Raw genomic sequence first — 133614 nt, 5'->3', positions numbered from 1 at the left:
TGCTGAACGCTGCAGTTCAAGCAGGGGTGGGAGGCTCTAGGGGGCTGCGCGAAGGGCCGCCTGCGACGAAAGAGAGATGCTAATGCGCGTCCGTTGGCATGTATTGCGGTGACAGCTGTCAGCGTCTGCAGAGGACACTAACTGCACAGCACAGCGGCCAGCAGACCCGGGCGCTTCACCGCATGTCCTGTGAAGATTTGCACTGTAAAAACGCTCACCGATTGATGCAGATGGACCCTATGGCTGGGGTGTGGTAGTTAAGGGGGGTGGGGTGTGGGGAAAGGAGAAAGGGGTTTCATGTTCGTCCCCCCTAGTAATAGAACGACCAGGAGACGGTCTTGCAAAGCACGTTTGTTTTGTTTTTTTACTTTTTTACATTTTTGAATCTAAATCAGCCACATGTTCCTCATGCCTTTTCACAAGGCTTTGGGTTTTACTTGCATCACACCTGCAGGTGGTGGTTGAATTTACTTTGAGCGACATTCGGACGCATTGGATGCTGTTCGCATTTAACATAATGCCTTATTTCAAAGTCCAAGACTAAGTTTTGTAGTTATTATTTTTTTTTAATTTTTTTTTTTTACTGTTCAGTTTGTTACAATCTGGATTAAAATTGGATGCGTGACCGCGTACAGTATGCATGAAAGGCAGTGAAATATTGTACATAATCAACTTTTTTATGAAAGGAAAAATATGTTTATGTATCTGTCATAGGCATGTGGCCAAGCCACAGAATAAAATGGTCTTTTTCTTCAAGGTGATCTGCTGTGTACTGAGCTGGAGAAGTTATGTGAGTTTGCAGAAATTTCTGCACCATTTTAGCATCAGTGACTTGGAAGTTTCCAAAACCTGTTGCCGTAGTCTTTGTTCCTCCCCGAATCCCTTTATCAGTTCTACCCTTTGTTTATTGCTGTTGTCATGCACGGTAGATTGGTATTGATGTTTCTCATCACTAAAAATGATTTAGATTTGTGTGTTTCTGGAAGCATTTTCCCGATCTGAGGAGAGAGATGGAAAAGCAGCTGCTTGTTTCTTTTACTGACGTACGAGTGGAAATGAAAGAGCCGTGAGCTGTATTATTTTGCTTGTTTAACTTTTTGGAGTTCAGAAACTTGACAGAGTAAATGACTTGAACTTTGTGTTTTTGAGGGTACAGACTACAGTGGTTTAGTTGGGGGGGGGGCTGGCAAACCCAAACCCCGCTGAGTGTCGTTGGTATAGGGGCTGTGTCACTTTGCTTTGATTCACAGGAGGTATGGGCGCAGCAGAATCTGTGTTTGGTGAATATTAGTATCAAGCTATTAGCAGCCCGGTTTTGCTCTGAGTACTTTTCCTGTTTTGTTGTGAATGTTTTCTATAGATTTACTCAAGGATGCCCTTCTCTGCGAAATATGAAACTCTGACTGTTTAGCTCAAGGCGAAAAATTATTGTGGGAAGATTATGTGTATGGAAGCCTGAGTTCAACGTGATACATGTGCAGAGGAAGGCGGGGGGAGTTCTGGTCATTTCATTGTTTCGGTGTTAAAAGTGGTGAAGTGTACAAGACAAGACTTCTCCATTCCCCCCCCCCCGACAAATGATACCTCAGGCAGGTCAAAGAATTGAATTTAGAAACAAACAAAAGGATTATTGTTCTGGTTTTGTATTTAGGAATGGTTCACAACATCATGTCATTTAGTCCATTAAAAAAAAAAACCTATCAGAGAAAATTTAATATGTCTTTTTTCTTTGTCTGTGACGACCCTGCAAACCTCCTATGTTGGCTTCTGTGAGGGTTAGGGGCTCCTGTGGGGATCATGGACCCCCCCCCCCACCATAAATACTCCTATACAGAACAGGTCAAACCCATGACGTCCAACTGATGCGGCAGGTTAAGAATTCAGAAGCTGGGGCTGTTCATCTCTGACCTGAAACAAGGGCTATTTGGGGTGGCAGCAGGCTACGGTCTAATCCATATCAACTGATTCGCAATATATGGCTTCATCCATATTGCTTCTGAATAATCCTTAGAGGTGTGAGCTGTGATCACATATAAGAAAGGCAGCTTTCGCAGTTCAGAATTGAATCTTATGACTGTGGGACATGCTTTCGTTTTTCTCGGTGCCATGTTTTGGTCTAATAAAATGTTACACATTTGGGCTCTTTTAGATACCAGGTATTTTTAAGTGCAAATCTTTCTGTCTGCAGACAGCTTTGTACTTGAACATTTGAATTTCGCAATATTGAAATATATCGTTTTTTTTTTCCACCTTCTGTATCTGTCTTTGCAATATAATGTCCGGAACAGTTTTGCTGTTTTCTGGGCCCGGGTGTAGAGTTTAGCATGAGAGACTCCAGCTAGGGTATGACTTCCTCTATTAAAGCTGAAGTGACGGTTTAAGATTTTAATATAAAGGAAATAATTTTGTAAGGCCTGTGCCATAAAAATGAATCTGAATCACAGAAATACTCAGAGGAGTTCTGGTCGTGAGCCTTCAGCATTTGCTGTAAAACAGGAATTCAGACTGTTGCCTCTATGCAGTCAAGGAAACAGAGAGAGAGAGGGAATGGCAGAACTTCTCTGGTAGGTACCATAAAAGATTTTGCATGATAAATTGTAACTTACCTCACAAAACACATAAGAACTATTTGTATTTCTTTCAGTAACCAGCAGGTAGAAACTAGAGAAGGGATTAATACAGTGAATACCAAAAATCATTTTAACAAGCTGTGCCTGTCATTTAACTGCTCCTGTACTTGTCTGTGTTATTCTTTCTCTCTAAGAGCTTCGGTGAGCTCGTCGTCTTTTTTCTCTCTGGATTTTCAATTGGACGGGACTTGGGGTTGCTTGAGTCCCGCTGTTGCGTTTGGCTTCCAGATGTTGTTCACTGTAAGGGCTATCGCAGCAGGTTTCCCAGAAGGCCGAGCGCTTCCCCATGCCTCAGCCGTCGGGTGAATAACAGCATGAAATGCCGTGGATTAACCCGCGGCTCCGAATTCACGCCACTTACAGTCAGTACAAAGATTCTCCTGGCCGGCTGGAGACTCGCGAGTCGTCATTTTTTTGTGAAATCGAACCCGTGTTTTTGTTAATCTAAAACAACATTTTCGACTGCATCTTTTTGAACAGCTCAGAGCAAATTGACTGATCCTCTGTCATGACAACTTGACTGTTTGAATCATTCTTTTTAATATATTCAGCTTTCTAAGGCATGCTGTTTTTTATTATTTCTGTACATGTTAAAGCTGGTTTGGGGTGGAGGTTTTTCTCACTCTGATGCAGTGTTAAATTTCCAGCTGAGGGCTTCTTTCACGTTATACTTTAGGAATTATTACCATGGTAGTTTATCATTAGTCGCTTGCTTGCTGCACAGACCTGCACTTCACACCAGGAAAAATGGATATTTTAGTTCTGTCATTTCCAGAAAAATATATTGAGAAACATGCATTTAATTGCTAAAAAATAACTTGTTTAATTTCCTTTAATTTTCCGGACTTTAAACAGTCAAAAAATTCAGCAAATCGATTGAAACATGAAAATATTACCTCATCTGGAGACTTAATACGTTAATGATGCCAGAACTAATTTTTCGCCATGTTTTGTTTTAACTGGTGTGGAAGGAAACTTTTACAGCTTTGACAGTATTTGATTATAACATTGTATTCAGCCATTGCTGTTAGCAAACACTCATAACTACATTACTGGAAGTGAATGTTTCCCTATGCAAAAAAATATAAAAATAATAAACAAGCTATGCTACAACTCAGTATTAATTTTGACTTTGTCTTTCTTCCTGCCGATCCCTGTTGTCTGAAGGCATGCGCCCTCTCATTTGGTCACTTTTGTCGAAATGTTTATTTTCAAATGTCCTTGTTGTCTCTTCTCTTCACACTCTTACTTGTTTGTCTTTTACATTTTCATTTATCAGTCTGGAAATCCGAATGAATATGTGAAATCTGATTTCCTACCTAACGGATATAACAGTGAGATTTTTATCTTAAAAACATACATGCACGTGTATGTACTTTCCATCAGCACACCAAAGGAACTCACTTGATATCTCTTTCAAATTATCGTGAACAAATAATTTATATATAATTATCCATCCGTCCATCCATTTTCCAAACCGCTTATCCTGCTGGGTCGCGGGGGGTCCGGAGCCTATCCCGGAAGCAATGGGCACGAGGCAGGGAACAACCCAGGATGGGGGGCCAGCCCATCGCAGGGTATATATAATTAATTATACATAATTAATGGTACTATTCTATGTTGCATGAAAACCTTCTGTAATCACCTGGGTCAGTCATATGGAGCTACATGTTTATGTTTATATATATATATATATATATATATATATATATATATATATATATATATATATATATATATATGTATGTATATATATATATATATATATATATATATATATATATATATATATATATATATATAAGGTGGCACTTTGGCTGGCTAACTTAATGGCTAGTGTGGGATTATTTGACCCCCCAACCACCTGCCTGTGCAACTAAGAACAAGATTTCAGGTTTTCCTAATTTGGCCAAACGGCTGAAATAATGTTCTGTGGTGCAGCAGTGAGTTACGCTGAAGGTTTTTCTCGATGACCAACGCAAAGGTTTTATTTATGGTTATTTATGAATAAATTTATTGAACAGCCTACAGCAGGGCTCCCTAACCCCAGTCCTGGAGAGCTACAGTCCAGTAGGTTTTCTGTCCTGCCCGGCTTCTGATGAGCCTCACCTGTCCCTGGTATTTACCTGAGAGCAGGTGTGGCTCATCAGAATCCAGGTACGATAGAAAACCTACTGGATAGTAGCCCTCCAGGACCGGAGTTGAAAACCCGTGGCCTACAGCTTAGAAAATGCAGTAGAGTTAGGTGATCGGTGGTCATTGTTGACACACCACAACGAAATGCGTCCTCTGCATTTAACCCATATGTGACATGGCAGGGGGCAGCTAATTCAGCACCCGGGGAGAAGTACTTCAGGGCGGTAACTTGCTCAGGGTACCTCAGTGGTGCTTTGCTGGTTGGGGATTTGAACCAGCAATGTTTCAATTACAAATGTGCTTCCCTAACCATTAAAACACCACTGTCCACAGTATGAAGGCTAATGAAGGTTTTACTAAATACGGGCCTTTGAGAATCGCTCCGTCGCTTTGTGCTACAAGTTTTCCTGTCCTAGATTGTATAGGATCTTTCTGATTGGGCCCCAGGAAGCACAATGAGAAACAGGACATAAAGACTGGTTTTAATGGTTAATCAAAATGACCCAGATACTCCCTCAAGCCAACTACTCTGGGTGACTACGTAGCCTGTATTGCATCTGGTCTGTCACAGATCATTGCAGCTCCTCAGCTAATGGTGATGGATCACAGCTTGATGTGGGCCACAGGTCTTTGGTATCTAAAGAGGACGGTAAAGTCCACAGATGCACTAAAATACTTGCCAACCAAACTGTTTTCCATTATATTTTTGCTGCTTTCTTGTTAAGGTAACTCACAGATGTGTAGTAACCTTGAACATGGAATTACTACTGCTGTCGTAATCACACTTGTCACTGATTCATAATTCCTGTCATGCAGAAAATGTTGGTAATCTTTATAAAACTATCATTCATGTATGATAAAAGCACAGCAGTATAAATGTTGATTTTTTTTTCTTTTTACTGGAAAAGCAACCGACCTTTGATATTCTTCTATTTACAACTTTAAGTAATGCTAAAAATTACCTGTGTCATACAATAAATAAGCATGAAAGTTAATCATTTGGTGCTGTGGGTCATAATATCGTCCTGCACTCTTTTCTGTCCCAAGCAGAGAGAAAAACATACAACGTGGACTCTAGTTGCCCTCCGCTAAAATTAGCCACAGGAAGTTGTAGGTGAGCAAAAGCATCATGCCAAATGTGTGGGTGGGTGTCGTACGTCTTATGACCCCATTAAACTTTTCCATAAAATGACTCCTGAAGTTATCCTATATTCATTCTTTGTCATCGTAGCTTATTACTATACAGCTAAAATTAAATTGCTTCATAACAGTTTAATTTTTTCAGTAGTTTGGCACCAATTTCGTAAAATTTCAACGGAAACGAATGTCGCCAAAAATTAACACATTTATTTTATCCATGATTTTTCAAAAATAGCCGAGCGTGAGACCTGAATCATTTTAGGTAAGAAAAATATTCCTTAATGTGTGAGATTTCTAAGTATCATTTTATTGGCCTGTTTTAATATGGGTGTTGGATTCATCTGGCAAACTGACGAGTATGATTCCATCCTGATAATATTGAAGGAGTCCTGCATCGGAAAGCCTTGGAATCTATCGATATGTTCATAAAGCATTATAAGCATGGCTATAAATACTTATAAAACAGCATGACATTTTATTATGCGTTATTAATGCTTTATGGAGTTCTCATCTATAATGCACTGTCCATACCTTTATAATGCAGTACAATGCATCATTAATGCTTATGCCGACCATTATAATGCATTATGAAGGTATCTATAGTTCATTATAGATGCGAGCTTCAAGTAAAGAGCTATCATAGATTGTTCTGATCTGGAAAGTACCGGGCTCAACCTATAAAGCAAAATCGGATCAGGACTTACAGCCATCCATCATTATTCTGGCCCATCATCCTGTACAGCGTAGTGGGGAGTCCGGTGAATGGATGTTTTGCCAAGCAGAAATCAGTGATCTGTGCTTGATTTAAAGAACATATATTTTAAACAGCAGGACGGGAGCCAAGGAGCATGGCTGGGCTCCCTGCTGTAACGCTCCGTGCCGCGCTGGTGTATCTCTCACGTGCGGCATGTAGCTTCGACATCTGTAATACTGCTGTACTTGTAACCTCTCTTCACCCCCATTTCTCCTCAGGCAAACTTGTGTATTTGGAAAATATAGAGTCGGGTTGAGCGTATTCAGTTGTTATAGGCCAGCTGTGCTCATTGCGACTGTGGATGGGATTAGCAGAGTTTAGAGTGCTGGTCGCCGAAAGTGAGAATTCTTCCCCATGCAAGACGTCGCACCTATTCACTGCTCCAAAGCTGGATGAGCAACACGAGAGGGGCCAACGTCCATGTTTCTAAATTAATATAGTTTTCTAATAGCACACACACAATAATCATCTGATCCTTCCCACTGATTTTCCTTTAAAGGTCATTCCCTGTAAACTCTATTTGTTGCGATAAATGCAAGCGCAGCAACTCTTATTTAAGAAAATCTATGCAAAATACACGCAGGGCAGGTCTCGGAAGGATAATGCAACACTGGTACTAAAACAAAGTTGATTCTGCGGTTGTGCCGAGTTTGCCATGTCCTTTGACCTGCATTTACTTCCCCTTCACTTCCAGCATTATATTAAAAGGGCTTTTCCCCCTGTACTTTGCTGTACTCAGACTTGTGCTTATGAATTTAATAACTGAATTTATAGAATTTTATGTGACTTGCTTATAAAAGCATTGCGACAATAGCTTCCAGATGTATAAGGAGAGGTGGTTATTCCCCAGACTTTCCCCCACTGCAACTGAATAGAAATGAAACGTTAATACACCATGCATGCTGCCGAAAGTATATTCGATAAAAATTAGCCCACTTGTGTTTTCCGGTTCTAAACAGGATCCTGGACATGAAGCATTCTGAATGTGCGGAGTAAGACCAAAAAATTAAAGTACATAGATGCAGAACTACACATTCATGCTGATTTGTTTTATCAAAACTGTCCTTTGTTTGGGATTCATTGGTGCATATATGGATCTTTAATGTGCGTATTTAAGTTTGTTTAAATCGTTTTGAGAATGACTGGAAACGCATTCGGCATTTCTGTGCCGTCAACGAAACTGTACTGTTCATGCAACAGCAGGCTGAATAAACTTAGCAGAGACGACTGTTTTGAACGAAAACAAAGAATGGGCCAGATGTACAAAGTGATGTCATGTCGATGATGCTTTTTGAAGAGTTTAACAAAGTCCCAAAGGACTCGATAGCTTTATTTTGCTCTCCGCTTTGAGTCGGTCGGTCCGCCTGGATTGCTCATATCGACCGACTCCCTTCAGCCTTTATATTCACAGACATCAGCCAAAACATGCAGATTGTAAGTTTCACACCATATCAGGCCTGTTTGGTGCAGTTTCTGTATTTAATTACACGTTGTGTAGAGATCAGTTCAATTGCTCAGCCTTGGAAAAAAGGGGGGGGGGTTTCACTGATTGATTGCAAATTTTAAAAAAGAACTTTTTATTTGTTGTGGATACTCTGAATGACCTTTTTTTATATAATTTCATGGGCTTTTCAGTTAGAAGCGTTTAAACAGAAATGTAAGTAAACATTAAGTAAACATTCTTGATTTATCTAAGCAATCAGCGCATGCATTTCTTGTTTTGTTTAACTTCTGAAATTCCACATTCACAGAGATAAGCCAAGGCGAATTCCTTCCGTCAAAGAGAGTGTGTTTAGGTGGTGTTGCTGGAAACTACACTGCAGTGAAATACACTGGTGATGTGTTTGCCAGCAAAAGGTAGGTGTTTCTTAACTTCTAAGTATATAAAATAAATGTGTATGAATATCTAAGTTACACTAAAAATATCCAGTTTTCCATGTAGTATTTAGGATATAAGCATTTTATTGGCTCTGATCCTATACTTATTGTAGCACGATGACAATAAAGTTGAACCTAATCCAGTAATTAATAAGGTTTGCTTGTGCCAGGGAGTCAGTCAATAGTGTAACTGAAACTGACAAAATAATATCCCAAATTTATACCACAGGCAGGTTTCTTGAGTTTTTTTTTTTTTTTTTGATTTATACACTGTACATTAATACACCATATAGAGATTGTGATAAAACAGGGTAAAAAGAATATTAGGTGTCAAATTTATGCACCCCCATAGCTGAACTTGGCCAAGGGGACCGTGCAGTTTTGGCTCCTCAGTGGGCCCATTTTTATGACTCTGCCATGTATCCAGGGTTGCATATACAGACCCTTTCCAAAAAATTAGAATATCATGGAAAAGTTTATTTATTTCCATAATTCCATTCAAAATGTTAAAATTTCTTAGATTATAGATTCAGGGTCCACAACTTAAACGATTTCAAGTACTTAGTTGCTTATGTTTACATAATTTGGGCTTCCAGCTCATAAAACCCACGAAAACAGGAATTCAAAAAATAAGAATACTGTGAAAACATCACCATTTACTTTGCAGTTTTTGCAGAAAAAAAGAAAGAAATTAGGGTCACATCAAATCAGTCAAAATATGGTACTTTCAAAATGATGTGTCAATGCCACGGCACATCGAGGCAGTGATTAAGGCAAAGGGATTCCCCTAAAAGTGTTTAAGATTGACACATCATTTTGAAAGTACCATGTTTTGACTGATTTGATGTGACCCTAATTTCTTTCTTTTTTTCTGCAAAAACTGCAAAGTAAATGGTGATGTTTTAATAGTATTCTAATTTTTTGAATTCCTGTTTTCGTGGATTTTATGAGCTGGAAGCCCAAATTATGTACAAATAAACAACTAAGTACTTGAAATCGTTTAAGTTGTGGACCCTGAATCTATAATCTATGAAATTTTTACATTTTGAATGGAATTATGGAAATAAATAAACTTTTCCATGATATTCTAATTTTTTGGAAAGGGTCTGTAGCTGTAACCTGTGCCAGTTCCCTCAACAGTGTGTCTCGTAACTGTGCTTAATGGCCAGTCTTGCCTTCTGCAAGCAAGGTATCGCACTGCAGCACTGTATCGCACTGCAAAGCACCATCAGAAAGGCCTCGGGCAAACCCTGAGTACTGTTACCACAGCACATGCTCCAAGTGTGCATTTCTGCTACGGCAGCTCAGAATCGATGCCTTGCTTCAGTCTGACACCACAATTATTTAATAGCTTTCATCTGATTTAGCACAGCTGACAGTTACTCAGCAATGAAAACACTGAGCCCGACGACTTGAACTGCTATTCTTTAGCAAATTAGCACGGCTGCAGTCCTTCTCTCATCCATTTTCTTGACTTTGCAGTGTCGTTTTCCACTCCATCACCTTGTTATACCCTGTTTTTATAGTAGCACTTTCTCATTAATGAAAATCCTGGATCCCAGAGATGGACACAGACTAATTGTTGGAAAAACTTTATTTAACTTGGTGTCTGGTCTGGAAAACATGTTATTTTTCTTCTAATCAGTCAAGACAATCCTCAGAACTCTGGTTCCAGAGGGAAAATAAAAATAAACAGTAAAATTTTCTTTCTTTGTTAAAAATGGGAAATTCATTCAACATTTTTTTTCCATATTTGTCATATTTGAATAAATACAATTAACATTTTTGTTCAGTGCCACATAAATTCTACCATTGGTGTCTTAAATCAAACTCAAATAGGTGTTGATTACCGTGGTGTATGCAGTTTTATCACAGAGGTGTAGAACAGCAGGTTAATACCCCATTAGGTAATGCAATAACTCAACTGGCTATCTATGGTTCCCTCTGCTGGTCACTATAAATTATGACAAAATACGAATATACCAGTAGTTCCCAGATTACAATAGTGTCATATTAAACGTGTTTTGCAGCGAAAACACTTTCAGATGAAAGTGATAGCCCAGTTGTTTGACAGATTTATCCGTGCGCAAGCAAACTTTGAACAGGGTAGTGCATTCTGATTATGAAAGGCGTTATTTACTTTATTACTTGTTTTATGTATTTACAGTCCTCTCTAAAAGTCGGTTTGCTTAATATTTTCACATTGTTCTTCAGGAGCAAGATCACCATCCAGTTCTTCATTCCTTTACCCAAATAGAAAAGAAATCTTTAAGTAACACCAGAATGATAATTAGCCGGATGTGATTGTTTTGTCAGTCCAAAATCCCATAATAATTAAACTGGTGCTGCTCTCTTCCAGTGAAATTGGCTAGAATAGTGCAGCAAATGGTCAACTATGCTTTCTTCAAACATGGGAGTGTAGAAGGATGTCACCATTAAAATGGTTGTGATTGACCATTTCCGAATAATAGCAGTGATGTCAGCTAGAGAGGGGTTTGCCCCCCGAAGCTGTGACTGTTTCATTATGAGGAAATAAAATGTTAATCGGCACAGCCATAAAGTCATCTGCTTTCATGCCTTACTTGGGAATCTAAATCATGGTGGTAATAAAGTTTGTACGAAACCACCCTGAGAAAACGTAGAATGTTTTTTTGTTTGTTTTTACTATTCTCTTCATATTTACCGGCTACAGTTACTGACAGGATTACCTGTAATTCATTAGATCATGAAGTTGCGCAAATATCTAAGTGTCCACTGAATGCAGAGATACTCCCGAATTTTCGCTGCTTCTGTTAATATCGTAGTGAACTTGCATTTGAGCACCTTGTTCAGTAAAACTGAATAACACTTACGTGGAGCTAATAATGTGTAGATGTGAATACAATCGGTGTGTAATTTAGACAGGAAGCCCCAGTGCAGCCAGGCAAGCAGGATGTGAATGCGAGAAGGCACCTGTCTTTCTCAAAGCAGACTCTTTTCACCATCAGCGCGATGAACACGACACAGAGGAATCCCAGGACAGCCGACAAGCCCACCAGCCAAGGCTGTAGGGTCCGATTGCTGGACACTGCTGCCCGCGTCCCTCCTGGAAGGAAGATTCGGTGGAGGGGACGGGGGGACGGCACAGGAATGTTCTTAAAACCAGTGTTTCTCAAAAAGGTCCTCGAGGACCCCCAGACAATCCAAGTTTTTCCTCCATGAGCTGGGATGGAGAAAAAATGTGGACCGCTGGGGGTTCCCGAGGACTGGATTAAGAAGCGCTGCTTAAAAATATGATGCCTGAGTCAAGAGACCTTTTATTTCAGTGGATATGAGGCTGACTGGAAGATTTTTTTTATCAGGCAAGATATATATAACTTTAATCACATAACGTAGCACAAATAAAGAGGACAGTAGTTTTGTTTAACAGCAAACAAGCACTGATTTGTTTAAAATTAAGCAATATGTGGAAAACGTGCTACAAATTACAAGCCACTAACAACGCCGTCCTTGTTCTTTATTATAAACAGAATGCAAGCATGTTTGATGGAAAGTGACAGCTGAGTGGATTTTAGAGAGAATGTCTCTAAATTGCATCACAGCACCAGTACAGATCTCGTGCTTTTCGAAACTATTTTGTTTTTTTATTAAGAATATTTCCATACATTGGTCAAGACATTTGAAAAGCCTGAGGGAGGAGGATGTGAGGCTGGCGTGACTTACGTTTCTCTGCCAAGCAAACGGAGGCCGCCAGCAGCAGACAGAACAGGGCATTTCGGCAGAGACACATCCTGAGGTCCTGCCGCAGACCGCTGAACTTCCCTGGAGCTCTGACTTCGCGTCTTGCTGCTCCTTCCTTCAGCTAATTTTACGGGGGCAAAGATCTCCAGCAGGTCCGAAGTTCCAGCGTGGCGTGGAGCCAGGAGATAGCGTTACTGAGCAACGCCTGCTTTTATACTCCCCACGTCACCTCCTTCCGATGTGTATTTAATCATTATCTAAGCAGAAGGCGTTTAACGGAATCCTCAACATTTTATCTAAATTTCAGTCACTTTCATTTCCTTTAATGTGTATTCAGTTCTATGTTACCTGGTGTGCTGTTTTTATGTTAGTACTTTTTAATGACCATGCAGAGTAGCAAAACACCGTTTTATTGTACTGAATGTATGACAATAAAGTTTCATTCATTCATTCATTCATTCATTCATTCATTCATTTCCATTAAAAAGTGTTATTTTTTCCAAACATGGAATTATTTTCGCTATTATACGTAAGGGATTTAATTTGCTCCACACCCAGTGACACCGGCTGCTTCTATGTATATATATACTTGCGTAAACAGAAATTCCAGCACAAGGAATCTAAGTGTGTCTGATGGACTGAGGGTGGCGCCCCCGTGGCCCGCAGTCATGGAGGTGAAGCGACCCCCAGCGATCGGTGGGATTGTCGCCTATTTGTCTGACTAGCACAGTAAGGCAGCCCTAAACGCTGCTGTTGTAAAAGCTAATCGAAACACTTGTAGAGGTTTGGTGGAGTTTTTATTGGTATTGAAGGTTTTTAGACCACACTGATTGTTTAACATAGATTCGTGAGCTTCCTAGTTATGTCAGTTTTATATATATAGTGTTCTCGTTATTTTGTTTATTAGTGTGTTTTATTATCATCTTAAAAAAACGTTAGCAATGTGCAAATTATTCCAAAACAATATTTAACACGCCGATGACATTTCATTTAGGCTACTTCTTTGTCACATTCAAACTAACTCAAAATCAGACGATTTGTGCGTCAAATAAATGTTTTCTTTATTTTATTTATGGAAAGGTATCAGATGTTTAATTTCTGCTGTGGTTCCTGAACTATAGACGTCGCAGTTATCGCAATATAAGATTCATGTGTATGTGCTTCGATTAACTAGGATCAGGGTCTGTAACGTGTAACACAAAGGCTTTATAAAACAAACGTAACATCAGCTGAGGTTTCTGCAGCCTAATTGTACATGAAATGAACAGTGTCATGTTAGTTACGTACGTTTTAAGTATCAGTTGATAGAGATTTCCTGCCATTCCAACAAAAGTTACCAGTAAGGATGTTTGAGTGTTTATTTTATTGTAAACAGAAGGAAAAGGGCATCATGAAATGAAGGGGAGCTTTTTAATTAAGCCTAACAATCTAGAGGGATGGAGTGTCTGCAGGCTGTTCCTCAGTCAGAAAACCCTGCTGTAGGGCTGCAGGAGGATGAAGATGGAGGCTCTGCTCCACACTGGCAGCCTGACCCCTAGGACAGTGCGTGACATCTCTACGTTCATTGTTACGTTCCCATGTATTCTCTTCTGGGTGGTGCTCATTCACCATCTCACCATCTGCCTCTCGCCAACAGCAGTCTTGGCAAATGGGTCTGAATGCACAGAAAGAGACCAACAACGTGATAATGGAGTCAGGTGTGGGTCTGTCCTCCTCGCAAACCTCCCCAGGTACGTCCGTAACTACTTCCCAACACGACGTTTAACTTTCCAATTTGCAAATCTTTTAGTGGCACTTTGATTGTGTTTCTGGGGCCAGTTATTGAACCTTCACTTCATCAAGGTCATGGCACGTCTGTCAAGGGCGACTACAAAGGGAAAAGGTTTTTTAATCTCTGTAATCCTCTCAATGACACCTGTCTGGGCTCAGTGGTGGATGAGAATCTGATCAGCATACCAGTAGCTGAATTGTATACTATTGAGGAGTTCCCACTTTGGGGTGTTTCAGTACCTTAACATCAGCAGAACCTAAACCAAAAAACAAAACATCTAATAACGCCAGCATTCTACCCAAGGACCAGAATGTACTGGGTGACTAGAAAGTGCCACTGTTTATGTAATTGTAAGTGCCAGACAAAATGCTCTGCTTGATGACTAAGAATTGGAGCTCAGTGTAATTTGTTATAAATATTTAGCCTCATTCTTCCTTAAGCTGAGACATTACAGACAGCTGGTCCCTGTGCCTCTGTCCTCTCCTTTCTCCGTTACACATCCCCAGTCTTCCTTAAGCTGAGACATTACAGAAAGCGTGTCCCTGTGTCTCTGTCCCCTCCTTTCTCTGTTACACATCCCCAGTCTTCCTTAAGCTGAGACATTACAGACAGCGTGTCCCTTTGTCTCTGTCCCCTCTTTTCTCTGTTACACATCCCCAGTCTTCCTTAAGCTGAGACATTACAGACAGCATGTCCCTGTGTCTCTGTCCTCTCCTTTCTCCGTTACACATCCCCAGTCTTCCTTAAGCTGAGACATTACAGACAGCGTGTCCCTTTGTCTCTGTCCTCTCCTTTCTCCGTTACACATCCCCAGTCTTCCTTAAGCTGAGACATTACAGACAGCGTGTCCCTTTGTCTCTGTCCTCTCCTTTCTTCGTTACACATCCCCAGTCTTCCTTAAGCTGAGACATTACAGACAGCGTGTCCCTGTGTCTCTGTCCTCTCCTTTCTCCGTTACACATCCCCAGTCTTCCTTAACCTGAGAAATTAGTGTGTCACTGTGTTTCTGTCCTCTCCTTTCTCTGTTACACATCCTCAGTCTTTCTTAAACTGAGACATTACAGACAGCGTGTCCCTGTGTCTCTGTCCTCTCCTTTCTCTGTTACACATCCCCAGTCTTCATTTAGCAGAGACATTACAGACAGCATGTCCCTGTGTCTCTGTCCTCTCCTTTCTCCATTACACATCCCCAGTCTTCCTTAAGCTGAGACATTACAGACAGTGTGTCACTGTGTCTCTGTTCTCTCCTTTCTCCGTTACACATCCTCAGTCTTCCTTAAGCTGAGACATTACAGACAGTGTGTCCCTGTGTCTCTGTACTCTCCTTTCTCCATTACACATCTCCTCCCCAGCTTATTCCACCTCTCTTATGCGAAGCAGATGTGTGAGCTGCTGGGTCTTATGATTCATTCAGAAATGATTTTTGCTTCATATCCTCTCCTTCCCCCTAAAATGCACGATTTCCTCTGTAGCTCACATCTCTTTCTATTACATCCAGTTTCACTTTTCTAATTTTACAATGGCTGGTTGCAAAGAGGGAAGTTGATGGCTTTACCACCACAGTTTCCATAACCCCTACTGTTAAAGTGTATTTGAAGTGGATTCAGTATTATAGCTAAATAACAAGTATATTACCTGCAGCTGGGTTTGGGTGAAGGTTGTCCAGTTTAGGTGCTGGTAGTCAGCAGTGTATGCAAAATGGATTCCCAAGGTCATCAAATAAAGGACAGAAGAGCACTAAAAGTCACTACTATGGGTCGCAGCCATTTTTCAAGGTAGCGACCTGCCTGATAATTCCAGGTTTAGGCTGGGTTTTCCTTTGGTTTGGGCTCCTCACTGATCTTCTTGCCGCAGACGTCAGTGAGGAGGAACGACCAGTAGAAGATGGTGATGGAGGTGTTGATGATGATGATGCCGATCATTATTGGGTGCAGCATACTGCTGGTTAGGGGCTCAGCTCTCTGAGGGGCTCCTCTCTTCAGAAGGTTTGCTTTTCCTTTTTATCCCTCCCAGAATGCCCTCCCCAGCCTCATTCTGCCGACACTAATGCTCTGAGGAAGGCTAATCCATGAGCAGCTGCTCCTCATGTACGCTCACTCTAATCCCGAGGTACCTCTGTTTCCATAACATTGCAGAGAGAGAATCTACATTTAACAAAGATATTTCTTGTTAAATTTTCTTTTAAAGGCCCATTTTCACTGGGATCTTCTGCAACCAACTGCACTCTACAGTATAAAACAATCACCCTTTGACTTAGTTACGGTATTGTGGCATTAGGTATTTCATAAATTTGAACGCTTCTGTGATGAGGCACAAAGGATGATTCTGCATCTGTGCATTATAAAGTGCGCTGTTTGTGTCAGGTCCTACCTTTGAGTGGATACAGCACTGCAGGAACACTCCCAGGTATCAGATGGATTAGTGCAGTGGTTCTCAAAGTCGGTCCTCGGGACCCACTGCCCTGCTTCTTTTTCAGCTATCGCTGCCCTACACACTGCTGATTACCTGGATCAGGTGTCTTCAGTCAATCAGAAGCTGAAAGACAGCTGGGACTTGTGTGTGGGGCAGGGATAGCTGGAAAACAAGCAGAGCAGTGGGGCCCGAGGACCGAGTTTGAGAACCACTGGATTAGGGGATGTGTCTGCTGAGGATTATCACCCGCGGGTCTATCACACTCAGCTGCCTTTCAGATCAACTCTGCTGTGCACACAGTGAATCTGTCATTTCAAGGGTGAAATCAATTCTGAACACGCGGAATCCAAAACATTCAATGATTTTTATTAGCTTACATACTCAACTCTGAGTTTCTAATACCTTTTAAAAAAGGAAAGAAGATAAAAAATAATCTTGACAGTTCATTTTAACGTTTTTAAAGATCTGTCATCTGAAGTAACTGTCCTGTAATTGATTACTAATCTTTTTACTCAATTTTACACATTTCTAGTTTGCTCCAATAAATAAGAAACAAAAGTCATATAATAAGCAAACACAATGAAAACGCTTGATATCTTCTAGAATTTGACGATTTGACAATCACATGTATGAGAGGAACAGGATGAAATAGACTGACAGTTTGGTACTGTTCATGTATGTTTCTCTTTAAGAATGCGCCCATGTTGCTGGGTCGAATATGCATTTATTGCGTTTGGCTCTCACTACTGGAACAGGATAAAGTAGGTCGACAGTTTGGTGTTGCTGCTGCGTGTCCATGCTGCGGTGGTGAATATGCACGGTCCGCCTCCGGCGCATTTTCTGTGCATGCCTCTCACTCTGCTCCCTGCACACGCAGAAGCCCGTCAGCGTACTGGAACTGCGAGCTGTTCTCATACTCGTACATGTCCAGCGCCACCTCGCAGCTCTCCTTCACCACGCGCTCGCCGTCGTCCCGGTATCGCTGCAGCGTCTGCAGGCATGACTCCCTGCCGATGGCGCCCAGGGCCTCGGCGCACTCGTGCCGCACCATGGCGTTCTCGCCACGCCGCTCCAGCGCAGCCTGCAGCTGCGGAATGCCAGCCTCGTGCTGCATCTGGCCCAGCACGTAGGCCACCTCATGGCGGAACAGGGCACTGCCACACTGGAGACCTGTCAGGACACAGCGAGGTCCCTGGTTTACCAAGTCTGGCTTAAGGTTCCGCACAAAAATGAACGATGCATAAACTGGCAATGTTGAGGGGGGTGTGAGACTCTGTTGGACTAGAATCTATGATTGATAGGTTTCTGGTTCAAATCCTGTGAATGGCAGAGTTATGCCACTATTGGGCCCTTGAGCAAGGCCCTTAACCCCAATTGTTCCAGGGGCACTGGACTTAAATATATGTCTGAGCGTCTGATGGGGACACCCGGGTCTCACCTTCTCCCAGCGCCAGCACGGCCTCCGCGCTTCCCAGGTTACGTAGCGCGAACATGGCCCTGTAGCGTTCGAACAGCGGGAGCGTCTCGTCCAGCAGCTGTGCCCGCAGCTCTGGAATGCTCCTGCGCTGGGCTGGGGGGGCAGGGTCAACTGAAGAGTAGGGGTTGCGGTCCATCCCGTCCTCCTCGGGGTCTCTGCTGCTCATGAGCCACTCCAACCGCCGAACGGCTAGCTGGCATGTCTCTGCCACCTGCAGGAATGTGAGTGGGGAGAATTCAACTGCTGCACTTACTCTCATAAAACTACTTTTGCAATGCTGGTATGGTCATAGTCTTATCATGCCTGATTTACTGCACTGTTATTTATTTTTAAATCCTTGGTCCTGAGAAAGATACCCTATATGGACAAAAGTATTGGGACACTTGGTATACCAAGACATTTTGGGCAACTCTATGCTTCCAACTTTGTGGGAACAGTTTGCGGAAGAAAGGCCCTCTTTTGTTCCAGCATGACTGTGCCCCAGTTAGCAAAGAAAGGTCCATAAAGACATGGTTGGATAAGTTGGTATGGAAGAACTTGACTGCTCAGCACAGAGCCCTGACCTCAATCCCATCAAACACCTTTGGGATGAACTAGAATGGTTCTGGATTCCCACAGACGAACTCAAAAATCTTGTGGAAAGCCTCCCCAGAACAGTGACAGCTGTTATAGCTGTAAAAGGGGGGCAACCCTATATTGGTGCTTCCTTGTTTTTGGATTCCTACCTCTATCACTGGGTCATCAGCATATTTCTTCAGCAGGTCAAGGACCTTTGGGTTCCCTATCGCCCCCAAGGCTTCTCCTGGAAAGTGATGTCATCAACAGAGTTAGATTTTAATGTTCTTGCATTTGCAACTGCCTCACTAGTGAAAACTGTATTCAGAGGTTGGTGCAAAAATGCTGTCAGTAAATTCCAGCAGCACTAAGACAGGAGTATAAGTATTGACATGATTTGCTTACCAGCTTCATGTCGCACCATTGGCTCCTGGGAAATATCCTTCAGCACAGCTTCCAGCGTGGGAATAGCCCGTTCATCCTGCATCTGGCCCAGGCAGTAGGCCAGCTCGTGCTTCAGCAGCGCCGAGTCGTCCACAAACGTCTTGCTGATCCAGTCGATAGCCTGGGCCCCGCCGAGGTTGCGCAAGGTGAAGAGCGCCCGAAAGCGGGCTGTTAGGTTTTCCTGTGGGTTGGCCAGGATTCTGCCCACTGCTGCCACCTGCTGCTCATTTGCCATGCTGACAGCTCGGAATTTCCAAAATCTGAGGGCTGGGGGACAAATCCGGGGGTGTCCAGCTAGACTTTCATTTAGCAATGTCGCGGGATTTATTTTTAATTTGCCTAGAAGAGAGAAGAACATTTAATGACCTGATAAAATTAACACTAAAAATGCACGAAACAGTTAAAAACAGGTAAACAGATTACCGATAACAGCATATTATGATGAAATAAAGAATTAAAAATGTAAAATATACTTTTTAATATGTCAGTTAATATTTTCATTTTAGTTAACTACAACTAAGTTTGATCTAGAGTAGTATCTAGGTTGAAAATAAGATATTTTAGGCCATCTACCGTGATCTGAGGATCACATATTACCTTGCAATTTAATAATAGAATCTGATTCTCATTGCATGATCATGAAAACCTGAATGAGGTTAACCAGCACTTGGATATGAATCATTCGCATAGCACCTGTTGACAGATTCATTTGAGAGATGTGTTCTGCTGTAACTCAAAATGTCATGAACTAAAATAATACATTAATGAACAAATACAAATTTAACGATTTTGAAGTTTACTCAAGTGACCAGATGAAGATTGTCTGAGGATCTTCTGTGCGATAGGACAGAAATAATTCATACAAGCATTGAATGGTGTAAGAGAATTTGAGATGGGGGGGAGACAACTTAATTTACATACAGTGGTCTGGGAGGATGCATTATTTTGATTTGAGGAATTGAATAATAAGCGACTGGCCATTACAATTAACTATTAATTATTAACTCAACTTAATATAGGAAATACGATAGCAGTATTACATATAAAACAAGCAGATGATTTGCGGCTGCTTTCCACTATAGTGAGTATTGCCAAAAGAAGTCGGTAAAAATTCATAATCACTCGCATGAAAGAAGAAAATGTGTATTGATTACAAATATGAATCGATTTAACGTTTCTTAGCAAAATGATTTAACATATTTAAAAATTTCTTACCCTCTTATTCGTCACATTAATGTTCGACAGGGAGCAGCCATACTTGTCCACATGGCGTGACGTAATACCGGAACGGGTCAACTCACTGCTGGAAAGGGGTGTGGAATAAAAGGATTCATTATATTCTATGAACTCAACGTACAGGTGACTTTACACATATGATTTTACACATAAAACAGTAGTATATTTAGTATTCCAAATAACTGTTGAGGGCCATGTTCAGAAGTTGTTTGCTGCGCAACACTAACTCCCCCCCACAAAAACACTCATTTGTTGTGATCCACACGTATCAGTCTGGGTAACTGGGAAGTAACATAGTGTTTCTTTGCTTGGGCTCAGTATTTTTTGTAAAAGGCCTCAAATACTATAATTAACGACCTGTATTATTTTTCTTTCTTTACAAAGAGGGGTATTTTCAGCTGCTCTAGGGGTAGGTGTTAAAGGGTTGAAAATACTTCACGGCAAGCAATATTTTAGATATTCATTAAAATGTATAGGAGCACTTTGCTTTTTGGACAGATTATGGAAATATATCTTATTTAATTTTTATTAATTTTAACATCACGTTTCCCATTTTTAAAATTTACTTTAAGAGTATCCTACAGCACAAAAATTGAGTATGAGTGGATGAAATAGCTTGGACGTAGTTAGCAAATTTTCTCCACTAGCTTGTAATGTAGCTACCTACTATACGAACACTACTACTATTACTACTACTTTAAACCATAGTTTTTCAAGCTATTTATGATTAAAAGTAGCTGAGCTACAGTAAAGCTACTTATTATTTACTTATTATTACTTATTATTTACTACAGTAAAGCTAATTATTGTGCATTTAAATTATAAATGAAAAAAGCGGAAACACCAGAAGTATAAAATCGTTTTGTTAAGTAGCTGAGTTACAGTAAAGCTACTTTTAATCATAAATAGCGTGAAAAACTACGGTTTAAAGTAGCTTCCCCAACACTATCCATCCATCCAACTGCCATAACTAGTCCTAATCGCAAGGATCGTATAATTCAATGAGGGAAAATCAGAGAAATGAGCTCGCAAAACTGAGGATAGCAAGCAGGCACATTTGTCCTAGGTGGTCTTGGATATGCGTTGGTGGTATAGTGGTTAGCATAGCTGCCTTCCAAGCAGTTGACCCGGGTTCGATTCCCGGCCAACGCAGTCATTTTTAACTTGTAAAACAACTTTCAATGTGCATATAAATTATAAATGAAAAAAGCGGAAACACCAGAAGAAGTATAAAATCGTTTTGTTAAATTATTGGTTTACTATACAGTCTGGCCGGGCATGTGGAGCATATCTTATGCAAGCAAAATACAGAACACAGAAAACGCTACCTCCATTATTTTTTATAAGGTGGTGTGGTAACATTAATCACACGAAATCAACCTAAACGGAGTCAAAAAACAAACAAATTCTGAATAAGTACAGCATACGCACACACACCAACACGCGCACGCACGCACACACACACTGTTTATTTCGCCAAACATCTCTGCAGACACGCAGTGACGCATGTGTGGGCTAAGCCTTATTATAAGCCAAATCTGAAAGATTGCCTTGTTCACTCTTACTGGCGAACCCCAGCCCTGTACGTCACTTCTCCTTTCGGATACCGGAGGGTATAATTTCAGATGCCTTAATTAAATCATCTGCAATAACATGCTCAATGAAAAATGCTGGCCACGACATTAATTTCTACAGATTTATGGGTTTGGAGATAACCAGTTACAGGGACCTGTAAACCAGTCCCCCACAGGCGGGGAACCACAGAATCGCATTCTGAGAAGGGAGACTTGGTGTGTTTTACCTTAAATCCAGTTACGTCAAATGTGATGGTTGAAGACTTCTCCTTTACATGCTTCCTGTGATTTTAATTTCCTGTTTTTTATTATATGTTTATCGTGTGTACGGATGGATTGTTACACAGGCTAGGTATTCGTGTTGCGCCGTGATGTCCTTGCATTCAGGTAATGTAAGTACGATTTGTTATAATTGGAAGTGTGCACGGGTGATGCCCTTTATTTGACTTTGCTTTTGAATGTCATGGAGGATGTGGGCATGAGTGAGTGCGTCTGTTTGAAGTTTGGAAGCCCGCATCCTCATTGCTGAAGAAGGCATTACGTCGCAACGTGTCCGTGCGTTTCACATAATAAACACAATCTGCGACCTTTCTCCGTTTGTTATTGTAATGATTCTAATTGGCAACAATACAAATACACCGAGATAAATAATTTCTGCATCCTGATTATTACTGGGCCACTGAAGTTAAAATCGTCTGAGTATATATCACAAATAAAATTATTTCTGTTTATATTTGTTAATTTTGTGATGTATCTATCTCTCTCTTTTTCCTTTACAGGAGATTTCATTCAGACTGATTTCATTTCAAGCATTTTATGCTCCGGACCCCCTGTGACCCTGAATAGGACACGTATATAAACTGGAATTAAAACACTCTGAAGTTCAAAGTTCAAAGTCTGTTGTGACGTTAATAATAAACACAAATTACAAGATAAGCTTTCAAAGATAGAATAAAGGTGCTTGATCCGCTTGCAGGTGGTAATGAAATATAATATTTGTTGTAATATAGAATTAAACCTCTTGTTTAAAATTGACTTAAACTATAAAATATAACATAAGTGACCATGACACTGTACTGGGTAACAGGTTGTGGAAGATGGACAAAATATATATTTTTTTTTTGGCCAAGTTACTTGCAGTGCTGGATGGTTGATTGAGGCTTTCTTAGTGAAGTCACTAAATGATATTACTTCTCTGACTCACTTTCTGTCCCCAGTGCTAAAGTGTATGTGTCTCCGAGGACTCTGTGACTTACTGTTGTGTTTTAAGGAAGTGGCAGTTTGTTTTCCTTTTTACTTAGAGTCCAGTAGTTTCCACAATGCTGAATACATTTTAAAGGTTCAGGAAAATAGCACAGCACAGCACAGACAACAATATAGGGAAGTGCAAATTGCACCTTCCTCTGAAACTACAACATATGTGAAAAGAGGCATGCAACTATGCAGATATTCTGAGATATACTTGATACACCAGTGAAGATTTGTTTACATGTTTATTCATGAATTACACAGTAATCATGTTACATTTAAATTAGCACCCTATGATTTGTGCTCACTTTCTTTCTCGCTAGTTTTTTCTGGCCTAATGGGGACACACTCCTGACCACACACAACCAATCAAACACTCAAACAATCAACATCCACACAAACACGACTGAACTGTACACCTTCCAAAGCACATTGTGGCAGGACATCTTAGCCATAACTGTGAAATATCTAATTACGTGAAGAAAAAAAAAACAACTCATCAATGCAAATCTCGTGGTGGTTCTAAAATCACTGCGGGGGAGCACGGGCGGAAAAAAAAGGAACGGATCGGGGATTCATCCAGCACTAACTACAAGGATGCTTACAACACACAGAGCATTGTCTGCTGGGGGCTGGAAGGGGCGCCAGGTTAACAAGGGAGAGACATTTTTCAAACCTCGCTAACACTGGGGACGGCATCCACCCTCAAATCACCTACTGAGCATGTGAATCGATTGAACGTGATCTTCTAATAACAGAATGTGAACTTCAATTCACTCTATTCTACACAGCGACTGAGACATTTGCTGGGTGGGGACTGTAAAAGTATATGTTTGTTTAGGTAAGTGCAGTGACTAATGTGAGGTTCGGTAAGAGGGAAGCACGGTGCATGCAGTTCAGCATTGCATGAGTCTGGAAGTTAAACAAGGCGACTTGTTCATGATGGCTGCAGCCTAGCTAGGTCTACCAGACGGAAGGGACTAAAAAATGTGACTGGCTGGGGGGGGGGGGGGGGGGTCAGGAAGGATCTTTGCAGCATACTTCTGTGCCCTGGACTTCTGAATATCAGTAACTGAAGGAAGTTAGTCTCTTGAAGTGAGTCTCTTCTGCACACAACAGAACTCCTTTAAGCTTGCCTTTCCCGTCCAGCACCATGAGTCCATGAGATACTTTTTTGGGGTCAAATCTGATGAGTCTGTCATCACCTTTATTTAGACCAAAAATAGTCGCCAAAAATTGGGCTGCGTTTAGTCTGTTAGCTACAAAGTCATAGATCCACTGGCAAAGTGTGAATCCTACTTCTGATATAAAGCTCTTTAGCTGAAGAAATTCGAACTTTCACAGATGTTGATGGCTCCGTTTTACACAACCGCGATAGAGACCATTGTTACATCCTCTATTTCTGTTTGGTTTGGCTCTCCACCATCACATTGGTGATTATGCCAAATTGTGCGATGTGCAGAGAAGATTCTTGGCTGCCGAACCCCCCTCCGCTGCACTCAAGTATGAGGAACAGAACAAAGAACATACAGCAATGTCTAACTCCTGTCACCCCAGTCACATCCTATTCCAGTGTCTTCCTTCTTGGCGATAGTGGTGAGTTTTGCTGCATTCCATTTATTTAGGAGGTCGAGAGTCTGAGCTAGGAATGACATCACATCTGAGTTAACCTGCGTTCCAGTACAAGTTGAAAAGCCATTTAGCAAAACAGAGATCTTTATCACGAAGCTGGATTTCTTGATCAGCCAGACAACTTATTCGTTTAATTTTAAATCTGGGACTATGGTGCCAAGAGCCGAACTAATGTCCACGGACAGTATACACACATATGTTCCTAGGCTGTTGTGGTGTCACAGGATGAACTGCAGGCTCATTTTGGCTGGTGTCTGTGGACTGTTTGCTTGCTTGGTGAACAGCAGGTGGTCAACCTCACAGGTGTTTTTTTAGGTGGGAATTGAATTGTTTAAAAGTTTCAGTTATGATGGAGGTCAGTGTCATGGCTCTGTATCATTCAGACAGGAGACATTTTATTTTTTTAGGGACAGGAATGAGAAGAGACGTTTTAAGGCAGGCAAGGATGGCGAACTGATTCAAAGCAATGTGGCAGGAAAAACGAGGTCAGGTTCGGACTTCTGATCTGGTTCACGAATAACTAATGAGCATGCATATATTTTTAACTCGATCAGTTACGCAATTATTCCTGCCAGCTGCTGTAGCCGCAGCCCCCGCCCGCCCCCACGTATAGTTAATTGCATAACATCAGAGAAAGCACAAGTACATCGATCCAGCGTTCTTTTAGCTGTTTCAATCACAACATCAAACAGAATTAATTTTTCAACAAATCAGTGTGATGAAGCAGCGTTGTACCAGATACATTCACTAAAACTGAATAAAATAAAATAAAGCATAATTACCGCCATAGTGTTTTATTATACAATAATTAAAAATTATAATATTATACTTGAAATCCATGCGCTGGAGTGGTAGATGCCGTGTACTTCTGCGTGCTATAACCTCATATCCACTGTCGGTCTCCTCAAGAGCATGTAAAAAATTTCAGATTACATTACAAGTTTTAGGATTTTTTCTCACAAAAATTCTGGTACTCGGACTCCCCGTTAATAAGAAGTAGACTGCAATTCCCAGGAAACCCTGGGGCAGCTTCCGGGAATACTTTCTGGGAAATGTATGTACTGTCCGCCCTTATTACATAACTTCTCAACATTACCTGCAAATAGAAAGACTACAACCTTCATACTGCTGTGCAAATATGCTAAAAACAGAACTGCCAAACAATGAAGTCGCCATTTTATTAGCGTTCTCAAAATGGCTGTGAGGCTCCGGCAGGGAATCCTATAAAGTATCTCGTTTTCGTTGAAAACAGCAATCATTAGTTATTTTTCCCTTCTCCAATGTCTCGGTGTAAATTGTGCAATTTACTATGCTTACGAAAACGGATATTAAAACCAGGGTTTTAACTGCGGATAGAAGCGGAAAAGTGAAATGAATACAGAAGTTTCCGCAGGGTCTGTGGGTGGTTATTATGTTTCTCAATGCCAAGAATGCAAAAGTCACACTCGTAGTCCTACTACGGTCCTAATGACTTTCCTGCCAAGAACGAACTTGGGGCACAATGAATTATGGGATTGTTCTCATTCGGCGAGGATGCAACCTATGCATCCTTAATTTGGGGCCAGGCAAGACCAGCATCCAGGGTTTTTTTTTTCTTTTACCATCTTCTGCACTTCTGTGCTTAGTTTTGGAACCTATGTTCAGCAATGCAAGATGATAAAAAAATAGATACACAAAAACACAAGTATGATCAAATATGCATATTAAGCTTCTTAGAAAGAAGCACTTTCTGGTTAGTGGTTGATATTTATTTGCACAGCCCAGGACAGGTAGCTTCCTGTCTAGGGGTGTTTCCCAAAAGCATAGTTGGACAGCTTACGGGAAACGTACCCCAGATTGTGACGACAGTTACACCGGTGGAATGTTGAAAACCCTGTGCTGGTGAGGTCAAGTCTGTACCTGCGGGGAACCACAGACAGTCCTCATTTTCCCTTCCGTCCAGCTCCCAACACACCTGAACTAATATCATAGTAAATGTAGGATAAATGCTTTTTGGAATTTCTACACAGTAATGTCATGCAAAGTTATGCTTTATTTCCTGCAGATATTAAATGAGTACGGTGTTAGTGTGCTCTTTAAAATGCCACATTTCCTAAATAATTCATCATCAAAAAAAAAAAAAAAAAAAAACATGACATTGTATTGTACAAGTTCATTTTCACTGCCACATTTTCAGGTCCATCACGATGCATTTCTCCGTATTTTTACACCGTGATCATCTGCATATTTTTGTATTAATGACAGATTAGTCAAGTCCTGCCAGTGCATTGGTATTAATGATCACAAAATATATTACAGGGAACCCTAGTAGATAAATACAGATCAAAAATTCAATGTGTGATATTTTAAGACAGTTGGTTAACAAACATTAACAAAGCATATATTTAAAAAAATATATACAGTAATGAGGCAGCTATCTGTGACATTTCATGAAAGTGGTATTATATCCATAGCAACCCTGAAGAGAGATTCCATAATACCTGCTTTTTGGCACTTGTTCGTCATTAACAAAAACATGTATAAGGTATAACGGCTGGTTTAGTGACATATGCAGTAGTTTAATTTTTAATGGTCTCGGTAGTGTGACATAAAAATCCTTTAGTTTTGTCATTCCTCCATGTCCATTGGCACATGATCTGTATCAGAACTCATGTCTACAGTCATCTGGGAGTTATCCCCAATCATGATATACTTTGCGTTACTAATAAGGATACTGGGCTGTCTGTCCGTATCAATTAAGTGCTGGGGTGGTTTGGAAATTGCTCCAGGTGTATCATAATATTGCAGTGTTGGATTCTGCTGTTGCCTTTTCATGTACAGCTGCCTCTGCTCCTTCTCTAGCTGAGAGATTTCCATTCCCTGATTTACCAAAACTTTGCTTCTTTTAATCTCTTCCTTCAGTCTCAGTGTCTTCTTTTGCTGTAATCTAATATGCTGGTCTTGGCTCCATAGTTCCTTCTGCTTCTTGATCCTTTCTGGCGCCATCGCCTTCCTTGCCATCCTATCAAAGGACCGGCTACTCTCTTCTAGCGCTACAAATATCTTCAGGCACTTGGGCATGTTCTCGGTAGGTAGACGATTCTTGCTAGGAAAGAGTGGAATGACAGAGTTGTATTTGTGCATATTCTCAATGGAGTTCATGAGAGCAGCATTGGTCTGGATCTCCTGCAGCTGGTTGTTGAAGTTGCGTGAAAGTAGAAGGATGGAAAAAGCTGAGTTATCAATAGCATCCTCAATACATCTCAGCTTAGTTCTCCCAGGAACTAAAAAGTTCTGGCTAAAGGTGGATCCCTCACCAATGCCTAAATCTTCAAGTTTTTCCTGCAGCCTCTCAGCCATTTCCGTGTCCTCTGGGGCGTGCAAGATCACAAAAGAGAAAAACTGGGCTTCATCCTCTACCTTATCCTCTTTCTGTTCTTCTGGAACTCTGCTGTTTACTGGGGGTAATGTGCTCCTTGAAATATTAGTAACATTTTCTGTTGCAGATCCAGGTTTATTGTTCCCAGTGATGGCAGTTGTGAGAGACAACAGGGCTTCAGTAGGTTTCTTTGAAGAACTTCCCCCATTAAACGTAGATTTTGCATTTGTAATCCTGGATGTCATAGTGCCATTGTTTTCAGATTTCTCTGTTACTTCCACAAAATCACACACTTTCCTATGATATGGGGAACAAAGTATTGGTGTTTGCTTTATGCATTCTTCAGCAGGATTATTCCGTGTCACTACTTTAGAAAGAGGCAGTGACTGATTAGGGGAAACATCCTCAGTATGTGATGGTGTCAACCTCAAGTCCTGCATGGCTTGGCTCATTCTGTTTGAATCAAATGCAGCGGTGGGGGATGCACTGACCTCTAGGTGACTGGGGAAAGACGTCTCGTTAGAAGAACTGCTTCGTAAGGAGGTTGGGGAACTGTGCTCAACTGTCGGCACTAATGGACCACGCTGGCTACCTTGTATAGGTATGGCTGAGGTCTTTTTGTCTTGTCCCCTTTGAGTAGACTTTATGGGTGAGCAAGATTGTAGTGTTTTACCGCACGAAAATTGACCATCTTCGCGACTAACGAATTCTGGCCCACAGATCATGGTAGCCTCTTCCATCAGTTGCTCCAGCTGCCTGTTCTCCCTCCCTTCTTCATTTGAGTTCATACTTCTGCATGCCCCAAGGGCAACTCGGTAGGCTCTGTCTCTCAGCGATTCGCTACACAGTCTCTCTTCTGCCAGAACCTGAAAAATCATAGCCAGCTCGCCTACAGTGTCGGTCCGAGCCTCTAGCTCGGCCTGCTCCTCTATTCTGAAGTCTTCCAGTTGACCCCGACACGCCGTTACCTGTTCAGCCAGGTATTTTGCCACGCCACTGCTGCCCAGGGCTGCAAGTTTATTTAGTGCGTCTTGTCCCTTCCTCAGCTTAATCAGAGACATTGCCTGCACCAATACCTCAGCTACCCTGCTGCTCCTTTTTAAAGTGAGGCTCTGTAATTTCTCTTGTGAGGCGTCGGAAAGAACCTTAAAGGCATCTTTCAAACTTGTCCCAGTGATACTTTCTGTCCTCTTCTCTGAATCCTTCTCCGTGTCACTCCGTTCTCCCCTCTCAGCCATCTTGCTTCTTAGGTTGGTCAGGTAGGCATGGACAATGTGTTAATGACTTCACAGCCCTAATGGTTTTAATGTCAGATGATCTTTATTCCAAAAGTCATGATTCTTTTTTATCTTCACCATCAAGGTTCAGAAGGACAGCTAAATGAATGGAAGAAGCAAATGAGTTAAAACTATATTTAAATATATATATATTGTCAGTGTGTAGCTGTACATACAGTCAGGTCCATAAATATTGGGACATCGACACAATTCTAATCTTTTTGGCTCTATACACCACCTCAATGGATTTGAAATGGAATAAACAAGATGTGCTTTAACTGCAGACTTTCAGATTTAATTTGAGGGTATTTACATACAAATCAGGTGAACGGTGTAGGAATTACAGCAGTTTGTATATCTGCCACCCACTTTTTAAGGGACCAAAAGTAATGGGACAAATTAACAATCATAAATCAAACTTTCACTTTTTAATACTTGGTTGCAAATCCTTTGCAGTCAATTACAGCCTGAAGTCCGGAATGCACAGGCATCATCAAACGCTGGGTTACATCTCTAGTGATGCTCTGCCAGGCCTCTACTGCAACTGTCTTCTGTTCCTACTTGTTCTTGGGGCATTTCCCCTTCAGTTTTGTCTTTAGCAAGTGAAATGCACGCTCAATCGGATTCAGGTCAGGTGATTGACTTGGCCATTGCATAATATTCCACTTCTTTGCCTTAAAAAACTCTTTGGTTGCTTTCGCAGTGTGCTTCAGGTCATTGTCCATCTGTACTATGAAGCACCGTCCAATGAGTTCTGAAGCATTTGGCTGAATATGAGCAGATAATATTACCCGAAACACTTCAGAATTCATCCTGCTGCTTTTGTCAGCAGGCACATTATCAATAAATACAAGGGAACCAGTTCCAGTGGCAGCCATATATGCCCACGCCATGACACTACCACCACCATACTTCACTGATGATGTGGTATGTTTTGGATCATGAGCAGTTCCTTTCCTTCTCCATACTCTTCTCTTCCCATCACTCTGGTACAAGTTGATCTTTGTCTCATCTGTCCATAGGATGTTGTTCCAGAACTGTGAAGGCTTTTTTAGATGTTGTTTGGCAAACTCTAATCTGGTCTTCCTGTTTTTGAGGCTCACCAATGGTTTACATCTTTAGTTGAACCCTCTGTATTCACTCTGGTGAAGTCTTCTCTTGATTGTTGACCTTGACACACATACACCTACTTCCTGGAGAGTGTTCTTGATCTGGCCAACTGTTCTGAAGGGGTTTTTCTTCACCAGGGAAAGATTTCTTCGGTCATCCACCACAGTTGTTTTCCGTGGTCTTGCAACTCTTTTGGTGTTGCTGTGCTCACCGCTGTGATCTTTTTTTTAAGAATGTTCCAGACAGTTGATTTGGCTACACCTGATGTATTTGCTATCTCTCTGATGGGTTTGTTTTTATTTTTCAGCCTAATGACGGTTTGCTTCACTGATAGTGATAGGTCTTTGCATCTCATATTGAGAGTTGACAGCAACGGATTCCAAATGCAAATAGCACACTTAAAATGAACTCTAGACCTTTTATCTGCTCCTTGTAAATTAGATAATGAGGGAATTACACACACTTGGCCATGGAACAGCTGAGCAGCCAATTGTCCCATTACTTTTGGTCCCTTAAAAAGTGGGTGGCAGATATACAAACTGCTGTAATTCCTACACCGTTCACCTTGATTTGTATGTAAGTACCCTCAAATTAAAGCTGAAAGTCTGCAGTTAAAGCACATCTTGTTTGTTTCATTTCAAATCCATTGTGGTGGTGTATAGAGCCAAAAATATTAGAATTGTGTCGATGTCCCAATATTTATGGACCTGACTGTATATATACACACACACTGCACGTACAAACGTCAACCCTCCATCCATTTATACAGAAATGTTCTGAGGGCAGAAGGTAAAATGATCCGATTGGTTGTTCCCACCTTCTCTAGTCGCTTAGATCCACCTCCTCTACTGTCTGATTGGTTATCTCTCTGAACCAATCATTCTTCCTTCTGCCCTGAGAATATTTTTTTGTGTAAGTAAAACTCCCATGGGCTCATCTTGGTCAGGCAGTAAAGGGCATAAGGAATGGGATGCCAGACCACTGCAGGAAACACACACACATGTGTATTCATATCATTGTAGTGACTCTCCATTCATTTCTATGTTAAAAACCCTAATCACAACAATGACAGCCTTAACCCCTACCCAGCTCTAACCTTTACCGTAAGTAACCAAGCAAAACTCAAGACTTATTATTTTTGGATTGCAGTCACAGACAGCACACAGTTGCACACACATGCTTGAGACACTAATTAGTATGTCATTGGACCGTGGGAGGAAACTTGCGTAACACAAGGTAAATATATAAGCTCCACATACAGAGTGGGGACAGGATTTGCACCCCTGTCCTGGGGGTTGTGGTTGCACACTGAGCTTCTTCACACAAACATCAGCTACAGCAAAACCAGTTTGAGTTTCTGCTTCCATGAAGCAAATAGAGTCCGGTGCACAGGGAGAATCTGCATTAGTTTTTAAAATATGTAACTTTTCCGTAACAGATCCTTAAAATACTGAATATGTGCACGCAGTGATGTTTGTTATCAAAGAACAAATAAATCCCTTATTTTAACCACAACTTAGTATAAACAAGCTTTTCCGGATTTTTAAAGATTAAATTATAGAATTATTTTAAATGTCGGATGAGCTTGTATGATAAAAAGAATTGTACATGCCTAACACATCTATTGAAACAATTAACTTAAATTGAAACTTAACCGAAACAATTACAAACTGCCTGAAAGGTGAATTATTATATAGCAACAAATTGAAAGAGTACAGCACGAATGGATTTGCCATACTGTGTTTATAGTTTACAGACAGACTACAGACCGTTATTAATATAACAAAATATTATAATAGCAAGAAAAAAAATGTCTGACATTCAATCGATATATTTTGCTTGTCTAAAACCTACCAATAATTGTAGCAGAGAATCCACCACTGACGAAGGTATCAATGCCAAAGCTGTCAAACACGTATAACGCGGTGACTCCACACCCGGAAATTCCTTAAACTCGTCAAGTGACGTGAATATACGTTGCAAATTTCTGTGCCTCAAGGAAAATCATTCAACGGAGGTTGTACTAGATAATTACTATAGGCTATACCTGTCTTTTTGGTGCTATTTTAATTTGGACATGGGAACTACGCGAATTACTGTTGTTCTCTATTAATAAACTTGCTGAAGTTTGTAAACCTAGATGACAGGGAGAGTAGTTTCCTTTGTGAATCAGATATGCGCATGCAATTCACCATAGGTGGCAGTGTACCGAAAACGGTGTGCATTAAGAGAGAAACAGATTGGAGCTATTCTGTAACGAGTTACTTATACTCCGGGCGACTGGTTTTAAATCTGGCGTTAGTTTACCCTTACGAAAAAGAAAGTGTACTATAAGTATACATTTTCTAAACTAAAGATTAGTGAGTATACCCTCAGTAAACTTCTTATGTACTTAACAGAGATATACTAAACCAATTCTGACTTAAGTATACCTGGCTTAAACTGACATGTATTGACAAAAGTCTATCTTATATGTAAAATGTATTTTATCTTTAATTTTGGCAAAACAATAGTTGTCCATTTTGAGTGACTAAGAGAAAAAACTCTCTAAGTGTGTTTTGCAAATTTTTATTAGTGTAATCTACACGTAGTCATATCGCTATTGTGCTGTTTGTAAAAATTTCAGGTATAAAATTACAAATACCTAATATTACTAAATAAATACACTTAAAATATATACTTTAATAAACTAAAAGTGGGCCAATTTAGTCCCAAGAAGTATACTTAATAAAATGAACTTTAAGTATACTTTTTTAAGTAAGGGTATGATGTATGAATACACGAAAATGTGGCAGAGTACAAAAATAATTCAGACAGTTCTTTTTGTTTTGTTATCATCTGTAACTTCTGGAGGAAATTGATTAAAGTGTAATAGTCCCAGATATGGATTGAATGTAATTTTATCATGCCCATAAAACTTAATCTCTTTCCAAGTAATCAGCTAAAACACAAGGATCAATGATATCTTTATTGTTCCCAAGTGGCAATTTGTTGTGCAGTCAGCAGTATCCACACAAACAATAATAAATAGGCCATAATAATAGACTCTGCACACCACCTCAATATTCTTCCTTAAACTCCATCAAAATAATGGCACTCTGACAGCTGTACTAATACGTGATCATGAAGGAAGGATGTTGTCAAAGGCTGTTTGGTGTTACGAGATTCATATCTGGCCTTAGGCATGAATAAAAAAGATCATTAATATACTTTGATTTCTACCTTTGAATTACATGAAAACTGGGAAACTGCAGTGAATTTAAAGTATAGGAAACTGAGTAGCTGACTTATGGTCTCGTACTTCCAGGGTTATGCGTTCTGTATGTAATATTTCCTTAAAGATTTATCATTGTGATGGGAGTCATTTACATTATAATTTACTTAAGTTCCACACAACTTCACACTTGATAGATAGATAGATAGACAGACAGACGGACGGACGGACGGATGGATGGATGGATAGGTAGTCCACCCAGACTGTCGTACTGTCATCACATTATATATAAATGCTAATAACACTATTGGTGGATGAGGTCGTCCGTCAGAGAAAATAACCAATGAATTTTCAAGGAACTGGCTCACAGTGACTTCCTTTGATTGCGGACCTAACCAATGGCAGCCAAGCTGGTTTGAGACGGCATGAGGCCGATATTTCCTGTGTGCAGGATGTTCACAAATAATCGATGGAGAGGATTTTAAGAGCGAGTCTAAGCTAATAAGATTCTTAAATAACGGAGCAAAAATCGAAACAGGAGGTAAAACATTAATTAACTGCTTGCTATACTTTAAATACTAGTAGATGTGATAGCAGTTTATGCGGGAAACCGTTGTGTATTCGCGGTTTTGTTGACTTTTTAAGGTAGGAATCAGGGACGTCGGAGGACGACTAGTGTAGTGTTGTCAGTTTAAATCCGAAATTAATCATCTCTTTCATTTACTTATGAGTTCTTAAATACGATGCATGCGTTTGGCTACAGTTTAACTTATTTGAGTATGGTTTTTAGTGAAAGCAATTTAGCTACAAAGCTAGTTAGCCGAGTGCTGGCTGCATTACTGACATGAATTAGTATGTCAATTCAAAACGCATCGTTAAATATTTAAGTGATTAAAAAATAGCTGGTTAGTTTGGGCCTTTGGGACGTACAGCTGCGTGGGCCGTGGCTGAAGGGGCTGTCTTTGGCTTGAGTAGCTGTTTATTGTGGGGTTTTATGTAGTTCTGATGTACTTGCAGCTGTAGTTGAGTATCTCAGCCTATATGTTACTTAGCGGAGGTTTAGCAGACTCCAGAAGTTGGAGTTTTGTGTCTTATGGCCGCTGAATGAATCTGCAGCATACGAACAATGTATCATGTTCTTTCGCCTTACGGAAATGCTCAGAGATTCGATCAACATTTCCAGGTACATCATACAATGTTGATTTAATAGTAGTAATGAATTACACATGAGACTCTGGATTTTTAAAAATGTCGCAGTGGCATGCAGTGTTGTATGGTTCATATTGCATTAATGTTTGAGTTTTTCTGAGCTTTGGGATGATGTAAGTAAACACATGTCAATGTTTGTGCACATTTTTGATAGATACCGGAAAGTAACTAAGTCTGGAAAAGCCATAGTGTGGTAGCATTTGTTAACTGTAATTATGGGGTGAAGCAGTGTAAATGTAATTATCTATGAGTATAATCAGCTGCATTTTGCCTTTGGTTTGTGTAGCGGCCTGTAATTAATCATAGTGAACATGGTTAATTAGTCAATGAACATGTCACAACCCAGGAAACTGTATAGTAAGATGTTAATTTCAAAATGAATATGAATTCTTGGAGAATAATCAAGATGCTGCTCAGTTGCTGATTGTAAACACAATTGGGGATACTAACACCTGTCCAATAAAGGCCTTATGTCAGTGGAATACTCTGGATGTCCTGTGTGCTTCATCTTTCCATTTTCCAAACTTACTGATCATCAAGGTTTGTGGTAGTTGTAGTTTCCTCAGAAAAGTGAATTAAGTCGGAACCTCACCGTAAGATCTTGGCGACCCTTAAGTTAAATCCAATCATTCACCGCTTTCCTGCTTGGATTCACATATAGATCATCGTAAAAACGTATGGAAGCTATGCAGCCCAGTCTTCTTGGTAGTTATTTGTCCTTCCTACTGTGCAATGCGTTTGCATTGGTTACTTTTCCTACTGCTGAAGGAAATGCCTCATTTTGGGTCTGCTGACTCCATTTCGTTTAAGCACAGCCGTTATAGCTAAAGGACGGTCAGGGATTGTGTCTGTGCATTTGGTATCCATCACTTTTCTGTACAGGCTGTATTATAACTGCATGGTGCCTGAGACGTAGCTGTTTCCTTACTTACATAACCTATCTTGAAGCCCCCACTTGCCGATTTCAGTGACTCCTGTATGAGTTTTTATGAAGTAATTGTTCATAAAGCATTTTAATAACTTCAAATTAAATGGTATAACCGGGTAAAGACAGCATTCATACTTAAAGCATGAATTTAAACTTTAAAAGTTCTGATCCGTATTTGAGTTTGAGGAGAACGACTTCTTAAGTGAGCAAAGAATTCCATTCTGTCTGAGCGAAAGGAATTGGCTCTGCATGATTCTGCTACTGCTGTCCTTCATCAGAGACCAGGTCTAACCTTACATATTGCACTATTGGCAGGCACTTTCAGGCTTAAACATGTCAGAACCTCTCTAAATCAGCCAGCTGTTAATGAGCTTTCTTGGTTTAAGTGTCTGATACTACTGAAAGGCCATAGAATTAGAGATATGGGATATATCGGTTAACATCGGCTTCAGTCGATATTGGTTAAAAAGCAAGATATTGGTATCGGTCTGATGTGTGAGTCTGGCTGATATTTAGATTTAAGTCATATTGGAAGTTAGCACCAGATCCCATGGCATGTTTATGTAAGGGTTAATTAAGAGTTAATTAAGGGTTTATTAAGGGTTAATGCATGACAGACCGTGTGTTATGTATTTTTAAATCCATGGCTGTGGAGTCAAAGAACCACCCTATTTGCAGCAATTAAAAAATTGTCCTTTAAGCTCATAAGTCAGTTTGAAGTTGCCCATTACTGAGCCTAAAGACCAGTTTTTAGCCACAAACATGTAAGAGAATTGTGTAATTGATGCACTCCAAGTTATGCATTGTACATTTTAAACACACGGCTTTGGGGGACCCATTATTTTAATTAATTTAACTTTATTTACCTCTTGGTATTCAGCTGTGTAAATTCTTTTCCAGTTATTAAACCTAGACTTGTGTGCCCTGTTACTTAGGTAGGTTACACATCACTGTAAAGTATGACTGGGCTACAAGTGCATTACAGTGCAAATCATTTTAATATGAAATCGCTGACCAGAGGTCCTCAGTCTGGAGCACTGCTGTTCTCTAATTAATCTCTAGTAATTGCTTTGTTTTTGTAGTTCTCATTGATTTACTCATTGATAAACTGTGTTCTGCATCTGAAATTTTCAGTAACGTTAGTGTTCCCTCTGGATGAAGTGGTTTGGCATGGTGCCACTGTGATGGGGGGGGGGGGGGTGTCAGAAAGTTCCTGCTAATGTTCCTAGGTTTCCAGTGGAGGGATTAATGGTTTAAGGTGACCTATGTCCCATTCTGACAGAACATCATAATGGTAAAATATACATATATAACCGATGCCTGCTCTCTTTACCTGCCTTGTCTGTTTATTGTACTGTTAACCAACTGAATTCTGTAATGCAGGTGGGGGTGGGAATCAGGCCTCCCCTGACTGATTAGTTGGATAGATGTTTGTTTTGCCTTAGCGGGCAACCATCCAATTAAGCATAGAGTCACAGAGTACTGACCAATTACGCATAAAGAGTCACAGAGTACTGACCAATTACGCATAAAGAGTCACAGAGTACTGACCAATTAAGCATAAAGAGTCACAGAGTACTGACCAATTAAGCATAAAGAGTCACAGAGTACTGACCAATTAAGCAAAAAGAGTCACAGAGTACTGACCAATTAAGCAAAAAGAGTCACAGAGTACTGACCAATTAAGCAAAAAGAGTCACAGAGTACTCACCTGGTTGGTAGAAACAAAATTTTGGTCTAGATTTGTAGCTTCTGCTCCTGAAATGCCCAACACTGGTGGGCAGCTACGGAAAAATGTTACCAGTGGAAACACTGCGTTAGAATTAAAGACTACAATCGCACATTGATTTACTTCTGTGTTGACTACGTACTGTTTGGCACTATGTGTGCAGTTATAGAAAATAATCAACGCCCTTCTCGCCAATCAGATTCGAGAATTATTGCCATGGTGTAAAAATCATTATTTGGCCTGCAGATTGATTTTTGCTTTTTCATTGAATAAAAAAAATGACAGAATGTGATTCTAATTTGCACACCAAATTTGGCAACCCCCCCCACCTATCTATCTATTAAACAAAGGAATAACTGAACTTAAATCAAAGGGTGATGTATGGAAAGGTATTTTGCTAATGAAATGAACAGAATCTGGTATCATACTGCTGGTTCAACTGATGAACAGTCAGTCAATGCCTTTATGTACAATTTCAGACAAAAAAAATTTTAGGCAGGTATTTCAGTGGGAAACCTCCTGTCCCCCCATTTCTAGGGCTATAGGTTATTAGTAGATCTTGCTGTAGTTTACACTTTCTCCCTCTCTCTCCCTGCTAGCATAGGTTATCTTTACTCACATTTAGACTCCCTGATCACCGTAGCTCTGCTTTGGATAAATGCTTTTAGAAAATAGAGGTTTTTTTCAGTTTCCTATTATACGAGAGTTGACATGATTTGATTTTGGCTAAACAGTTTACACTGCTTCAGGCTGCCCTTGCATGCAGTCTTGTTTTCTGCATGAAGTGTCTTTGGTTTGGATTATACTATGCAAGGATCTCCAAGTATCTGCAAGACATGCAGTAATTTCCGGGAAAATGGCAAAAAGCGTAATAGGTTAATTTCACTGCTAAATGGATGAGTGAACATTATTGTGTGTGAGACTGCATGAACGAATTCTCAGTGCAATACCACCATGTTTCCTTAGCATGAAGAGCCAGGAGAGGTAAATAGGGACCTAAAAAATAATAAAGAATATATGTATTTTTTGTTTTTCATAAAATTATGCCCACTCTGTATCGAGAACTGAATGTCTGAAGACTGATTGCAATTGGCCTGTATGAGATTTGTTGCTTAATTTTTAATAGAGTCAGAAGGGCTGAACATTGATTTGACGGAGACATGAGCACTGGGAGATATATACCTCATCTGTAGTTTTCCCAAATGCCCGCACTGGCTTATGAATTGAATGTGTGTGAAATAAACAGTTCTTTACAGTTAAGCCCTCCTACTTTATCATTTCTTGCTACAATGTTTGTTTTTATTTAAATGTTTTCTCCTTTGCCATGGTAAGCAGCATATATGACAAAACAGTGGATAAATTGTGAGAGTAATACCTTATATATGATACCTTGCATTCCATTGTAATTTGATATTGTTCCATTATTTCTTGTGATAACTGTGGTAGGAATGCCCATAAATCAACATAAAACAAGGCATATATTGTTTCTGCGAATAACCTAATGTTTTTGCTCATTGGCTATAGCGGGTAATTAAGTACTTAATTTGGTTTCATTAATTTGTTTTGCTGCTGCATGAATAAATTAATAAATATTATTTAATAAAGTAAATATGGGTGAGTTGACTTTGATCAAACGTGAAAAAGATCATGGTGTGTGATGGCAGTGATTGTTTTCTTTTGAAGGACATCCTGTAAACAGGGACAGTGCAGGACATCGATACCCTGGTGCACTCAGGGGGCCTGTCGCTTCTCTGCGGCCCTTCGACACCCAAAAGTACATGGGAAATTGGACTGGTTGGTTGGAAATTTGTATATTAAATACATAGATAAATGTCCCATATCACAAAAAATTAAAGCTTGTGTGTTTTCACGGGTGGCGGGCGTTTGTGGATTGGGGGGTGACATTTTGTCAGGGTGCCCAGAAATGGTCAGCTGGCTGTAGTAAGATTCAAGCCATGTCTGCTCAGACATGCACACACATTTCTATGTATGTGACGGCTTTATTACCTTGTAAGTAGTCTATAGGGTTTGCAAACTGCCCCAAAGCTTTTGAAGTAGCCAATTTTTGGTTTATAATACAATGATATGTATTTGCTATAACATTCTTTTTGCCTAAGTGTGAGAGTCTGAAAACATGAGTGGCACGCCAGATGTGTGAGAGCTGGCAATCTTGTAGCGTACCTCTAATTATGATTAGGCTGCACAATTTCTTGGTTTTCCGTTGCTGTAATTGCGGAGCTTAGACAGCAGATGGTGCAATAACTTGGTCAGGCCCCCTACCAGCAAGCAACTAATGCAACTTACAGAAGTAATACTACGGAATGGTGAGCATAGGTCAAATTACTGCTTTATGTTTAAGGCTGACTACAGCCTTCACAAATGGTTATTAAGAAAAGGCAAATTTGTGATTTTAGTTTATTATATTATTATATTTTACACAAACCTTTACAAATGTTTGTAAATAATTATTTTTAATTTAACAAAAGGAATATAGAAATTGATAAAGAATGCAAAAATTAATGTTGCATTTTTGTTAATTTTCTTCATGGATTTTTTTTGTGAACTGGGTGAATTGTTACATGCCGGATACTATCATGAATGAGCAGGCGTGTGCAGAGGCCATTTCAGCACGGCCTCAATTTAAATTAAAAGTTTGTGCAAAACTTTAGATTTCATAAAGGAAACAAACACCTAGACGCGTATCTGCTTGCGTTCACAGCTAGGTGCAGTTTCAGTATGGCAGGGAAACAGAATTTCTTCTCAAATTGTTTATTATTAAAACCTCAAACGCAATTTAGCAACAATTGTAAACCAGCCCTTTGATGGCTTGGCGTCCCTGTCTTGGCTTGTTCTCTGATATAAGGTCTAGTCTGTCGACGTGTCTAAATAACAAAACAGACACTCATTTACACACTAAAAATAAGTAAAACAAAAAAAATGACATCATCTTAATAGTCAGTATGTTAACAATAATAAAATGAAAATTAGCTTTTGAAACATTAACTTTGCCACAAGAAATACTTTTGTAAAGTGATCAGATACATTTTATAAACGACAACCAGAATAAATACACAATAAATGGTCTCTTAAATAATAAATACCTTAATGAAAATTCAAAACTTCCCCCCTCTGTCAGATTATCACAGGGAAAATCCCATTACTAATGAGGGCAGCCAAAACTACATTACCCAGTAGCCACCTGGTCTCGGGTCCTTTAACTGGGGACCCTGCCCTCCTGCCCACCAGAGGACGGTAAGTTCTAAAACCTTAAAATAAAGAAAATCTATCACAAATTACTATATTCAAGTTGACCAAATGAAATATGATACTGGGCTTTTTTGTGCCCATTGCAGACAGTTTGAGCGCAAAACAAGTATCTACCCACGTCCTTGTATCATTTGGTTGCATGGAACAGGCAAACCTCATCACATTACCCTCCTCATTCTAGAGACAGTGGCCACCTTTCAGAGATTAATCTTTTACCCCACAGTACTTTGAGTGGGAGCAGTTATGAATCACTGCCCCATCGTGTCCTCAGGGATATGGGACAAGAAGTCAGCCACTCTGTTGGTAGCTCTGGGTCTGTTGGTCACAATCAAGTTATTTGGTTGAATAGACAAGTACCACCAGGTTATTTGAGCGTTCGTGTCCCGCATCCTGTCCAGCCATTGCAGTGCTCGATGGTCAGTCTCCAAGAGGAAATGTCTTCCCAGGAGGTAATACCTCAGGGAATCCAATACCCACTTTATGGTCGGGGACTCTTGGTCTACTGTAGACGCATCACTCTGGAGACTTGTTTTAATAGCATTCCATGAATGTTATTTTTTTTTGCCTCCCTAGCAACCCCCTGCCACCATGTCGCTGGAAAGCCCCAGCCAAGCCCCCAATGCCAGCTGCAAAATCATGACCTTTCGGCCCACCATGGAGGAGTTCCGTGACTTTGTCAAGTACATCGCCTACATTGAAACCCAAGGAGCCCATCGTGCTGGCTTGGCCAAGGTAGGCGTTCGATAAATACCGTTAACAGCATGGATGTAACACCTGTGACACTGACCCATGCATGTGGTGATGTTTATTTTTGTGATTTTCCTTCGCAGTTTTACTGGTGTATTTCCCGTTACTTGAGAAGTGAATATCTCGTTTGTAGGACACACAGGGAAATAGACTTGATCAAATAATGAAAAAAATATGGGACAAAGTTCTCACGATCACTTGCATGCACAGGCACATGTATGTAATACATTCAACTGGTGTTTACATCAGACTCGTAATATACGGGAATTGATTACTTCAAATGAAGTAGCAAAAGCAATAGAGAAAGACTCGGAATCCCTGTAGGTGATCCCGCCAAAGGAGTGGAAGCCACGGCAGTCCTATGAAACGGTGGAGGAGATGGTGATCCCAGCACCCATCATGCAGGTGGTGACAGGCCAGTCGGGCCTCTTCACGCAGTACAACATCCAGAAGAAGTCGATGACTGTGGGCGAGTACCGCAAACTGGCCAACAGCAAGAAGTGCGTGCTTAATGCAGAGGTGTAAAGGAATGCTGTCATTACACTGTCTCAGTATAGTATTTTACTATGCATTTTAGACCCTGCTCCTGTTCTCCTTTGTTACACTGTCTCAGTGTAGTATTTTACTATGCATTTTAGACCCTGCTCATGCTCTCCTTTATTACACTGTCTCAGTGTAGTATTTTACTATGCATTTTAGACCCTGCTCATGCTCTCCTTTATTACACTGTCTCAGTGTAGTATTTTACTATGCATTTTAGACCCTGCTCCTGTTCTCCTTTGTTACACTGTCTGTGTAGTATTTTACTATGCATTTTAGACCCTGCTCCTGCTCTCCTTTGTTACACTGTCTCAGTGTAGTATTTTACTATGCATTTTAGACCCTGCTCATGCTCTCCTTTGTTACACTGTCTCAGTGTAGTATTTTACTATGCATTTTAGATCCCGCTCATGCTCTCCTTTGTTACACTGTCTCAGTGTAGTATTTTACTATGCTATACGTAGTATTCAATTTAATTATTTAGCTGGTAAAACCTAGGAGTATCAGGATACCACATTTAAGGGCTGTTTATTGTTAATTTTTGGTGATTGTGTGTGTGTGTGTGTGGATGTGGGGCTTTCGCTTTTAATATTATGGTTTAATTATACTGTCCCACGTTGTTTAGGGTCTGGCTCAAACACCGGTTGTTTTTGTTCATTGGTTTTGGTTAGTAATTAAGATTTGAAGACGGGCTAATTTTAAAAATCTGGTACATGTATGTTGAATATTATTAATGAGTATTTTGTTATTAGTCCGATTTATGTAAAATTATCAATATATTACATTCTGGTTTAATTAACTGATTAAAAAACTAACTTTTATTAGTAATAAGATGCTGCCAATCTCTGCCTCTCTGCTGTCCTTATGTGCAGGTTATAGTGTCACAGAGATGAACCTGTGGGCTTTTGGCAGACAGCTTTTTAAAGGCAGATGGTTAAAATTGAGAAGGGGCTGCTCCATGCAGTCAGTTTTCACAGATCTGTAGTGGAGCATAGCTGAAGCGCCGGTCACCGTGAAGGCGGAGCCTCACTGCCGTCACGGGCTGCTGGGTAGCAGGCCTGCATGGCTGTCTGTCTGACAGTCTGCCTCCAGCTTCTCCAGTGGCACGCTTGATCAAATGCTGTAATCAGTAGAAACGGAAAGGAGATGCTCGCCATAGATTGTTCGTTTGTTTTACGCTCAAGGCCTGCTTTATAATTTGCATACGTCCAATTATTAGTATATTTCTTATATATTGTGAGTGAAGACTCTTGGTTTAGCTAGTGGCATGAGCAGCTATTTGCCAGAAGAGAAACAGTCAGAACACGCGTGCTGAGTTTCCTGAAGACCCCTGTGCCGTTGACCAGACACGGATTAAAATTATATTCAAAGGAATGCAAATTCTGCTTTGCTTTCTGAGCCGAGCAGAATCCCAGCTCTGTAACGCAGTCTTTGCCTGCTCTTTCCATTGGTGAAAGGTACTGCACCCCTTGTCACAAAGACTTCGATGACCTGGAGCGGAAGTACTGGAAAAACCTGACATTCGTGTCGCCCATTTACGGTGCTGACATCAGTGGCTCCCTGTATGACGAGGTGAGTCCAGGGTGGATGCGGCCGCCGCATCTCGCTTGATGGAGCATCGGCACTGGGCTGATGTGCTTTTCAACGTGAATGAAGAAGGTGCTGAAAAGAGCTTTAAAAAGATCTGGGCAGCTTAGTGTTATTGCATGACAGGACTTTATGATGGCAAAAAAAAAACCCTTGTGGTCTCTTCTGCAAAGCCCATTTCTTCTAATTGAACTTGTCCATCCTTCCTTCCTTCTGTCCTCCATAACCTTTTATTTCACACAGGGTCACAGCGACCTACTCTTCTCCTGCAATTTTACATGTTTATAAAAATAAAAAGTAAAATCTTTTCTTTGTTTCTCTTTTATTCTCCCTGCTTTGGCTTATTTTATATGTCCTTCCCATTGTCATTTCATTGCATTTGATCTGATAAAAATAAGTGCTAAGTGTTTGCAGCGAGTTTTCCGTTTCATTACCTTGGAATCTTTGGCTTTTGATTGTGTGGTTCAAGCTGCATTTTCGGAAGACTAATTTTTTGCTTACTTTTCTATCCCCTTAATCATGATTTATAAATATTTTTTTTTTATTCATGAAGAATATGACGAATAAAAGAATTGTCCCCTTTTACAATGAATTGTTTAAGTATAAATAATTTTGCCACTAAGTTTTGTATGGAAATCAGCAATACAGATGTTCTCAGACAGAATTAAGTACCTAGTAGTGTCTGGGTTTAATTACAAAGAATTAGATATTAATATAGAGTATTTAGGTATGAAATAATTAGGAATGCTTCTGTGGTGTCATCTATGTGCAGAACATCGCAGAGTGGAACATCGGCCACCTGAACACCCTGCTGGACATGGTGGAGCAGGAGTGCGGCATCGTGATCGAGGGCGTCAACACGCCCTACCTCTACTTCGGCATGTGGAAGACCACCTTCGCCTGGCACACGGAGGACATGGACCTCTACAGCATCAACTACCTGCACTTCGGGGAGCCCAAGTCCTGGTCAGCCCCCCACTCCCTAAACCTTGTCTCTCTTTTCCTTCTTCCCAGCCTTTCTTTCATGACACTATTCCGTCTCTTTTGAGGGATGGTCCTTTGTATGATCAACATTCATTTATAACAAGTAGCCTATAACGGTGTTTCTCAAGCCAGTCCTTGGGGACCCCAGACAGTCCATGTTTTTGCTCCCTCCCAGACAGTCCATGTTTTTGCTCCCTCCCAGACAGTCCATGTTTTTGCTCCCTCCCAGACAGTCCATGTTTTGGCTCCCTCCCAGACAGTCCATGTTTTTGCTCCCTCCCAGACAGTCCATGTTTTGGCTCCCTCCCAGACAGTCCATGTTTTTGCTCCCTCCCAGACAGTCCATGTTTTTGCTCCCTCCCAGACAGTCCATGTTTTTGCTCCCTCCCAGACAGTCCATGTTTTGGCTCCCTCCCAGACAGTCCATGTTTTTGCTCCCTCCCAGACAGTCCATGTTTTGGCTCCCTCCCAGACAGTCAATGTTTTTGCTCCCTCCCAGCTCCTTACAAAAATGTAGACTGTCTGGGAGGGAGCAAAAACATGAACCATCTGGTGCTCCCCAAGAACCGAGTTGGGAAACACTGGCCTACAAAATGTTGCAATTTTCTTCAAATTCTTATTCTCTTTTCAAAGGAAATGTAAATCTTGAAATGGAAATATTACAGGTTAATTCTGAATACTCATTTTCTTTTTGTTTTAGCAGTAGAGTTAAAGTATAAATACTTTACAATATGCCATTATTTTGGTGTATGTTTGCTGCTCTTTAGTTCTTTAATGCTATTTGCCCCAAGACACGTGGGTTCATCAGAAAACAGTGAAGACTTTCATACTCTGACATACTGGATACTTTCATCACTACTCACTTGCCTACAACTACGTGCACGTATGATTTAGTAGTGACACTTACATTTTTGGATTAATAGGCAATACCTTTTACTTTATAAAAATATGAATGTTGAAAGACTTATTTTTCAATGCAATATTTATTTCATAGATCATAGTACTCGGGAGTATCCAGTTAAAAATGGCTGAATCTTATGCTTTTTGTTTAATGGCCACTAGAGGGCAGTCTTTCCACATCAGCCGTGATTCACCATTGCTCATTTGTAACTTGTAGTGATATAATCCATTAATTGAGTGCATGATTGTGTCTGCATATTGGACACTGATGTGTCCATGTCAGGTTATCAGTATGAGATGCAAAGGAGAAATAAATGACAGGCTGCTGTATTTCCCATGTCAGAACACTGACGCGAGGCTCATTCCGCCCCCTATCCCCGTAGATGGGCAGCAATCGTGGACCCAGCATTGAAGAGCTGCTGTCTCGGGCTCCTTTATTTCGTATTTTTTTCTTGCTGACCCAACTCTGTGTAATTCTTGCACTGTCTTATTTACTGTTCGGTGCGGACAGCTCCCAGTTTACGCAAAAAAATTAGAAAGAAAAAGATTTCTAGTATGTTCCGTAGAGTGCCCGCCTCTGGATCATGTTTTAAACCCCTTTTACAAGATCACCTGGCAGTGTATTACTGCCATGTTAATGCTAACAGGGCTGCGTCTTTCTCAGGCTGCATTCGGAGTACGTATGTGTCATGGTGGAGCGGCAAGGCTGTCCCATTTTCAAGGCTCCATCAAATGCGGTCCAGGAGTGCATCCCTCTTTTGCCGAGTCGCGTAGGATCCACCCACTGGATCCCTGGCAGCCCACCATGCCCCAATATTCATTGCGCAGAGGTAAAGTGGGCGTGTCCCGGCCAGGCGATAGGAGTGGCTCTCTGTGACTGAAGGGTAAGAGGGGACGGCTGGTGATGCGAACTGGAAGTCATCCGTGGGCCAGAGGTCCCGTCCCATTTGACACTCTTTCTGTTCAACCTTCGAAGGATGCAGCCCCTGAATTCGGACACAGCCAGTTTGCTGCACATGGTGGTGCAGTGGGTAGTGCTGTTACCCATAGTTGGGGCTTTGAATCCCACCTTTACTCTATATATGTATGTATATTGTCTCCAAATTATCCAAGGTATGTGATTCTGTGTGCAAGGGTATGTATGTATGTTACGTCCCTTCCAGGGACCCCCACCCCTGGCCAGGATAAGCGTTTAGAAGATAATCATATAGATATACACTGTATATGCCACAATACATTAAGGCTGCTGTCCGAAGTGGTGTTTTTTGCTGATGTAGCAGACTGATGGGTTTTTGAACTATTTTGCTGCAGTGTTGCTTATGTCACTTTCTTAAAGAAGCCTGATAGGCCATTATTAATATGGCATTAATACATAACATGTACTCAGTGTGTTGCCTTGACTTGGCTGCTGCTGCCCTTAGCAATGTGCTTGATGCTGTTGCAGGCCTTGTGTAGGGGGTACCTTTGTCCAGACGGGGGCTGCCTCTCTCTCTATAAGCTCCAACATTCAGGGCAAGTACCTCAGCCTAACAACTGAGGCCGAGGTACTCCGCCTTTCTCCATCACCATACCCTTTTGCTGAGATTTAAGCTGTTTTGTAGCTTGTTAATTAAGTTGTCGGAATGTCCAATAACAATGGCTTTGGCCCGGCTTGCTTTTAAGACCCGTTTTACTGCCCCAGATCAAGGTGTGTTTTCCCCAGAGGTTTATACGTTTAAAGAAACTGGGTTTCTCCCACGTCAAAGTGTGTGTGTGTGTGTGTGTGTGTGTGTGTGTGATTAAACATGTAGAAGTGGTTCTGGAGCAGTTTGACTAGAGAATGAAGGAAAAGCGGCCAATGAGAGCTCAGCACATGTGGCACCTCCTTCAGAACAGCTGGGAAAGCATCTTAGGAGGCCACCTCATGGACCTGGCATGGAGGAGTCAGCATCATCAGCCTGTCCCCGGAGCAGTTGGGGTTAGGGGTTAAGAGTCTTGCTCAAGGGCCCAATGACCACTCTGCTGACCCAGGGATTTGAACCAGCAACCTTCTGAGTTCCAACCCACAGAGCTGACCCCTTCCCAAAAACTTTATTTTTTTGTTTAATAGTTTTTTTGGTGGTAAGTGCATAATCCATCTATGTTAAGTTATAGTTTTAGAATAGAATTATTCTAAAATGTAGAGAATAGTGCAAATAAACTTGTCTATGTGTACGTGTATCCAAACTTTTGACATTGGTACCGTGTATGTGTGTGTGTGTAAATATATATCTGTGTGTGTGTCCACAGTATGAAAAATGTGAAAAATGCTGTGTATTCGTTCATTGTTTGTAAGCCTTCACCGGTGCCCCCCCCCCCCCACTAGGTCTGACACCTCTAGCTCTGCATGTTCAGCCCTCTTTCATATTGCTGTGTTTTCCTTGCTTGCTGCTCAGTACCATCATTTCAGCAGGAGATGCTCCCCCAAGCTCAGTTCCATGCTTCTGTCTAGCACAGTGTTTCCCAAATCTGGTCCTCATGGACCCACCTGCAGTCCACATTTTATTGGGAGCTGGGAGCAGAAACATGGACCGTCTGTGGGTCCCTGAGGACCGGATTGGGAAATGCTGGTTTAGGACTTTCATCCTTGCCTGTTTTCTCCCTGAGTCTTTCTGTTTATTCGTCCGCTCTCAGATACTGCGTGCTTTAATATGAGCCCCTCCCCCTCCATGCACATACGGGACAGGATCCCGGCCTTCAGACTGCCTGTCTCCTGCCTGCCCGGCGCTCGCCGCCTGCGATCTCATTAGGAGCGACAGCTCACTCAATGTCCCCCACTTTTATTGAGCGAGACGCTACATTCGTCCAAGTGCAGCCTTCTCTATTAATCACCTTGGAAGCAGCGGGAAGTAGACGGGACAGATACATGATTACAGATTAAGACCACGCTTCTGCTTTCGTTCCCCTCGAAATAAACTGGAAACTGAAACCAATTTATCTCGGAGGAAATGGACACTATCTTGCTGGAACTCTTACTTATTAACAGCAACAGGCATTCGTCCATGTATTCTACTCTCTAACCATAGCTGTGCATTGTCTTTGAGTAAACAAGTTTAAATGTATAAGTGATTGGCCCTTTAAAAAATGCCAACAAAATGGTAGTTCCGAGAAACAAGAGCAACAGTGCTCAGGCTGCCGTAGCAGTGTCTTTGTTTGCTGGTAGCTCAGCACTCCTCGCTCCCCAATCAGTCACCCGTCGTCAGCCCAGGCTAGGCTATGTACAACTCCGTCTCTAATGGAGATATGACCAGCCCTGTGGGCATTGTTCATGTCAAGCCAGCACTGTAATGCAGCCTGCGGCGGCACAGGGGCAGGGGGGCGCTGGCAAGTGAGGTGGTGGGGCCAGCACTCCTACAGTCAGTGACACACAGGAGAGTGGCTTTCTGTAGAAACTGAGCTGTTTTATTACCAAGTACTAGCGATGGCTAAAATGATACTTCATGAACCATCTGCGGAATTTTTTGACCCCATTAGATGGTGCTCTTGCCTGGCTTTGGGGCATCCTTTCGGGCATGCTTTGAGCCCTTTTCTCAACAGACAGCACCATCTAGTGGTGTAGAAAAATACTGCAAATGGTTCATGAAGTGTCGTTTTTTTTGCCATCACTACCAAGTTCTTTACAAAATTACCACCCAAAACTAAACTGTAGGTTCTCTTTAGGCTATTTCTTTATTGAATGTTGGGAAGAGGCAATTGTTTATCTTGATACATTTGTTTATTCTGTTGTAATAATAAGGAGGTCTTGCTAGTCCTTATGGCAGGGTTGCCCAATTCTGGTCCTGGTGGGCCAGAATCCAGTTGCAGATTTCCTCCTCAAACTCATCTTAATCAGCTAATTACCAGGTTTAGTATGTGTCTCTGAGCAGGGAATTCTGCAAGCCATGTTGCAAACTGGCTCTCCAGGACCGGAACTAGCGATCCGTGCCTTATGTGCTGAGTAGTGGCATTGAGTTTTTAATAGTAAATAATGCTCATGTCCATCATTCCTGAGTGTCTCCTGCCTTGTGCACTATTCAGCCTGGGATAGGGCATGGACTCACTGCAAACCTGTGTGTGATTATGGAAGACGGATGGGCCTTTTTATACTCGTGTTAACCCAAAAACAATTACCCGGTTCGTCGGTTCTAAGAAGGATATTTTCTAAGGAATATCAGGAAGTCTAATATGAACAATACTTTAACCGCTGCCGTGTTTATCTGCTCCCAGCAGCGTAATCAAAAAACGTCAAGGAGAAAATAACAGTAATATGATAATACGCAAGCTTCAAGCAGTAATTCCACGTCCTCGGGCGGGATGTGCTGCTCTTTAGCCGAGGCGTTCCTCTCGTCTTTCTGCATGTCTGATTATACTTTAATCAGATAGTTGAGAACAACCTTTATACATCAAAATGGCGAGGTGTTCTGGAACCTTCCCGTCTACGTGTGGCTCGCGCTTCCAGAGCGCGGAAACAAAAAGGGATTAATTATGTTTCTCATTTAAGAGGGATTATATTATGAAACACTCTGTGGAATAATAAGGTGATTATTCTGTATTTAGATGATTTCACCCCATCAGTGCCATTCAGTAATACTAAGTTTGGAAAAGATTTAAATTAATTTCATTCTGTTGACATATACATTCAGACTCTTAATTATGAGCCAACATAAAGCAGGATAAAACCTGTTAAATATTAAATTGCCTCTTGAACCTTTTTGAAATTTTACACATAATTTTTAGTTATACGGCACCTTAGCTGATTGCTGCCTCTGCTAAATACCTCTCTTGCTATGTTTTTTATTCATACCGTATTCATACACAAATGAGGTTATAAAGGCAGCCATTTAGCTGGGCTTAGATTCTCTCTTTGCTTCAGTATGTACGTGAGACCTGCCTTGGATTTCTCTTTCCTTTTACGAAAGGTCTCCTCCTTTTCCATCCATCCATCCATCCATCCATCCATCCATCCATCCATCCATCCATCCATCCATCCATAACCGCTTGCCCAGGGCAGGGTTGCAGGACATGAGGATTTGGCTCCCTGAATGGACACCAGTTCATACTTCTTGATATAATGTGTTTTTGTAAAATGCTACATAACTCCCTGGGCAGAGTGATCTTTCCTTGTCATTTGCTAAAAGCAAATTTACTCACATGGTTGCACCCCCTCAACACTGTTTAACGTGAAGGATTTTTCTTCCTGTTTGAAATTGAATTATTTTCACTTTCCTGGTAATTACAGTATGTTAAACCGGGCTCTGTGGCTGTTTGCCTTAGCCCTGTGCAGCCACTGTGAAATTAACTTCTTTCCCCTCCAACTCGGCTCCCATCAAATTCGTATTCCGCCGACCAAGATCTTCTGTCAGATTTCCGGGAGATTGTGGTGCAGCCCGTGGAGGGAGGCTGTTGGTGAGAAAACATTCCCAGTGAAGAACAGGACAGTTGGTTTATCAATGTGTATTTTTTTTTAACTTATATTTAATTGAGAAGCTGCAGTTCTATGGATGGAAATAATTCACGTCATAGAAACACAAAATCTGTAATTTCAGTAACGAAATTCGAGAGTCTTACAGCCCTGGGACACTAGTGAATGGGCACAGGGAACGTGAACCTCGTCAGATAATTGTACACACCAAGGTATTGTCTTCACAGTGCAGAAGAGGATGGGACTGCCTGCTTCCCGCAGTTTTGACATGAAGCCCGTCTTTTGGAATTTGGATTTTTGTCACTTCTTTGACACTGTAGTTGAAAGACTCACCAGTCCAAACCTCTGCAGTTTAAAGGGGCTGGTTCCGGTGGTTTCCAAGTTAACCATCCATTACCCTTCTACGAACCTGCCCCTTGTTTTATTAAGATGCCCCCAGCCATCTCTGCCCGGTTATTTTTTCTCGTCTTGCACACCCCCCCACCCCCACCCCACCCCACTGCTCTCACTCTGCTCGGAGCCTTGAAGTGCTCTTCCTGATATGAGCTCCTGTAGGCTTTTCGTTTTCCTTTGTGTTTGCCCATGTCCTTGTAGATGTCGGTTAATGACTCTCTGAGTTCTGTGGACATTCTCAGCCGGCCTGTGATTGGCTTATAGTGGCCCGGGGTCTTTCATCCCCACCCGTATTTTGGAATTCAGATTTTTCTCATTTCTTTTGCAATATACTTAAAAGAAGGTGATTGGCTTATGGTGGCCCAGGATCTTCCATGCCCACCTGTGATTGGCTTATAGTGGCCCGGGGTCTGTGCCTCCGTAGCCTGGGCCTATGACCCATCCCCTTCTCCATATTTTATGTCAGAACCACCAGCACCTGGGTACTGAAAGTGTTTAGCGTTGGTGGAATTTCTGAATTTGTCAGAGTTCAACCATACATCATGGACCATGTGCTTTGGCTTAGGGTTGTGTGTTATCAGGCAGGGGGGCTGGGGGCTTTCTGTTGCAAGCAGGTTTGGGCCTGGCCAGAACTTGGATGGGAGACCAACTAGGAGAGCTGGGCTGCTGCTGGAAGAGGTGTCGGTGTGGCCAGCAGGGGGAGCACATCCAGCCGTCAGAGTGGATCCCAATGCCCTGTGCATTGACGGGGACAAAAGGCCATAAAAATGGTGCTGTTCTTTGGATGACACGTATAACCGAGGTCCCCACATAAATGATCCCTGGGCATCTTTCGAAAGAGTAGGGGTGGTACCCTGATGCCTTGGCTAAAATTGCCCTCTGCGGCCCTATCAGATCTGGCCTCCTAATCATCCCCTATATCTAATTGGTGAGTACTGGTGCAGAATGGCTGCTGTCACATCATCCAGGTGGGGGCTAGACAGTGGTGGTGGATGAAGTGATTTGTAAAGTGCTTTGGGTAACTTGAAAAGTGCTATATAAATGTAATATTAATTCATTCATGTCAGAGGATGTGACTGTTTAATAGACTTAATAGAAGTCCTGCGATGGACGGGGAGTCCCTGAAGTTGTATACTATGTATATATAACGCATATGAAGCATGACAGGGCCGTAATTGGACAGTAATGCGAAGGTGAGCCGCGCCTGGCTACTTCACTTGACCCCCGTGTGTCGCGTCATTAGCTTGTCACTGTTACGCGGCAACCGAACACGGAACACAGGGAGTTAGTGAAGCCGTAGCTACAGTTAGCATGACGACGGAGGCCACGCTAATTAGCTACCAGTCAGGTGGCTCTCATGCAGCCTAATCCCGTTAAACTGAGAAATATAGTTTGTGTTTCTTCTGTAAAAAAAGAAAGTCGGATGCATGTTAGTTGATTTAATGTCCTTTCAGGCTTTATGAATAAGGCGATTATGCATCCAGCTACATTTATGGTGTATTTTATTAGTAGCCAATAAAACACTGCTGAAGGTTCAGTTCCCTGAAAACACCTGGAGCTTTCTGAGTATGAATTATTAGTGATGCACGTATAAACCTGGGAGCTCCGGGGTGTCTGTTTGAGGTGTGCGGGTTCCGGGTTCAGTGTTCAGCACTTAGCAGCTTCCACTGCTTGATTACCAGCTTTGCTCAGTGCAATAAAGCATGTTAATCTGATTATTCTGGTTTGATGTCGGAACCTGTACTTGTCTAGGGAGAGTCTAATGGATGCCCAGAGTCACCAGTTTGGTGCAGGACGAGGAAAGTCATCGCAATTTCCTGTTGAAGGATTTGTCATGGTATTCAAGTTTTATTAGCTTTTTTTTTGGTTTATTTTAATTTTGGTTGTACTGAGGCTGTGATGGTCTGTTGCCGTGGCTGCAAAGACGTACAGATGTAATGGCTCTGCGGCGGTTGGACTTGCTGACTGTCTTGTCTGCTTTGGAGGCTCTATGCTCTCTTACGAGACGCTACGAATCTGCCAAGCCGGTGGACGGGCTGGTCCTCACGAGACGTCGCAGTTAGTGTCACTGCGTTTACCCCAGTGAGTTCAGCATGTCCAGTCTCATGGTTCCTAGTCGGCCGATCAGCCTGCGTTTGGCCATCTGGTCTCCCTTCACCAAACTGAAGCGCTTGCTGACAGGTGCCCTGGAGCAGGTGCTGTGTTGGGGGGTGGGGGGGGGCTCGTTTCTGCTCCACTGGAGGTGTGAGGAACATCAGCAGAAGAAATAAGTTGCGTCGACGGCACGCTCAAGTGGAAAAGTGGTGAACCACCCCGAAAAGCAGATAATTGCACGTCGTCGTGTTTTCATGGTGGTTTTGTGGAATTTGGAGCCGTGTCTGAATGTGTGTATGTACTGGGAATTTACATCACAAGGAAAAACCATCGAAATCGTTTCACTACACACATATGCAGTGGATGTTTGTGTACGGGGCTAATAAAAACCAGAAACTGCATTAATCTCATATCATAACAGAATGGCTTTTTAAAAATGTTTTTTTTAATTTGCAAAATTTCCACGTCCATGTTTTTAATTTCTGCCCATATTTGACCAAATCCTTTCAGGCGGTCAGAGGTTTAGTGAACTTAAAGATTCTGAAAATACCTGAATCTGTATAAAAAAATCTTCTCTTTCTGCAGATGCTAGTACTTATGCTTACCAGCAGATGGCAGTGTAAGGCTGCCCTCTGGTGCCCAGGGCTATAAACTTTGTTGTTATTCAAAGCATGTAGAAAGGCTTTAGCCAGAGGGAGGGTGAATTGCAGGTTTTACATTTTCATCGGAGGGTCTCGGGGGGGTTAAGCTTTTTCTAGGCTGCTGGAAATAATTGTCGTAATAATGATGACGGTAATAACAAGAAGAATCAAATCTTGGGCTTTGTGAGGATAAAACGGATTTGTTCTCGTGTTTAATTATTTCATAATTCAGGTTGGGCTAACATTAGGGGATGTACAAAGTCCATAGCCTTTGGTCACTGGAAAATATGCCTTCGACGTTTTCGTGTGTCAGGCTGACCCCACCGAGGAATAAGACACCGAAATGATTTCTGCCTTTATAAGTCAATTACGATAATGAAGGAACTCTTACCACTGGCTCGCAGTGCTGTGTTGTTGCCTCCCCTTTCCCTCACCTCTTTAACTCTTCCTTTCCCATCATGCCTCTCTCACGCTCCCCTTCCGTTGTCCCACCCAGGTACGCCGTCCCGCCAGAGCACGGCAAGCGACTGGAGAGACTGGCTCAAGGTAAGCAGCTTCCCTCGCTGCCCGTCTCTCCCTGGTTTGTAACCCCCACCGCCCATGTCTCAGTAAAGCTTTTTGACCAGCTTTGCTTCCCCACGTCGGGTGTCTTCTGTCCTGCTCTGTAGTTTCTTCCTGGCCTAAACCTTTCTCCATTCCCTCCGTGGCACCCAGCCGAACGCATACTTGTTCCCGATGAATGGCAGCCGCAACATGGCATTTCGAACACCCAATCCACGCGGCCTCCTGATTACTACTGGGGCATGATCTCCATCCCCCCCCCAATCCATATAGCACCCCCTCCTCCAGGTGCCTCTAATTCCAGGCTTCTTCTCACCAGCTGTTGCTCTCCAAGGGCGTAGCGCCAAGCGGGAGCGTGCACACCGTACAAAAGTGTGCCTGATACCATTGAGTGGGACGGAGATGCAGGCGGAGGTGAAGCTGTGTGCCCCTTGCTGGCAGGTTTCCGTGTGAGCGGTCGGCCTCCCTGGAGCAGGGAAAGCACCGTGCACATGACACATGCTTCCAGCACCGGCACAGAGCTGGGAAAAAGGCCACACGGCCTCCGGAATTCATAACTTAATAAGCGCAGTTTGTATGCGCGGTCAGCCGTGTGCCTCAGTGCCTCTTTAATGAACGCCCGTGCTGAGAGGGAATGGCGTCTCCATCGATCGCTTCTCGGGGAGAAAAAAATGCCAAAATGCTTACCTAGAGACTGCTGGGGGGGGGGGGTGTGGGCTCTGGGCTCTGCCGTTGATCCCCCCCCCCCCCAATCAATGGAGATTATCTCGTCATGTCACCCTGAGCTATGCTGAAATTGACGAAGAGGAGATGGTGGCGGGAGCGAATTTCCTTCAGAAAACAAAGCATACAAAGAGATCTGATTGCTGATTGGTGCGCAGAAAAGGGCCGTTTGACGAGGTATTTTTATGTGGGAGGTGTTGAGGATTAGCGCTGTAATGCATTCCCATTAGCGGCCTCCCGCAACAGACTCCCGCTGCACCGCCACCTCCGCCGCTGTCGCACCTTCTGCTCGGCTTCCCCTCTCCCATCCTGCCGTTTCCACGGAGATGCGGCTCGTCCTGTCCCCCCCGCTTACGAGCGTTTATCATTCTGCCGGCGTGCGTTTACACCGAGGCATTATTACAGTTGCAGCTATCCCTTTTTTGGGGGGGAAGGTGTGTGTGTGTGTGGGGGGTTAATTTCCAATACAAAAGGCAGAATTAAGTGCAAAGTTAATATCGCTGCAGGGAACGCCGCGTGGCTCCAGCGGCATCTTAATGCTAATTAATAACGGCGCCCCTCCCCCGAGAGGTGCGCTAAGCATATTTCTCACCGTTATCAACGGCGTGCGGCATGCGGAGAGATTCCCGTCGAGATTCCCGTCGAGAGAGCCGCCCCGGAAGAGCGGCGAGGGGACAGACTCGGCGGCGGTGAGAAGCGCCCGCTGAGATCCTGTGCAGGGTGTGCGGCCTTCGCTTGCCGGGGAAGGACGGCGAAATCCCGCGCCTGCCTTTCACATAGCGATCTGTCAAAGGCTTTCATGTGTTTAAAGAGGCGATTCAGTGTGTTGTTGTTTTTTTTTTTTTATCCCGCCCTTTTTTAATCTTTAATGAAGTGTTGTTCCTTTCAGGCAGAGTAGAGGGCTTTGAGATGGATCACATACAGAGTGGATTGGAGGGGGCTCACTGCACGGGGCCCATCACTGCCCCCCCAGCTGGCAAATTTATCCTAGTACCTCTTAGTATGATCGAGCAAAATCCCCAGTAATTTACAGAGATCCCCTCTCCTCGGGTCAGCTAATTTTACCCCCCCCGCCCCCCAGCTATTAAACCCCTCCTTGGCCCTTGGTGGGGGTGGGGATGGGGGGTAAGGTGACTGGGGAGCTCCTTGCTGTCAGGATCAGAGTGTCAGCCTGGAACCGAACAGAACAGTACGGGGCGGGGTGCAGGGCGGGGGTCTTGCTGCGCTACCTGTGGTTCGTTCTTTGCTTCCTTTGTTTCTCTTGTGTAAAATGTCCCTAGACTGGAGGCTTCAGTAATAATGTTTGAATTGCCCCATTTGTCCTTCACATTAGTGGTAGTAGCTAACACACTCTTACATGAGGCTTACTAGAGGAGATTAACAGCACAGTTTTCCGGCATATTATCGCCTGCCAGTGAAGGCCCCCGCTAAAGGTGTCCCAGCCGTAGATATTTCCCAGTGACAGAAATAATGGCTGCTTGCTGTAAACTGCCGCATGACGTTGATTTTTATCCGGGTCCGGCGTGACTGAAGGGTTATGGTGGGTGCTGCTCTGTTTGGGCTGATTCATACAGCGCCCCCTGGCTGCAGGAGGGAGAGCTCTCAGGCTCTGTGGGGATCATACATTATTACATGCATGGTGACTATGTATAGGGAATGTTGTTTAATTTTGGCGGTTTACCATGCTGCCTCCGGGCGAAAAGTCTTTGGAACTGATGGTGTAATTCTGAAGATGTAGCTGCTAAAACCAACTTTCACCAGTGTTCTCTGAAATATTAAATATTTATATTATACAGCTATTTTTTACACACCCATGAATGACACATTAATGATAAACTGGTTCTAAAGCGATTCAGTATTGATACTTGCTGATAAATCTCACTGTATGTAGGCATTTGTTTTTCTTAGAATGCACTCATTTGTAAGTATTATTTTTAAAAGTCGAGATCCTTGTCATAAGGTGAATTGATGTCGCTTAAGAGCCCACAGTGTGTGACTGTTTAACAGTGTCTATGTGTGTTTGTCCTGTGATGGACTGCAGTTAGGTTTCTGGCTCCTGTGACGCTGTACTGGGTAAGCAGTTATGGGGGATGCTGGATGGATGGATAATCAGCCCAGGGTGTGAGACTGTGTGTGTCCTGCTATGGACTGCAGTTCCATGCCGGGTGCATCTCTACCTTGCGTCCCGTGACTCGGTTTCTGGGCCTTCTCTTCTGCGTAAGCTCTGCTGAAGCGGCACTGAGTTATTTAATGCATTTTGTGATTAACAAGGAACTTCATTATTTCATCTTACGGTAAAGTGGGAAGTGCCGTCTGTAGTATATTTGCAGTGCAGGAGTTCCTGTTTGGTCCCGATGGTGTCTTGGCGCTTGGTGGCAGTGAGTGAGTGAGTGGGGGGGGGGGGAACCGGGCTGCAACCAGCGGAATTGGCACTACCTGTAGCCTCCATTAATCCTTATTTATTTGTGATTTTTCTTTAATGAGGAACCACTTGTCCAAAAGCGGATACTTGAGTGAGTGAGAGAGAGTGAGTGAGAGGGATGACTGCCTCTGACTGCTGGTATGAATGCAAGATCTGCCTTCTGGGGTGTGCTGCATGTGTGTGTGCTGCATGTGTGTGTGTGCTGCGTGTGTGTGCTGCGTGTGTGTGCTGCATGTGTGTGCTGCATGTGTGTGCAGTGTGTGTACATCTTATATAATGTCTAACATTTAATCCCTGGGGGAAAGCCTCTACTTTACAGCTTCAAGAATTTTAATTAGTTTTCCTTTGGCAGGTGGAGGAGGATAAAGTGTTGCAACTGTAATGATAATTATGCACCTGCTATAATTGTTTAATTATATAATTTTTTAATTACGAAGGCCATTGTAGGATTTTATTTTTTTGATGCTTTGTTATTCTAGCATCTGCTATTTAACAGTCGTACCGAACACACGTCAGACTGCCTAAGCAGAACCGCTATAGAAATCGATTTTTAATTGTTGAAAAGGTTTATTTGCGATGCTGCTGCTCTTGGAATCATGGTTTCTTTTTCAGAAGAAGGAATATTTTATGTGAGCTTTGTATTTATGACCTTAATTGAATTGGTTTTATTACAAGTGTAGTGAGCCAACGTTGCCGTTGTTCTGTCGAGTTGAGCTACTTTGTCGAGTTAGGCTACCATAGTGCGAATCGATAGCCCTAATCCCTAAAACCCTTACCTTAACCCTAACCCCTAAAGCCTAACCCTAATCCCAAATCGGTGGAACTGCACATGTGCCGAAAGGCTCGATAGCACGTCTCGGTAGGTAGCTCAACTCGTCAGAACGTTGTAACTCTGCTGTGATAATTAAAAAAGACATTGTTGCAAAACAGGAAACTCTTAACTTATCTGCAGTATAACAGACACTTCTTTTGCCTTTCTCACAACGAACAGTTTATTCAAAGAGCAATGCTGCTTTCCGTACTGGATTTCCACACTTCATTTTTGTCGAATGATTTGTTTTGATTGAGGAGTCTTTAGCTGGGTTAGTAGACAGTAAAATTTCTTCTCAGTTACTGTCAGATTTCCAGTGCAGGCCTTTATATCACATGGTACGAGTTGTTCATGTTATATATTCCGATAGGCATTATTGTGAATGGACTTGTTTGTCCTCTGGTTTGCCTGTGAAAGCCTGAGCTCTTCCTGTCCTTTCGTTTGACTGTTGCTGTGCCTGGTTCCTGTCTCCCATATGTCTCTGAACGTAGCTATAGGAAGTTCTATTGGGTCTTTATGGAATTCTTTAATGTCGCCTGGTCGTCCATTTCTTCTCCTGCTTTTCTATCTCCCGGTTCTTTTCCTTTGTAGCCACCTGACTCAAGGTGCAGTGAATGGGTCACTGCTTCTGTCTCCCGGTGGCCTGTTGGTTTTAATTTGCCTCCCTCCCCATTTCCTAGGTTTCTTCCCTGGCAGTTCGCAAGGCTGTGACGCTTTCCTTCGGCACAAGATGACCCTGATCTCCCCGTCCATCCTGAAGAAGTACGGCATTCCCTTTAACAGGGTAGGTTTGCGTGCTGACTGTAGGGAGTCACATGCTGGCAGTAGGGGATCACATGCACACTATAACCAGTAGAGGGTTTAACGTCTAATTCGGCGCTGTCACACTCGCGAGGTGCGTGCCGTTCCGGCTCCTTATAACATTAACACTTGAAAAATCAATAACATGTATGTGTAAATGTGACCATCTGATGTGTGTAATCTCCTCCTATTTCGCATGTATATTCATATATTGATGAAATGATTCGGAATAAATTTTGCTTCTATACCAGTGCTTCCCACCCTGGTCCTTGAGGACCCGTAGTCGGTCCACGTTTTTGTTCCCTCCCAGCTGTGGGAGGGAACAAAACTATGGACTATCTGTGGGTCCCCGAGGACCGGATAGGAAACACTGTTCTATAGAGTAGAACAGAACAGTAATACTTCATGGTCCCCATCAAACTCTTTACGCTTGGGGTTTAGCTAGAATGCAGTGCTCCTGGAGCTGGGGGTTAAGGACCTCACTCAGAGACCCAAGAGCTACATTAATCTGCTGACCCCGGGATTTGAACCCATGACCCATGATCGTAACCTGTTGCACTGCATACTGTTCCTCGATATTTGTCCCTATTATGTACAAATGCTACTCTACTTACAAGCTTTCAACTTACGAACTTTCAGACATACGACCGAAGAGGACTGTAAGTCTAAATTGTGTTCCTTGGGCTCCCGTTCACTGTCCGCAACATCAAATTTTTTTTTCTGTGAACTAATTCCGGCTAGTACGATTTCTGGCCGCTATTCCCACCGTGCAGCAGCGTAACGTGCGTACTCCCAGCATCCTAGTTTTTTGTACTTACATATACCCTTAAATGATGTTGAATAACGACTTACGAACAATTTAAGTTACGAACGTCCGTTTGGAACGCAACTCATTTGTTAGTAGAGGAGCGTCTGTATAAACAAAACTAGTTTGTAAGTGTGCGTATTTGTTTTAGTGCTGTCGCTACTGTTATGCTCTATTTAGTTTTTTTTTTTCTCCTAATGGTTTACCTGCTGTAATGAGAGATGAATGTGCATAATGGTAGCGACCCCAATTTTCATAGCTGCCCGAGGCTTTGTGCCTCTGGATTCCCGATTTCTGCCGTACAGATTGCACCATGCATCTCACAGTGAAGTTGCAATTGGCTTTATTGCAAATTTTGATTTGGATTTAATCTCGTTAATTTTTCCTCACCTCCCTTGGGGATAGTTCCCATTGTAAATGATTGAACTGCTTGTGGTATTTGAGGATTAAGAGTGAATATAATCTGTTTATGGGAGACGAATGAAATTCCTTATTCTGAGCATTTGCTTGTGTAAGTCAAATTTAATGCGACTCTTTTGTCTCTCTGCGTTGTGTTCAGTTAAAGCAGATTCCGCTCAGTGGAAATCAGTAATAACTGGTTTGTTCTTTGCTTTAATTAAAAAAGACACACGGTTAGGATGGAGGGTGCTTCACACTCGCGCTCTGGCACGTCTGTCTGCCTTAAGCTGCCGCTCAGTTTAACGGGATGATCTCTCCGGCCTTGTAAGTCCTGCAGGCGACCGGTGATGAGTTGAAATGGAGCCATTGAGACTTTGACTCAGAATGGCCACTTTCAGCTTCGAGACTCGACGCCAAGGGAGGAAGTGGCTGTGTAATGTTCACTCAGAGACTCGGAACACGGCCTCTGCTGGGCTTTAGTTTTGCATAATGACTGATAAGGCCTTGGATTACGAGACTGTACTCACTGTAAAACCGCGGCAGCGCTAACAGCTAATGGTAGCATCTGGTCTTTCAATCAAGTTGTACGTTAAAAGTGCGGAGAGTGATATCTATCACTCTTCACCCACTGGGTTTCTGGGTGGGGGCGGGGGGCAAATAGTCATTTGCATTAACTTCTTTCCTAATGGATCCAAACAAACTGCTGGGCTGTGATTCATCCGTCTCCGTAAGAGATGGATAAATCGTGGAGGCGTTCATTAGCGAGGGCCAGCTCGTCCCTGCCCGCCGTGCTCTTGGGCTTCTCCCTAATTGCACTCATCCCGCTGCTCCTGCGTCCTCCATAGCCCTGGCGAAGGGTCTGACCAAGCCTTGCTTCTCCCCCGATCTTAATGAGGCTGGACGTGAAGGTCCTGATTGGCTGTGTTCGCTGCCTGTGGCTGGCCCGCTGGGGAGCCACTGTGATCTGTTTTTGTCACGTCCCCTCATCTGCATCAAAGCGTGTTTTTATTTCACTTTTAGGCATAATTTGCAACTTAATTTACCAGATTAGGGTGCCCCCGGTGGAAGGCCTGTGTAATGACGCGCTTCACTGTGGGCTCCTTATGGGTTTAACCGTTTGACTGCCATGCCCCTTGCGGCTGTATGATTAAAACAGGGGCTTTATTGCAGCGCATAGAGAGAGAAAATGTCGCCATTAAATAAGCCGTAGGGAGGCAGGTGCCGTTCTGCTCCACCATCCCTTCCCCTTCTCCTCCCTCATTGGTCGCAGGTGCCTGCATCTCGAACCCTCTCCCCTCATTGGTGCAGGTTACGCAAGAGGCGGGAGACTTCATGATCACCTTCCCCTACGGCTACCATGCCGGCTTCAACCACGGCTTCAACTGCGCGGAGTCCACCAACTTCGCCACACTGCGCTGGATCGATTACGGCAAGATGGCCACACTGGTCAGCAGACGGTTTGTCCCGAACACTCACCCCAGTGCCAGATGGGGAACGAATCCACAAGAAAATCCGAAATCTTCTTTTAAAATAGTGATTCCAGTAGTCTGCCTTAGCACATACATACCAGCCACCGATGTTACATAACCGCTTGTCCTACAAGGTCACCTTGGGATATGCCTGCCCACCATATTAGACACTCATTCATGTAACATCCATCCATCCATCCATGGTGTAACTGTTTAACCTGGACAGGCTTTTAGCATACTGCATCTTTTTTTTTTAACCTTAATTTTAAATTTAAATGAATGTTTCTAGAATACTGTGTAGTCTGTTATGTAGGTTTAAGCAGCTGTACTGCATGAATCATCTTCAGGCTTGTATGTTTGCCGGGCTGCTCCTGGTTATCAGTATAAGGGGCGCGTGCAGAGAGCGCGTGGGATAGTTGCTGTGTGGGACGGACCAGCATTGCTTAAGTTGTGGTGCTGGTGAGCGTGAAATTACGGAACAAAGGCGAGTGCGAGGACGCTCCAGGTCGACCGCGCCGCTCCCTGTTAGCTCTTCCTCTTTTCTCCGCAGTTTGCCTGTTTCTCCAGCTCTGCTTTCTCTCTGGGTAATTTGCACGCTTTTTTGACGGCTCTCTCCCAGGTACAGGCCCGTAGCCAGAAATTTATTTTGCGGGGGGCTCTCGGAGGTGGTGCTCCTTGGCACATTTTGCCGATTTTCAGCGAATTTCGAGGAAGTTTCGAACTCGTAATTGTACAATGTATCTACATGCCTGTATAAAAGAAATAGAGATAGAATTGTATCTGCAACTCAAGGCATTTTTAAACAGGGAAAAGAACAGGGGAGACTCACTCCCACACCAGTTCCTAAAATGGTTTTATCAATTGCCCCTGCAGCATAACGCTGACTTGCCAAGGCAGCCTGGGGTGCTCTCCTGTCTTGCCGATTAGTGTATCGAGATCAGGACTCTTCAAATCTGGCCCTCGATTCCAAATCCAGACCTTGTTTTAAGTTCCCCCAGTTTAATAATTACTGATTTTGATTGGCCAAGGGCTTCACACCTGGCTCACGGGTAAAGGGAAGCTGGAAAATCAGCACTGCTCGGACCTTGAGGACCGTGATTTGCATGGCCCTGATTGAGATTAATTGGTTCCCCTTTCCTGCCAAAATGAACAGGAATGTTTAGAGCAGGATCTAGAGGAAGCGTGTAAATTTCAGGATTCACTCATCTGTCTTCCTCTTGACTTCCTGTAGTCCTGGATCTATCCCACCCTTTTTTCTCTTTCCTCATTCACTGTGTCCCAGCCTGACAGTGGGATAAGTCTTTAGCGTGTCTGATTGCTATGATCCAACAATTGCTGTTAGACTTGGCGGACTACGGAGGTCCGTGCCTCGCCCTGTCCCGCCTCGCCCTGTCCCGCCTCGCCCTGCCCGTGCCTCGCCCTGTCCCGCCTCGCCCTGCCCGTGCCTCGCCCTGTCCCGCCTCGCCCTGCCCGTGCCTCGCCCTGTCCCGCCTCGCCCTGCCCGTGCCTCGCCCTGTCCCGCCTCGCCCTGCCCGTGCCTCGCCCTGTCCCGCCTCTCCTGCCCGTGCCTCGCCCTGTCCCGCCTCTCCTGCCCGTGCCTCGCCCTGTCCCGCCTCGCCTGCCCCTGCCTCGCCCTGTCCCGCCTCTCCTGCCCGTGCCCCGGTTGTCTACTCCTCCCCAGCTATCTTTATCCACCCTTCTCAGTGCCTCCGTGCTTGCAGAAGCTGCCTTCAGAGCCTCACCAGGGAGATTGTGACGGGACATTAAGAAAGCTTCACCTTGAGCCTGAAACAGAGCCCTGACTTTAAAAGGTGCCTCACTAGACCGTGCTGGGAAGGGGGCCACCGGAGGAGCCGCGTGGCCCAGCCTGCTTAATGCTCCGCCGTGTTCCCTGTGCCTGCTCTCTCACAGCTGCTGCTTATGTGTAGGAGGGCTGGTTTAAGCGATACACCTCCGTGGCAGGAATAACAGCGGCACTATCGCTTTGAAACGGCATAAGAGATGGGAGCTCTGTCTCTGTCTGCGCAGGGCTCAGCGGCTGCTCCTGCCCCGGACTGCGCTCCGTTTCATTCTTGTTTCTTTTTTTAGCGCCTTCTGTTCAAATGTCACTGTAATACCGCAAAACCTTGATTGCCTTGTTGTCTCACTCTGGCGGGAAACAGAAAGGCGGAGAGCCCAGGTGTCGGCTGTCTTGGATGCCCTTTCTTGTGTCAGAAAGCGAGTTTGCTCTGAAGAGCCAGACGTGTGCGCTTCTGGTAAACTCACAAGTGTGGCTTCTGCTGCTAGGAAAGGCACGGCGGGCTAGTTAGTGCCGGTGTACGGTAACCTCCTCAAACACACCTTTATCTGCCATTCAGTAGGAGATGGTTGGCAGGGCCTCTAAGCTCCCTGTGAGCATTTATGTAGTTTAGCATCCGTTTTCTATAAACTGTTTGTTCATATAATGGAACGCGTTTCTCTTTTTAATCAGTGAAGTACAGAGTCGATTACATTAAAACGCCACAATCATTTGAATTGGCAGGCTTTGGTCCTAACGATGGCACTCATTAGTGAAGTATCTGTAACCATGGCTACAGATTCATCCCCCGACGGTGTGACGCACACAGACACATGTCCGCGGATTGGCTGACCGCCAGGTGTCGGCCATCGTTCTGTGAGGTGGAAAGGCGTCAAGGTGGCAGTCGTATCCAATCGTATTTGGGCGCCGAGCTGATTAGGCTGTGGCTCAGCGTCTAGAGCTTCTTCTTGCTTCCATATATAAAATGGGGCCAAAACGTAAAAGTTTCTTGGCCCATTATATTGGAAAAAAACAAGGTCACTCTGAGTGATTTTTCAGGTACTTCATTAGGTTGACCAGAGTATCGTCTTTCATGTGGAGCCTGTAGCCCTGTAGATTGCAGGAAGAATTGTAGAGCAGTTGGGCACATTGGGTTGGGTCTTCTGGTTTGGAATGAAACCCTCCTCGTAATAATGGATGCTCTATTGTGTAGTTATTGCTTAATCCCTGGGCAGGTGAACAGCCTTCCTCCCGAGTGTTTGGAAAGGTGCCGTTCCTGTGAGTCGTGTCATTTGCCAGCTGTGAACAGGAATTCCAAAGCAGCGAAATGTAAGAGATATGATCTGAGGGAGGGATTAAGCATTAGACCTGACTGTGGTATCTCAGCTGGCTGCCGCATCAGCGCCCCCTACAGGTTTACCTGCACATTTTCTGATCTGGCCCTTCAAAGCTCACCGCTTCTCTTGCATGGTGTCTTTGGGCCCCTGATAAATAAAGAGGTAATTCTCCAAGCTTAGAGACGAGGCCATGTACCGGAAGAAGCTCTCTGTCTTCACATTCCCCGTCCCTTTGACTTCTCTGCGCTGTCCAGCAGTATGCAGGAAGCCTCCTCGTCTCTCCTGGATGGGCCACTGAAATGACGTGCTGATATTGCCTTGCAGTGTCCTGCGCTTGTTGTTTTCCGTTATTTCCTCACGCAGCCTCCGCCTCCTCCGCCTCCTCCTCCTCCTCCTCGCACCCGGGCCGCGCTCACCCCGTCTGCCTCTGCCCATCGCTGAAGAATGTTCTCTGTAATTGAACATAAGGCCCTGAGCGCAGTTCAGGAAATAAAGCAGAAATGTAATAACTCACCCGGGTCGCAAAGAAAATTAGTTTTACTTTCCCCTCTTTCCTCCCCTTCAATCTGCAGAGTTTCGGCCATTACGTCCTGCATTTTGAAACGCATAGTTGCTAAAAAGATCACAGGGAAATGGCTGAACTGAATTTCATTCAGCTTAGACACCGTTACTGGGCATTAATTCCGCTTTTGCACTCGCTGGATACATACGGCTGCCATGTGTGTGACGCACTTTTCATTTACATCAACAGAAATAAAGAAATTAAAAAATATTCAAATTCTGAACAACTTACACTTGTAATGAAGTCGTATCCCACTGCATAAAGCCCATAGCGTCCATCTGAAGTGTTGCTATTACCTTTTGATTTTTGAACATGCCGCCTGAATGGTGCATGTCTGCTCAATTTAGCCGCGGTAACTGAGGTCACATCCCATTTTAAAGCAGTGTTCTGCTATACAGATTGAAGGCGTTTAGCAATCTTGTCATCATTTCGCGGGTAAGATTGATTGTTTGTTTTTTTTTTTTTTTTTAAAGCTGGTTTTGGTTTCTCTGCCCTCATGAGGTGGGTGATGAAATGCCTGTCAAGACCATAGACGTGATGATGACTGCATCTGTGTCGTCTTTGCTGCATTTGCAAAACAACTGTAAAGCACAGAGTGGCAGATTGCATATTAACTGATACAATAGACGATTGATTCTAATTTAATACAGCTTTTGATGTGTATAATTGCTTTAAAAGTATGGAAAAAGTAATTAAAAAAACTTATTTTATTATTTATTAAACTCTATTTTGAAGTGTGTATTAGGGATTTTAATTCCACCAAACTAATTTTGGGGCAATTCTGGCGTTCCCTGCCTCTTGTATTTCCTGGAATAGACCCCTGACTCCCAGCAACCCCCCCCTTGAAGAAGCACTTTGAAGTTGCATGTACAGATGGATGGATAGATCTGGGATGAGCTTGTTTAGTTTAGCCTTTGAATTGAACCTGGTTAGTCGACAGTCACTGTCGAACTTCAGGTTCAGTGTTGCGTGGTTTGCCTTTTTCGGACATGAACCTCTTCCCTTTGGCTGATTTTGGTCCTGGATGTTTTCCTTGCCTCCCAGTTTGCCGTTCACTTTCCGTGTTTCTCTCCCGTGTCACCGCAGTGCTCCTGTCGCAGGGACATGGTGAAGATCTCCATGGACGTATTCGTGCGCTGCCTGCAACCAGAGCGCTACGAGCAGTGGAAGCAGGGCAAAGACGTAACCGTGCTGGACCACCTGAAGCCCACCGCCATCAGCAGCCCTGAGCTGGAGCTGTGGAGGGAAAACCGGGTCACGTATCGGGAAAGACTGCTGCAGAGGTGAGGCTCCCTGCCCCCGGTATGGCTTAGCTCTGCACCAGAAAGGGTGACGCTTCAGGTTTATGGGTGGAAAACACAGCAGTGCTTTGCTCCTTTTCATGTGGTAGTCACACGTCAGACACTGTATTATATGTAAATAACTACTCTCCCACATTTACAGTACACCTATCTTTTGACAAGACTTACAGATGGAACAGAATTTATGCTGGTAACTGATCAAAGTAGCTCTCAGATAAAGAATCACAGGTACCTCGGTACAAAGGCTTTTCATTTAGTGCGTCAGTGAGTCTTCAGATCTCTTGGGAACGGCACTGAAATCTGAGGGCTGCCTGCTCTCTGCAGATGATGGTTTGCAGGACCTGACTTCTGCCCCAGTGCGTCAGTCGGTTCTGCAGTAGTTGTATCTTTAGCGTCAGCTGCAGAATGCAGTGCACAGTTAGCTGCATGGATTTAGTCATGCTTACTGCAGGTACCAGGTAGGACAGAGGTATCAGAATCAGACTTTTTGTTGAAAACTTCTGGCCGAAGGAAGGTTTGGACATTTAGCAAAAGCACGTGAGCGTAATCGCTGTAGCTGAAAACGTTTTTAGAAATATTTGTAAAGATAGGATGACTTATGACTACATGAATGATTGCTTGCAGAGGTGTTAGTGATTATGAGTTATGCCGAACGGTGCTTTTACAAGAATGATTTCCGTGCCTTAATTTGCTTCGACGGCAGGGTTAAAGGTAACCTTTAACTGTACTAGGAGATCTTTGTGAATGACACTGCTCCTGAGGAGCTCATGTGGTCCTGCAGCAGATAGATCAGTGTGACTCTGAGGTCACCCTTTTGCCAGAGTCTTTCAGATTTAAACCTGGCTGAGCGCTTGCGAAACATTCTTCTGTTGGCTCTCTAACTTCTGAGGTTATGGGTTTAACTCTGACTCTGTGTGTGTGCAAGTCATCCCAGGCTCCCCCAAGGCTAATCAGGGGTGTATTTTGCACTTAGCATGTGTCTGCGTGGGCCTGGCTTCTTGCAGATTCTAACTGGCTCACCTTTGAGTGCATAGCTGATGAGTTTGCCTGATTAGGATGGATGCCTGTGTGTATTAAAATCCAGCTCGATGCCAACCGAAGACAAACTGGGAACATATCACTAAAACTTAATTAGGTTTTCTATGGTTTTTAGGCGGGATAATTTATCAGCAGGATGAGCCAAAGGTACTAGCCCCAAATTAATTACAGTCGGGCTGTATCTGTCAAAGGGCCGCCTGCGTGGCAGTTTCAGGGAGGAAATGTTTGCTCAGTAGCCGAGTCTGAGAGCTTCAGCGTGCTGTGCTGTATTAATTCGATTCTTTCTTTTTATGACACCCTCCCCTGCACGTGTTCCCGACCCTCCTCTGATTACGCGTTCCGCTAATTTGCATAAGTGAAGATAAAGAGTGAATGAGTCAATATTTTCAGTTCCCAATGCCGTCCTCTGGCTCGCGCAAATGTAACTTTGGGAACGGAGTGGATGAAATGCGCACAGCGTGAATGCTGTGGTCTTGGACTTCGGAGATCTCTGTCGCCTTATTGTTTTGGTCGTGAGTGTTTCTAAGGAATGTTCTGGGAAGGCAGGTGGTGGCGTCAGAGGACGATGCTTGGAGTGAGAGGTGGGAGCAGTAGAGAGGACCTGAAGCTCCCTGTCCCCGAATTTTGCTTTGGCCTCTGTGTGTGACGTGAATGTGCCCATGGTACTGATTAATGCACACAGCCCTAGCCACTGCTCCCAACACGCAGCATAAATATGACTCCTGTATCATTTATAGGTCACTGTTAGGTTAAAAAGCTTTGCTGTTATAGGACTGCATGTATTTAATATGTGATGTGGAACTTGTGTACCCGTGTTTTGCAGTGAAACAGCAGATTATATAAACATGGCTATAAATATTTATCAAGAGGTATAACATGTTATTGCTTATACCTTTATAATGCAGTACAAATCATCCTTAAAGCTTATACCAACCATTATAATGCATCATAAAGGTATCGATGGTGTATTGTAGATCACAGCTTCATAAGGCAGTTATAATGCATAATAGACATGGCTATAATGTGTTATGCCTTTTTATAAATATTAATGGCCATGTTTAAAATGCTGTATGAATGCATTATTATTTGTTATGAATGTGTTCATAAACGGCTGAAAACACGGCCTTAAGTAAAGTGTTACCAGCTATAGTATCAGTAACTGCAGAGAGGAACATGCAGCGGTTTGTCACATGGCGAGGTGCTTAGTGAGTGGCCTTCCTGCCTCAGCTTATCGTGGAGGCAGTCAGCCGTGAGGATGCTGAAGCCTTCGCTTGGAGGGAATACATCTGGTGCACTGGATGAAGGCAGTCAGCCACAGCGAGGACGTACCCTTGCCTTAAAGACCAGAAACTCGGAGCACTACGCAAACAAAATTAACTTGTGACCTCTTCATTTGCATGATGAGATTGAACGTAGAAATAGCAAACCGCTGGTTCATGTCCACGTCTGAAACTCTGGGACCCAAGACTTTCTGCCTAAAACCGCGTCGAAGGTGTCGGGCGAGAGGGCGCGAGCCTGTGCGATCACGATCACGTCGGCCCCGTAGCCAGTCACACCTCCTTTCGGGACAGGGCTCTGCAAAAGAAACGGCACCTTCGGAGGCTGAGACCCGAGGAGTTGAAGGTGCTGATGGAGGCGGGCGTTAAGCTGGACCTGCCGGAGTATCAGCGGCAGGTGGAAGAGAAGGAGGTGGAGAGGCGAAAGGAAAGGGAGGAGAAGATGGCGCGGGAGGCCCTGAAGATGCTGGAGGCCCTCGAGAGGGAGGAGCAGAGGCAGGCGTTGGCCGTGGCTGCAGGAGAAGGTAGAATCGCAGAGGATGGAAGTGGTCAGCGATTCTGTTTTGCTCCTCGGTTTTGTCTGGTATTCCTGATCTTAACGCTGTGGTGTTCTGTTCTCAGGTCAGGACGTTGAGACAGACCCGCAGCAGCTGGCATCAACCGGTGAGAAGAAGAAGAGGAGAAAGAAGAAGAAGAAGAAGAAGCCGGTGGATGGAGGCGAAGATTCGAGCAAGACGCTGGTGGTGTCCATGGCTGCGGGAGGACATGAGGATCTCATCATCCCCACCCTCTTTGTCACCACTAAGGCCAAGATGGATCCGGTGCCCAAGGGCAACCTGTCCTTCCAGGAGGCCTTCGAGCAGTTCGCCACCTGCAGGATGAGTGAGGCTCCGAGTGCCCAGGGCAGTGACACCGAAGTGCCAGTAGAGGGCAAAGCTGAGAAGAGTAAGGTAAAAGTGTCCCAGACCTTCTGTGAGCTGCTTAGCTCAAGGATGACTTCAGGTGCCTGTATATTCTCTGAACAAGTTAATGCAGGCAGCCTTTAGCCATGCTGATCTATGAGTCCTGCATCATTAGCATGTTCTGTCTACATCTTGCCCTGTTACCTGGATATACACAACAGCTTTATCCAAATGAGGCACAGCTTCACGTGGTTTTCAGTCTTTTGACTCTAACGTACTCCAGCCGTCCCGGTTCAATTCAGGACAAATAACTTTCTTTGGAGCTGAAAAAATATTGAATAAGATTATTTTCCACATTGTCCTGGTGGATCACAGTAGAATCTGAACCCCTGTTGAGGCCCGTGTTCCCTGTATTGACTGTTGGTATGTTTTCCGGTTTGTGACCGTGTGCCGATGTTGCTCTTTGTAGCCGAGTGCCTCATCCTACACGAAGATGAAGATGGGAATGGAGGTGAAGAAGAGTCGTAGGCACCCCTTTGGGAAGCCTCCCATGCGCTCTCCTCTGTCCATCGTCAAGCAGGAGCCCTCCAGCGACGAAGGTAGACCAGCTGCTATTAATGTTCTGTTAGCGTCTCACTGTGTCTTTTATACGTTAATTTTATATTGTATTACAGTGTATTATAGTAGCTCATACAGGCCAGCATGGTCGCCTGATACATTCAGAGCTGCCCGTAGTGTGTGAGTGTGGGTGTAGGCGCGCCCTGCGATCAACTGACATCCGGTGCAGGATGTACCCCAGGGTGAGGCTACAGGTCCCTATCGACCCTGACCAGCATATGAGGGGCAGGGGGTGAATGGTTGTATTGGCTCGTCTGCGTGTTTGAATACATATGCACTTGCATCATATATATACTGTATGGACCAAAGTATTGTGACTACTGGCCACTACACCCACAGGAAATTCTAAAAAATCCTATATGCATTGATATGGAGCTGGTCCCCCCTTTGCAGATATAACAGCTTACACTCTTCTGGAAAGGTTTTCCACACGATTTAGGAGTGTGTCTGTGGGAATTGTTGTCCATTCATCCAGAAGAACATTTGTGAGGTGAGGCATTGATGTTGGGCATGAAGGCCTGGTTCGCAATCTCCATTCTAGTTCATCTCAAAGGTGTTCGATGGGGTTGAGGTCAGGGCTCTGTGTGGACCAGTCAAGTTCTTTCACACCAAACTCACCCAACCATGTCTTTGTGGACCTTGCTTTTCCATACTGATGCCTTTGGATTTATAATGGGACTTCATAAAAGTTCCTGTGGGTGTAATGACTTGGTGCCCCAATACTTTTGTCCATATAGTATATGTGCACCACAATATCAAAGTAAAGTAAAGCAGCTATAAGTACCTCAGTGCTTACAGTGGTTATGTATTCCTTCACAATTCATCAGTTTTTAAGCATTTGTTTTGTAAAACCAGTCCCAGAAACGGTTCCATGAAGGAATATTGTTGCTTGGTTGTTCTGTACCCATAATCCTCTCTGGCAGTGCTGAGCCTTGTTTAAATTTTTAAACGGGTACACATGTGGCTTAGCTCCTCTGTCACACTGCTTTCTTCTGCTCTTCCTTTCTCTCTCTGATCCCCCTCTTTTATGGATGATTTACTGCAGCTGACCCTTATTGATCTGAAGGATTATGACTCCAATTACCTGCTTACAGTGTCACTTCTGGCTGGTTGCAGCAAAAGATTGTCAGGCCTGTGCCTCCTCGGGGGGGGGGGGGGGGGGGGTCAGTGGATGGAGGGAATCGTTAGACAGTGTGGATGACAAACTGGGGCATGTCCTTGCGATCCCTCGGCACTCCAGCTGTTACCACACGACTTGTGCTGGATTTTTCGGTCTGTGACTGCCATCGGTTTGTTTCTCTGTTCAGTCCTTACTCTTGCCTCTCTGCTCTGCTGCCCCTCAGAGCTGCATTCGCCCCTGCCAGTAGAGGGCGACACTGGGCAAGAAATGAAGAAGGACCAGTGGCCCCTGTGGCAGACCCACTTGCCTGACTTTCTGGCGGAGCGCCGCTACAACGCAGCTGTGGCCCCCCTGCACCCTTTCTGTGCCATTTGCACGCTGTTTTCACCATATACACAAGTAAGGAAAAGGAACGTTCACTCTTTCATGCAGACAAATGTGTGCCTTTTGTCTACTCTGATTATCTTAACTTTGATCTTAATAATGCCTGCAGGTTTATCCTGGTTTTTGTTTTATCAGCAGAGGTGGGAAGTTCAGGTCCAGAGAGTAGAAGTCCAGACCAAGATTTTATTTCAACCCACCAATTGAGCATAAAGAGTCACAGAGTTACTCAACTGCTTTGTTGAAACAAAATCTTGGTCCGGAGTTGTACTTTCTGGACAGTTGTTACATGTATAATCTGCAGACATCATGCCAAAGTAAAACATGCAGCATGATAATTAAGAAAAGTAATCAGGGAGCTTGTTGTTTTCTGAGAGGACTGACAAGAAGCTCCGTAATTTGCTCTGGTTTTCTAGCGCATTCAGCTTCGCTGCATGTTCACTATTGAAAGGAGCTGAGCCTGTGTCAGGGTGGGGGGCATCCAGGCTGCGTGTGCCAGTGCACGACAGCCATGAGTGTGGTAGAGCTGGGCCACAACCCCCCTTTCACCAGGATCCCCCCCCCTTCTGCCTGCGATAGCCCCAGAAGGAGCCTGCCCCCCCGGCCGAGGGCCCCACCAGCCCTGCCGTCAGATGCACCCGTCCGCTCATCCCTGAGATGTGCTTCAGCTCGGGCGCCGATAATACGGAACCACTGCCGGCCACCTGCGACGTCGGGGAGGACGGCAGCAGCGAGCTGCTGTCCTGCTCCACCTGCAGCCTGCGGGTGCATACCAGTATGTCTGCATGCGGGGCTGGGGGACTATCGCCTCACATTATCCTTGACGCTGGGCCGCTATAGGAATCACACAAAAAAAAAAGTAAAATTACAGAAAATTCTGCTTCCCTGTTGGCCGGTGGCCTCTATCGTCACGGAGACAGCCTCCTGCAGTGAGTGGCATTGATGCAGGTCCAGAGGTTCAGGTGTCGCGTTCCTCCCTCAACGATTCTGTTGCTTAAATCAGTGAAAACGTAGCTAGAAATGCCTGAACTGTGCCTTTCTGTGGCTCGCAGCATCTTCCGGGAGAGTCGAGGTAGGCCGCATCCAGTGCACTGCACTAACTGGACATCCAGGGCATCACAAACTGTGGCTGCATTTGTTCTCCTTTCCTTACTGTACCTGAGTAGCGCTGCTCCCTCTTCAGTTTTCCCCGGTTCGTTTCATTGTTCACAGAAATGAGCAGAGCAGAGAAATGCAGAGCCCGCCAGTTCGCCACCCTGTATCCCCCCCCGCTGAGTTCTAGGTTCCTGAATCCTTTCTGACACAGCCAGATCTGTAATGGATGTCTGGGACGCCGGGTGTGTGTTAATGAAGAGCAGAAGCCAGGGAGCTTCCTTCTAATTTGCTACACTTCCTGTTTGTTTATTTCCTTGTTCTGCGGCTCACTGCGTCGAAAGGCACGTTAGTGTCGGGTGTGTGTGAGCCCAGGGACCATCCGCCACTGCCTGCTCTATTGGGCTCCACTGGAGCTGCGTGCTTGGAGGGACTGCCGGCCCTTAGGCTTTTCATTTCTGATTCGTGGGCTCATTTAATATGTTGTAGTAATTGTATATAACCGTGTGTTTTTGGTCGAAGGGCTTTATATGAACACGGGTCAAGTACCCCGGGAAGGTGGAGGACTGACAGTGTAACAGATTCCAGTGACGAGACTCCTGTGTGGTGTAGCTGTAGGGCTTCCAGTGTAAACAGAAAGGCTGTAATCTGGCTTTGGCTGAGGCTCACTCCTCCCCCCTGGGGCTGCAATTAAGCTGAGATGCAGACAGTTGCATCAGTCACCTGGCTGGTGTAAACTCTGTGAGGAATATGACAAACTGTGATGATCCTCCTGGTTGGTCTACTGTGAAAAATGCAGTTCAGGTAAGAAAATACCAGGTGTACAAAAGCAGCGCGGCGACATCGTGTCTGATGGCGAAGAATGTCGACATATAGATAGCACACAGCTAGTATGTATGCATATGCTATATGTGTCTCTGTTATGCTACATAATGTTCATTTTCAGCATAGTAATATTTTTTGTACTGTCAGAGAAGCTCATCAAGCTGGTGGAGATGTAATTTTAAAATGTTGCAGAGTGCAGTATTAAAATTGGAATTAGAAACGTGTATTTTGAATTTTTTCCCCCTCAAATCGTATATTTTAGCATAATTTGGAAAAAATCAGTGGGGGGAGGTCTGGCTGTTTTCTGTGGGCCTAAATCCTCTTCTGCCAGGAGGCCTCGTTTGTGCATGTAGCTGTTGAACTGGTGGTAACAGCTTATGGAGGGTCGGAATAGGAGAAAGGAGGGATGTCAATCCTCGGCAGTCCCCCTGGATTCCATTTAGATGTAGTGCGATGTTCTGCAGATGCATTGTGTAAGAGTGAGAGTGTGACCCATGAGCTGCTCCTTTTCCCAGGCTGTTACGGTGTCCGGACCGACAAAGCGAAAGCAGACTGGACGTGTTCCCGATGCACAGTGGGCGCGTGGCGAGTGGTGAGTTCACGCTCAGACCCACCTTTGAAGAAGTTGCCCACCCTTGCTTGAATTAAACAAATTTTTTATGAAACACTGGCATTGTTTAAACAGCAAAGCATTGCACTGCAGCTGTGGAGCATTGAACCAGCAGCACCCAAGGCTATTTATATGTCTGTCTCCAGTTATTATGAGCTCATTGTTCTGTTCTTATGGTCTAACTGCTTTCCACAGCTGTACTACTATTTAGCTTGAATGCTAAGTGCAGTTACCAATTAGCTACCTACAGTATAATAATAAAACCATCTAAACGCCGCAATACATTAAACGTATTTAATGTGAATAATACTGCACCATTTGGGCGTCTTTACCCAGTAAATCATCGACATGTTTACAGGCAGTTTTTAATTTTTCCGTTGAAGTGGTGCTTCACCAAGCCGTAAGCGTTAACCTTCTGCCGGGACTGGGATACCCGTCTGGTATGTGATGGTGAATGCTGGTTGCCGTGGTGATGTTGGGCGCTCTCCCCAGCCAGTGTCTTGTGCTCTTTCAGGACTGCTGCCTGTGCAGTCTGCGTGGGGGGGCCCTCAAGATGACAACGGATGGCAGGTCAGTACGTGTGAAGCCGGTGGCTTCTTCGTAATCGAAGGGCCAGGTGCCGCTGCTAAATGGGGCCCCCACCCCTCCCCCCCCCACAGGTGGGTGCACGTGATCTGCGCCGTTGCCATACCAGAGGCGCGCTTCGTCTGTGTCGTCGACAGGGAGCCCGTGGACGTCAGCGCCGTCCCAGAGACACGGACGAGCCTGGTGAGGCCTTGGGATGTGGGGTCCTAACCATTTGGGTGGGTTGGGCCCCGGTTCCCCTCACTGCATCTGACTGTCCCCTGGGGGGGGGCCTCAGAAGCCTGCCTGATTGGCTTACAGCCCCGCTGTCCTCATCTAGCCGCGACTCGTGGCCCTTTGACACAGTATCTGTCATTAACCAGACTTTTCAGCGAGGATTATCTGCCTCATTTTGGTGTTTTCCAAATAAACTCTAACAAAAAGCTTTGACAGCTGCTGTCAACATTAAGTTTTCAATTCCGTTAAATATATGAAAATTCAAGTAGTAAAGGCATGGGCGGATTGGGGGGGGGGTGCTTGGGGCGTGTCTTTATGAACCTTGCTTTGTGCACTGGGCTACAGTCATGCTGGAACAGAAAAGGTCCTTCCTCAAAATAGAATTGTCCAAATGTCTTGGTATGCTGAAGCATTAAGAGTTCCCCTCACTGGAACTGAGGGGCCTAACCCAACCCCATCCAATGCCACTCCATCCGACACTTGGCATTGTGCTTGGTGATGTGAAGCTTGCATGCAGCTGCTCAGCAATGGAAGCCCATTCCATGAGGATTCTGGCACAGAGTTTGGGGTTAATGCCAGAGGAAGTTTGGAACTCTGCAGTTATTGAGTCAACAGAGCTTTGGTGACTTTTATACACCGTTTACCTCGGCACTCGGTGACTTCACTCTGTTACTTTTCATGGTCCGCCACTTCATGCATGATTTTCTGTTGTTCCTAAACGCTTCCACTTTGTAATAATTCCATTTACAACTGACCGTGGAATACCTGGCAGGGAAGAAATTTCACAAACTGACTTATTGCAAAGGTGGCATCCTGTGACAGTACCACACTTCACTGAGCTCTTCAGAACCACCCATTCTTTCACAGATGTTTGTAAACCTGACTGCATGTCTAGGTGCTTGATTTTATACACCTGTGCCTAAATTCGTTGATTTATGAGGGGTGTCCCAATGATTTTGTCTATCTAGTGCACGTGCTCCACCTCTGAGTAAAGGATATTTTGTGTATGAAAATAGATGAAATTTTTATTTTAATGTCATGAGTTTCTATTGAGCAGAAAAAGACCTTAATGGTTAGAATGAAAAACTCAATTAGTGTCTTTCTCAGATAGGAAAACTTTGACATTGACCGTGCCCCCTAATTTGAGTGAGTTGAGAGCTTTTCTGAGCGGTTTGTGAGGTTAATGAACTGGCGAGTCTTGGTCCTGTACCTGGTTTTCGTGGCCGAGAGTGGGCTGCTTTTAGTTTGCTGTCTCCAGGGGGATAAAGTGAAATATTTATTGTGGTTTTAATGGCTGTGGTTGCCTGCCAGTGCTGCCGATCTTTGATTTTGGGGGGAGCGGACCTGCGAGTGAGTCTCTAGCCTGTGTGCTCAGACAGGGCTGGCTGAGGTGGACCAGGCCCACGCTGGGTTACTTTGGTTTTTACTCATGCATCCATCCTCACAAACCCACAAAAGATCAGGGAGAATTTGGAAACCCCACACAGAGCCAGGGGTAGGATTCAGGCCTCATGGCCAATCACTAAGCCTCTTTGAGAAGCACTTTCATACCAGCTCATTGTACATTTAGTTTAGCTCTGCACAGTCTGAACTGAGTTTCTAGATCTGACCCTGAAAATCTCTCAGCCAGACTCCCCCCTCCCCCATAAAAAACCAAAAAAAAACAGTCAAACCCTTTCAGAATTTCTCGCCTTCAGTTTTAGTTGTAAGGTGAGAGGTGCCTGCTCCGTAAAACCTGCTTCCCTTCATTTTGGGGGGGGGGGGGGGGGTGCTGTCCTCCCCCACCAACGTCTCCCCACTTCACCTCTGACCCTAGCTGACCTCCTCCGGCCCGTCCTTCGGAAATGCCGGTGGAAACAGTGAGTTTAATCGGAAATGCTTTCGGATATTTATCTGCATTCATGATTTTTTTTTCACAACGAGTTGTAACTTGAAAGGTGCGGTCATTTTAGGATTCTTTAAAAGAAGAAAAAACAAATGAGATATTTCTGTGGCCGGCAGGGAGTGCTTTTCCCGTGTCTGCAAAACGGGAAAGGAGTAAATGAATAAGGAGGAAACGAAGAAATAACACTAATAAATCTCTCCATGCTCCTGTTTTCCCTCAAACTATTCCCCCGGCCCCGATTCTCTGCTCTCGAATATAAAATCAGCCAATGCAGCCAGCAGTGAAATATTTCAGCGCCGGGCCAATATTTACTGCCATTGCACATTTTCATGCTTCTCCACTGGGGGCAAAATGAAGTATTGACAATTTGATAAAAAAAAGAAAAAAGAATTTAAATATTTTTATTGATTCATTCCAGGCCTCAGCTGGACGTGTGGAAAAGGGTTGCAGGAATGTGGGAGATGGACAGTGAGGGATAGAGAGAGAATTAAAGGTAAAGGGGAGTTAGGCAGGGGCTCACAGCAAAGATGGGAATGATACACTGGAATCAAAAGACAGTGAAGGAAATGCAGCCTTAGGATTGCAGATTATATTGGCATCTGGTCTGAAACCTGGCCATGCAGTTAATGCTTTGGTTTGACCACAATTCATTGTGTTTTTCCAAATACACTAAATGACAAAAGATACCACCGATACGATACCTGAAGATGTGCATTTGCTTACTAATTAGGCATCCGTTCATTGCAGGATGAAAAGACCAATGTTCTTCAGAACCTTATCAGATACTCTATGAAGTACTGGCATAGCCTCCTGATAGTAGGGGCCATTAAGACATATAGTGATAATGAACACTAATTTATTTCCATTAGAGTTGCTCAAAAGTCGACACAATGAAATTGCAAATAGGGTTTTTTTTTCCATCATGCAAATAATATTTGGCATTTATCATCCTGCCAGATTTAGATCCATGTCTCTTACTTAAACATGGAGTGTGTCTGTGCCTGACATGTGTCCTGCTCTCCTTGTGCTCATATTGACAGTAGCGAAGTGGAGGGTTATGGGATGTGAAGTGAGGTGAGACTGCTACATGTGTCGCTGGTGATGTGCAGAATCTGACTGTTCCCATCCTGAATCACCGCATTCACTCGGCTCAGAAGGCGATCACTATATGAGTCATTTTTGTATACCAATGAATGATGTCCCATCGGTAATGCAGATTCAGTTGTCATTGTTCTTAATATAGTATTCTGCACGGAAATACCATACATGACTGTATTTACTAATTTGCTAATTTTATTCTTATTGCACTTTTACAAATTATACCTTTTTTAATTACCATAAAACAACCTCAAGTTAACTTAAAGATTCTATCATGATAAAAGAATCTGGTTGGTAGGTAGGTAGGTCAAAATCGGATGAAACGACATTACAGATAGTTAAGGACTTTGTATCAATTGTCTGTTTAGTTGGGTAGCAAAATATCGTTTTAGGTTTTAGGTTGGGTAGCTTGCATGAAGACATTTATAGGATTGAGTTATGAAAACATATCTTGGGGAGTTAAGGTTACGATTTTCCCAGGCATAAAATAGTCTGCTTCGGCCGATTGTTTGGGCTAGTGGCAAATGAGGAGAACGTTCTTCAGACTGCTGGGGTTTCTTTAGCGTGTGTCTGTGTTTATACGGCTTCAAAGGTTTTATTAGGAACAAGTGAAGCAGATCAGGTAGAGCCGTAAAGTTGGGCAGCCTGAGTGATTTATGGAAGGCTGTGGCTGAAATGTCTCTTCCTCTCCTGCTGGTTTCTTTCTGGGTATGATTTGCTGCTTCATAGGTGAGCGTTTTTGATCGGTGTGACTTATTGAACGTAGTGTTTTTAATAGTAAGTTTTCAAGTTTTCATTTTATAGATTCGACATTTCTGTGGTCGTTGGTTTTGTGCCCCCCCCCTCCCCCACCGTTAAACAAAGGGGTTGCTAAGTGATAAGGAGTTACATCATTGAACTAATTGGTTTAAATGTATTTTTCCAAATCATGGCATGCAGGGAGAATTGCATTATCAGCAAGACCTGGTCAGTGCATAACAATTAAGTAAAGATACGAAATGGACTTGCCTTTTTTGCTTCCTGTATAAGATGAGATTTTAGTTGAACATGAAGCCATGTCACATGAATGATCTGGTATTTGAATATCGTCAAAAAATGCTCATGATCGAGGCTAGGAAAATAAAAAGCTAATGCTCAGAATGTGTAAGCGCGAGAAGTGAAAATACTACCTTGTGCTTGTACTCTTTGATTTTATATCTCCAGACTCTAGAAGAATGTTGCGCAGTATAAAAGGTTGCATATGTAGGAAATCGTCCATCACCTGTTTGTAATGGAATTGATCGAAACTGGGAAAAGTTCTACCCGGATCTAGGAAGTGTTCAGATGTTAATTATCAAACCCGTTGGAATACTGATGTCTCTATTAGCAGACAAAAAGGAGCATTCGGTATGTTAGCACCAGTGAGTGCCGAGTAATTAGACTCATGCCTAATTGTGGTTTTAGGGTTGATTTCTAATTTATTGTCTAACTCCTGAATGTGGACAGTATGAATGAGGGGATTGACTGTAGTGTTAAAGAGAATCTAAGGACCTTCTACCTTTTCCATCGTGCCGTGAATTTTTGTATCTGTTGTGTTGGAGCGACTGTAACAGCAGAGTTAGGGGTGGATGCAGTAGGATAAAATGATTTGGTGATGTGGTTCGTGGTGAAATTTAGGGATGTGTTTTTGGAAAAATAGTAGGATCCCTTTTGTGATTTGAACCAAAACAACAAAACATTGCTTAATTTTGGGTTGTGAAATAGAAATTGCTGACATTTAAACGATTTCAGAGGAATGTGGGAATGAATTTTAATTTGTAAACAGCTAAGAAGTATGTTCTGCTCCATCCTGTGGACGTCAAGAGATAATCTGCAGTTTGTCAGAAATATGAAAAAGATCACAAAAAAAGATTTTGAACGTGTACTGCAGAAACAGCAGCACTAATAATGGATTTCATGTTTTGTATGTGTGTGTTCTAGAAGTGTCTTTACTGCCACAAAACCACAAAGGAAACCCGTGGCGCTTGCGTCCAGTGCTCCTTTGAGAACTGTTCCACCTCCTTCCACGTGACTTGTGCACATATCGCTGGGGTCCTCATGAAGCCGGCTGATTGGCCGTATGTGGTGTCCATCACCTGTCATAAGCATAAGCTGACTAATCAGAAGGTAGGTGGGTGTGTTGTAACTACATAATTTTGTATTTTAGGTACACGGGAAAATTTCAGTGTTCTTAGGTATGGCAAGTGAAGTCAACATTTGAGTCTCCCAGAGAATACCTGATACTGTAGAGGATACTGTACATGTTGTTTTGCAAAACCATTCCTAGCAACATCCGTTTTTGGGTCTGGTGATGCAAGCCAAAGTAAGACTTCTGATCAGTATAGGAATGTGAGTTGTTTTCCAATGGCAGTTGGCACTCAGTTTAAGATTCTAGGGAGTGCTGGTGATTATTACCTGCTGAGATGGGATTTAAGTAAAACAGCACTTCTCTGATCTCCAGTCTCCGCTTGTGGTCAGAAATGAAGGGCAAAGATTTATCAAGTTTTCACAGTCCATATGCCATCATTTATGGATTGGTCTGGAGATGCACTTCAGCAGCTGTTCAGTCAAATTGGAGGGTGCATCTTTATGGCTGTGCCCGAATTCAGGGGCCGCATCTTTTGAAGGACGCAGTCTTCGAAGGTGTAGCCTTTGTAGGCTGCGTTCTTTGAAGGTCGAACAGAAAGAGTTGTTAAATGGGACGGGCTTGCTGTCACCAGCTGTCCCCACCCCTTTCCTTTGGGTCACGAAGCACCGCTCCTGTCACCTGGCTGGGACACGCCCACTTTACCTCTGAGCAATGAATCTTGGGATATGTTGGATTATGAAGGATCCAGTAGGTGGATCCTTTATGACTTGGCAAAAGTAGGACGCATTACTAGATTGCATATGAAGGAACCCTCCAAATCGGACAGCCTTGTCATGCTGCTGTGACACAATCGGTCATTGAACGCAGCTCTAGAAGGATGTAGCGCCTGAATTTGCACGCAGCCAATAAGTGTGAGAGTTCTGCCCAAAGCCATAAACTTTTAGCCGCATAGTTGTTGGAGTTGCGTGTAGCTGCCGGGTGACTGTTTCCACCCTGATGTGTAGATAAGTGAATTACGTTACTTACAATACATTACTTGTAAGAATTGTGTTTTTATTTTTCTTCTTTCTTGTCACCTAGTCACGAGCACGATCCCGGGAGCTATCCTTGGGCCAAGAGGTGATTGGGCGGCACAGTAATGGCAGGTACTACCCCTGTACCATTATCGGCCGGGCTGAACAAACCTTCTATGAGGTCAACTATGACGATGGCTCCTACTCCAATAACCTCTACCCGGAGAATGTCGCTGTGAGTGTCACTCAGACCTGTATATCGTGTCGTCCTCATTTGTCACGGCTGTGTCATTAGACGCGGGAAGCTGGTTCAGACTGACACTGAGCTTTGGCCTATTCACAATCCGTCTTCCATCTTTACAGAGCCAAGACTGTCTACACGATGGAGCCCCTGAGATCGGAGAACTCATCCTGGTCTACTCTATAGATGGTAGTGTTTTGAATGCCTCCTTTGTGAGGGAGCATATCCACAAGGTCTACCAGGTGAGACCAGACCCTCTATTTCTTCATGTCCTCATTATTTCATCCCGCTCGACAAAATCCTTCACGGTGTTGCAGGTTATCAGCTGGGGGCTCAGCTCTGGATTGGTGGGAAGTACAATGTGGTTTGGCGTGAAAATGATGGACTGGATTTGACCTGATCAGTCGACAGTTCTCAGCTGGGTCTTAGCTGTAGTGCAGTCCTACAGGTCTGAAAACTGTCAGTCATTGGCGTTGTACTTATCCAACGTAGCACACTGTGGATTCTGCGAGTGTATGAATGTACCAGGGGCTTGAGGATCTCATGACTGTAGTGTGGGGATGTCCCAGCACAGCCTCTTCTGAATGGTCTGCGGCGATGTTTCAGCATTGCAGCTGCTCCGCAGACCCTATTTTAATCATTTTTTCTTAAAGTTTCGGTTTGTCGCTTCGGGTAGCACGACGGCTCAGTGATGAACATTGTTGCTTCGTACCTGCAGGGTTAGGAGTTCAAGCCCCACCTTTGCTGTGTGTATGTGTGTTGTGTTTTTTTGCATGGTTTCCCCATGCTGTGTGGATTTCTTTCGGTTTTCTTCTGCATCTGCACCTCTTATTGCTGCGTCTGTCTGCACCTCTTATTGTCGCGTCTGTCTGTCTTCACCTCTTATTGCCGCGTCTGTCTGTCTGCACCTCTTATTGCTGCGTCTGTCTGTCTGTCTGCACCTCTTATTGCTGCGTCTGTCTGTCTGTCTGCACCTCTTATTGCTGCGTCTGTCTGTCTGTCTGCACCTCTTATTGTCGCGTCTGTCTGTCTGTCTGCACCTCTTATTGCCGCGTCTGTCTGTCTGTCTGCACCTCTTATTGCCGCGTCTGTCTGTCTGTCTGCACCTCTTATTGCTGCGTCTGTCTGTCTGTCTGCTCCTCTTATTGCTGCGTCTGTCTGTCTGTCTGCACCTCTTATTGCTGCGTCTGTCTGTCTGTCTGCACCTCTTATTGTCGCGTCTGTCTGTCTGCACCTCTTATTGTCGCGTCTGTCTGTCTGCACCTCTTATTGCCGCGTCTGTCTGTCTGTCTGCACCTCTTATTGCCGCGTCTGTCTGTCTGTCTGCACCTCTTATTGCCGCGTCTGTCTGTCTGTCTGCACCTCTTATTGTCGCGTCTGTCTGTCTGTCTGCACCTCTTATTGCCGCGTCTGTCTGTCTGTCTGCACCTCTTATTGCCGCGCCTGTCTGTCTGTCTGCACCTCTTATTGCCGCGCCTGTCTGTCTGTCTGCACCTCTTATTGCCGCGCCTGTCTGTCTGTCTGCACCTCTTATTGCCGCGCCTGTCTGTCTGTCTGCACCTCTTATTGCCGCGCCTGTCTGTCTGTCTGCACCTCTTATTGCCGCGCCTGTCTGTCTGTCTGCACCTCTTATTGCCGCGCCTGTCTGTCTGTCTGCACCTCTTATTGCCGCGCCTGTCTGTCTGTCTGCACCTCTTATTGCCGCGCCTGTCTGCACCTCTTATTGCCGCGTCTGTCTGCACCTCTTATTGCCGCGTCTGTCTGCACCTCTTATTGCCGCGTCTGTCTGCACCTCTTATTGCCGCGTCTGTCTGCACCTCTTATTGCCGCGTCTGTCTGCACCTCTTATTGCCGCGTCTGTCTGCACCTCTTATTGCCGCGTCTGTCTGCACCTCTTATTGCCGCGTCTGTCTGCACCTCTTATTGCCGCGTCTGTCTGCACCTCTTATTGCCGCGTCTGTCTGCACCTCTTATTGCCGCGCCTGTCTGTCTGTCTGCACCTCTTATTGCCGCGCCTGTCTGTCTGCACCTCTTATTGCCGCGCCTGTCTGTCTGTCTGCACCTCTTATTGGCGCGCCTGTCTGCACCTCTTATTGGCGCGCCTGTCTGTCTGTCTGCACCTCTTATTGCCGCGCCTGTCTGTCTGCACCTCTTATTGCCGCGCCTGTCTGTCACTTGTCTTCCTGGCTCTCTCAGGTACTTGTTTTTTTAGGCAATTTTTGTTGGCCTTTTTTGCTGATCTTTTGCGATTTAGCTTTTCAGCATAAAGCATCTGCACGGTTGTATAATCTGAGACAGCAGAATTGCAAATTGCACCTTAGCCGCATTTCGGCCTCATGGCGCATCCCGGTTGGCCCTGGGCCCGTGGTGTTGGCACACCTTCCTTCAGCAGCTGGTTTTATCCACTGATACTTTAATTGAGCTGGATATTTTACTGAATTAATTCCGCGGTAGAACAGCAGGGCTCTCTTCCTGCAGCCCTGAAGCCGGCGTTCTGCTGTTCCGACGCTTTGTGTCTGTCTCGCCCCCCCAGGTGGAGTTTCACGACCACACACAGATGACCCTGAAACGCCCCGACCTACACAGCATGGACCAGGAGCTGCCCAAGAGGGTGAAGGCTCGCATGGTGAGCCCTGGGGGAGGGCCTGAGCTGAAACTGACCCCCCCCGGGGACATCAGCCAGCGTACTGTTTAACGGTGTGCAGTGGAAAACGTTGCTGCTGTTTCACTGTTTTCTCCTTGTCCTCTTGCAGTCCTTGGGTGATGCCGTCCCGCAGCCACCTGCTGTCTGGGAGGATGAGGCCCAGTCAGCCAAGCGGCCCCGCCTGCCCTCCCCCGCACTGGCTCCAGCCGCCCCCCTGCACCCCTTGGACTCTGCTACCCCACACACCTCCTTGGAGTCTAGCCTAGCCCCGGCCATCACCCCCAACACTGTGGACTCCCCAGTTTTCACTCCCTCTCTTGCCCTGTCTCCCACCCCCACTCCCGTTTTCGGTAGTTTCCCTGACCCCACCCTGACGCCTAGCTCCTCCCCCTGCCCCCCCTGGCCGTTCCCCCCCTTGGCCGGCTATGCTCCCCTCATGCATTCCCAGCCACAGGGGCACTATCCTCGGGACGACGGCTCCAGCCCCATGCTCTAACTGTCGGAGCCTCAGAGTGCCCCCTGGCCGCAGGCTGGGCGGCTTCCTCATGTCGAAGTGGACGGCTGCCACCTGTTAGGAGGCCCATTTTATTCAATGTCTCTGTTGCTATGGTCGTTCCTCGTCTGACATCCCCCCCCAGAGTGATAAGCTGAACCCCACCTGCGTGTCCCTTTACGGAACTGCTCACAGACTCCTCCCCTTTTCCACTTATGACATCACTAACAAATCGAGATGGACACGTTTCGTTTGTGACCTGCTAGCATTCATTATATTACCATGGGAAAAAAATGAAGAAAAACAGTTCAGTTTCACTCCGACACCAGTGTAGGTGGACATATGGGCTGAGACCTTTGTCATCCTGTAATGAAATGGGAGACATGAGCCTCCTTGGCAAGGTGCTATCATGACCTGTGCTCAGCTGTATGCAGTGATGCAGTGAGTTCTTTGGTTTCAGTAGCATATTTATTTAATAGTAAAATACTGTATGATGAGAAATGACAGCACTGCATCCACACCCCGCATCAGGGGTGGTTGCGCTCTGCCTGTTGGGCTCCAGTTGGGCTCCAGTTTGGCTCCAGGCATCATGTCTCTTTTTTTATTTCATTTTTCACGTCTCTCTCTCTCTCGTCATCTTTGCGGTCTCCTTGATGGACTAGCTCAGTTTTCCCTCCATCCTCCCTCCTCCTGTCCCCCCTCCCCCACGACTGACCCCACGCTTTATAAAACCGATTGCGCTCAGAAGACAAATAGCTGCAGTACCCCCCCACGGTTGTAATAACATCGCCGACAGGCTGGGGGCGCTGATGTTAACCGTTGTTTTTGACACTTGTTTTTCCATGTAACTATGACACTTTTGCTCTCTATACTCATTTAATATGTTTCTATTTTTTATTTTTTTTTAATCCCTGATTTCAGATTATTTTTGTGCATTGAGGTCTTTTTACCGTTACAGTGGGTGGGTCTGAATATCTAGTGGATTCAAAGATTTATTTTTTATTTCGTCTGGGGGTTCTTATCATTTTTCAATAACTTTTGTAACCATGAAAAAGCATTGAAAAGTAAAGCAGACTACTTATGTTTTTTTGTCAGTGTTAGTGCTGAATACAGATCTAAATATTATTAAAAACCTAAGTGAGACCTCTGTGTTGTTTAGTTTTACATCCTAATCTCTCAAACGTCAAGGAACTCCATTTGGAAACTGGTGTGTTTAGTTAACTGTTGTTCTTGTAATTATTCATTAAGGAACCTGAAAAATGCATCTGTTGGGTTCTGAACAGGAAGGTCAAGTAAGTCATTTTGCTGCAGTGTGTGATATTGTTGCATACCAAGTTCTCTTGCGCAAGATTAATTTATCTTTCTGACATTAAAGGACTGCGTTTTTATGTACGCGTTTGTGAGAGCACTGCAGACAAAACAGCTATAAAATTAATTCAGAAGGCAGGGCTTTATAAATGGATAGTCACAGCTGAAAGTTTGCTCTGTAGTTCTGCTGTTATTCACGCATAAAGCACAGCCTCATGTGACATTTAATTGGACATTAATGGCAGCCCTGAAAAATTTGTCGCTCCCATAAACGGTTCGCCTCATTCTAAATGAAGTGGCCTGTCGTTTTTTTGGTGTCTGCGGGCGATAGCTTCTCTGTAGCTTCACGGCATTTAATGGTTGAACAGACCTGGAACAGCAATTCGACACAGGCGTCTCATACGTGCTACTTTATTGGGAATGTGAATAAGCCTGACTTATACTTAACAAAATTATATATATATGCACACATTGATGTATGTATATCTATTTATACAGGAGGTGAACAAAATAATGCAAAAATAATAAAAATGGACCTTAACTTTGAAATAACTAAATCGCAAAGGTCTGTTAAGTTGACTGATGATTATTTCCATGGGTGTAGAGCCTAACAATTTGTACTTCGGTTTGAATTCCCAGAACAACATGAGCCAAACGGACAGTGCCTGAATTACAGGTCACAAAAAAGATGATGTTTATTAATGTGTCAAGCGGAAGAGTCAAACACCTCGATAGCATATTCACACATGGACAGATTGCGCCGTTGGAAGCGATATGGTAGCGAGCTGCTTCTGGGGACTCATTAGCTCCAGCGGCTGCTCTGCACGAGGCCATTTTGTAGGACTTAAGGTACAAACGTTCATGATGCTCCAGAAATCCGCGGCGGTAATATTCCCACTCACACTTCTAAACAAATCCGTGCTTTTATGAACAGCGGGATGGTGTTAAATGCCCTTTACGGTGTCCCCACTCGTCAGATCTAAACACTGTTGAATGTTTATGGTACGTCTTGCTGTACTGTTTAGAACTTGAATGAGAGTGAGGGACCAGATCCTAATTAAGGTTTTCCAGAGATGAAAAATTCAAGTGCAGAAAGTACAAATCCAGACAAGATTTTGTTTCAACCAACCAGTTTAATGTAGAGAGTCTCAGTCACAGAGGACTCAACTGGTTGGTTGAAACAAAACCTTCGTCTGGATTTGTACTTTCTGCACTTGAAATGTCCACCTCTGAAGCTTTCATATTTGTATATTGTTAGGTGTATGTTTTCTGCCCGCCTATGTATACAGCATAAACAACTGTTTCGCTCATTATTTTCACTCTGGCCGCTCGCTCACGTTGGTTGCAGATGGTGGGATTCTATAAAACACGTCTTGCTTGCATAGCGAATCAAAGGCTCGCGCTTTGTTGTACTGCGCTGGTCATTTTCCCCATGTGCCTGGACGATTCTTGGTCCGCGCTGGTGTGAGCAGAATGACCTCAGGCACGACGGCTTCTGTGCTGCTCCTCATTACCATGCTCACACTTGCCTGGCCAGCTGGATGAAAAACACACTGCAGTGTCCTTGTAGTTCTGTAACTTTTTGCAAACAATACTGCATTTTTAATGAACTTTGCTCCAGTACCTACCAACTCCTGGACAGCCCCGCAAAGGGCCTATTTGTGAACTTAGGCATCTCTGATGTTCTGGTGACTTTAATGCCGTGACATGAATCGCATGTCGGCTTCTTTAAATCTTCACCCCTCTCCAGGAGAAGAAGCAGAACACAGCTGTTGTGAAGCTGTACGTATGCCAATCAAGGAGATCTTCACCTCGAGCTATTTTCTGCTCAGGGACGCCATCCGGCCTGGGACATGCCACCATCTTCAATCCTCCCTGTGCCCTGTTCCCGGGGGACGCGCGGTTCCAATCCTGCTCTGTATGTCACAGTTGAGTTGCTTCAAGCCTACGTGCTTAATATTTTTAATACAGCCCCCACCCGTAGGTCCTCCCCAATGCAGACGAAAGCAGTCGGGTGTAGTAACCAGCTGCCATGCATCGTTTGTGTGGTGGCGCTCAAGTGATACTCAACGAAAGACTTCCCCCTCGATATGGCTGCATCAAATGGCTCCACTGCACATGGGCCCAGATACAATTAGAACTGAAGTTCTGGAAAATGTGAACACGAGCTGCTTTCTCCAGCGCCATTTTGCCCTCTTTTCCTTACTCATATGTGCCCGCCGGGATCTGATTGGCGGAAGTCGTTTGTGAAATTACCCGACGGAAAGCAGAGCCGCGTGGTGCGTTGAGGGTTTTGCTGTAGGGCATGACCCATCCATGCTGTAATAAGGAAGGACAGAAGTTGAGTTGCTAATTGCATCTGGCAACGAGCTATAAAGGGAGAGACGGTTGTGGCGAGCGTAATCACGACGGTTCCCACAGTATAGCTGTGCGTTTGAAAAGCTTAGCTCCCCTACTCCAGTCAGGCTTAGTTAAGCCTAGTAACAATTGTGAAGACCGGTGTCCTTCCTGCGTCAATGTTTCCTGTTTTGGTTTCTCTTGCCCATGACTTAATATCACTCAAGTGCCTGTTCTCTTTTGGCATTTTTTGGCATTTCTGCCTGAATGCATTCATATGCTCTTCCCTCTGTTTTACATTCATGATGTGTGGCTCCCTACTAATTCAGCATCTTTAAATCTAGTTTCAGATGCGATTAGCCTTTTAGCCTCTTTCAGAAATTCACTCCATGGGTGTTTTCTGTAAACTCCCTCTTTGCTTCGCAGATCATTGCAGCACTTGTAAATGAATTCTTTGCTTGTTGTGGGGTAACGCATATTAAGGGCCTTAGAAGCTTTCAGTAAATGCTGCAAACTGCCGTTAAGCCCATTGTGTCACCACAGCAGGGTTATCTGTGTGACTTGGCCTTCATTTAATTGCGTTTTGAAGAGGATGCATCCAATGAACTAATAAAAGCAGATACCGTTTCTGTGTGCTTCTCAGTTACGTACCGCATTTACCCGCTAAGCTGATGGGCTTAGCGGCTCTTTATTTTTGCTGCAGGGTATCAGGTTAATTGCCTTCCTGGTGTCTGACACAGAAACTTCACTCCCTGCAAAACTGTCTGCGGCCAGAAATCCTCACCGTTACTCCTTCAGCAAAATTCGGCGTGTAAATTTTGATTGTTATTCAATTAACTGGAAAAGTAATCATTTTTGAGAATTGTTTACAATAAATAAGGCTGACAGTAATGTACCAACGTGCAGTCACCGGGATAAGAACGTCTGATTTACGGTCGGCTCGTACTTATGTACCGACTGCATGAATCCTGTTATATTCAAAATCCAAGTTATATGCAATGGTTCGTATTAATGAACACACGCGCTGCTCTGTGACTATCCTAAATGCATTGCCGCTTCAGCAGTTCGTACAGTACTGCATGTCGTTATTTTTATTACTGTATTACTATTATGCACAGAATTATTACTGTTCTGACTGTACCTACAAATATGACTTAAAGGCTGGATCTCTTTAATCACCTGGGGACCGCCTGTACTGATGTTTTAAAAAATTTTTATTAGACTATGAAGAACGCAGAAATATCTTACTACATTTCAGCTTTGTACTTGTCATTCCTCTGTTTTTTCAGTGTCCTGTCCTCCGTTTCTTGTGGGTAACTCATCTACACTCCATGTGCATCATTGCCTATATCCCAATCCCTCCATCTTTTTGCCCCGTGAACCAGCAGACATCAGTATAGGCGGCCCAGGGTCCAAAAGCAAGACGGCTGTTATCGCTAGCAACCTGTAAGTCGCCGGAATCTGACCGTCTAGATGAAGCTGTGTGTGGTGGACCGACAGGTCAAGAACATCAGGCAAATTAACATCCCTGTCTTGGTGAAATGAAGCCATTTTGCTGCTGTCCGGGGGGCACCCTGGATACGGCAGGTCAGAGAGCCCCCTGCATATAGAGGCAGGACTTTAAACTCCTTTAAATGTTCAATCCATGACTTACTACTGCTGCTTCGAGAGGCTTTACACTCAAGCATTCCACTCGCAGGTACAGTACCTGCTGACAAGTGATGTGACATTAAGAAGTGATTTGATTTGAATTTGTTCAGATTATATGTTTAATATTCCTTAATCCATAACGTCCATTTTTTAAAATGCTTATTTTAAACAACTCTAACCTCAATCCTTGTCTTAAATTGCTGTCATGCCAATCTATTTGTTTACTGTTTTGTATAGATTTATTTAACAGACGCTTTCATTCAAAATGAAGTCCAACCGAGAAAGCAGCCTGTCACTGGAGCAACTGAGGTTCAAGGCCCTTGCCGATGGACCCTATGATGACATCACTCTGCTGACCGCGGGATTGGTGGATGCAGCCACACACATCTGTAAATATGAAAAGTCTGCCGTTGTTCCCCCTAAGTGGACTCTAGCTGAGTTGCTTTAATCAAGGCTTACTCAGTCAGCTAAATAACAATTTGCTGAAGTGACACAGAATCAGTTACCGAATTGATTTAAAAATGTTGTTCCAGGAGATTTAGCTTAAGTTACTGCAATTCTTTTTCTAAACGTCACGCACATATGAGTGGCCCTCTGTACAAAAGGGCAGCTCTACACTCTGCTTATTCTTTGGGCTTCCTTAAGTTAAATGAATTGCTGTGTTTGTAGGACATAAATCACTAAGATGGTGGTTGAGAGTGGGGATTTGTAGGCTGCTAGGATGGATCCAGGTAGGAGACTCTGGTTTCATACACTTAACCGTGGAACTTAAGCAGCCTTGTGCATGTTTATAGAATTGGTTAAAAAAAAGCACTAGGTAAAAGTCTCAGGAGTCCAGCTGGAGAATCATAGCTAAGAGCATCTCAGCCATATTCCCTGCCTCCCTTAACTAGTTTATAAGAGCAGACCATGCTATGTGCTTCACTAATACATTGACCTGATTATTACCTTTTTTTATTGCTTAAAACTTTTCTTTATGCTTACAACAAGCATAATCTGCAGTGCATTTCCTCGTAGCAAAATCGCTATTTATTTTTCATTTTCTTTTCCGTATTTGAGTCTGCATTGTGATTAGAAAAATACAGAGAAAACGCTCCCCCACCCCCACAATTATCCGTTTCAGCTTTTATGCAATTTTCTGGCAACAACACGGGAGCGATTTCATTTCAATAAAATTAAATTTAATCAGCAAATTGAGAGATGGGCTGCAGAAGAAAATAATGTAGCCCTGAGGGTCAACTTTACATGAAAAGGACATTAAAACAAGCTAAATATTTCTTCTGTGTGACAGCAGGAAAATAAATTAGATTTACCACTGCGTGCAACATTTTTTCCCTCAAATGTTCTCTTGACTTCGGCCTTCATTGTTAGACGCCAAAAAAAAAAACAAAAAACCTTGAAATAGCCAGATGTAGTAAACAGTCTCCAGTAACTCCCTTTGATTAAACTGTAGCTGAACTGACTATGTGAACCCCAATGGATGTAAATAGGACTTTTGATTAAAATTTCAGGCTGTGTAGCCCAGCGCTGTGATCATTTAAGATCCTGCTGCTACTGGAACATTTAGCCTGTAGATACCTAGACCTTCTCATGGCGAGATCATGATGGACACTTCTCTCCTTTTTTTCCACCATAAGCTTATCTTCCGGTCTTAATGTAGCTGTGATTAAACCTGTCAGATGCAGCTAAACAGTTTCGCTAACACACCCCCACAGGATTCATCTGGAAAATACCCAACTCGTGTCCTTACATCACCCCCCCCGCCTGCCACCTTCTCTGAACTCTACTTCTGCCATCACCGCCCTCAGCACATCCACCTCTTCATCCATCCCTTTGCCTCGACTGTTGTTTGCGCTCTTAATCGAAAGGAACCAAATGTTTCCTTCCCAGATTCACTTCATCAATGTAAATTTTCTAAAGACTTAATCTTGTTCGAGCCCCCCATGTGTGGGGGCTGTAAAATCATTACGGCCGTGCTTGTAGAGACCACCGCCTCCCCTTCTCCTGACACCTTCTTATTAATGGTCCAAATGTCCAGGTAATTAATTCCGTGATGTTGAAGCATAATTCTTAATTAACTAGTAATGTGATAAAGAAAGATAGAAAGACAAAACTTCCACTCTTTAAGGAAAAGTGGCCTTTTGCTATTATGTGATTAATGGCCTTGTGTACTAAAACATAATTACTTTGTGTCTTCTCTTCCCTGAATTGCCGTTGCTCTCCTTGCTCCGCTGCTGCCTGCATGTCTGTGGTCATGTCCAGGCGGGGGACACGGCCACAGCGTAAGCAGCAACCTCATGTTTCCTCATTTTTAATGCTAGTCATTAGCAAATGCTTCAGATTTCTCTGATTGGGGACGACTGACAGTCTTTTTGTGATAATGTTGAGCATCTGCTTACCATGTTGTTTAATTTCATTGATGGTGGATAGTCATAACCCAATGTGTACCGCGGTATTAATTCATGAGTAATTCATCATTAATCATTAATTCATCATGAAAATTTGCATGAATTTAAGGTAAAAGTATAACGATTGGCATTACCTTTAAAATGAGCCATGTTTTGGGATGTCATGCTGAATTGGCTGCTGCTGGTCAGTAATGTGCATTGTGTCAGCTCCTTGGCTACATGTTTACTCCTAGTTCAGCCGTCAACTTTATTTCCACAAGGGGGCGATGTGGCAGCTTGTAGCCTGGGGGGCCGGCAGGAATCGTCTGCCAGCCGGAGCCCTGGGGTCACGCAGCCCAAGGGCGCCGGTCCCTGATGGGGGGGTGGCGGTCACAGTCCCTGGCTGGCATATGCTCCTAGGCTCCCAGGCATCGGGAAGTTAAAGGGTCGTTTGTGTCCGTGCATTCTAATCCCAAAAATGCAACTCTTCTAAATGCCATTATGGTCCATCTGCTGGTTCCTTGTTATGAGGGAGGCTGGCACTGTCCCCATGGCCGGCCGCTGGGCTGCCCCCCCACCGTGCCTCTCTCAGCTTCGTAGGATCTCCTTTTTTCTCTCTCTTTTTCTTGCCATTTCCTTGGCCGAGAAACGGGTTTTATTCCTCGTGAGCGGGCGGTCAGACTCCGTAGGAGGGCAGTACAAGGCACAGGAAGCCAAGGTGCATCAAAAAGCATGATTTGAATCTAGAACCAGGTTTTATCTGAGTCGCCTTTTTGGATATGAAACTGTTTTGATGGTGACAGATGAAGGCTTTCTGAGCCAGACAGACTCAGCCCCTCTCGAACCAAAGCCTAAGGAATTATTATATGAGGAAATTATACATGTAGAGAATATATAAGGCTTGCCATTGCATACAGAGAACCTTCAGTTAAACATTTATTTGTATCCCTAAGTTAGAGCCCAGGAGGGTTTGTATTTAAGAATGATTTCATTTTACAGAGTGCTGCTTAGCACTGTTGTCTCACACGTCTGGGACCTGGGTTTGAGTCTCCGCCATGGAGAAAATGGCAAATTTAATTATTCTTATATGGTGACTTTTCAGATGCTGACTTAGTTATGATCGAAGTTAGCGACGATGGAATTCCAGCTAATGATCTTGGATGAGATGATGATTTGCAAGGGTTAACAAGGCAAGGAATCATATGGCTACTGTAGCCTGCGAAAAGGATCATGGGAGCAGCTCGACCAAGATTATTTGTCATCCGCAGTGTGCAGAGTTATATCAGCTCATCAGTCAAGCATGAGAGCAGCCAGACTTCAACAAATAAAGTTAATCATGTACAAATAGGAAGCTTAGGGGAACCCCACGGCCCTGTTTTTGACTGATGTGTTTCGTATTACTTAAGTGCCAGCAAGGGATATTGGAAATGACTAATTCTTTTAAGTGTGAAATAAATTGCTTCTAGTACATGTTTTTGAATATGACAAATTGATTTGCGAAAATGGGGATAGCGAGCAAAAGGGAGGAAATTCGCCAGACGGTTTTTGCAAGCAGACACTCAATTGTAATTGAGTCCTGTAGCCAGGGGGACAAAAGCTTTTCATTTGTAATTTGTTCTGTTAACAGAACTTATTTTCTTTCTGCCAGTAAAAAGAAGTTACTTTATTTTGAAAGTGAGGGTAAGAATAAGATTTTTATTCAATGTTGGGCAGTAATGCTTCTGCGATCATTTAAATTGATATGGCTGTCTGTTGCGTTGTTAGAGTGCTTGCTAATGCACTTCAAAACAACGTAACTACCACAGCGTTGCCACGGAAGTCGGCCACAGCAATAAGGCACCTTTGGACTTCACCATGAGTGGTTAAAGAAAACCCATTAAGATTGTGTTCGGGAAGGAAAATGAAAGAGCTGAATTATCGCACATTTTTGTGCTTCATTTCCACAGGATGTTATTTTCGTTTTGCTTTCCCTCGGCCTTCGGATATTGCGAGGATTTTCTACCAGGAGGCAGCGGTGCTGCTTGGATGCTCCCCCCCCCCCCCCCCCCCATTTCTAGTTCAGCCGAATGACCGATAGCAATTATTGTCTGAAGTGAACTGGCAGAACCTGGACAGCTGACTCGATTGGATGCTTGAGTAATTTCTGAGAGACTTCTCATACTAACTCTTAGATTCAGAGGCTTTAGCCTTGAACTTGTTGGCCGCTCCCTGCCCAATCCTAGCCTCCCAGGGTGTGTGCAGAAGACAGAGAACTATATTCATATGCATTTCCTCGGGATCGATGAAGTTTCTGTCTGTCTGTCTGTCTGTCTGTCTGTCTGTCTGTCTGTCTGTCTGTCTGTCTGTCTGTCTGTCTGTCTGTCTGTCTGTCTGTCTGTCTGTCTGTCTGTCTGTCTGTCTGTCTGTCTGTCTGTCTGTCTGTCTGTCTGTCCGTCCGTCCGTCCGTCCGTCCGTCCGTCCGTCCGTCCGTCTAATCTAATCTAATCTAATCTAATCTAATCTAATCTACCTACCCTGCTTAACCTACCTAAGCTATAACGAACCTCATAAGATAAAATAAGCTTAAAATATGCTTTATGGATGCGAGATGGACATTCTTCTTAATTGAAACCTGTTTCTCCTGCAGCTCATTGTTTCAACGCCACTTTCTTTTGGCCTCAAACACTCAAACGAATGTTCATTCTATTAGCGCCGTGCGTTTGGTAGGAACTTTAATTTGCGTCTCGCTTGATAACGATGAATGTTTCTGTTCAGATGAGCAGACATGAGCCGAGGAAAAAATGAATGTTGTGAGAGCATTTTTGTTGACTTTGACTCTTGATTAGGCAATCTCCACTTTTCATTTCATTTTCATTGCACACAGTATATTTTTACTTCTTCAATTTCCCAAGCTCTTTTTACTTTGGAGTGATTATGGTTTTGGTTGGTAGGAAGCATTTCCCTATTTCACACCATTGCAGGATCCTTCACATTACAGCCCAGTAACAGAAAATTCTTCTATTTCTAAGTTTTGCACCTTTAATTCTGAGAGTATAAATACAACATTACCTTTAAGTTAAGCTCCAACTTTGTTGCTGAATGGCCTACTTCCCCCTTAATCTTCTCCACACTCCCTTCTCGTGGCATATGGAAATATCACTATGCATAGCTGTGCTTAGTCAGTTTCACAAATCTGAATGATAACTTCACATAAGCTGACGTTAGAGCAGTAAATCCCTGTGATAACTTCAACCATTGAGTGTCAATAATACATATAGCATTCCTATCTACTGTTCGTTTTATATCAGCCAAACCCAGAACTCGCACACCAATCACATGCATTCAGACCTATGGAAAATATCGCAGCCTCAATTCACTCAGCATGTTTTTGAGCAGTGCAGGGGAACTGGAGAACCTGCAGGAAACCCCACACAAGGAAACACGGTGGAGACCTAAATGAACATGCATTATGTACCGTATATAGAAAAATATGTAAATGCAACCTCCATCCTGATTCTCAGAAGTGTGCTTTGTTACTGCAATGACTGACTGATTATTTAATACAGTTTATAAAATGCCTGACTTTTGTGACGCTAAATATCATATGACATAGACTCTCAGAGGGAGGCAGTAGATACAGACCAAATGTCGCCCAACACAGTCCCTTTAGAAGAACATATCCACAAACCGAAGTTTCATGAACTGAGTCTCGGTCTTTGTTTTCCAAGCTCATTACTAAAAACTGATGGATGTCATATTAAAATGAATTCATATGGTTCTTCTACTTCTAATTGATAAGGCAGTTATAATGCATAATAAACATGGCTATAATATGTTATGCCTTTTTAGAAATAGTTATAACTGTGTTTATAATACCTCCATAATGCATTCATAAAGTATCTATAATGCATTATAATGACTGCTTTAAGTAAAGTTTTTCCAAATTCTTTTCACTTTCTTGTGTGTGATGTCACCTAGTGCACTCTGGGAAAATAAGCAGTGGTCCAGCACTAACCCCTGCCACTGATAATGAGCTGGGATTGTCATGGTCCTTGGCAGTTAGCTAAGGGCACTTGGCGTAACTTCAGAAAGCCCAAACTAGAACATGAAAGTGCTCAGCAAACCTCATGCAGCTGCCTTGTTTTTCCTTTCAGCTGAATAGATGATGCAAGCTGCCCATTGTTACCCTGCATTTCTCATTTGCTCGTCGTTTATAAAGCAGCTTAGAATGTAACACAGAATTGTTATTAATGCTGCTTCTCTGATATTTGGTTATTTCTCTCAAGCTTGCAGTTTTGCATGGTAGCCATATGTCTGCATATTTATTATTGTAATGTAGGTCATGTGGCTTCTTCAAGGATGAAAAAACAAGCGTCCTTTGGGATTTGAGGCAGAATCCCTTATTGTAAAGTGCATGAACTGTGCTAGAGTGAAACAGAATGGAAATGCCAGCAACCGTTTGAAAATGGGAGATTTTTCTCCCTCTGGATGTTTTTCCAGCTGCGTTTTTCTGCCAAAAGTGACCAGTCAGCAGAAAGAGGACCTGCTCTGGTGCGGGGGGGTGGAAGAACGAGCGGCGTTTCATCAGAAATAAGTTCCCGTGCCCCTGACAGATACAAGGCAGTATAAATGAATAGTATGTAACAACTGAGTGACTGTGACCCCCCCCTTTCTGGGACTGTTCTGACTCCACCACTCATCATTTCATAGGCTGCCTAGGAATGATTCTCTGCTACCTAGCTGGAGCAGAACAGGCTGGGGGGGGAGGGACTCTGCAATTAAAACTTACTTTCATGCAACAGCCTGCATTATTCATTAGCGTGAGCCCTGCGCTTGAAATTCTGTGTGAGCTTTACTTAAAAGTCACTGCGCAAGACATCGCCAAGAGTTAATTACCGTGATGTTTTCCCCTGAAATCCACTGTGCCACCGGTTTACAGATAATGAGGGCAAATACTACATTACAAGGTAGACCGACGGCTCAGAGAACCGGGACCGTATTTACAAAGGGAGTCACTTCTCTGCAGGCCTGTTTTCTACGCTGTGTCTCCTGCATTTGCTCAGCGGTTTCTCTAACCAGAGATGTGCGAGGTGACTCTGCTTATCATCTGTTGTTAACTACACCTGTTTCTCATCCAACAGCCCCTGCCGGTGGTAAAATTAAAGACGTAACTCAATCTTCCCCACTCCAGAATCGACGCCTTCTTGCAAAGCTCATCAAGGACACTCCTCAAGGACATGTGAGTGCTACACTGCAAAGGCTTAAATTAGCTGTGCTCAAATCACTAGGGGAATGAAGTGCACTAATGAGGAGTAGTGTAGACACTCATCTTCTCTGTGCACATGCAGTGAATCTGGCTGCATTACTGAATGTCTGTGAGCACACAGCCTACCTATGATAAGGCAATAAGTGGCAATTAAGTTTTAATGTGATGTAAAAATGTTATGGCCAGAATTCTGTAAGGCAGGGTAAAACAAGCTTGTCCTGTTTTCATGTTTTTCACAGCAGTAAGTGGCACTGGCAGTTCACATATCCTGGGTTGCAGTTCAAACTGCACTGCCTGCAAAACAAGGGTTTCCTGGGTGACCCAGCCTCACCCCTTAATCCCAAGGCACGGTAGGCTAACTGCTGTCTCTTAACTGACCGCAGCATGTGCTTATGGCTTCATCTATGCTCCCGGTGATGGACAGGCATCATGTAGAGTGTGCATCCCAGCCTTGTGCCTTTTGCCACACTGTCCAGGTTAAGTGGTTGGAAGATGGATGAATGAATTGTTAGGTGGATGTGAGTGTAGGCAGTTACTAAAGAACACAGAGCCGAGTTGTCCATTGTGAGGAAGTGAGTTGCCTGCTTACAGGACCATATTCTGCGGGTTGACATACAGCTTCTGTGTATTGTGAACCTCAGGCAGAACTTTCCAGAAAGCAACGTTTCCCAGGTTCCAATTACAGCTTGGCCCTTCCTGTGACATTTATAGCACTGTTCCTGCCTCACTGCTTAATTGCTTTTGTTATCGCTGCTGTTCCCTGGATGTTTGTGTCGTTCACGGAGACTGGCTGTCTTCCCCCCCCCCCCCATTCCCGACCCGCCTCTCAACACCAACCCCAGCCAGTTGCAGACTTAACCTTCACAGGTTGAGAGCCAATGAGCATCTTGGTGGGGGGTGGGGGGCGCAGTAAGCCGCTGTGCTGGTCCAATCTTCCTGCCCTGTAATTCCTTAAGGATGAGCAGGTTGTGCAGTAAATTGGAGGTTAGGACCTCAGAGGCTGCTGGGGGGGGGGGGGGGGGGAACGTTAACAGGAGGGAAGTGAAGCTCACAGTCTCTTATTCTTAGCTCCAGATATGAAATGGTACGACACACACTCCTCTAGCATGTTTTCTTCCATAGCATTTTCATGTTTCCTACATTAAATTTCTTCTAATGTCAATGGCTAAGAATATAGACGACTATGCAGCAACTATGACATGACAAAAATGCAATACGAAATAATGCATTGTTTGCCAGTGTGAGTACTGGCACATGGATTGCTTCTTCATTGAGACAGGCTTACATATACATTCTAGTCTGACATCGGTGACTTTGCTTGCCGTAAACTTGCATTTCTTTGGTTATGTTTGTCTCCGCTTAGAATACGCACATTTCTCTTCTTTGATGCTCGAGTTATAACTGCATTGCACTGGCTTACTTATGAGCTAATATACAACGTTAATTTCCAGATCGCAGTGATGCATGGTAATGAATTCAGGGTTGTATTACTTACCTAATTAACTTTAGCAAGAAATTCAACTGCTTTTTGAAATGAAAGGCTCTTCAGGAAAGTAATGTAATGACTGTAAATAACAAATGCACTGCATATCGATGAAACACACTGTATACATAAAATATAAATATAATACTATTCAACAGCGCATAAACAGCTCAGCACCAGTTTTCAAAGCTGTCTTGGTGAAGATCAGTTTTAATCTAGCTAAAATAGTTTTTTTTTTTTTTTTTTTTTTTTTTACAACTTTTTAGCAATATTAAAGAAATTATTTACTATATTAACTAAACAACGGCGCTAGGGGATTGGGTAAGCCTGACCCGCCCCCCTTCCCAGCATTTCATGTGGTAAACGCCCACCTAATGAGTGTCCAGCCATGAGCTGACTGAGGTGTGAAAGGTGTGAGCAGCTCAGCCGGTGATGGAGAAAGCTGAGAACAAAACATATATTGTTGTATATACATACACGATACATATATCGATTTATAATGTTTATAAAAGCGAATTCTTCCTGTTCCTTCTGCCACTGCAGTGCTTATTACATATTACATGTGTAACAGATATTTCTCCAAATCCGCATAAAGAGTTCAGCTCATGCATATGCTGCAGTCCCTCTTGTAGTAGCTGTGTACTTTGTACTCTCAGGTGCTTCATAAGTCACAGATCATTCAAAAATGACAGCTGGGAAGTGTTGGTGTCCAAAGCGACTGTCCTTCGGGAGCTACTGTATCGCTGTATCCTGCCATTAGTGTTGTACAGACTTTCCGTTATACTGACAAACCACCATGAGAAATGATGTTTATCTCTCTGGACTATTGCGGGGCACCGTTTTCAGTCAGACTGGCAGTCAGGGAGCCTCTCACACCCATCAGGAAACACATCTCCTGTAACAGTTTGGGGTTCTGTCTGAGTCAGTAACAAAATGTTGGCCCGACAGAACTTTTTTTTCATGAGAAAAATCATCAGTTATAGTTTTGCAGAAGCTCATAAATCAGAAAGGTAGAAATGCATGATGGGACTCCTGTAAATGGGCACCGGGCTCCGCGCGCGGTCTGCCACATCACTTTGGTGATTTTTATGCTGCCGATGCCCAAATGGCCCGTGGAGCGATCAGCTGCAATGGTGACTTTCTTAGCTCTTATTTCATACATGCCAGCGCAAATGCAGAAGGACCCTCATGCGCCTGCAGCAGCGGCATGCGGCCGAGGCCCCATGCGCTTAGCTGCATGACTCCAGAGCATCGGCGATGTGGCGCTTTTCAGGAAGCTGGCCGGTGACACTCGCAGAAAGTGAAGGTGGGGGGTCCATTAGCAGCTCTGCCACACGCTGTCCCCTCCCACCTCTAGCAGCAGAATGATTAGATTGCTTGGCAGTTCGCTAACCAGGATCTATATATAAAACTCCTAATTTTTCAGTTTTTTTTTTTGTGGAGATGATGTCATTTTATTTTGAGAAGTGCATGGATGAGATGAGAACTGCAAGAGTTTCATTTAGTTTTTCTGCTGTGTTTTGATTCCACATGGCGGCTACACCATTCATAGTACAGTAAAAATAGAGGGAAAGTGCTGGAAATGTCAATGAAATGTCAAATGCCTTCTGGCCATCCTTGTTTCGCTGCTCTGGAAATGTAATATTTCTGTACCATGTGGACGGCATAAACGACGGTAGGAGAAAAGAACTGAATCCGATATGCACTAGTCCATACTTCGGGACTTTGGAAGTGATGCTTCCAGACGACATTAAGGTGCTAAAACATGTTGAGTTTTGAACCAACAGGGATTAAGAACCGTTATGATGTCATTTATACCTTATGATGTCACTGAGAGTGTTAGGAGCTGCTCTCAGGAGCCCTTTAATGAACTCGTAAACTGTGGCCTTCGAAGGGCCCAGCGAGCCTCCCTCTCCACGACGCGCAGGAAATCATACGGTACAAGCATGCCAGTCGAACATGCAGTAAAATCCCACTGCAGCTCACAGCTATTGCAAGATATGTTTTAGAAATCACACATCAGCGGGCTTTTGATTTGCATGTTGTAGGGAGTTCATTTATGATTTAATCAAATATTGATTATAGCTCTTAATAGAAAGACAAGAACATGCTGTGCCAATGCAGCTCACTCGTTATGTTTTGCTTAGCAAACATTCGCTGTTATCCCTCTCATTATTGTCTTATAGTGGGTGGAAACCTCACCTCTACATTATACTGCCATATTGCGATGCTCCATTGAAACATTGCTGATGTATGGGAAATGTTATTTAATGCTTTTATTTCTCTGTATTGGTGAAATGACTATGCATCTGCTCAGTGGCAAACATGCTAGCAGATCACAGGAGATATTCCTTGCTTTACCTGTATAATATATTGAGTTTATCATATTGGTCTTAAAATTAAGGCTTTGAATGACGCTCTCAGCCATTTTTCGTACGACCTTAAATATTTTATCGCCTGTAGGTTGCTAAATGGGCTTAAGAAAGGTAGCAGCAAAGGAAGCTGGGAGCCACCCCAGTTTATTTCATACTGTTCTTTCCAAAGTACCAGATCTGTGGAGACGTGGTTCTGGCATAAGTGGTCTGCCGTTCTTCAGCAGCCTGTAGGTGTCAGCCATGATCCAAAATGCAGACGGGACCGGCGCTGCACCTCTGTCAGGCCATTTAAACAGGGCAGTCATGGAGCCTCTCCCCAGGACTCGCCTCGCATCTTAAACAGTACGATTACTGCTAAATATTGATTTTATTCATATATTGCTTATATATTCATGCTATTGTGGGGTCAGGGGAGTTAAGAGTAAGCTGTTGTAGAATAGGCATATGGAAGATTGAGTCCAATAAGTTTCTCAGCAAATCAGTACATATTAACGAATGAGAGGGGAAAACTCAGCTTGACACTGGACTAGAGGTGGCTAATTGTAATCCAGAGAGTAAAAGTCCAAACCAAAATTTAGTTTCAACCAACCAGTTGAGTACTCTGTGACTGTGACTCTCTGACGTCTGTTTACTTGTGATGGGAATGTATTCTGAAATGGTGATTTGATGCCTGACCTTACATCCAAAATGAATAGTAATATGTCTCTAGTGTCGTGGTGTATGATAACCACCTGACCGGCCAGGCTGTCTTGTGGCCCACAGAGTCCCCCGCTGATATTATAGCCCTGGTTTGGATGCTGAAATATGCAGGACACTGTAAGGTGCCATGGCTACAAGGAAGATGTAATCTTTGCTATTTCATCTCTTATCACTGGACAGCAAAAGCTTTCTCAATGGGGAAGCGTATGTAACATTCTGGGGGGGATTTGTGAGCTATTTGTAGCAATGACTTCGATAAACTAGGCAGCGCAGACATCTGTTAGCAGTAGCTGATATAAAGGAAATCACAGCATCTCACAATATCTGCTGTCTTGACAGCACAAACAGGTTTTTCAGTGTTGTGGACCAGCATGTAACTGAATACTTACCTATCTGCTTGCAAAAGCCAGTACTAATCAAATACCTAATTTTTGTATGGCGTATAAGCATTGGAAAGAATGCCTTATATCAGAGATCATTTCTCGACAAAACAAGGACGATTAGTCCCGTTGGAAGACGATAAGCAGCAGCTGCAAAGTGTAAACGAAAGAAAACTGATATATATATATATTTAACTGAAAATGGCACCAAATTATCCTCGATTCCGTTAAGCTTTCTGCTACGGTTAAGGCTGCCTGGTTATCAGCCCCATTCTGGGCAATGAGCGAGGATGTGACTGCATCGCCTCATCAAGCACCTAGACTGTAGCGGCAGAGACTGTTTAAACCACATATGTTTTTGTCATATAAACCCTGACCATTCTAGGTGTTTTTGAAGATCTATGCCAAGACCATCAACGAAGGTCGAGTTGGCAACAGTGACAACATGTGAAAGCCTCAATGAGGCAGCTATGTCAGTCATCTTACTGGATTAAGATTAATTAATCTGTATTTGACATTATGATTATATGTAGACTGTAGACTAGGTAGGTAGTCTGCTCTCCAGCCTCCTTAGCAACAAACAAACCTACTTGTGCAGTTTTTCATTAAACTGCTCTGTGCACATTGTGCTTCAGAGTTCTGTACAAATACATATTATACCCAAAACCAGGCAGACGAAACATGCAAGTGCTGTTTTGGAAATGCACTTCAGAAAGCTGATATTACATTGACGTGCAATTTGGTTTCAGCCTGCATAAGTGACAGACATATAATATTTCCATTTTGCAGCGAGTTCCACTTTAAAAGTGAAGAGCTGGATGAAAATAAAGGCTGCGGTAAGATGAGGGTTTGTGCACTAATTTCCCTGGGTGTGGAAGGCAGATCCTTTGAAGATGCTCAGCGGTTCTGCATTTGCACCCAGCTCTCCTTTTCTCCGGAATGCTTAATGATGCTGTTTGTCTAATAGGCAAGACTCGGATTATAAACAGCAGGTGGCTCTCTCCTTCATTCCCTCTACACTTCTCTCCAGCACACACCCACTGACAAGCTCCCCAAAACGCCCTACATGTTTCAAATACCATTGACTTCAAGCCAAAAAAATATATATATGGTGTACGTTGGTCAGGAGTATTGGGCGGCCTGCTGGTGGATGTCGACATCCATGGGCACCGCTGTGATGGCGAAGCAGTAGCCGCCTACTTGTGATCCTGCCAAGAGCTGCTTCCTTCACACATTTTTGCACCTTTTGTGTATGATGAAAAGATTTAAATGCAGAGAGCCCAGATTTCATTAATAGAGCTGGGGATAAGACTGTGTATTCAGCAGCAGGGAAACTGGCAAATTGAAGGCAATCAGAGAGAGTATTTTATCCTGCTGTAGGTCATAGCCAAAGATCTTTGTAGTTTTATTCAGCTGTATCAGAGTAATGAGGCTTTTGTATTTACACGTGCGTTTTTAATGCCTTTTAATGTAAGAAGTTCCCCAAAACTTTAACGAAAACATATTCTCTGCCCTCATCTAGAGGCGTGACAGACTATTGACCAGCCTAACACTTCGTCCTGCACGGAACACACTGACCTTATAGGTGTAAAGTAGCACGGCCTGCCTGGTTCAGGGCTGCAAATGGAACATTTGGGCCTCTTAATTAAATTCTCAGAGACTTTGCTCTCTTGCTTCTGCAGAGATCACATTGAATCACACAGCAATTTAGAGCGTGTCAGTGTTTTCTAATTCAACAAAGACCCTAATTTCTGAGCTTTTATGCTTATATGCATGAAAAAAGAGGATTAAGACTCAACAATGCAGTATTAACTTAAATGACTAATTTTACAGACTAATTTTTTTTTTCCACTGTCAACATAACATACGTGTCCACTTTATAAGTTTTCAGCATCATCATGGTCAGTGATTAAAAAGACTGTGTCACTGTGCTATTTCAGCAGTGAAAATTTAGTATTATAATCTATATAACTAAAGTAGGATAGCTTGAGTGGTGTTTTTAAAAGTTTAAGAATGAGCCGGTCACAATATTGGTTCAACCTACGCTCTACAGCAGTGGTTCTCAACCTTTCTTCACCCGGACCAAATTTTTACCACGCCAGCTCAGTCGCGATGAAGTGCGCACTGCACTCTGCAATTAATGCCAATCAATGCTAATTGCACAAATCTGATTGGATGTGCCAGTGAATTTTAAATTAAGCATCTGTGGTTTGGCTTCTTGGATTGGTTGAGTGTTCACTAGTTTTGCGCTAAGCATTTGCGGACCCAAGACCTGTTTATATAGGTTAATTCTAGGATTGGGGCTGGGAAATCTGATCGTGGATCAGCATAGGAGCTTGCTGGTTTTAAAATGCTTACATTACCAGCTCTGCCTCGTGACCCATGTGTTGAAAATCGCTGCTCTACAGCTCATCGTTGACCCTGCACATGCTGTTCACACCTACTGCCTAAACTCGCAAACTTTTGTTGATTTTTAGAGACATTAGGATTGGATAAAAAGAAACTTTAAGCCTCCTTTAAATCCCATTAGTGGCTGCTTAATTATAGCTGCAGAAAAGGCTATTACCTAAATGATATGTTTGGATGTTTTGCCTCTCTTTAATTGTAACACAGATTCATTTGGCTTTGCTAATGATGTTGCAAGGAAATATTATGTCAAAAGTGCCAATTTTATGTGTTCTTGCCCTTAGAATAGTCATTACAGCTTATTCCTCCATAGCATTGTTGTTGCAGTCACAGACTAGGCTAATCAACCCTAAAGCAAAAATATAGATTTTCCCCTTCATTCTTGCTCAGTTTCCATTTTTTATGTTCTTTTAGCATTTAATCCTTAAATCAAGTTACAGATACAGTTATTAGTTTTGGCCTGCGTCAGGAGCAGCCTAAGTGATTGGGAGGGTAATTCTGGTATCGGTGCTGGATTCATAATGTCTTATAATGTCCCCATAGTATTCAGACTCACCATAGATTCTTGATTGCAAATCCGTTCAAGTATTTTGACTTCCTACAGAGACGGTATCCACTCGTGTGGTTTGTAGGTAATAATGTTTCATTTCGGAAACACAAACACAGTGTATTTTAGCTAACTTTTAATACAATGGTACATATATTGCCAGCCTATCTGCATATCATGCCTGGCCTGAACATTTCCCAGAGGTACAACCTCACTTCACAATATCAAAATGGCGGTGGGTGAAAAACAGCTTGTGTTTCATTGTTCTCGTCATCACCAGTGGTGGCGCAGGAGGTAGTGCTATCGTTTGAGCCAGGGATGGATTATGGGTTGTGTGGGCCCCTGGGCAAAACGTTCGCGAGGGCCCCCCCCCACCAGCACCACCACCACAACCACCACAATTCAAGGGCCCTTGGCAGCCAAATGCCCTCCCTATAGGGTCAGGGGCCCTTGTAGGCAGAGGATCAAAGAATGTAGGCCCTCTAAAATAGACAAACAAAAATACATTGTTGATAAGCGTTGCAAATTGTTTTGGGCTAGGGGCCCCACAGGCCCCCTGCACCCCAAGGGCCCCTGGGCAGCGGCCCCGCTGGCCCGGTCCGTAATCCGTCCCTGGTTTGAGCCCTGCTTCCCCCGGAACTCATTAAAGTGTCCTTGCATTAGACACTGAACCTCAAATTGCTCCTGGTGAGCAGGTTGGCACCTTGCACGGCAGCCTCTGCCACCGGTGTGTGAATGAGTGTATGTGAGGCAAAGTTGTAAAGTGCTTTTTCTACTCGTAGGAGTAGAAAATGCGCTATATAAATGCGATCCATCCATTTACATTGACCAGGCACCACCTGGAAAGGTTGATACAAGCAGATGAGAATGTCTCCATCAGTAAGGTGAAGAATTCATCACAGAGCAGAATATTTGCAAGGCCTTAAAGGCCTCAGTGGTGATCTGCGTTAATGCTGTCATAGCTGCACGTTATGGCCTGGCATTGTAATGGATTGCTGTCACTATCATCCATCCATCCATCCATTCATCCCTCCTTCTTCAAACGGCACATTCTGGGCATGGCAGTGACGGTTGGGAGGGCAGGTCAGCAGCCCTGGATGGGATGCTGTGTTATTGTTTAGGGGCAATACTGGTCTTTTCCATCTGAGACCCCTTTCTGTTCAAACACAGGCATAAACCAGACATTAAAGAAAACAAAAATCCCATAGTCACATCTGGCAATCGCAACAGAGTCTTCTGTAGATGATACTTATTCATCTGAGCAATTTGCAATCACAGAACATTCCGAAGACCACATCCTCATCATTTACCGAAGGCAGGACTGTAATCCCTATAATTAAATACCAGGAGAATTGTTGCCATGAGCCTTATCCATAAGCACATCACAATCAAGCAGTATGACCTGTGAATCAAATAGTTTAATGAAACACACTTAAATTAACATGTACATTCCATCGATCCAGTATTAAAATGTATAAAAAAGCTAAATGAGAACGACAATAAAATACAAATTGTAAAAGCATTACTTGCGTCCAGGTATGAGATTGCAGATTCCAGGGGTAAGTAACACACATTTCTCCACAATAAAGCTGCTTTCGCGTGATTTTACCGACCGGTTTTAACAAATAATTTTACATAAAACTGAAAGAGTATTCACTGCCCCCCCCACCCTTTGCCAGCACACCCACTCTGATCTTTAAACACCCCGACTATTGCATCAGCCATCATAGATCAAGATTATTTTAAATGCTGAGATAGTAACAGAAACACGTCCTGTCAGGATGACAGTATAGTACTATATTGAATTTGTTTGTTCAAATACACAATGTATTTTTTTTCATTTGTCTTATTTTTCTTCTCTCCACTGTTTGATTGAGATGCCTCTAAGGTTTCCATGGAAACTTAGAAAAAAACCAACATTCCTCCACTCCTGCCTGAATTCTCTATTTTCGGATGGGCGTACCTGGATCCTGCTCGGGGAGAATCGTCATCTACAAAGACAAAGAAGAATGGAGGGTGGCTGAGGTGGAATCTCCTGTAGCATTGTGAAGCGAGTGCGTAGCTGGGCTGCGTAGCTGGACCACACTAAGATCAAAGGACTGCTAAGACGGCGTCGATGGAAATATTTCTCAGACTCACGAACACTAAATCTCCGATAATTCGTGTCTAAAGCCATATTTCAGCTTACTATTCACACGCCCATCTATCTGGCACTAAATGAAATCTTCAGTATTATAAGCGAAATTTAATGGTTTTGTTTGCCCATATTTGTGAGTGTCTGACAGATATGTAGGCAGGAGAATCTGCTGCTCTTATTAGTGTCTCTGTTGTCCTTTTTTTCTGGCTGGTTTGGGATGAAACTGGGCGGAGTGCCGTTAAAAAAATGTGTCTGACCCCAGCAAATAACATCTCCTCAGCCACTGGGACTGTAAAATGAAAAAGGAGACCAGAGAGACAAACTTTCATAGTTCTGTGGTAAGATTTCAGATCGGCAAACTGCAGTGAGACATTGTCCTTCCCAATGCGTCACACTTAATGCATGGCTTAGTGAAGAAATCCAAGCTTTAAAATCACTGTCTGGACACATTACCTGCATTCCCTGGAGATGAGGTTCACTGCACATGAAAGACAAACTGTAGCAGGCAGATCCTGGCAACACAGCACCCCTGGCCTGTACGGACAGTGTTCCGCGTGCAGTGTGCAGTGCTCTGGCTGCACAAAGAGTTTCCGTGCCTAGGCATTTTGGAAGAACCTGGATGTTCTTTGATAGTATACAGGCTGGAACAGTGCAGGTGCTGTCAATGGCAGTGTGCGGAGTCCTGGCAGATAGTGAGACTGACACCCCACAAAATGGGTGTTTGAATATTTGGCGGGCATATAAAGAGGCTTAGGTGAGGTAGCATGAGGCACGGTGCTGAGCTGTCTCTGATATTAATTAGCCTTAAAAGTACGGTGACAGAGGTCAACATTCTATGCAAAGGATGAGCGCTTGCGTAATATATAGTCACGGGTAAGAGACAGCGATAATGGGCGCCTTGTAAAATAGGCAAGGTTACATGAGGCCAAGCTGGTCTATAAAATGATGAGATTTAGTTAAATAGTACATGCTCAATGGAAAGATAAATGTAATAGAGGATGATCTTGTAAAATCAGCAGAGTTACAGTACGAAGGACTCAACGAGTATCCTCTTGAAGGTAGCAGGAGAGGAGCATGTAGATAATGGAAAAATGAGGGGGAGGTCAGGGGTGATGTCCTGCAGATACAGGGCGGGGGCCTTTGTCCAGCTGGCAGCTTCTCGGATGGGGGCTCAACAGTAGATGTGAAAGTGGGGGGAAGGTTGACGGAAAGGGCAGCAGCAGATAACAGAGGTATAGACAGGTACTGCAGAAGTGCGAAGCTCTGAGATCAGTGCTGGAAGCTGGAGGACAGAGGCATAGCATTCTGTTGGGTATTGCTTCTGATTAATTTTTATATTAGATTTTTTAATAGACTAATATGACTACATTGTAACTGTGCATATTTAAATATAATATTTTGTGGCGTCATTAATGTTGTATTTCTCAGGTAGCTGGGTTACCTTAAGCTAGACGTCATAATCGTCCAATAGGAATTCTCCATTCCTAAACTCTCATTGGACGATCCTGACTTCTACCTTAAGTTAACCCAGCTAGCCAAGAAATCCTGCTTTGTGGAACATCCTCCACCAGGTTTGTAAAAAGAGGTTTCATTTAAACCAAAATGAAGGTAGGCCTGTGTGGTTAAGCGACACTGTGAGAAAGGGCAGTGAAGTGATTGGGGGAAGTGGGAGGGGGCTGTGTACAGTGAGGCCAGTGTGCAGAAGACGCCTGAAGGGTGGGATTCTTGGGGATTGATGGATAGATAGCAGGGGATTTGGGAAAGATGGAAGAGTGTGGAGCTGAATTTCCTATTTCTGTATCCCACTGCATTAAAAGTTCATTGTTTTACTTATTTGGTTTGTCAAATGCTGTTTAGTGTATTACATACACCAGTGACATTTCAGAGATTGGTTTGTTGCCCTTGTGAGCATTTTGTGATTTCCTTACACAATATATGAGACCATTTACACTTTGTCATACTCAATGTTTTCCTGAGAGTACCATGTAAGCTATGGAAATTATAGCTTAACAAGTGTAAAGTGTTGTAGGAGTAGATATGGAACCTAGGTTATGCATCAAGCTTAGTGGGAAATGAAGTATGTCCTAAGGAAACATCAGTAAAATAGGGTTAGCAGTGTAAAAAAATGTACACAACCTATTGAAGCCTGCTGTGGATTGTATCACTTTCAGTATCACTTTAAACGATTCGCAGTTCAGTTTTAATTTTCAAAACAATTTTGGCTGACCTGCCAGGCAGTTTTCAAATCTAGACTAGATTACACCATCCAGTCTCTGAAAATACAGATAGACAGTAACCTGTGTTAATTAAATAAGGTGGGACATCGGTGAAGATGTTTAACTGCTTTTAAAATCCTTGCCAAGATAAAAAATGGCTGATGCAGGGTAATAAAAACATTTAAGTTGGCAGGCTGTTCTAATTAGTGCACTTTTGTCATTCATGATTACAACAATTATTTAATGTATTAAACTGCAACTAACCAAGAATCAGAAATGATACAGTAACCGTTCTGTAAAAAGGCTAAACACTAAAATGCACAACAGATATTGGTTTATGTGAAATACATTCGCTTCTTCCGTGTCTCTTGAATCATCTTCGAGGGCAGAGTATGTCATCCTGAAACGAGATTAAAAGGTCTGTTCAGCACCATCATCTTCAGAAAAAGGCAAACCGTGAAGGAGGCGGTTACTCCCTACGCTTCACATCAAAGGAGAACAAATTCACCTCCATTCTGGGTTTAAAATGAGAAACACTGGGACTGTAGCTTAGATGACGTTATCATTTGTTTTCAGACTGAACTGGGGAGACAAATCGTTTGTACAATCTAGAGCTTTGCCAGGGTAATGCAGAGGGAGTGGAAAAAAAGTATCTTTATGATATTTTATCATAAATTAGGAACAAACAGTACATTAAGCATTCATATCCATTGGCGTAGGTATGATACTGTTCTTTTCATCTAATGCGGAATGTGTCTTGGCACATCCTAAACCGCCTTTTGCTGTTATTGCAGCCACTTCCATCCTGTTTTTCGCAGCTTAACTCTGTGGAGAGGGGGGCTGGTGTAATTCCCTGTCTTTCCTGCACACCTCTTTGTTCAGATGTTTGTTCACACTTCTCCGCTTTAGGTTCTGTTATGTCAGGGATATTGGTGTTCGTACCTCGTGTTTGGTCGTGCTCAGACAGGAGGCAAAGGGGGCCAGCAAACTATTTTGACAGGTGCTCCGGCGAGTCTGACCCCAAGACCTGTAAACACCACTTTCCTGACATCCCATTCTTTTTTTCTTTCTTCTTTGTGTTTTTCTCTGTAAATTGTAAGGGGCAACAGCGTGTATCAGAAGACCTGCCACAGAAATGAGCTGAAAGGAATGTTGGCCAAGGCTGATAATTGTCACATTTTTAATGCTATGAGTTAGGTGCTTTAGATGACCGTCGTTGCACGTGTCAGAGCTTTATTGGTAACGTGAGGCAGGAAGGACTGAATGAACTTAGCTTCGGCTAAGCTAAAGGCTGTTTCACCGTCAGTAACGACGGCCAAATGTGTCCCGATACCAAGAGTACAGCCTCGCCTCGAATAATGAAACGTTAATTGCAATACACTTCTAAGAACTGGAATCCTTAAGAAACAGTAAAAAAAAAACTGGCTTTACATTCTGTTCATATTACTGGAGGAGTAATTAGTGCAATGCCAGCTATATATTCTTTAACAAACCCAGACTAAATGTTATCTGACTATAGAGAGAGTCATTTTATTGCAGACAAAATCATTTTGTTAAAATGGGGATTTTCTGGTCCCTAAACATTTCCTACATTAATAAAGTAGTCAACCTTTAATTAAAATAATCCATGTTCCTGATTCTTCAGTGATTAATGCGCTATTTATAACAGGCTTAATATAAACAGTATCAATTAGCCCGTGGCTCCTTTGGGCGCCTTTCCTGTACATAGTAAGAGGCATTTTTCTTTGTTATGTTCAGCATTTGTAACCCAGCACATAAAACAATTTCCCTTGGGTATTAATAAACAATTTATGAAAGGCATGACTGTGACTCCTCAAGCACAGCGCTAGGAAGGTAGCACTGGTGTTTGAGATGCCTTGAAGATATTGACGGCCACATGAAAGCAGCTGCTATGCAGTTCTCTGCAAAAATCTTACGCAGTCAAAGAAAGTGATGTTTAAATGATCTTCTTGTTGGTGTAAAACTGTAATATTTCTGTAAAAGTGAGTCAGCGTACCCATTTCAATATCTCTCCTAAAATCACTCCAGTATTCACAGCAACCATCCATCACACCCAACAAGCATGTATTTTTTGACTTGACCACTAACACTTCTTATGGCCAATTGATACCCCATTGTCTTTTCCAAATTAAATTAAGTGAGCTGGATGTGAAATTTAACAAATACATGGAATGGTTGAGATGTTTGGGACCTGAGGTAGCGTTCATCTAGCCATCCAACTAGATACCAGTAACTGTTTGGAGAACAGAAAAACATACCTGTTCGTTTAATTGTGTTTCTCTGAATATGCTTATGATCCAATGTATAACGGTTTTTATTTGTTCTGAGCAAATATACACTTACATCCCAGATTAACAGCTTTAACCATTTCCTTTGTTTTCCTTTGATGTTTGCTCAGTACTGTACATGGTGTGCTGGGTGTGGCATGATAGAAGGGGGGGGGGGAGATTGGTGTTTGGGTCCCCTAATTCACATGACGTTAAAAGTTTTCGAAACCATTGAGTTCTGTTACGCACGGAGTGTCTGAATACAGGATTTTAAAGCGCAGTGGCGACTACTCTGGTCGTGCGGTTAAGTAACCAACAAAACTATTCCTGAACATTTCCAGTATCATCATTTTCCATCCACCTTCCAACTGCTTATGGTCAGTAAAGTTATGGTCAGTAGTGAAAGTTTGGATTTTCATCAGGCATCCATATTCCAGACAGACTCTAGCTACTTGTCCAGTGTAGGGAATTTTCATAAGGAAAATGAGATGCTCTGGGGGAGAGAACATTCCAGAGTTTTGCATGGTCAACCCAATAGAAGGTTTTGTTATAATGAATACAGCACATGTAGGGTAACCCCCCCCCCCCCCCCATCTGGCGTCTCGTTCATTTGTTTCTCTGTCTTTCAGGATCCAGCTTGTACATCTGGCAGTTCTCATTCTTTGTAGGGCTCTGATCTTCAGTGACTGAGATTTACCATAATTGTTCTACCATGTAATTTAAGAAAAAGTGTTTACATGCTCTGTCAGATCTCCTTTATATCAGGGCTGGTCAGTCCTATAGGCGCCTACTTCAGAGGGGGCAACGACACGCCAGCCAATTTCACTTTGTCTCACTCGGGGGGGGGGGGGATAATGCTTGCCTGGCACTGTACCATTCAGTGGACGATACTGATACTAATGATAAATCAATCATTTCCAATCTATAGGCTATTGATTAGTTTTTCTAATTCGTTGGCATAATTTGGTCAACAGTTCTGTTTTAGTCGCTACACATTTCATTTCAATATTTCATTTGAAGCACCAGGTATCCCCGTTTGGCCCTCAACAGTGATCTCAGATATTATTACGACTCCTCTCACTACCAAAGGTTCTTACGTCTATCTAACTTCTTTAAAAGTTCTTATATTTGCGGTTGATGCCACTGCTATTGGTGCCATCTGTGTAATCACTGTAATCATCTCATCTTTGCGTGATCTTTGTGCCGACAGGCATTTTTTACCCACTGATGTGCGTCAGCGAACCAACCTGAGGCTGGAACTTCTTTGTAATATCAAAGATCTTCAGAAAAACAGCCCCCTTTCCCCTGCTTTTCTTTCTTCTGTGACTTTGTGGGTTTTGTAATGTTGTTGTCCGTCTTTCCTGGTAACTTTCTTTAGTTTGTGATTCAGCAATTTCACACGATCCCTCTTTCCTGATTTCCTGATCTTGTCTTTCTTGCATTCTCCATCGTGCCTTCTGCCATTCTCCGACTCCTCCATTTTGAACTTGCTTTTTCAGATTCCCCTTTGATGATTTCTCAGAATTCCCTGCTCAGTCCCTCAGGTTCTCTACTGAATAGTTCCAGCATCTTTAATCATTATCTGATGTATTCTTTAATGGTAATGGGTATATTCTTCAGGTCACTTTTTAGAAGCCTCGTTGTTCGAACTCTCACAGTTTGCTCCAGATCATGTCATCGCTATCTGAATTGAGTACCCCTGAGGTCTGGTGCTGGGAAATATCTCCTATTTGATTTCTATGGCCTTCATCAGGCCTGGGCGTAAAAATGATGCTTCGATTGTCTGAAGAATCTATCGGGAATGCGCATCATTGAATTCACAAACGCTAAACATTTACTCGCATGGTTTATCGTTGCAGAAGGTCACAAATATCTGCTTCCAGTGCTACAACCAATGAAATCCTTTGTGGGGATGGCGAAAATGTATTTCAGTTTTTGGTAACACTTTACTTCAGGGTAGGATGACCACCTAATCCAGGTCAGGAGGGAGACTATGCGTTACAAACTACTTTAAACCTGAAAGATTCCTGTGTTCGGCTAAATAGTTCAGTTCGTCTTGTTTGTTTCCTTGATTGAAAGACTCATCCAGCTGTTTCACATTAACATCAGTGACACGGGCATGATTATAGGATACTGACCAATCAGCACACAGCAGGAACTCTGTGCTTAAGTGAAATCCCTTTTAATTGAAATGGTCATTTACAAACCTTGTCATAGCTCATAGTCTCCCCCTTGACCTGGATTATCTAGTCACCCTACTTGAGGGGGTACAAATAATTTAGTAGTACACTCCCACTTAAAGTATTAATTAAGCAGAAGCTAAGTGTTAGTTACCTACTGATCTCATGTTTGTTGATCATTATTCAGTCATAATGGTTCATGTATTTCAAGCAGTTACTGTATTTGTTCATGATTTTTATTGAGTAGTAACTGAGTAAGTTATTTGTGCCTCCACAAATAAAGTGTTATCCAGTTGTTTTTAGCTTAGTATGTTTTGAAAAGCCTATCTCACGAAACCTCAGCATCTTAGACAATGAATTAAGGGAATAATTGGTGAACTCGATCATTTTTACATATTGAACTAAAGTGGTATTTTCTTGTGAAAATTTGTAGTTTGAAGTGTTTGGACTGTAAAGTGAAGGGAGGGGGGTTGTGTTATTGTTAATAACAGGGGAAGACATCCATTCACAGGTTGTAATGGACAACCCTTAGCAGTAAATCAAGTGAAATGTGATTCCGTTTCCAGTTCTGGACGAATGAGGTCTCTAATGATCGGTTTAATGCAAGCTGGCAAGGTTGGTCTTGCTACGGAAGGGTGCAGTGTGCTAACAGATTCATCTCCCATGATGTGAAATACAGTATTCATTAAAGGGCAGACTGCTCTTTCCGATGAAAATGCCGAACACACGAGTTTGTCTCTGGATGCTCTCCCCATATCAGATGACGTCCATTTCAGAGAGATTTCTTGTGTCTAATGTAATGGCACGGTCCGCTTCTGGGGCTCCAGCTTAGGGTGTCTTTCATTTATATCTTTTATTCTCTCCCCCTGATTTCCTGAGACTCCATCACAGCGCAGCGACAAGCTTTTTCTGTCGTGTGTTTTTGACTGGAGTAAGATTTTTATCGGGTACGAAATTCTCACAAGGGCACATAACTATTGGGGTCTTCCCACTAAAATCAGCCTACAATCCGCAGTGGACTGTTGATATCTAGCGGCATGCCAGTGCTGGAGAAATGTGATGCTTAGGGAGGAGTCTCATAATGAGGATGCAGGGCACTCAAAGAAGAGGGATGAAGGAACTATACAAGTACAGCAGAGATGACGGCAAAAGGTATAAAGTCTGTGGGAATTTTAGCCAAAATATGCTTGTAAACACAGTCAGCTGGAACCATTCATACACTATATGGAGAAAATTATTGGTATACGCCTCTACTATTCAATGAATTCAGATGTTTCATTCAGACCCATTGCCACAAGTGTATAAGATCAAACAATTTGCCTTATGGTCAGGTTTGCAAACATTTGTGAATGAAAGCGTTGTTCTGAAGAGCTTTGTGAATTCAAGCATGGTACTGTCACAGGGTACCATCTTTGCATTGGGTCAATTCGTGAAATATTTTCCCTGCTAGATATTCCATGGTCAATTGTAAGTGGTATTATTGCAAAGTGGAAGCATTTAGGAACAACAGAAACCACATAATGTAACTGTCATGCCCTGCTCGTCGGCTCCTCGTGTGTGCCACGCCCCCGGATTACCCACGTGTTCTTTCCCGATTGTACCCAGCTGTGTCTGATTATTTTCAATCAGTCCTGTGTATTTCAGTCCGTGTCTTACCTGAGTCCTTCGTCCGTCATTGATGTTACCTGATGTTGTCGAAGCCTATGTCCCGTCCTGCCTGTGCCTCAAATAAACCCCCGTTTTCCCGTATCCCGCTTGCCTGCCTGCTCCTTCCGCACGATCGCCGCTCTGCCTGCGGCGATCTCCCGTGACAGTAACAGAGCAGGGTCACCGAGTACTGAAGTCACGAACGCTCTGTCCACTCAGTAACTGCAGAGTTCCAAACTTCCTCGAACATTAACCCCAGCACACAAACTGTGCCCCGGGACCTTCATGGAATGGGCTTCCATGGCTGAGCAGCTACATGCATCGGATGCAGTGGTGTAAAGCACGCCGCCACTGGACTCGGGAGCAGTGGAAATGTGCTCTGTGGAATCACGCTTCTCTGTCTGACAGTCTGATGGATGAGTCTGGGTTTGGCGTATGCCAGAAGAATGTTACCTGCCAGATTTCATTGTGCCAACTGTAACGTCTGGTAGAGGAGGGATGAGGGTATGCGGTTTGTTTTTAGGGGTTGGTCTGGGCTCCTTAGGTCCAGGAAGGGAACTCTTAATGCTTCAGCAAACCAATACATTTTGGACAATTCAATGCTCACTGTTATACTAATTATCTTCCCTCAATAATTTCCGAAAGATTAAATCTTTTAGGAATTTTAAGCAAACTGCTCATTCATTAATTAAACAGAGCCAGCTAACACCTTTTGTGGATAGCTGTGTACATAAAAACATAGCAGTTGTACAAATACAGTTCTATTAGCTCATATGTCGAGGGAGTTTTGGGGATACACCTAGGATCCATGCGTGTTTTCTTTGTGCGTTTGTGGCTGCATGCTTTTATACCTTCTTAAAACTGATTTCTGAGGTAAATTTAGCAGCTTTTTAAAGGGTATAACCTTAGCTTTACTATCATCATTAAATTCAGAAAGTACCCTTGCATTTTTATCCATTATGAACTCCTGTTTGATAGCTTTATGTTGCTACACTTTTATCCTTTTAGTTTAAACCAAAGGCTATTACCCAGTGCATTCACATTACTTTTACATTCTCCTAGGAGTATTATGACATTGGTAATTAAAAAAATGTATGACTGCTGGTGTAAGTACCTATTTAATTCAGCTTTTGTCCATCTGTTGTATTTTGCAGCGATGCCATGGATTGATTTGTTGATTGTATATTGAGTAGTATGCTTTTTGGACTGTGGGAGTACACGGGGGTCAGTAGCAACGGATTTAAACACATAGAAAACATGAAAACTCTTCAGAAAATGAGCGGGACCCTGATTTAAACCTCCAGGCCTTCAGCAGTGATGGGAGCCGTGAGGTTTGCAAAGTTGAATCAGATGAGTTTGTTTTTTTTCCAGAACATCTCCTTCTGTCCTTCTCAAGTTTTTATATATATACATATATATCTAATGAGATTTAAATCTTCCAGCTAGAATATTTTATTAAAAGTTTAACTGTTTATAAATTATTGATTGGAATTTGTGGAATTCTTGCAGGACCAACCTACAGTTTTCCCAATTAAATGAAATTCGTGAGGACAAACATCAAGCAACACCCAGCCTTTTATGAAGTTCTCTAACTTGTACTGACAGGTTGAAACGCTGGATCCCTGGAGAGGCATGACACGCTTACTGCTACTGTGAGTTTTGTGTTGGAGCTGCCATCAGGGGCTCCGACCTGCTTCCTCCCCTGAGGACCAGCATGCCTTTGATTAATTTCCATTTCATGTTCCCCACATGGGACCCAGTGCTGTCGGTAAAGGGGGGGGGTGTCTCTTTCTAAAGCCGTTCTTCTGGCACAGCTTGCTCCGCATTCTTAGCCTTTTCAACTTTGCTCCTGCTGGTTTTTCTGCATCCCCCCCCTCCCCAAAAGAAGCTACCTGTCAAACCCCCCACTTGCTCTGCCTCGATACTGATGGACATGGAAGCTGGCCTTCAAACATCAGCTCCGGAATTTCTTCGCTCAGGCTTCTGCCAGCTACCCAGCTGGGAAGATCCTTGCACAGATAGAGAAAAGTTATACGCTGTTCCTGATGTCCCAGGCTGTCACAGTCAACAGTCACAAGCGAGAATAAGCAAGTTGGCATAATGATGACAAAGTCACTGGCTCACGGAAAACCACTGTAATTTCCATAGCTAACTGGCCCATTTGCACAATCTTTTCTAAACCGTACAAACATCTCAATATAATTATAACAAATCCTTTGTTAAGTTTCTTTTTGCCTCCTCCATCTTGCTTTCTTTAGGTGAGAGCAAGCTTGTAGTGAAGGGCAGCCACCCTATTTTGGTGCCCAGGGAACTGGGGGTTAAGGCCCTTTCTTAAGGACCTACGCATGTGCTGATGCCGGCCGCAAACCAACAACCTTCTGGTCACAGGCACATAGGCTTAGCCCACTGAGCCATGCACTGCCCTACAGACAGGTGTATAAGTAGATTATTCATGCTAAATGAACAGAGGGACATTAGGACTGAGGCACAGGTCTTCAAAGAGAATGTGGTCCTCTGTAGCATTGTGGCTGCACAATAAGCGGAATAATCTCTACAGCGACAAGCCTGCTTCCGTCTCACTTGCCTGCTGTTTCTGTGATTTCAGGGGGCCTCAAAAATCAGCTGCCACAAACTTATCCGTAAAACTCCCTCATCAAAGCCCCGCATGTGAATTATGTTAGGAAACGTTTACTTTTCCCTAATGTTCCGAGGGACGCTCTGAAGGTGGGGGGGGGATCTTGTCCGAACACCTGCTCGTCTTGTTCCGCTCCATTCCCAGCACTGCGTGTTTACTGAGCCGATCGCTGTGTGCCGGGGCGGGAGATCTATGGGACGTGGCTCGGGCAGACATCTGGAATGGCAGTCCCCATGCAGGGCCCCGGTGTCGGCCCGATGGGGCATAATTGGGCCTCTGGGAAGCCAGATCAGCCGAAGTTAGATGATTAAGATCCCCCTGACTGTGCCATGCTCAGAAATAACCCTGCACGCACCACTGCCCTCAACACCTGTCTGTAGACCTTGCAATTTGACGTGAGTCTGTATTATGTATAAAATAGCAGCCATAGAGATAGAATCTAATCTTTCTCAGAAATGAAAAATGTTGGGTGAGGCTATTAACAAGTTATCATATGGGCTATTCGAGATCAGTGCTCTTCACGTCTTTTCTGGGAAGGTCAATGCGTTTCTAAAAGCCTGTTATTTTACGAGGCTCCCAGCTTTATGGGCTACTTAGGGCTGGCTGTGTTCTGGGGGAAAAAAAGACTTTATTTCTGCTCACTACAATATTGCTTTTGGAAGATTTTAAGGCTAATAAAAAAAGTCATAGCTGATGTGAATCGGTATGGGGGGGGGGGGGGGGCTGCCTGTGTGGGCGGAAGGGCATTAGCAAGAATCTAAGCAAACCGCTAACTCCAGGAGTGATACGCCGAGTCCTACATGCAGACCCCCCCTCGCCCAAGCCCCAGCTCAGCGGAGCCGGAGGTCAGGGCAGTCGGTGTGGGGAAGCGGTACGGCTCTGCAGAAGGCTGCTCTGTAACCCTGGCCTTTTCCGTTTTATATCGCCAAAGACTCGACTGGCAGCTGTACGGAGGTGTCTTTTGTTTTAGCATTTCTGGTCTTTTCAGTGTTTCAGAAGCTTGGACCGCTGTGAACTTCCCTTTTGTTTTGTTCAGCACTTTTTAAAAGTTTAATCTGTGCAAGGCCTCCCATCCTGGGATTTCCTCGGTCAACCCCAAGTTGTCTTACGTCTGATTATTTCTCACCTGCTGTACTGTATCGTCTCGGTCACTTGTCGTTATTCAGCAGGAAATGATAACAGTACGATACCAACCCCATGACTGCTTCCTGCATTTTTTTCCCTGCTGCTGTGACATAACTGGAAGACATGTGAAGGTAACGCAGATATAAAAACTCTCTCAAGCATTCGGGCTGAGTGTCCAAGGGACCTGCTTAAGTGCTGTGGCTGAAATTTCTGTGCGGACACTTCTGGCTCTATAGTATATTGAAATATTAACTTAATTGATACTGAAAGCATCTTCGTTAAGTATACGGAAGTTAATGTTGACTCGCAGAGTGCAACACTATACATTCAGATGCACATAATTGCTGCAAAAGATGATCATGTTTCTGAGAAAGCTGTAATGATTCTCAGTTGGCTTCAAAATCAACTGATGTGCTTAAAATAAACGCCTTTTGACTGACTTAACAGCTACATGCTGTTTCACCATTTGCACCAACTAAAGTCAGGACCTTCCCAACCTCCAGCAAACCCCAAGACAAAAGAAAGCAGAGAAAAAGATATATATTTTTTTCTTACAGAGACGTTACATCCATGAAGGAAAGCATTGCAATTACCGAGTGAGCGTTCATCGTTTTTGGATATATGGTGTCCTTGTCTACATGTTGTTTGAATTCTATATTAAAACCACGTTATAATAACATTTGGGCGCTTGAGCTTGTAAGTGTACATGATGCAATAACAGAATGAGCTTCTGCTGTGAACCACATCAAGACCCCTTTCGCAGTAGCTTCAATTCTCCACCAATTTGGTCTGTCATTTTCTGCAAATATCGCAGCCTGTACGTCCCCCTCGCCCTCAGCTCTAGTGCTGTCATACCAAGGGGACTTTTTCCTGCCCCCCCCTCCCCCTCTAGCCATTGATTCCTTCATCAATTTGCTGATGTTTTCTCTGATCTATTAATGTCACATGTGGGGGCATAATGAAATGCAGTGGCCTTCAGAATCAAGAAAAATAAATGTACAAAATGCACAAGGATGTGGTTCGAGTGGCTCCTGTTATATCCTGTAAGTGATGCAGTCGACCGAATGCTACAAGCTGAATCGCTTACAGAAGAAACCACATCTTTTGTCTGCAAAATTTCAGCCATTACTACTAATCCTCATGTCTAAAGAATTCATACACATTTCAAAGGATAACTTCACTGCCGGGCTTGCTTCTGCACTGTACTGTAGATGCACTGGATATTATAGATACTATGTACTTCTAAACACAGATAATGGATAATGTAGCTGCTAAAGTCCCGACACTCATCTCTCTAGCTTTATTCAGCAGTTACTGTTTCGAAACTTATGGGTGTTTGCATATGGCCACTGTCCTAAGTGTCATTCATAGCCAACTCTTAAAGATAAATCCTTTTGTTTGCCATTTGCACAAGTATTAGTACAAGTGCATTGGGATTCTTCTCTTCGTTTGCCCCATCTTGCTCTCAATGGCTTTAGGGTCACATGTGGCACACCTGCAGCTGGCGGTTAAGGTCCTTCCTGGGGGGGGCACCCAGGCATGTGACTGGTCAGAGGAGGTCGAGCCCTGAACTGGTGATCTTCTGGAACTTACGAGCCCCCTGGGCCACTCACTACTGCCGAAGCACAGCAGACAACATCGGTGATTCGAAACAATTAGTGACTGACCTGACAATAAAAGGGAGACAGTGAACCAGATGAGACACCCATGGGCGCTTATTCATGTTCTCCCATATCTTGCAGCCCGCTATTGTTCATGAGCATGATTTCTCTTGGAACACATGCTTAACAAAATAGAATTGTTTGGGCTCCAGTAGAACAGCAGAACGTTGTGCAATGAGGAGATTCAGTCTGGCCCTGTCTCCGGGCCTGGCGAGCTGCTGCTCTCTCCCACTCACCAAGGCCATCTGTAGGCCTCCATCTTCTCATTACACTCGCATTTCCATGTTGCGTAAGGCACTGTCTTGAACACTCACTGCGACGAAACATTCCAATAAAGCAGATTTCGGAGCTGCTTGGAGATGGCGGCTCATCGGCGTTGACTCGGAAAATCTCAGATGTATTTTTTTTTTTTATATAATTCTGCCAGCCGATAAATGCCGTTTCCTGTGGATTAGCCATGTGAAGTGATTTGCCGAGGGCCAGGAATTAGTTTCAGACTCCAAATGTAATGGCGCACAGCAGCAGGGGAATATTATTCCCGTAATCACCATAAAGGATCTTGCTTCTCTGTAATCTGTGTTTCATACACAATTGCCAGTAGGACTAAATGCCATTTTGCCCACCACAAAAAGGGGGGGTGAGCTGTGAGAGAGACGGTTTTTTTTCTTAGTGTCGGATTTATTAGGGTTTTCAGAAAAAGAACGACTCTGGGCAGCATGGTTGCTCAGTGGGAAGCAGTGATGTCGTACCCCTCTAGGATTGTGGGTAGTGGGAAGCAGTGATGTCGTACCCCTCTAGGATTGTGGGTAGTGGGAAGCAGTGATGTCGTACCCCTATAGGATTGTGGGTAGTGGGAAGCAGTGATGTCGTACCCCTATAGGATTGTGGGTAGTGGGAAGCAGTAATGTCGTACCCCTATAGGATTGTGGGTAGTGGGAAGCAGTGATGTCGTACCCCTCTAGGATTGTGGGTAGTGGGAAGCAGTGATGTCGTACCCCTCTAGGATTGTGGGTAGTGGGAAGCAGTGATGTCGTACCCCTCTAGGATTGTGGGTAGTGGGAAGCAGTGATGTCGTACCCCTCTAGGATTGTGGGTAGTGGGAAGCAGTGATGTCGTACCCCTCTAGGATTGTGGGTAGTGGGAAGCAGTGATGTCGTACCCCTCTAGGATTGTGGGTAGTGGGAAGCAGTGATGTCGTACCCCTCTCTAAGATTGTTGGTAGTGGGAAGCAGTGATGTCGTTCCCCTCTAGGATTGTGGGTAGTGGGAAGCAGTGATGTCGTACCCCTATAGGATTGTGGGTAGTGGGAAGCAGTGATGTCGTACCCCTATAGGATTGTGGGTAGTGGGAAGCAGTAATGTCGTACCCCTATAGGATTGTGGGTAGTGGGAAGCAGTGATGTCGTACCCCTATAGGATTGTGGGTAGTGGGAAGCAGTGATGTCGTACCCCTATAGGATTGTGGGTAGTGGGAAGCAGTAATGTCGTACCCCTCTAGGATTGTGGGTAGTGAAAAGCAGTAATGTCGTACCCCTCTAGGATTGTGGGTAGTGAAAAGCAGTGATGTCATACCCCTCTAGGATTGTGGGTAGTGGAAAGCAGTGATGTCGTACCCCTATAGGATTGTGGGTTACATTTCTGCCCAGACTCTGTGTGTGTGGTTTATGTATATATGCCTTCCACAATGTGATAAAAACCTGTTATTTTTTCATTATGGGGACCTTTTTTTCAGTTCCCATAAGGGGAAACTCAGTTTACAATAATCTGTGACTGCAATAAAAAAAAAGACAGAAGTCTGTATTTTTCTATATATGCTGTAGTTCTCTATATGTTCATAATATACCATTTGTCTGTTTTGCACTGTTTCTATGTTCATCTGTGCTCTTGAGAATAGGGGTTAAGGTCGTCATGCTCGGATCAGAGTTTTCCCCGTAGAAAGGAATGGAGAGTCCCCACAAAGATATAATTCCAAACCTGTGTGTGTTTGTGCGTGTGGGTTTCTTCTGAGACCTCCAGTTCCTCCCCCACTCTGAAGACATGCAGTTAAGGTGAATTGGTGTCTCTAAATTGCCCTTTGTTTGAGACTGTCTGTACCGTGGCTTGACGGGCTGGCATCCTGTCTGGGGTCACCTTCGCTTCCTGGGATCGGTTCCAGACTCTGCACAGCCCTGCATTTGATGAGCAGTTATCTATAATGGATGCTCATGACAAGTGCTGTCAATGGCTGAATGTAACACTGTCTCAGTGCCAAGAGACCTTTTAGGATTTAAGATTCCTGCAGGCCATCGGAAAGCCTGCGCTCCTATGAAAGTCTCCTATGGTGTTTTTCAGAAACGGCACATTTTTTCTGGGCAGTTCGAGAAGAATGAGGCAAGGATATCGGTAACCGGTTCAAAACTCTGAGTGACAGAAAAAAAAGGCACAGAAGTGAAAGTGGCTTCTAGATTGTTGTTTTGGGAGCAGACGGTGTATCTTATGTTGCCTGCGGTAAGTCCTCTGTAATGTTGTCTTCTGAGTTGATTACCTTTAATGGCAATAAGTAGCAGCTATTCTGTATGTGTGTGCATGTGCCTTCACTCCAAGGTCAAAAGCATACACTATATCCCAAAAAGCAGAGTGTGGTGATTCCTGCCAGAACCCAGGCCCAGTCAGTGACTAACAGGTATGTGGCTGCTTGGTTAGATCAACCAGAGGAAAAGGCAAGTATATTTTTCTCTCTCTTCGTTCATTTGGTCTTAGTAATGCCACTGGTCATTTAAAAACTGATTTATAAAAATATGTAGTTGCATCTGTGGTGTGATTCTATCACCACGTGAATTGTTGTGGGATTGGCTCACCTGATTTTCTGCAGGCCACCCATGCTATGATTTCTGGCTCCGCTACTGATTTTAAGCTGATCTCAATGGAATTATCATGACTGTATAACTGCTGTTTACTCTTAATCATAATTAAAATGTTACAGATGTATATTCTTCCATAGCAGCTATATACTTCCCCACAAAAACATCCTTGAATTATTAATATAAATAAATTAATATTACCGCTCCTTCATAATACCCGAAAAACACATATAGTTGTGGCATGTCATCCAGTTTGTCTTTTTTAGTTTTTAACTCTGTGCAATCAATCCTATGCCATAAAAAAATGCAATAAAAATTGATTTGTCACTGGCGGCAAGTCTGCCGAGTCACTCTGGCCTGGAGAGATTTGACCATCTTCCCAAAGACTCGATTGGCTCTCCTGCATGTCAGCAGCAGGGCAGAGATCCCACTGCCAAGTCCTGACCTCCTTTGCACAGTGGCCATAGGTATATATGTATCTGTACACTGAGGTCTACGATGCGCGTGGTTCAGGCAGGTTCTGCTGACCTGGGCACTGTTGCTTCTCTCCCGAACTGCACCCCTCCCAGCCTCCCACTTCGCAATGCCTTGCGCAAAATATGCACAATTTCACCTACACTTGTGTTGTTCAGATATTGCTTGATTTTATGTCAGTCAATACAATCTGTTTGCTTTTGTATGTTTGTACAATGAGCATTTCCATCCATCCATCCATCCATCCATCAGTTTTACATACCTGCTTGTCCTATTCAGGGTCGCGGGGGCTCCCGGGGAACTGTGGGAACAAGGCAACGAACAACCCAGGATGGGGCCGCGAACCATTGCAGGGACATTAGGTAAAAAGGTGCAGAGTCGCCTCTAGCTTACCTGAATATCAGAACACATCCCAATGAAGCTCATTGTCATAAGGAAGTTTGATGAAAGTGATCGAATTTAGCCAGAACTTTGTATGAAGTGTATTTTCCCCAAGAATTTCAAATTTTTTTCCCAGCAAATAAAGTTGCTACGAAATGTCAGACTTTAGATTACTGCCAGTTATAAATATTACCTGACTGATGCAATATGATACCGACACGTATTACATACCATGCCACACACAAATCATTATCAGTCCCCTGGCACTCCTCCTGGGCATCATCTTTTCAAGGTGTGACATTTTTCGGTTTGGGAGACAAACAAATGACTAAATACGGGCATGGACATTCTCTCGGGTTGGTAAACGTTGCAATAAAAAAGGTTTTGTTAATGTTTTCACAATTTTCAATAACACATAGTACTTCGGACGACACGGAAGCCTTTGTGGCATTCTTTACATCCAGCTCGGTGGGGCGACGTTCGTTAGCTGCTAAATCCCGTTTGGTTCTAGTATCCCGTTTGGTTCTAGTATTTTTCTCTATGTGGCTCACATCCCGTTTGGTTCTAGTATTTTTCTCTATGTGGCTCTGGGCGTATTTCTATTTCTGCTGCAGCCTCCGTCATCTATATATATATTGATTGCCTACTAAAGCAGAATATGTCCTCCTTTGATACATATTTATTTATTTTCTTGTGGGAAGGCCACGTGAGGGATTGTGTGCTCTCCGAAGCCACAAAACAATCTCGCCCATAAAACACACTGCAGGAGTTTGTTTTCACCCACTAAGCGGATTCGGCGATACTACGGATATTTATTTCATATGTAGAACAAAAGACAAACCTAAGAGAAACAGTATTACCCCAGGTCTGCAATCTTTCTTTGGGTTTATCACAATTCAAATTCCATTTCTCAGCTGTGTAGCGCATGTTATATTTTTAAAAGCCTGCTGTTTTCTTATAATCTGTGACAAATATCTCTGCACTTTGCTCGCGAGAATGGACGGTATAAACATGGTTTCAGGAAAACCACTCCTTGTTCCGTTTTCCCAATGCATCCCGTAACATACTCGGCTCTGGCAGTACAGAGTGGTACTCTGAATTCATATGAGATCTTCTTCCCGCATAAACATTACTTTGCTTTGGAATGGGTCAGAGGGGAGTATTCATGAGCTGTTTCCCAGAACAGTTGTCTGCGAAAGGTCACAAGCTTCTCAAACTACCAAGGGACATTACAGAAGTCACAGGCTCACATGCATACATGATTTTTGCTAGTCTTCATCTGACAGTTTTTTTTTTAGCCAAATTATGTCGTTGTTAGATTTTCTTTTTTTTTTTACACATGGAGACCTAAGGTTAATATGGTACAGAAGAAAAGTAAATTGTCTGGGACTCAGACATCAGATAAGGATAGATGAGAGGACATTTCCTGATTTGGATGTGCATTAAACGCACACACACACAAATAAGGGAGAATCCTTATTTATCGTCATCCATCCAGCATCTGTCATGCACAAAATACTATTTCATGTTTATTTGCTCAGTTCATAAGAGGAGAGAATAAACGATTAACTTCCAGCTTGATCTTGTCGCCGTTTCGCTGAGTGTGCTGCGTCAGACTCTCCAAATGCGGCTGAGAGGCACGGGGATGCTGGGACTCGGCTCGCTGCGGGCAGAGAGCTTCATTCATTTGTGGATGCCTTTGGTTTAAAGGTTCCCCTGCATGCACCTTTTCTCCATAAAGAACTGTTCCTATAATAGAATAAAACAGCAGAATAATGAATTTTTATTGCCACAACCAAGTTGCTATTTTTTTCCCCCTATATGTTCACAATATATCATTTGTTTATTTTGGACTATTTGGACATAATGAAGTTCATTTTGATCTTAATCTTAAATTTAAAGACAGTGGCATATTTATGGCACACTTCACAACATGGATGGTGCAATTTCAGGACCTCAGTGAGGAGTACATACATGATATTTGGACATAAGTAGATAAGCTTATTTTGGACCTCTGATGGACTGGCATCTTGTCCTGGGTGTATCCCGATGCCCGTGATGGTATATCTCCATCTGTCCTGTCCTGTTTCCGTTTGGCCAGCAGGGGTCTCTGCTGGCCATCCCATGTCCTTCTCTATTGTTCTTAATTACTCACACCTGTTCCCCATTACATGGGTTCCCTAGTGTATAGTCAGTTATGGCCTGCAGCCATCCCTCATGTAGCCCTTGTTATTAGTGTATATATCTTCCTGCCTGTGCTTTATCCCTTAGTTTGGTCATTGCAGATGTGAGTGCGTCTTGTGTTAGTACTAGTCCCTGCTGTACTCCCTGTGTTTAGGTTCGCTCCAGTTTCTCTTGGCTGTTCCTCCCTGCTACTGATCTGACCCCTTATAGTCCTTTTGTTTCTGTTAGTGTATTTTGATTCAACCATAAACCCCATTCAGTCAACCTGAAAGCTGCGTGTGGATTGTCTCTCCTTTCCTTCGTAACACTACCAGGGATGGGCTTCAGGTCCCACCCCTCCATCCTGACCAGTTAAAATATAAATGGAAGGATGGATGGGTTTTTAAGTGTGAAGATATAGGAATGGTACATGGATAAATATGTATATACATAAAGATAGTGGGTTTCGACAAACGGATGAACACTAAGCAGACAATATGCTGGAATTCCTGGATGAGAGTATATGCTGATGGTGGGGGGTCTGTCTGTGGTGCAGTGAGGTAGCTGTCCAATGGTAAATGTGGAGGTGCAGTAAAATGCTTATTGTCCTCAAAGCAACTGGTCAAGGATCTGTTCACAAAACTGGGGGTTTTTGTCAGCAGGGATGTAAAGGTGCTGGAGGGAATCAGCTAGTCTTGGTACATCTGCTGGTGCCTTGGATGCAGATGTATGCCGCATGTAAGATGATGTGTGCAGAGTCTGCTCAACTATAAACATGGAATTTAAAGTGAAGTATAAAGGAATTTCTTCCTTTTATAGAAATAGGTCCCATCTCCTTGCCTTTTGGCTTTAGAGTCTGAAGAGTGTCAATGTCACAGGATAAGTGCATTGTACACCTGCTTAGCTGTGTAACGGCACGTTGAGAGGTGGTGTCACGCATCGCTGAGTCCCACTGCGGTGACACCACGGGGACAGTGTCCTCCCGCGCTCCCTCCCGGGGCCCTGACAGCCCGCTTCGTAGCCCCCGTCAAGGATCCAGCACCGCTACCGTCTTTCTGTCCAAGGCTCGGGGGCGAGGAGCTGATGCGGGGGCGTGATGGAGATTAATCACATCAGAAAAGAGGGGGTCCTGCCAGGGATAATGCCACAAAGAATATCACCCCCCTCACCCAAATCCATTTTTGATGTTTTCACAGTCTTGCCAAAAAAATGTATGCTTTCAAAAAGCTTGAGTGGAGAAAAAAAAACAGAATAAGCCCCTTAAGACCTCAGCTCAGTTGAGGGGACCTTTCACTCTTTTTTATTAGTCGTGCTGTTATTATTTTTAACATTATTATTTTTGGTTACGCAAAGCTTTTTGGAATCCTTGCAAAGCGTGAAATGTGTTTTGAAAACAACTCCTCTTTGCACCAGGATAGTAAGCGTTAAGTGTTATTCTCAGCACGAGTTGCTCTGGAGGGTGTGATGCCCGGGGGGGGGGTCATTTTGTTATTTACTGGTTTTAGTTGCACACACCCAGATAAACTCCAAAAAGTGTAGTTTTGGCTGCACCGCTGGTCTAATGATGAGCCCTTCTCTTTTTTTGGGAGGGGGAGCAAATGCATGACTTCTTAGCGAATGCATCATGATGGAATGTCCAGGCGTGAGTCCACGTGTCCCTGTTCGCTAATGCCGATCTCCCAGCAGTCAATAAAACCGTGCTGAAAAGACTCCAGGAAGATATCGCTGCAGCTCCAGATTTGACAGCAATGTGAAAGGCTCCTCCCACGCATGCAGGATCAGTCCACACACCCCCTGCCTGGTAAAAGCTTTCCCTTTGTCAGAGCTGAAAGAGGTCAGCCTCAGTGATATGGGCTTCTCCTCTCGGACGGTATAAATCATGTTATCACGCGGGAAACACGCGACTCCCCCATTCACACGCACCCAGGCGAGCGGTTGCCTCATTTCAGTGGAAATAAAAGTGCACTTTTTTTTTCCTTACCGCCGCACTGGACTCTTGCCTCCAGCGGGGCATTAACATGTCCATGGCATGGCGCTGGATTGAGAGCATTGTCACCCTCTCTTTGTGAAGGAGACCCGTTTAAGTGCTCGATGCGCGTGTAAATTCACACTGCAGACAGGCACCATGTAAGAGCTGAACAAACCTCACACTCAGCCTGACTCTCTCAAGCACGCATCTGAGCATGCAGACCGATTACTCGAAATGCATGTGCAAAATGAATAAGCGGATGTTGCTAATATGCATTAGCGACACATTCTCTATGGTATTCAAACGGTACCATTAGCATAAATATATGATTTTATACATTATAAATGGCTTACATAATGCAGCGTGATTCAGCATAGCATAGTTTAGACTACTTAAGGGTAATATAGATCAAAGCAGAGGGTCTGCAGGTCTGGCACGGTATGCAGGGCGCCCACACGGACGCCTCCGAATTTCCAGGCACCGGCATGCAGAAATGCGTCACCCCTCTGCCGGAACGCTGTCACATGACCTACAGTGTGTAAAGGAAACAGTGCACATGGTGGACAGGAAGTACGGCCCAATCATTAGCCTGCCTATAAGGGGGATTTAGGCAAATAAAGAAGGTGTAAAAGTAAAAAAAAAAAAAACAGAACTGTAAAACCATTAGACTAATGTTTTTCACTGAATTTTCGACAAGGGCCACGCTTTCCAGTGTGAAGGGGGTGTTGGGGTCCACCTTTTACTTTTTAAAGCTGGCTAGCTGAAAGGTATCTTGATGCTGCTTCACTTGATTATTAGTGTACTACATAGCTGCACATTATTGGGGGGGTGGTATTGTGTCTAGATTTAAACAGATCTAAAAAATAACAGAATAATAATTAAAAATAATAATAAATATGATGGTCAGGGTAATTTGCTTTTTTTTTTATTTAGTCACGAGCAGGCGCACTCGCCTCTAGGGGGCGCCAGTGGCAGTGGGCTGCGCAGTGAAGATCACTGGCATTATGGTACCCTTAATTCTTATGACCCTGTTTACACTTGGTTTTAAAATGCTTCTTGGGTGAACAGATCATTAGTAGCCAGCATTAAATACAGGTGTAAACGACCGCCGAGATGCATCGTGATCCAATCACTCAATCCACTTGCGGAGGTGGTCTGGGACGCATCTTACCACGTATGTTTTGTTGTGTACATGCTAATGCAGTCTGATGCATCCCCGACAAGATCATTACAATAACTGTGTGTGAGGCAGTAATGAAATCTGAACACAAGTGGTCAGTTGGATGCCTTGGAGAGGCATGATAGACGTAGGTGTAAATGTCAATGTATCTTGGCTGTCTGCTTATGATCTGATCACCCAGGACGCATTTTAAAACCAAGTGTAAGCTGGGCCTCTCTCATATTTGATTATCGCCCATTTTGTGTGATTGTAATAAATGTGTCAAATGTGTATCATATATTTCTGTTGTGTTCCCATTTATTTTTATCAGTGAACAGGGTTTCGCTAACCCCCTAACTACTAATTGGCAAGGCTAACTAAAATCCGCCAACTTATTTGCAGGTAAAGTTATGGATGAGTTACGATGCAAGGGGAGGGGCTCAGATTGCTACTTGTAACATTCATTCATCATTTATCATTGGGGGGCATATTTAAGTACACAGTTGTTAGGTCGCTGGTTAAGCGGGTAAGGCGCATGGGCAGGCAAGCGGGCAGGAAGCAGGCAAGGAGGAAAAAGTCCGGGTAAACGGGGATTTAATAAAGGGAAGAAGGCTAGAGGGAGACCGGGACATTGACTGACAATACCTAACATCAACTAACATCAATGACGGACGAAAACCAAGGCAAGACATGGACTGAAATAGACAGAAGACATGGAGAAATAACGAGGTACAGCTGGGTACGATTGGGGACGCACACGTGGATAATCAGGGGGCTTGGCACACACGAGGATCGGACAAGCCGGGCGTGACAATAGTCTACCATCCTTTATAAATATCCGAAAGCAATATTGTGCCTGTCTTACATCTAAAATAAAATGCAGTGTGTTTGAATCAGCGAGTGCTTTGCTGGCCTTTGTGAGTAACAGACCCTCAGATTGTTAATTCCTTTGTTTGTTGCCAATTCAAATATCTGTCCCCTGCTGTCTCTCCTATCTCCCTGCCTGCTTCCGTCACCCACGTTCCCTCCCACCACATCCTTGCCATAATTCTTCCGCTTTTTTTTTTTTGCTGCCACTGTCTGGACTGTGCATGTAGCTCCTCTATTAGATTATATACCGTGTCTTTTTAGAAATAGAGATTTATCCATTTCATTATCGGGAGAAAGCATTTAATCGATAGAGGTGGAGAGTGGGGTATTTATTGTGTCACATTCTATTTAAAATCTTTGAGAGGTTTGATTTGCAGTGATGGGGAAGCGGGGGTGGCAGTCTGGACGGGGCCTCCTGGATGATCAGTGACACGCTGTTTTGATTGCTTATGGCAGTGCAATGTTTGGTTTCTCCGTTCCTCCTTTCCGTTCCATTCTGAGGTCTTCAAAAGGCCTAAAAGTTCTGGAATGAATATCTGTCTTAAGCATTGCTGGGCCGGTAGCTCTCCCAAATTTCTGAGCAGGCTGAGGCATGTCCGGTGGCGATGGATGTTGGATGGCGTGCACACCTATGTGGAGGGCGTTTGGTGGCGTGCGTGTCTGTGTGGAGGGCGTTCGTTGGGTGGCGTGCACGCCTGTGTGGAGGACGTTCGTTGGGTGGCGTGCGCGCCTGTGTGGAGGGCGTTCGGTGGCATGCGCGCCTGTGTGGAGGGCGTTTGGTGGCGTGCGTGTCTGTGTGGAGGGCGTTTGGTGGCGTGCGTGTCTGTGTGGAGGGCGTTTGGTGGCGTGCGCGCCTGCGTGGTGGGCGTTCGTTGGGTGGCGTGCGCGCTTGTGTGGAGGGCGGTCGTTTGGTGGCACGCGCGCCTGTGTGGAGGACGTTCATTGGGTGGTGTGCGCGTCTGTGTGAAGGGCGTTGGGTGACGTGCGCGTCTGTGTGGAGGGCGTTGGGTGGCGTGCGCGCCTGTGAGGTGGGCGTTCGTTGGGTGACGTGCGCGCCTGTGTGGAGGGTGTTCGTTGGGTGGCGTAGGCGCTTGTGTGGAGGGCGTTGGGTGGCGTGCGTGTCTGTGTGGAGGCCGTTGGGTGGCGTGCGCGCCTGTGTGGAGGGCGTTCGTTGGGTGGCGTGTGCGCCTGTGTTGAGGGCGTTCGTTGGGTGGCGTGCGCGCCTGTGTGGAGGGCGTTCGTTGGGTGGCGTGCGCGCCTGTATGGAGGGCGTTCGTTGGGTGGCGTGCGCGCTTGTGTGGAGGGCGGTCGTTTGGTGGCACGCGCGCCTGTGTGGAGGACGTTCATTGGGTGGTGTGCGCGCCTGTATGGAGGGCGTTGGGTGACGTGCGCGTCTGTGTGGAGGGCGTTGGGTGGCGTGCGCGCCTGTGAGGTGGGCGTTCGTTGGGTGACGTGCGCGCCTGTGTGGAGGGTGTTCGTTGGGTGGCGTAGGCGCTTGTGTGGAGGGCGTTGGGTGGCGTGCGTGTCTGTGTGGAGGCCGTTGGGTGGCGTGCGCGCCTGTGTGGAGGGCGTTCGTTGGGTGGCGTGTGCGCCTGTGTTGAGGGCGTTCGTTGGGTGGCGTGCGCGCCTGTGTGGAGGGCGTTCGTTGGGTGGCGTGCGCGCCTGTATGGAGGGCGTTCGTTGGGTGGCGTGTGCGCCTGTGTTGAGGGCGTTCGTTGGGTGGCGTGCGCGCCTGTGTGGAGGGCGTTCGTTGGGTGGCGTGCGCGCCTGTATGGAGGGCGTTCGTTGGGTGGCGTGCGCGCCTGTGTGGAGGGCGTACGTTGGGTGGCGTGCGGGCCTGTGTGGAGGGCGTTCGTTGGGTGGCGTGCGCGCCTGTGTGGTGGGTGTTCGTTGGGTGGCGTGCGCGCCTGTGTGGAGGGCGTTCGTTGGCGTGCGC

General features: G+C 43.8%; 5 protein-coding genes, 2 long non-coding RNA genes and 1 other non-coding gene across 17 annotated transcripts in view; 5 read left to right on the top strand and 3 right to left on the bottom strand.

Annotated features, from left to right (window-relative positions):
• Positions 1-16786: 16786 nt before the first annotated feature.
• On the bottom strand, positions 16787-20220 carry dohh (deoxyhypusine hydroxylase/monooxygenase). Its single transcript, XM_048977509.1, has 5 exons — positions 20133-20220; positions 18879-19256; positions 18644-18720; positions 17880-18129; positions 16787-17611 (listed from the first exon to the last, which is right to left on the bottom strand). The coding sequence occupies exons 2-5, from the start codon at positions 19150-19152 to the stop codon at positions 17295-17297; spliced, it is 918 nt and encodes a 305-aa protein (XP_048833466.1). The 5' UTR covers positions 19153-19256; positions 20133-20220; the 3' UTR covers positions 16787-17294.
• A 1013-nt stretch (positions 20221-21233) lies between these two features.
• Positions 21234-21305, top strand: trnag-ucc (transfer RNA glycine (anticodon UCC)). The gene has a single exon. It is a non-coding gene; the product is annotated as a tRNA-Gly (tRNA).
• Positions 21306-21674: 369 nt separating this feature from the next.
• Positions 21675-22856, top strand: LOC125709244 (uncharacterized). The gene is made up of 2 exons (XR_007382665.1): positions 21675-22114; positions 22507-22856. It is a non-coding gene; the product is annotated as an uncharacterized LOC125709244 (long non-coding RNA).
• Positions 22857-26619: 3763 nt separating this feature from the next.
• On the bottom strand, positions 26620-32300 carry ticam1 (toll-like receptor adaptor molecule 1). Its single transcript, XM_048977538.1, has 2 exons — positions 32207-32300; positions 26620-29341 (listed from the first exon to the last, which is right to left on the bottom strand). The coding sequence occupies exon 2, from the start codon at positions 29201-29203 to the stop codon at positions 27215-27217; it is 1989 nt and encodes a 662-aa protein (XP_048833495.1). The 5' UTR covers positions 29204-29341; positions 32207-32300; the 3' UTR covers positions 26620-27214.
• A 1657-nt stretch (positions 32301-33957) lies between these two features.
• On the top strand, positions 33958-86260 carry kdm4b (lysine (K)-specific demethylase 4B). Of its 3 annotated transcripts, XM_048976531.1 has the most exons (22): positions 33958-34107; positions 41273-41431; positions 41771-41946; positions 43444-43558; positions 44346-44539; positions 54501-54550; positions 59202-59305; positions 61835-61972; positions 66758-66954; positions 69582-69811; positions 69909-70237; positions 70659-70788; positions 72151-72326; positions 72888-73083; positions 74741-74817; positions 75350-75405; positions 75495-75603; positions 80579-80764; positions 81807-81974; positions 82103-82222; positions 84514-84606; positions 84734-86260. In XM_048976531.1, exons 2-22 carry the CDS (start codon positions 41288-41290, stop codon positions 85118-85120), a joined length of 3375 nt encoding a protein of 1124 aa, XP_048832488.1. In that variant the 5' UTR covers positions 33958-34107; positions 41273-41287; the 3' UTR covers positions 85121-86260. The 3 variants fall into 3 exon arrangements, 2 of the variants coding, with proteins under 2 accessions (XP_048832488.1, XP_048832489.1); XR_007382539.1 differs by lacking the exons at positions 54501-54550; positions 66758-66954; positions 69582-69811; ... (10 more) ...; positions 84514-84606; positions 84734-86260; XM_048976532.1 differs by lacking the exons at positions 54501-54550; positions 59202-59305; positions 61835-61972; ... (12 more) ...; positions 84514-84606; positions 84734-86260 and adding an exon at positions 46122-51322.
• LOC125708758 (keratin-associated protein 10-11-like) lies at positions 82233-84503 on the top strand. 8 transcript variants are annotated; one of them, XM_048976540.1, is made up of 3 exons: positions 82233-82805; positions 83021-83086; positions 83376-84503. In XM_048976540.1, exons 1-3 carry the CDS (start codon positions 82765-82767, stop codon positions 84190-84192), a joined length of 924 nt encoding a protein of 307 aa, XP_048832497.1. In that variant the 5' UTR covers positions 82233-82764; the 3' UTR covers positions 84193-84503. The 8 variants fall into 8 exon arrangements, with proteins under 8 accessions (XP_048832497.1, XP_048832496.1, XP_048832492.1 ...); XM_048976539.1 differs by having other exon boundaries at positions 83244-84503; XM_048976535.1 differs by having other exon boundaries at positions 83021-83342.
• Positions 86261-90662: 4402 nt separating the features above from the next.
• LOC125709207 (uncharacterized) lies at positions 90663-98890 on the top strand. Its single transcript, XR_007382649.1, has 3 exons — positions 90663-90801; positions 97920-98017; positions 98284-98890. It is a non-coding gene; the product is annotated as an uncharacterized LOC125709207 (long non-coding RNA).
• Positions 98891-132617: 33727 nt separating this feature from the next.
• The window catches only part of LOC125709331 (uncharacterized), a 2190-nt gene continuing 1193 nt past the window's right edge, over positions 132618-133614 (bottom strand). The window contains exon 1 of the mRNA XM_048977648.1: positions 132618-133614. This exon is cut by the window's right edge and continues 1193 nt beyond it. Within this exon, the coding sequence (XP_048833605.1) occupies positions 132618-133614 (997 nt within the window).

This window comes from Brienomyrus brachyistius, chromosome 15 (genome assembly GCF_023856365.1).
Source record: "Brienomyrus brachyistius isolate T26 chromosome 15, BBRACH_0.4, whole genome shotgun sequence".
Taxonomy (NCBI): domain Eukaryota; kingdom Metazoa; phylum Chordata; class Actinopteri; order Osteoglossiformes; family Mormyridae; genus Brienomyrus; species Brienomyrus brachyistius.
Note: the sequence above shows the minus strand (reverse complement) of the source record. Positions and strands in the feature narration are given on the sequence as shown.

What these genes read in the sequence shown, in the direction of transcription:
- dohh (XM_048977509.1), bottom strand. Translation starts at nt 19,152, where the DNA reads ATGGCAAATGAGCAGCAGGTGGCAGCAGTGGGCAGAATCCTGGCCAAC. An exon ending in AATGGTGCGACATGAAGCTG is followed by an intron (nt 18,721 to 18,878) that starts GTAAGCAAATCA and finishes ATCACTTTCCAG; the next exon opens with GAGAAGCCTTGGGGGCGATA. An exon ending in CGTGCTGGCGCTGGGAGAAG is followed by an intron (nt 17,612 to 17,879) that starts GTGAGACCCGGG and finishes GTGTCCTGACAG; the next exon opens with GTCTCCAGTGTGGCAGTGCC.
- LOC125708758 (XM_048976533.1), top strand. Translation starts at nt 82,733, where the DNA reads ATGTGTGTTGTGTTTTTTTGCATGGTTTCCCCATGCTGTGTGGATTTC. An exon ending in GTCTGTCTGTCTGTCTGCAC is followed by an intron (nt 83,087 to 83,243) that starts CTCTTATTGCTG and finishes GTCTGTCTGCAC; the next exon opens with CTCTTATTGCCGCGTCTGTC. An exon ending in GTCTGTCTGTCTGTCTGCAC is followed by an intron (nt 83,343 to 83,375) that starts CTCTTATTGTCG and finishes GTCTGTCTGCAC; the next exon opens with CTCTTATTGCCGCGTCTGTC.
- kdm4b (XM_048976531.1), top strand. Translation starts at nt 41,288, where the DNA reads ATGTCGCTGGAAAGCCCCAGCCAAGCCCCCAATGCCAGCTGCAAAATC. An exon ending in AAACTGGCCAACAGCAAGAA is followed by an intron (nt 41,947 to 43,443) that starts GTGCGTGCTTAA and finishes CATTGGTGAAAG; the next exon opens with GTACTGCACCCCTTGTCACA. An exon ending in AAGATGACAACGGATGGCAG is followed by an intron (nt 75,406 to 75,494) that starts GTCAGTACGTGT and finishes CCCCCCCCACAG; the next exon opens with GTGGGTGCACGTGATCTGCG.
- ticam1 (XM_048977538.1), bottom strand. Translation starts at nt 29,203, where the DNA reads ATGGCTGAGAGGGGAGAACGGAGTGACACGGAGAAGGATTCAGAGAAG.